Raw genomic sequence first — 121,896 nt, 5'->3', positions numbered from 1 at the left:
ATTCTACAATATGAACCACAAAAACATACTAAATGAAAGAAGCCAGATGCAAAATCCCACATATTATAGGAGTCCATTTATGTGAAACCTCCAGGTAAATCATAGAGCAGAATGTAGTTTGGCAGCTGCCTGGGGCTGGGCGTGGGAACAGGGAGTGACTGCAAATGGGGTCTTTCTGGCTGATGGAAACGTTCTAAAATTGAGGTGTGGCAGTGGTTGCACAGAGTTGTAAATTTAGGAAAAGCTATGGAATTATCCCCTTGAGTGAGTGAATTTTATGGTGTGGAAATGTTTCTTAATAAAGTGTTAATGATCAAACAGGTTTAAATTATATTATAGTGGCTGGCACATGGTCCTCAGTAAGTGGTAGTATTATTTATTGAGGATGTGTTTCATCTTCTGAGCTGGGACCTGATGCCTCGGAGGGCAAGGACAGCAAGGAGTGCTAACAGCTAGCACTTACGGAGTACTGAGTACTCTGTGTTCCAGACACCTTGCTAACCGCTCTGTACTTTACCTCCTTCAGTCCTCCCAGCAGTCCTCTGACACAGGTGGTATTATTATGCCTGTTCTGCAGAGGAGGAAATGGAAGCTTTGTTAAGGTCACAGGGCCAAGGCATGGAGAACCCCTTGCCTCCAACTGATTTAACTTGTTCTAATGTATTGAGAGTCTTTAAGACCAAAGAATTTCTAGTCAGGTCATGGGGCCCGCCAGGTGGCTCTGAGCATCTCTTCATTCTATGCTTGGCCCTGCTGAACTTTGATACAAGTATTAGAGGTCACCTGGCAGTTCAGCTGTGTGATGAGATTGTTAGTCACCATAACAGTAATTATCTGCCTAACTGAGACTCACATTCATCCTTGTCATAAGACTGTGACCTCTCTTGCCCCACGGTGGAGGATGGTGACAGGAGCCACTTTTGAACATTGCCTCATTGACTTCTGTGACTTGGGCCAAAGTTTCCACCTTACTTCTGGGAGGTCCTGGGAGGTCCCTGGAGGTCAGGAAAACTTTTCCCCGGGGGTTTCCCTCAGCCAGAACTCAGTAGGCCCAGGGTCCATTCATTATTTTCCTTGGGCCACAGTGCAGCCTCACTGTAGGACAAAAGAGTTTGCAATGTTTTATCGCTTAGGATTCAGCTCTTGGCGATGCTGTAGTCTGTGGGGCTCCAGAGTTTCAGTTGCTGGTTGGGCCGTAAGTCCTTGGGCCCAAATCCTTATCACACTTTTACCACATTGCTTTAGTCCTAGGACTCTTATGGTTTCATTGGCTCTAACCATTAAACACATGGCTCATATTCTGTACTAGATTCCTACCAGACGTTAGCTGAGGTCGAGTGTGAGTGAAATCTTCCCCCATACCCACGAGCATTCAAATTCACAGTTTCTGCACTTTTCTGCAGCTGACCATTTGATATATCTAGTATTTCGTCATTGTACCCTAAACTACCTCAAATTTCTCTTACTCTTTGTCTTTGTTAAAGGTATCCCCCATGTCTGGATTCAATTCACTCACCTATCCCTAATCAAATAGCCCCCATGGCCAGGCCCTGGGCTAGGTGCACAGGGGAGGCAATGAAGCCTAGGAATACTCCTCTCTTCTATATTTCAGACTGGTTGGAGAGACAGGAAGCACATATATAAAGAGGAAATTTACATTAATTGAGTTCATGGGATGGGGAGGGAATAATTCCACATCACTGTTAAAACTGCAATTGATTCTAGATTACCTGGGTCAGATTAATCATGGGTGAGGCTTAGCAGAGACCTAGACAAACCCATCTCCAGGGCAGGCCTCTCTAAGCAGGCAGTGGATGCTGCCTAGCTCCGATTGCTCTCCCGGAGTGGGAGCAGGTAGTCAGCGGCCAGGTTGGGCTGAGTCTCAGAGCAGTTGTGTCGACAGATAATCAAGACTTATCTATCATTTTGTTTTAATTGAAATTTGGGGGTTATCTGTGATTTTCCAGCAGCTCTCCATCCCCCAAATTGGCTTAATTCCCACTCCAGTTCATATGCTCCTGGATAATTGAGAAGTGAAAATATATATCTAATCTTTTATAAGGCAAAAGTTAACCCAAAGCTCTCACTCCCCCTTTGCACTGACTTCCAGTGTTCAATGGTCTGACGGGGCTTTCTCCTGCTTCCCTCCTTATTCTCCTTCCATCACGTTTTAGCTAAATCATGTGCTAAATTGGCCTCTGTAGTATGGAGGTCATAGCCATCGACATGGTTTCTGCAGGAAAATGTATTCTGTGCTTACAACAGAGCAAGTCTGGTTCTCCTTCAGTTCCCCCCCTTGACAACGTCAGGGCCACTGCTCTGTGGGAATGAATCCCTTTGGTCTGTGGAGGGGAGGCAGGGGAGTGGAGTGTGGGTGGACAGTGAGTGGGCCTTATTCGTTCTCCCCGTCCAACATTTAACCAGAGCTGCTTCATTTTTGTCTTGGTTATATGTTGGCCTTCAGCATATGAATTCTTTTGAACACCAAATCCTGTTATTAAGCAAAAAATTATTGAAAACCACTGTTATAAGAAAGCTGGTATTAAGTGGTATCTAGTAATTTAAGAGAAGTTTGCTTATGAACTTGAAATAATCCAGAGGGGCAAACTTGCTGTCAGTCCTGGACACCTCCGGCATGCATGCCCTCTTCACTCTAAGTGCTGAGAACACCGTAGTCTAGACCCTTATTTCACCACCTGACTTTCAACCCTGTCTTAATCCTGAAGAGAATGAAGTGGCATTCAGATTTAGGGGATTAGAAACTTCTGTATCTTTAAACTTTTGTATGAAGGTTTTAAACTTTCCCTAAATGTACTTTTTCTTCCGATCTTCTTAAAGTAACACTGAAAATTATTTTATTTTCTTTGCATCCAGGTGAGAAATTATTAAATAATTTTAAAGGATTATGAGTTCTATAATTTTTCTCTTGTGGGGATTTCTTGGGCCCTAAGGGCATTGAACCCCTCTGATGTTTTTGTCATGAAACAGCTTCTGTAGATCCATCCCGGTTCACCATCTGCTTGCTTCTCACAGCTGGAGCCAGGAGTCAGACGCCAGGCCATTCTGCCTCCCTTGCTCACCGTGATTCTAGGAAGTTTCTCAACAGCTTGATTTCCAGGAATAAGGACACGAGCCTTGTTGGCTCCACAGACTTGTTTTGAAGTGAAATGAATTACAATGCTGTGTGAAGGCGTTTTGCAGAGATCAAGAGCTATACAAATCTACACGGTCAAGTCCCCCAAAGTGAATAGGCCTCTGCGTTTTTCACATGACAAGGACACTTGCTATTTAAAGACATCTTGACTTATGCTTTAGTATGCTGAGGTTGAATTTCTTTCAAGAGAAAAAAAAATGAGAGACAAAAACTGTGGGACTTACCTTGAGTAACTGCGTAGGGATTTTTCACAATTTATTTATACACATGTCGTTTTTAAAGAAAGAATAATGGACTCTCATGTATGTATATTTGTAACTTGAATTTTATTATTTACTCCCATGCTATTACTGTTCCATAGAGATTTGGCACTTAAGTTTTAAGGCCATAGAATTTGCATTCTTTTATTAAAAACAGAGGTATCACAAAGGAGAAGGTAACAACAGCAATGCTTTATATTTTACTTATCTTGTTTATGTCCATGAAGTGATTGTATTAACAGGAAAGCATTCATATTTTGCACATATCTTTTAAGTGTGTGAACAGCACAGTCCATTATGTTAAAACAGAGAGATGGATGCAGAAACAGTAAGGCTAGATTTTTTTTTCCTAAAAGAGGTTTTAGAATGTCTACATGACTCAAAATACTGAATATTTTTCATTTGTAAAAATCCTTGAGTTTTCAAACTGGTGCAACTGAGCTGCACTTGATTCATTAATGTCTGGAGTACGGTGCTTCCCTTCCCTCATTTTCTGTTGTGATAGAGGAAATGGGTTTCAGTATACATGATTTGAGTGGAAAAAAGCTGCATATTTAATTCCAAAATATTCACAGACTCAAAAAAAGCTCTTTTGGAGTAGTGATGTTTATTTTATAGTAACTCTATAGCCAAACAATGTATTATGTTAATGCAGAAATATAAACAGCTTTTTCAAAAAAAAAATACTATTTTCTAGCTGCCTTACAGAAATGATTTACTCAAGAAAACAGAACGAAATTTCTCAGTTTCATTAATCAGCTTTGTAAATATTTTGCCAGAGCTTTTTTTCTTGGGATGGGGGAAACAAATAAAAAAAGTTTGAAAGCTCATATGCGCCTATTTTGTTTTAGCTCGGTGTATTTATTAAGAGTAAATTCTGTATGTCTTTGCAGTTCATCAATATGTGTGTTTAGAAGTTTCTCAAGTTCTTTCGCACGCCTCTCTTCCTCCAGAAGGAAATGCTGTGCAGCCAAGGAAGCTGGGAAGGACATATCTGGGGGAGACTGAGGAAAGAAAGAGAAGTTAGGTGAGGAGCGCAAAGCCTTTTCAAATCTTCATGCTTCCAGGCATTCCTGATCCCTGACGAATTGTCGAGACTGCAACCCTTAAGGAAAGAATATGCCTCAAGCTGAATTCCCTCTACTAGTGCGATGCAGCCTCTAATGAAATCCTCAAGGAACTGGAATAGCACAGCTCCGTTACATGTAAAAGCTCTAGAACTGACTGTTACAGTGACCAACCGTATACGCAGGGACAACACAATTACCATGAAAGCTACCGAAAACATACTCCACCAATTTGCAAAGCCAGTGATTTTCATCTGAAAACAGGCAACTCTGAAATGCTAAAGTAAAGACTGTAGTAGAATGGGGCAAAGAATGTTTATATAGGAAAAATCAAGGTTGGCTGTAAAAGGGGGCTAATTGCTGCTTGGAGTTAGTTCGGTGAGGAGGGCTGGCAGTATGATCTAACTCAGGGGGAAGAGCGGCTTCTCAGTGGGGAGGCCCATGTGCTGGGAGGGATCTTGTTTGTCCAATTATCTCTGAGAAAGCCTCAGTGATGAGTGCCCAGTTTGACCCTTCACGTGATGAGGAAGTGCTCATTTAACTGACCTACTTTTCAGTGTTTACTTTTACACACACGCACACACAAAATCTGTGGTTGAGGAATAACGGGTAATATTAGATAATTTTACAGCACTTGATTCAAAATTATTTTTAAGTTAATTTAAAAATGTAAGTTGGGGGAATCTGTACTTAAATTTCCTAGTTCTGTGGTTCCTAGACACTTCAACTTTTGGGTTTTTTTAGGAAGAATGGGACTTTATAAAGGGTTTGAAGAATCAACAATTTGTATGCAGGTGAACTTTGTTACAGGGGGGTCTAGTTTACAAGTCTGGCCTCTGTCGCTGCTGTGCCAGGTACAACATCTTTACTAAAGTAGAATATCACAGCTGTGGGTACATGGAATGCTGTTGTAGATCTGGCAAAGGCATTCTTTTTAATATTGAGTAAGGAGCAGGGCCAGAAGCAGTCAGCATTCACATGGGTAGACAAGAGTACGTGTCCATGTTTTTTGCCCCACGTTGTGTTATGTTAATGATTCTATCACGATAAATTCTGAAGGAGCCTGGGTCATCTGGATATGCCAAGGACTCCAAACTATAAAACATCAGTCATATATTAACATTAACATCACATTAAGCCCTGATGAACAAGAAGTGGCAAGACATGTACTCCAGAGAGTGAAAGACAAAACCCATCAACGATTCAGGGGCTCGGCATAGTGTGTTCAGGTGTCCAGTGATGTGGACCATGTCAACATTATCTCCCCTTAAGCACAAATTAATGCATCTTGCATTTCGTATCACTATGAAAGAAGCATAAAGCTTGATAGGTCTCTTCAGGCTTCAGGTTTTGGAGGCAGCATGTTCTACTTCTGGGTGGAATAATCTGACTCATTTATTGGGGGACAAAAACTGCTTTTTTTGTTGTTGTTGTCATTGTTTGTTTATTTTTTAGGAGGGCCCAGAGAAAGAAAGGGCTCTGTAGTAGGTTGGGAAAGGGGTACAACAGTCCTGCTACCTGGGCCAAATGACTTACTAGAATAATCTTTGGCAGAGAAAGATGCCATGTGGAGCCTCTAGCAAGTCTCAGTTGGAAAGTGGTATTGCAGACCCTTAAACTTCTGGAGCAAGGCCACACCACCTACAGCAGAAAACTGTACTGTTTGCAAAACAGTTCCTGTCATGCTACTGGGCCCCAGTTGGGACAGAGCATCTCGGAAAGTGGACAGGATGACTTGATCTAGCCTCTATCCTTGGCCATGCCAGTGGACATTATGCACGGGCCTAACAGGCTAGTCTCCCTTTCACCAAAGTTAGTCTAGTTACTATAGCCATTGAATGTCTGATCTGCTTGTGGTAAAGACCAAGGCCATCCCTCAAGGAGACCCACCTGTCTCTTGGTGGTAATTAGATGACATCAGGTCCCTTCCATGTTGGAAAGGGCAATGTTTTATCCCTATCAGAATTGACTTGTATTCTGCCTTTCCTGCCTTGGCCAACAGCACTATTGCTCACAGAGTGACTAATATCCTGACATGAGACCCTACCTGATACTAAAGGAACCTACTTTCCAGCACAGGAGTAGGTGAATGACCATGGTTTCCATGGGTCATACCACATACAGGACCATCCAGAGGATGCTATCCCGACAGGCTTCCTGAAAGCACAGCTGAGGCATCAGCTTGGAAATTATGTCCTGTGAGGATGGGGTGCCATCCTTCAGGATATGGCAGAGACTGCTACCATACTGTAAACCAATTGCTGCTATCTGCCACTGTGTTTCTGACATGTGGAATACATGGACTGTGTTACATGGATCTGGGAACACAAGGGAGGATGGAGGAATGGCTCTACTCTCTACCACTTCCATTGACCAAGTTAGAGAAGTTGTGCCTTTTGTCTTTGTACTTTTGCTCTTTGTTGGTCTACAGGTCAAGGGTCTAGAGGGAGAATGCTTCCACCAGGAACCTAGAAGAGTCTCAGTGAACTTAAAGCTCAGACTGGCACCCAGTCGCTTTGGGCTTCTCATGCTGACAGATCACAGGCACAGAAATGAGGTTCTATACCGGCGGAGGTAACCAACCCTAATCATTACTAAGAGGTAAGACCACTCCTACATAATGGAGACAGTGAGAAATACGTTTGGTACTTATTGACTTACTTACTCAGGTAATCCACTGAGGTGGTCTTTTGGTACTCTCATGCCTAGTTTTAACTGTAAATGGCAAACCACATCCTGATAAGGGCATGGGAACCAAGGGCTCACCCCACAAGGCAAGCCACCTGGACCAACAGAAGTGCCAGCTGAGGGGGAAGGGAATCTAGAATAGGTGAAGAGATGGTGAATATCAGTTAAGCCCTTGAGACCAACTGCAGTGTCAAGGGATGTGCCACTAACCCTCCTCTTATAAGTATTCCCAGAAATTATGACCAGCCAGACTCTGGGAGAAGCTATGCCTGAAAGGAATGAACAAAATGAAAAGAATACAGATCTGAGAGATTCAAAAGGAGGACTATAGTAGATGCTGCTGGATCCCCTTCACCAGGCTGGCACATCTATCCTGTAGCAGCTGTGAGTGTCGGCTGCTAATAGCTCACAGCTGGCTGCTTCTCTGGAGACCTGCCCTTGGCTGAACAGAGCCTCCTGTGGCATCTGAGAAGTTGGAATCCCTCCTTCAGCCCGTTTCCTCTCAGAGGCAAGACTGACTGACACAGGGACACTAAACGCCAGGCTTCTTGTCCCTTGAGGGAACCAGCTTTGTTGTGCAATCCATGCTCCAGGCTCCTGATGAGACCAGGGCGAGCTCTAGCTCAGAACTCATCCTTATTCAGCTTTCCTTCCCTCCTCTCACCTACTTCCCTCACTCTTCTGCTGCAATAAATTGAGAATACTGCCTCAGTAAGTCCTCTCACAAGAGTCTCCATCTCCGATCCGAGGAAACCTGACTGACCTCAGACCGACGACTTCCCAGATTCTGGCTTTAGTAACTGGGTGACTTCAATGCCACTTATTGAGAAATAAAAACAGTAAAAGGAGCCCAGTAGGGGTTAGGTCTTATTTGTTTTGGATTACCTCAGCTTCTAGCACAGATTCTGAATATTTAATTAATTTGTGAACAAAAAAAAATGCACTACATTTTGGATAAAGCTGAGCTGGAGGTGACTTGGGACTCAGACTGCCAAGTAGAGAGTGGGGTATGTCAGGCCAGATTTCAGAAGATAGGTGTGGGTCAGGGATACACGTTTGGAATAATGAGTAAAGCCTTAAGTACAACTGAAATCATCCAAGATATGCAAATAAAAGGAGTTAAAAAATAGAATCCTGGGGACACTTCATTTCAGGCCCTCACTCCCATGGCCGTGTTCTTGACATTGTCATCAATGATAAATGCATTATTTATTAATCAATATTTTAAGCAAACTACCTGTTATCCTTCTGGCTTACTTAGTTTAGTCTACAGCAAATATCATACACATGGTGAAGTATTGGAAACTTCCCCTTTGCAACTGAGAGAAGGATGAAGGCGACACCAGTGTTACGGCCCAGCATTTACTGTAGGGTCTTGGTCAGTACAAAATGCAAGAACAAAAAAGGTAGAAAGATTTGAAAGTACAAAAACAAATTGCCATTATTTTGATTCTGAATACAGAAAAATTCAAAAGAATCTTCAGGACTGGAATATATGTGCAAGTTCAAGTGAGTATTTCCATGGGGAAAAGGATTGAGAATCCTACCTTACACCATATACAACAATTAATTCCAGATGTAGATATAACTATGAAAAGTACACAGCCAAAGGTTCCAGAAGAAAACAGCATATTTTTATAACTTCGCGATAGGCAAAAGTTTAAGTAGGACACCTAAAATATTAACCATAAAGGAAAAGATTCATAAGTTTGAATATATTAAAATTGAGAACTGTGGTCATCAAAAGATACCATTAAGTGAAGAGGCAAGTAAGAGTGGAGGAAGATATCTGCAATACATACAATCAACAACGGGTTTACATCCCGAATATAAAGAACTTGTACAAATTAATAAGAATAAAGACAATCCAATAGAAACTTAGGCAAGAAAATTGAACAGACACTTTATAGTAGAGAGTACCAAAGTAGCCAATAAATATATGAAAAGGTGCTCGGCCTCATTAGTCACCAGAGACGTAAGAATTAAAACCGTAATTAAGATGTAACTAATCACTGACCATAAAAGCTAAATTTAAAAGACCTATCACTACTAAGTGTTGAAAAAATATAGAACAAAGAAAACACACATTTCTTCTTGGTGTGCTAATTGGCTCACATAGTTAGGAAAGCAGCTTGGCAGACCCTCCTGCTGTGGACCTTATGCATATCCTATTACATAGCAGTTCTGCTCTTGGGTGTACATCCAATGGAAACCATACACATGTGCTCCAAGAGACACATACTGTGTTGTTAGCAGCGTTATTGCTAATAGCCCCAAGCAGGATATGAATGTCTGTCAACAGGAGAGTGGTTAAATTGTAGTATCACTCCGTGTAGTACTTATATACCATGGAACACTGTGGAGAAACAAAAATGGATAAACAACAGCTGTGTAAAACAATATGGATGATGAATCTCATCAACAGTGTTGAGCAAAAGCAGCTGAAACAAAAGAACACACAGAGTATACCATTTATACAAAATTTACAAATGGCCACAACTCATTTATGATGTTACAGGTCAGGATAGTGGTTGCCTTGGGCGCGAGCTGTGGAGTTGCTACAGGGGTTCTCTGTATTACCTGGGTGTAGTCGCACTGACGTGTTCCCTTCGTGGTAATTCGTCAAACTGTCCAGTTCTGATTTGTGTGCAACGACTTGTACACATGTCAGAGCAGTAGAAAAGGTTTTCTAAACTAGGTATAAAACATCACCTGTAGCTCTTTAAAACACAGAGATCCTCCAGGGCTTATGGAATGTCCAGGAGTGAGTCCCGGGCACCTGCACTTTTAAAACGTCACTGGGATTCTGGCCTGCACTAGGGGTGAGTAACATTGATTGCGAAACTTCATGACACATTACGGGTCTCTTTTCCTTCTGTAGATAGGCATGGCCAGACGACTCGAGCACCAACATTTTTCTTTAACAGCTATGTCTACATCAGTGTATCGGTATCAGTGTGAGAGTAATCACCTCTAACGAAAACAATCCAGCAACTCACCAGCGGGAATACTTCTTCATCACTAACCAGAGGACTTGTCATTTCTTTCATTTGAAGTGGCAAAGGTGGCAATGGGGGCGTTGTGCTCCCACTTGGCTCACAGTCTTGGCTAAGTCTAAAAGACGAGGAGTGGTTGTCAGCGTTGCTACCCAGGACACCTGTTCGTTTATGTAGCTAAGGATTTTAACTTCTCTGATGTCTAACTGGGGAAAACACACCAAATGTTTGGGGGCTTGTTATCTAGATATCTCTTTGATAAAAAGGTGAAGGGATTAAGCAGAAACAAACACACACACAAACAAAAACAACTCACAGATGCAGACAACAGTACAGTGATTACCAGAGGGAAACAGGTCGGGGAGGAGCAGGAGAGGGTGTAGGTGGGCATAAGTGGTGATGGAAGGAGACTTGACTTGGCATGCTGAACACACAATATAATGTACAGACGATGTAGAATTGTACACCTGAAACCTATATAATTTTATGAACCAATGTCACTCCAATAAATTTAAAAAAAAAAGAACTCCCAACCTGGAGTAGACAGTGGCAATGGGAGACACCCAGGGCTTTGGAAGAGGGGTGGGACTGGAGGGAGCGGAGACAAAGGTAGGGAGACAGACAGTAAGCGATGATGGCAGATGGAAGGGAAGGGCTGCCAAAATAGGGGGCCCAGTACAAATAAACAAACAAGGGCAATAAAAAATAAAAACAATTAAAAGGTATTTGTTTAAAAATAATTTCTGCTCTACTTAAAAGACTTAGAATGATTAATAATAAAGCAGAAAACTTTGTACTGTAACTTTTGAAAATGTTCTGCTATCCTTATGGCTTACATTGCTTCCCTCTCTGTTTTACTTTTGTATGTAAGCCACTTAAATAAATAACATGAAACCAGTTTGAGAAAAATCTCAGAACAGCGAACAATGCTGCCTTCGCAGTTCTGAATAGATACGTGTTTTCTCTTTTCTATTTCACTTAAAACCTCACTGGCTTTCTTAACAGAATTATACTTTTAAAAATTCTAGAACAAGTCTTTGTATAATAATAATTCTCATTCCTATAGGAATTAATAATTTATAAGGTTTTCAATTTCCATCATCTCCTAAGCTCCTCCACACTGTCTGTTGACCTTGAGCAGGTGACTCTATCTCTCTGTCACTTGAGTGTTTTCATGTGTAAAGAAGGCTGTATGAGAATTGAACTCCACAATTCGTATGAAAGGCACGGTGCAGAATTTGTTCCTTGTGCTAAATTTAGGGCAGAAATGAGACTGAATAAAATGCCAGTGAGGTTTTAAATTTTGGCTCGCTGACGAAACAAATAAGTGATAAAACCAAGAAACAAACCAATTTACCCTAAAATTTTACCCAGAAAGTCCCAACAGTATGGACTGTGTGGGACTAAATATTTTTTTGAATATTAAACCATGAAAATGGGGTTTAAATTTAATAAAAATTATCAAAGACCATGGAAACATAAACATCTCTTTAATGTAAAATTATTTATTTTTACTACTAATTCAGACTCTCTGCAGGTATTGATTAACCATTTCAAAGTCTTCAAATTTTAATTTCACACAGTTCAAAAAATTTACATTATTTCTCTCTCTTCTTATCCAAAGACTATCTACATATACTTGTTTCTCATTATGCAAAGATTTTCAAAGCTAAGCGTACAAACAGCAATAAAAGTTAAGTGAGGCATCTGTAAATTAGTCCGTAAAAACAAATGCGATATGTGTTCCATTCTTACTTATCGTGAAATATATCTTTTTTTGAATTCATTCTCCCAAACCATAATTACCATGGAAGCAAAACAACAAATTAAGCTGCAATAACATGGTTTGCGATGTGCACAATCAGATGAAACATCCTTCAATCAAACAGAATTATTACAATTGCACAGTACGTACAGCTGCGTAGCATCTTCTGTTGATCCTTTTAATCTGAGTGAGGCTACCATCTATGCTTCAAAGCATAGTGGCAAAAGTAAGATAATTATAGAAGTGACTCACGCAATATATATATCTTTCTGTAATCTCAAGTATACAGAGATTTCGGGAAAAGTATTTTTTGTCCTAAATTATCTAAATAATTATCTCAATTATCCATTTTTCTTTGGATGTAGAGATATAGTTTCATGGTGTTATTTACTAAAATTTATATAAGAACATTCTTTTTATGGTAAGATCAATAAAATGTAGAGACTGAAAGGAAAGACTGCATTATGAAGTAAAGTACTTTTGCTTTAAATCATCTTTATATCTGACACATCCTTCTTCTAGGATACAGCTATTCACATACTTCATAAAACCACCTTGCATAGAATGCTAAGTATATCAATTTAAAAGCCATCTCAAAAATTATTTCAGAAGGCTTTTAATATACTCTCATTAGCTGGTCTGTTCAGTTATCTTTTCCATGGGCGCTATTCCAAGGCCTCTATTTTTGCCAGCAGGGCAAGATCTGATCACTCTGTTGGGGAGAACTGTACCCACTTGAGATTTGAGTCAACTCTTGGCACAGTTTGCAGAGTTGTCTGACTGTCCCTCCAGTCCTGGACCTCCATTAATTTTCCCCACATTGCAGGACAATGTCCTCAGCATGGAACAGGATCCCTTCCCAACTATGCTGATTTACTTGCTTCTAGCCTCACCGTCTAGCACTCCACATAATGCTCCCAGTTCTATAGACTCCTTATTATCTCCTGGCCTAGAATTGTTCAGCCTGCTACTTTGCTCCTTATGAGTAACACCATGGTGCAAAATTTTCTCAACTTACTTCACTTCTTAGCTGACTTCTTGATAAGGGATCCCCTGAGAGCGATTATAACAAACTTGCTGACTTTGTGTTTTTTTAATGTTTAAACTTTTATTAACTAGACTTGAAGCAATTTTAATGATTAATGTTTGTGATTACTAAAATTGTTTCAGTACATCATATAACTTTTAAAACCATAACTTCACTTTAAAGTATGTATCTTAAATAGAGACAAAACTCCATTTATTACAACATGGATTTGTCATTAAAATTGGTTATATATTACTAGCTGTGGATACCATTACTCCAAATTAGTGTGTAAATTATCCTAAACTACAAAATTCTTAACTATTAAAAACATTAAAAGTATTCAATGCATCCTCATCTAATTCAATTACATCTCATTCATATTTTTGTTAAAATGCCAAATTACTGTGTTATTGATAAGCAAATCCTTTGGAATATCCTTAAATGCTTCACATTGTCACATTTAAGTCAATGAGTATTAAAAAAACCACTTATAACAGGAGTGAAAAACAACAAAAACTGAGTTGCTTCTGAGAAAATCAAAGACTATTTTAATAACATATTTTACAAATCATGTTTATTTTTTTAATGCTTGATGGCTTCTTTTACCTTTTTAAATTACATTTTATTGATTATGCTATTAAAGTCACCCCAATTTTTCCCCTTTTGCCCCCCTCCACGCAGCATTCCCCACTCCCTCAGGCAATCCCCACACCATTGTTCATGTCCGTGGATCATATGTATAGGCTCTTCGGCTACTCCGTTCCCTGTACTGCACTTTACACCCCCATGGCTACTCTGTAACTACCTATTTGTGCTTCTTAAACCCCTCACCTCTTCACCCATTCCCCCACGCCCCCTCCCATCTGGCAACCATCAAAATGCTCTTCATATCCATGATTCTATCTCTGTTCTTGTTTGCTTAGTTTGTGGGGGTTTGATAGATATGTATTTATTACCATTTTATTGTTCCTATATTTGACCTTCCTCTTTTTCTTAAATAAGTCCCATTTAAATTTCATTTAATAATGGTTTGGTGATGGTGAACTCCTTTAGCTTTTTCTTGTCTGGGAAGCTCTTTATCTGCCCTTTGATTCTAAATGATAGCTTTGCTGCATAGAGCAATCTTGACTGTAGCTCCTCAATTTTCATGACTTGGAGTGTTTCTTGCCAATCCCATCTAGCCTGCAAAGTTTATTTTGAGAAATCAGCTAACAGTCTTATGAGAATTCCCCTGCAGATAACTACTTTTCTCTTGTTGCTTTTAAGATTCTTTCTTTATCTTTAACCTTTGGCACGTTAATTATGATGTGTCTTGGAGTGGGACTCTTTGCATCCATCTTGTTTGGGACTTTCTGTGCTTCCTGGTCTATTTCCTTCACCAAATTAGGGAAGCTTTATTTCATTATGGTTTCAAATAGATTTCCAATTTCCTGTTCTTTCTCTTCTCCTTCCGGCACCCCATCACACGAATGTTGGGCCTCTTGAAGTTGTCCCAGAGGCTGCTTACACTATCCTCATGTTTTGGGATTCTTTTTTCTTCTTGTTCTGGTTGGTTGTTTTTTGCTTCCTTATGTTCCAAATCATTGATTTGATTTTTGGCTTCATCCACTCAACTGTTGTTTTCCCTGTGAATTATTCTTTATTTCAATTAGTGTATCCGTTGTTTCTGACTGGACCTTTTTTATGCTGTTGAGGTCCTCACTACATGAGGTTCCATGAGCATCCTTATAATCAGTGTTTTGAACTCTGCATCTGATAGATTGCTTATCTCCATTCATTTAGCTCTTTTTCTGGAGTTTTGATCTGTTCTTTCATTTGGGCCATGTTTCTTTGTCTCCTCATTTTGGCAGGTTTCCTGTGTTTGTTTCTACATAATAGCTAGAGCTGCTTTGATTCTGTGTCTTGGTAGTGTGGCCTCATGTAGTAGGTGTCCTGTAGGTTCCAGTGACACATTCTCCCCTATCACTCAGGCTGGGTACTTGAAGTGCAGCTTCTGTGGTGGTGAGTACATCTTCCTCTTGTAGTCGAGCATTGTCGGCTGGTCAATGGGAGGGATTTACTCAGACCAGTCAGCTGCAAGGACTGGCTGTGACCACTGACCACCAACCTCTGCCCTCCGTGGAGGATCAGCTGTGCAGGGGCAGGGTGGTGGTGCTCTGATGTGGTCTGTAGTTGTCCACTGGGTACACAGGCTCTGGGGTTTCCTGGGTGGTGCAAGCCATGTTTAGCCCCCACCTGTGTGTTCCTTGGGGCCACCCTGCATGAGCTACAAAGCAGTCTCCAGACAGCTGCTACTTGTGCTGGGCTTGTAGGTTCCCAGATGAAGCCAAACTGTGATCCAAATTTGGCTGTTGGAGCCACTTAGCCAGAAGAGCCAAGATCAGCCATTCATATGGAAAAGCCACTGTTATCAGCTGAGTAGCAGGTAAGTTGGGTGGGGCAGAGCCCCAGGGGACCTCGAGGGTGGGACAAACTGTTAGCCAAGTTGATGGAGTCTTAGATGTGGCACCCACCCACCAGCCTGAGGCTCTGTGAGAGGAGGGCTCATAAAACGTACAATGGCCTTTGCCCTCCTTTCTGTCTGGTAGAAAGCTGTCCCCAGTGCTGCATTGATGCCAGGCACTTCAGTTCCTCTCTGTGTGCCACTGGTGCCTTTCAAGCTGCTACCTTATGCTGGAGCTCAGAGGGAGTAAGTCTGAGTATATACATGTGCGGGTTTTTAAAGAAGAACTGCTTGAGACAGCAGAGGTTTCTTCCACTGACTCAACCCCCACCATTTTTTTTTTTTTCAGCCAGAAGTTATGAGGATTTATCTTCCTGGCTTGAAATCCTGGGCTGGGGGCCCTGGTGTGGTGCTGGGACTCTTTACTCCCGAGATATCCCTCCTGAATTTTTATCCACCACCTGTGGTTGTGGGACCAGCCCATTCTGCATCTCCACAACTCCGCCCCTCCTACCAGTCTGGATGGATGTGGTCTCTTTAATTTCTATAGTTGTCGGACTTCCATTCACCTTAATTTCTGATGGTTCTGAGTGATGGTTGTTCTACAGTTTAGTTGTAATTTTGAAGTGGTTGTGTGAGCAGGCGAGCCTTGTTTATCTACACCTCCATCCCAACGAGAAGAGATACAACTTGTGTTTAATTAAAAGCAAGACATGGCTAAAGATTAGATTATAGGCTTTAAAATTTTGTGGCACATTATCTTCCTGTATTTTTACATAAAATCTTTTTCCTTTCTCAAATAGTTTAATAAGACCTTTATGCATTAGCCACTGATATATAAATATAACATGTATTTTTGGACTTTTTTTATGTCTAACAAATATTTGTTACACAAAGCTACATATGTAGCTTTCACTATTTGACTTTGCTGAGCTGCGTTGTGAGAAAAAAAAGAATGTATCATTTTTAACTTGCTAAATTTAATGGCTATGTGCTTTACAGTTCTCTGTGGTGAGTTCACAGTGCCCTTGCATCTCAACAACTCTTTCCCCACAGTGGCTTTTACACAGCAATAATTTATTCAGAACATTTGAAATGCTGTTTCTCTTAAAAACCAGGTCACTGGAGAACACTGAAGTCAGACAAGGCATTAAAACAAATTTAATGAAACTTCCCACAAATGAGAGTGGCAGGACACAGGCTTTGCAGCAGGAATACTGGTCCACACTGCTTGTTAAGATGATCTCCTGCTGAGCGCTTTCCCTCTTATGCTGCTTTCTGTGTCCCCAGCTACCTTGTTTTTGTCAGGCACTTTTAACACAATCTGTACTTCTTGACAAAGGGAAAAAAGGGGGGCAATCTGAACAATAAAATTCTTTAAAAAATAATAAAAAGCAGAATAACTGTTTTTTGCTTAAATATCAATACCTGGTTGCTTTCATCTAAGGCTTTCAAAGTTATTTCCAACAAGCAGGGATAGGAAGTGAGGTTCTGCACCTAATGGGTGCTATAGACTGAAGACTAACATTCCTAGGAAGACCCTTTGTAATATCTTTAGGGGCCTGTCTTTCTCTTACAATGAGAACACTACAGCCACGGGGTCATGATTTGACCCATGGAGAAATGAATCCACAAAGTAGGGAAGCACTTTGTAAAGGGTTTATTCTATATTAGAAAATGTATTCTTACATCTAAATCAAGATTAGACCCTTTCAGACAGATTTTCAGTTATAGTGGCCAGTTAACATGGGCACATTCACCAGAGAACTGGCCCGTGGCTGTCTCAGTGACCTCTTCTATCCCCCCATACTGCTTCCCCCACCCCCAGCCCACCACAGCACCCCACCACCAGTGGTTTTTTGGGGGTAGCAACTAGTCTTCCCTCATCTCCTTCTTTAACCAATTGAAGAGGGGTAATTAATTTAGCATTTTTGAGCGGTTGCTGTTTCTTGCATCGGATTAGGGTATATCCTAATGCACACAGGGCTGACATGGCGAGAGTGGGAGTGCTGTAACTACACCCACAAGAATGCTGAAAAGGCATGCTTTTTAAGTATGTCCCTCAGATATTTGGATTTACGTACCTGAAAACTGGGCATGCTTAGTTACAAGGATGAGCTTGGCATGGCCCCTCCCTCACAGGACTATTGAGGAAATGTCAGGCTCAGCCATTTAGATATCCATGGAAACATACTTTTTAGGCATGTGAGTTGTGGCAGAAGTATTAATCCTATAACAAACACTAACAATTTTGTTAGTAGTAACAATAATAATGGCTAAAATCTATGGAACTGCTATAGTTGTTTCACATGAAACTCTCTATTTTCTCCTATAAGCCTCACAAAAACCTTATAAGTATCATCCCTATGTGTCAGATGGGAAACGGAGGGTTACAAAGGTTAGGTAAATTTCCTAAGAATATAAATATTATTTTGCATGAAAACAGCATTTTCATGCTAAGTATGCTAAGCTTCTGAGCAAAAGTTGTATTGAAGTTGGGCCTGGACCTATTAATTCACCATTTCTCAGCACCATGGGATGTGAATAAATCTGATATCAAATAAGTTTGGGAAATGTTACACACCATTCCCCTTCTTGAAAACTCACAATGTACATTAGCACAGTAATGACCTAGAGATCCTGTAGAAAAGAAATTTTGTTTATTTTACTGAGCATTTTCCAAGTTTAGAAAAACACTGAAAGCCTCCAGAGAAGTTTTTGACTCCATAAGTATTTTATTAAAGTTGAATAAATTAGTCTAATTTTATGGTTATGTTTACTTAAATTTTGAACTAAGACATTTTTAAAGAGCATGGGATAATGTAGACAGCAGATAATGACTTTCCATATGCTTCTCTTTGCTCAGAGAAAACCTCTTACAATCCATTCTTTCCCTACGAATAACCAGTGGTGTTTTGCTAATGCTGGCGTCAAATAAAGTGTACTGCGGTTAAGTCACAAGGGAGCATGGAATCCCTATATTTTCTATTTTGTTTGAATAATATATGTAACATTAAAATCTAGTTTTTCTACTCCTATGACAAAAAAACTGAGATTGTGTATTTGTATACTTTGTACACCATGTTAGCTACTAAGAAGGGTCCGAAGTGATTAAAATCTACTGTAACACTCTACCCATTTCACTGGTATATTTTGAAAGCTATTAACAACACAGAACTTCATAGAAAACAATGTATCTATACTACTATATTACCACTGTAAAATAAAATTTAAACTGAAGAGAACATGTGCAAAGTTATAATTTGAATTATTTAAAAATTAATTTCAATGAAATGTTTATACATTTATATCCTTATATAATGGAGTCAACGTACCTATGTTCATTTTTTTCCATTTTTATTTTGTTTTGATAGGCATACCGTCCTGGTTCTTCGTAGGTCTTGTGATTATCCCACGCTGATTTCCCATTGGCATGAAGTTTTGCAAGATCATTTCGGAGCCTTTCATTTTCATATTCCAATTTGTTAACGGATGTGTGCCTTGAGTGTTCCCTGTTAGTGCAGTCCACACTCTGGAGAATAAAATACACTATCACTGAATATTTGTTCCTCGTAAGTGATGCGCATTTTCTGTGCCTTTGGACCCCAGTCTTGGAAAGGCCCTTTCATTTGCATCAAGTGGTGTGGCTCTCTTCTTGTGTACCTCCTAAATGCCATTTCCCACCCTCACCTCCGCAGCACACTGATACTCGGTGACAGCTGCTGCTGAACACACTGCAATACAAGCAATGCATACACTGTCGCCCATGTGCCAGCACAGAAAAAGGCTCGCTCATGCCCAGCGTTCTGTTTCTAGAAGTTGGTTAGATTTAAGAGTTTTTGGGTTTATAGGGCATGCCTTCTAGTGTTGATTAATAATGGAACCAGAGTTAACATAGGTTTCAATTTGAAATAATTTTTTTCTGATTGAAATAATATATGTCATTATGGAAAATCCTATATTGATTCTCCACTGTTGGTAATGTCACAAATTCTATACTAAATCCATATATTCTGGACCATTCTAAAACAATGATCTAACACTTGAGGTTGTGATAGTACCACACAGTTTTGAGCAACATAGCTTCATGGTAAAATTTTACTAACTGGTATGGGCCACCCGATTTTAATGTGTCTTCAGAAGAGAATAAGAAACACATTTAAAGCACAAAATGAGAGGTTTAGAGCAAGAATAAAAGATTTCTGGTGCTTTTTTGAGTTAAATGCTGTAAGAAGTTTCCTAGGGAGTGTTTAAGCTTTTCTTCTTGCAAAGTTTTTTTTTTTTTTTTTACTGATTTTATTGTTGTTCAATTACAGTTGTCTGCATTTTCTCCCCACCACTCCCCCCACCCCAGCCAAACCCACGTCCCTCCCTTGCTTTCACCCTCCCCCCTTGGTTTTGTCCAGGTGTCCTTCATAGTAGTTCCTGAAAACCCTTCTCCCCACTGTCCCCTCCCCCCTCCCCTCTGGCTATTTGTTAGATTGCTCTTAATTTCAATGTCTCTGGTTATATTTTGTTTGCTTTTGTCTTTTGTTGATTATGTTCCAGTTAAAGGTGAGATCATATGGAATGTGCCTGGCTTATTTCACTTAGCATAATGTTCTCCAGTTCCATTCTTCTCACAAAGTTTTAAAAAACGTATATTCTCATATGAAAATGCTTTAAGTGACTCTACATAGTCCTTTGTAGTCCTATGATTTGAATACCTATGAATTGTGTAGTTGCTGATGGAACAATAGTTGTCTACTGTCAGAAGGATAATACATGTAGTTTAGCACAGAAAAGCATACTGTGTATGAAATATCTTTTTTGAAGATCCAAATTTCTGTGGTTAAAAGTCTGTAAGACCATAGATGAATATGGCCTATAACTTCCATTGTGAAGTTTCTAAATTTAAGGCTTTCAGTGCCATTTCAGGGATTTACTCCTCAGGTATTAAAATTCAATACATAGTAGTTATTAAAAACATTTACTTATTTGCTTTACTGTTTGTTTCAAAGGATAAGTCTTCATACTACATTGTGTGATCACTGCCCAGTGTATCCTAGAAGTTTATAAATCTTTAGAAAGTCTCACTTTTGAATGAAAGGAAAGACTCTAGGAGGGCAAACTTCCTCAAAATAATACAGAAAGGGTTATATGCTTATGTGTCTCTTGACTAAGGTGCCTTTGGAAAAGAAGGACCATCGAAGGTATTTCTCCACCTGTTAAGTCCCTGACTGTATGTAGTATGTCTCAACAGCTGCTTGTTTGAGATACACCAGCGCAGGTAAGAGTAATCTGAGTCTGCTTTGAGGGAAAAAGGATTGTTTGTTCTAATATTAGCTTTGTGATACATATAAAGGAGGCAGAGTCTTATAAAATTTTGCCCTTCTTAGGAAAATATTCATATCAGCAGATCTGGTTGGAAAAGGTCATGGATTCAGAATTTTACTCCCCCAAAGATACCTGCTATTCAAAATGTATAATTGCTTGATAGTCTGCTGCTCAATTACATTTCACTCAAGCTTTTTCTGAGATTTTATCTGTGACTCTTTTTGGCCCAGTGTTAAAGTAATTAAGAATAATACTAATGATTTATTTAAAAGCCTACACTTTTCTAAATGTACCATAATAAAATAAGTGTTGTGAGCATGACCTGGAAGCATTACACAGCTAATGCATTTACATGATTTATATTTATAAGCATATTCCATTTTCCTTGACAACAATGTGTTTTGAGCTCTCTCATTTCATGTTTTTTTAAAAATACGTCTCAAGCAATTTCAGGAGCATATCCTCTGCTAGATGGTTATCATGTCAAAATAGACATTGATTAAATTCTGCCTCTGTATTTCTGATGAGTTATTTTATAGGCTTGTTAGCTCAATTCTTTTTTTTTCCTTTAAAATTTTAAGGTTTCATAGTTTTAATCCATTTTTTTAATTCTTGAAATGGCAAAACCTCTGGTGCCTATTTACTCAAACACACTACCATTGGACCAGTTGAATTAATGAAGTGTCTGAATAACAGTATTTTGTATGTGCACTTATTCGTTTAAATTCATGTATATTCAACAATAATGTTAGGCTAACAAAGTATTTCTACAGGACTGGCTTTAATTATGCCTTATGGTTAGTATGCTGATTTTCAGTGTGTAAATGGATGTTTTAGATACTCATGAGGATACTAATTTTTATGCTATTATTTTATTTAGCAAACTTTATGGATAGTAAAAGGCAAATTAGTCTTTAAAGTCACCATAAATTCTAAGATATGATTAAATCTCATTTTATGACACTTTCTTTAAATAAAAGAAAATTTAATAAATATAAATAGAGGTCTAAGTAAATATGAAATTATATAAATTATCATGATAGACTGGATTCTTTGTGAGCTCCCCAGGAGCAGAATAAAGATAAACCCCTCACTTTTCTCCATGCAGTTAAATTTTTGCACAAATCCACAGAAAACATATTTTTCAGAGCCAAGAACCTCCTACTCGCACTATTACTAGTGTAAGAATCTCACTGTGACGTGAGGAACTCACATAGCAGGTGGTCAGTCTCCTCAGTGCACCCTTTGGAGGACAATGGGAGCTGCCCCTGTGCCCCGTACTGCATCGCTGGATGACGCTGCACGCAGGCTGCTGTGGCTGCCACTGGTGGGTGCCTTTTAACACTGTCTTTCCCTAAGTGTCAGTCAGCAGGGCGCCTCAGTCAGTCAAGCAGAAATGTTCTCAAAGCTCTATTTAGAACTAACTTACCTTAATATCAGTGACTTCACTTATCTAGAAAGGAAAAAAATAATTGTTATTTTAATAATATATAAATACCACATATTTTAGAAGACCTAACAATAATGATGTAAATATTTTGTTTCTTCTTTCCTGAGGTAAAGTTTTAGCACCAATGACTTAATTCCATATTTACTTATCCAAATACTTCAGAAGGAAGTATCTAATTATCTAGCTATGTAATTATTTAACACATAACAGATACAAGTTTTCTTCACGAAATCTTTAAACTGAGTCCTAAATAAGTGACATAATAGATTGTAAAATTTCAAAGAATTATACTAAAGTCTTTTTAAAATTAATAGATGTGAGATTTTTCTCTTTGGGGAGTGCCTTCACTATTTCAATTATCAAAGTCAATTCTAAATCTTCATAAAAAAATAAAGCAGTTATATAGTAAACTTCCAATATGAATTATAATCATACGTAAAATATATATGACTAAGTCCTATTTCAGTAAGTATCTCACTGAAGGCCATATCTCAGTGGTATTCCATTTTATGATACCCAATTATCCAATCTCTAAACAAATGTACATTGTATGTATATGTTCTAAGTGCTACAGAGGTAATCAGATATGAAAAAGAGATCTTCCCTTCATGAAAATACAATAAAAAATTGAGTAGATTAGAGATTCTGGCCGAGAGGGAAGCATAGGTAGATACACATTGCTTCCTCGCACAAAAGGAGGACAACAACCAATTTAAAAGCAAACAACAACCAGAGCTGCCAGAAAATCAAACTGTATGGAAATCCAACAACCAAGGAGTTAAAGAGAAAACACTCATCCAGACTGGTAGGAAGGGCAGAGACGGGCAGCTAGGGCAGAGAGGATGTGCAGCAAGGCAGCGGCTGGTGGACCAGGCGGTCCCATGTTCACATGCAGATAAACTGGAGGGAAACAACTGGGGAGTGAGACAGACCATGCAACCCAGGGTTCCAGTGCAGGAAATAAAGCCTCAAACCTCTGGCTGTAAAACCCTGTGGGGGGTTCGGTGGCAGGAGAAATACCCAGCCTCAGAGGAGAGTCTGTTGGAAGGACCCATAGGATCCTAGATCGTATACAAGCCTACCCACCCAGGAATCAGCACCAGAAGGGCTCAATTTGCTCGTGGATAGAGGAGGAAGTGACTGAAAGTCAGCCAAGAGCCAAGCAAGCAGCATTGTTCCCTCTTTGTCCCCTCTGTCACAGACAGTGCCACAACCTAGTGAAGTGGGTTACCCTGCCCTGGAGAATACCTGGGGCTCTGCCCCTTACAATGTAACAGGTGCACCGAGACAAAGAAAATATGGCCCAAATGAAAGAACAGATCAAATTCCAGAAAAAGAAATAAGTGATGAGGAGAGAGCTAACCTATCAGACACAAAGTTCAAAACACTGGTAATCAGGATGCTCACAGAAATGGTTAATATGGATGCAAAATAGTGGAAGAAGTGAAGGCTATACAGAGTGAAATAAAGGAAAATGTACAGGGAACCAACAGTGACGTGAAGGAAACTGGGACTCAAATGAATGATTTGGAGCAGAAGGAAGAAATAAACATTCAATGAGAACAGAATGAAGAAACAAGAAATCAAAAAAATGACGAGATGCTTAGGAACCTCTGGGACAACTTTAAGTGTACCAATATCTGAGCCAGAAGGGGAAGAGAAGGAGCATGAAATTGAAAACTTTTTTGAACAAATAATGAAGGAGAACTTCCCCAATCTGGTGAAGGAAAGACTTCCAGGAAGTCCAGAGGAAGCTCAGAGAGTCCCAAAGAAGTTGGACCCAAGGAAGCACACACCCAGGCACATCATAATTATATTATCTAAGATTAAGATAAGGAGAGAATCTTAAAAGCAGCAAAAGAAAAGAGACAGTTACCTACAAAGGAGTTCCCATAAGACTATCAGCTGATTTTTCAAGAGAAATCTTGCAGGCAAGAAGGGGCTGGAAAGAAGTATTCAAAGTCATGAAAGACAAGGACCTACACCCAAGATGACTCTATCCAGCAAAGCTATCATTTAGAATGGAAGGGCAGATAAAGTACTTCCCAGGTAAGGTAAAATTAAAGGAGTTCATCATCATCAAGCCCGTATCATATGAAATGTTAAAGGGACGTATGTAAGAATAAGAAGAAGATCAAAACTATGAACAGTGAGATGACAACAAACTCACAACTATCAACAACTGAAACCAAAAAGCAAAAGAAAAACAAAAACTAAGCAAACAACTAGGACAGGAACAGAATCACAGAAATGGACATCACATGGTGGGTTATCAGCGGGGAGGGGAAGGCAGGAGACTGGGGGAAAGGTACAGGGAAATGGTAGGTACAGAACAGACAGGGGGAGGTTAAGAATAGTACAGGAAATGGAGAAGCCAAAGAACTTATATGTACAACCCATGTACATGAACTAAGCGGGTGGGGGATGCTGGAGGGAGGGGGGTGCAGGGCAGAAGAGGATAAAGGGTAGGAAAAAAATGGAACAACTATAATGGCATAAATCAATAAAATATACTTTAAAAAATACACCTAAAATTGAGTAGATTAAACTAACATGTATGAAAAAAATAGTGAATAATATAAAATGTAATTGTGTGTTAAATTATGCTGCACGAAGTAGGAATTCTAATGCTTTTTAATCAATGAATAGCAACAAGCATTTGGACTGAGATCATGCAGGAAGTGAGATAAAACAGGATTTGCTGATCTCTTTCATGATATTAGCAATGGTTTCCATGGTAATTTATTCATGTCTCTTAGACTACAGGTGAGATTCATAAATCTACAAGTATTTATTGAGCCCTACTTTATACCAAACCTGGTATGAAGAAAAAGTATAAAATGTAATCATTTATTTTCTATAGAAGTCTATGACTGATGAGACAAAAATACATATATTTATATAGAAATTAAAAAAAGAAGACAATTCAAAACTTCGTGCTACATTTTTATAACTAAGAGTGCTAAAGAAAGTCAAAGAAAGGAGAAATAAATGGGGCCTAGAGTAGTTGGAGACAAATTCATGGAGGAGATAAAATTTAATCGAGGTTTATAAATCCCAAAGCCAATACTTATAAATACTAATAAAATAAATAATCCCCTTGTGTGTCAGACTTAAAAAAGGAGAGAGACCTAAACTATGCAAGCTTAGGAATGAGAGGAACATAAACACAGAATATGGAAGAGATGAAAAGAATTGTAGGATATCACTACCTTTGATAATAAAGAAACCAATTTTAATGGGTAAAGATTTCCTAGAAAAATACAAATTACAAAAAAAAACCTAAGAAGGGAAATTTGAATATACCGAGGTAATGAAAAGGTAATTGAGATTAAAACTTCAATGTGCAGATAGTTTGACAGCTACATTCTTTCTGCCCTTCAAATAATACGATCTTTCCCATATTATTTAAACACTTTTAGCCCACTCATAAGGATAGAAAGCTCCCAGTTTATATTCTAAAGCCAGCATAATGATAAAACAAGTAGAAAAAAACAGAATTATATACAAATCTCACATACATACTGGTCTTAATTTCTAAGTAAAATATTATCACACAGAATCCAGTAACGTATCAAACTTGTTAGAGTATGGCTGCTAAGGGTGGACACCTTTGGACTCCTAGCTTCCAGAACTACACAGTAAGTTTCTGTTGTTTGAAGCCGCCCACTTTGTGGTAGCTTGTTGCAGCAGCCCTAGCTGCTGAATGCAATGACCCGGAAGAACTATGGCAGGAATGCAAAGGTGGATCAATGTAGAAAATATCTACCAACCATAGTCTATTACATATCAACAAGTTAAAGAACAAAAACCACACGATGTCATATGTACTGAAAAGACATTTAATGAAAAACCAGCAGCAAACCTTAACTCTAAGTAAATTAGGGATATAAAGATGTGAGAGGGGTGGGAGAGGGGGACTGGATGAGAGAAGGGGAAGAGATTAGCTAAAGAACATGTACGCGTAACCCATGGACACAGACAACAGTGCGGTGATGGGCTGAGGGAGGGGAACGGGGGCTGGGAGGTGGGCAAAGGAGAAAATGGAGACATTAAAAATATTGTCAACAATAAAAATAAAAAAGAAAGATATAATAAAGACCATAAATCAAGAACAAAATATTACCCTAAACAGTAAAACACTAAAACAATTTCATCTAAAATCATGAATTAGACAAATTTGTCAGTAACCACTATTATTTAATATTCTCTTTGGCAATAGTATTATTTATTTGTGTGAACACCAATAAACAATATTGAATTAATTGTGAGTGAATTAATTCTGAAAAATAGTTGAATAAATTTTGATACATTCACATCATGGGGTATTACTAAGCCATTATACAGAACGACATAGACCTAAACCAGCGACTTCTAAGGATTTGCAAAGGATGTTGCTGAATGAACAAAAACAAGACACAGAAAAGTGTATATGTATAATGTGATCCATTTTTTCAAAAAAGTTAAAACCCCTAGTTTTATATGACCACATACATATGTATGTATGCATGTATGTTCACACACATATATGAATTCATAAAAATGAAAAATTACAAATTGATACATACTGCATAATTAACATGTGTTATCCGGTAGATGTGGTGTGAGGTGGCAAAGAGAAATAGAAAAAGGAGAAAGGGAGAAGCAAGAAAAGACCACTAAAATCACAAGTATGAAAGTTGTGATTCACTTTGTTAAAAATTATACGTATTTTACATAAGAATGTATTTTTCCTAAGAAATTAGAAGAAAATCAGAAGATTTTTTCTGCTGACTTGTAGAGATATTTATGATATATAGTCAAAAGGCAGTTAATGTGTGGTATACATTTGTTTCTGTACAAGAACACCCGACTCATCCCCTCATGTGTGTGTGTGAGCAAAGGAAATGTTACAGAGCGCTACACGGGGTATCTCGGGAATCCAAACTAGGACTGGGGATAGAAGTAGGGATAGTTAGCTTTTTCTTTACACATCTTTATTTGTTTTATTTCTTGAAAAAACAAATAAATGAGCAAAGCTAAATGCCTACAGGGTGAAGCCAGAGTGAAGCAGGCTTGGGGGGTTGTGAAGATGCAGAATACACCTAAAATTATTTTTTTAAATAACATAAAACCATTTTGTGAAAGAAAAAAAAAAGACACTCATGAGGGCAGGATCCAATTTAACTTTCTGTGTTTCCAGTGTTCAGAAACGACAGCCCTAGGTGTCATGAAGACTTTAAGTAACAGATGGGGAAACCACCTATGCTTTACTTTTTATCCACGTAGGGTACTCCGATCACAGGACCCACAGCCGGGCCCGGAGGAGAGGCCAAAATGCTTCCAGAGTGCCTGTGCTCTTTGATGCTAGAATATGGACTATTATGAGAACAATTACATACTATTACAGAAATACAGGAACGAGGGGAGGTGCGGTAGAGGTAGAAGAGTGTATAGGGGGATAAATGGTGATGGAAAAAATAAATGAAAAAGAAATACAGTATTATGGCTTAAGAAGAGACCATGGGGAATGCCTAATCCAACGTCCTCATTTCACAGCTGAGGAACCTGAAGCCAGGTTAAGCAATGACCATACTCCTCTCTTACCCTCTCCATTCCCCAAACAGTAGAAAAATTATTTTACTTCAGAATTTTCTTTCAGATCAAATAAATGGTAAACAAATAACAAAGATATTTCATTAGTTTGATAAATAAGCGTTATCCTGTTTACATATAAAAACCAGCCCTCAACTGTTATATTAAACAGCTGAGATGAAAGGCACAGAGCCAGGTTAAGTTGCCTTGTGTAAACCTGAAGAGTCGCTGGTTAAAGCCACAAGGTAAGTTCTCACTCCTTCATTCACTTATCCTTTCTTTTCAACCAACTTTCACTGAACATTTATTATACTCCGGATGTGGCGAGGTGCTGGAGACACAAACATCTGCTAATGTTGCGGCACCTCACCGCAACAGGAGTTCAGCATTCAGTGGGCAAGTGCGAAGCTGAGAAATAAGTGAGACCGAAATACAAACCAAGTGTGGATGGAACGATTCGTTCTGACTGGAGTTTCAGGGACGGTTTCCTCCAGGGGAAGGTGGACACTTGAGTCAGGCCATGCAGGATATAGGATTTCAGAGGCAACAGAAAGAGCAAAAGCAAGGAAGTAGCATGTTTGAGGAAATGATCAGAATTGAGCCCAACCCAAGAAAAGAACAAGGTAGAAAACTGAAATTCAAGTGTTTTAGCCTGAAGATAAAAGGAAATTCAATCGATGTGCAAAATATTTTGCCACCCCATAGGAAGTGCTCACTAAATAATATCTGGCTAAATCCTGACCAACTAAGTAATCTCTGTTCAATTTACTGAATAATTTCAGCATATTACCATGTACCGTCCAGGGTCTAAATCTCCCATCATTCCTTTTAGGTGTTCATTTTCAGTTCTGACAGCTTTATATCTTATATCTGAGACCTGAAAGGAGATTAGTAGGTAAAAGTGAATGTAAAATGCATAATAAAAGCTCATAATTCTTTTACAATTAATTTTATTTTGTTAGTATAAATATTTCCTAAGGGCACTGAAGGGGAATACTCCTTGGGCATGATTATCATAAATCAGGCATTCTCATTAAGTTCTATTTTTGGTAGGCCCCACTTTACCCTCCTTTTCTGATCAGCACTAAGATAGAAACAGTCAACTGAAATAATGACTCATTTACATTTTTCTTCCCAATTCCCAAGTTCCTTTTCTCACTTCTATTTTCTAGTGTATGCAAATTATCACCAGAAAAATCACAATTTTAAAAGGACATTTGAATAACACTATCCATTAAATTTCTTTTTACCTGATTAATTTTGACAATATGCAAATAGGACTTTCATGGTTAATTTTGTTCCTTCTGATATTTCTGCCAAATTTCCTTTTTTTGGTGACTATTTCATTTTTGTCTCCTAATTTATTTTCCCCCGATTTCTTCTACTTGACAATATTTAGAGAACACAATATGTACCCTTTAATCTATCTAGGGCTCATTTCTATATAAAACACTTTCCTCAAAAACACTTACTTTTGTAAATTACAAAATATATTCATTCTCCTTGACAAAAACCTAAAAATACATAAGACTATAATGGTGAAAATAAAAATTTATAATTCAACTACCCAGATCACTGTTAATGTGGAAAGTAACCTTTCCTCTACAGGTACAGCCAATGCCACTATCCTGCCTGTGCTGTTTTCCTGGGTCTTGTACAAATTAATCGGTAAGGCTTATAGTTGGGCAAAGGCTGAATCTTCTCTTGTTTTTATAATACATAGATTTAAATGGCCGTGTTATTTCTGGAGTGACCCTCAAATGCCTTGAAAGTTACTGAATGGTGCTTTCAACTCCTCTAGAGTTGGGGAAAAAAAGCAGATAAATCCTATGCTTTGAATAGCGAGGCATCCGTTTGATGGTGAATAAGGGATTGAGAGAATTGCAAAATAAATAGGACTGAAGGGAAGGAGGAAGGAAGGGAGAGAGGGCGGACTCAGGACTTACTTGCAGCATTTTATCAGTGGAATGCTGTAACTGCTGTTTCCCCCATGGGCCATGCTGTGCATTGAGTCACTGTGTAGTGAATATGAACTATTTTCACATTTCAATGTCCGTTTTTTAAAACCCGAAAATGAACACATAAAATGGGGGTGGGAAGTATCTGGGAAAGACTGGAATAGAGGCTTTTTAGAAAGATAAAAATGTTCATGGACAGAAACTACAGAAAACAAGTTCAGGAAGAAATCTTTGACTAGAGCATGCTGTGGGAGGAGATCAAAATGTATGGGTCACAAGAAAATTTTCGGATGAGAGTTAATGAAATTATCTTGCACTGTCACTTATTTCCCTGGTCCTTTTTTTGGATGACACTTTGCATGATCTGACAAAGATTTTATGTGACTCCACAAAACATTTCTGGGATGCTAGTCTCTGAGACAATACCGAGAAACGCAATGCTTGTACTAGTCAGTCCTGGAGGCAGTAAGTAAGTAGCTTTGCTCTGTCTGCACTGAGCAAGAGAGGGACCTGGGCAGGTGCGGTCCTGCCTGCTTCCATACCTGATGTTTTGCTAACATTTTCTCTTTTATTTCTAACTCCATTTTTAACTGTCTCTCCAAAAGGGCAGCTCGCCTCATGATTGTTGCTATAGTGATCTCCTTCTGATGAAGCTCCTCTGTGAGGTCGGAGATTTCATTCCTCATTCTTTCCTGCACAGAGCTGCGGTCCTCTTCCTCCTCACAGAGATGGCTTCTTATCTGCAGCAGATATTTTCCAGGAAATATTAACAAATCCTTTTATTTATAAAGTAGCTTAAAGCTTTTATTGGGCACATTCAGTGTTCTTATCCTATCTTAAAACTCAGGCAGGCCCCATCTACCCTCCTTTTGTGATTCATGCTAAATTAAAAACAGATACTTACAATAAAGATTCATTTACTCTTTTTTCTGTTGCAAAGATTTTACTTTAAATGTTTATTTTTATTGTTGATACTAATACAGATGTCCCCAATTTCCTCCCAACTTGCCTGCCTCCACCCAGCCCCCCCCCCCCCGCCCAATTAATTTACTTTTCCCCTCCAATTTCAAATTTTCATTTCTCACTTCTATAGTATTTTTTTATTGTACGTAAATCATCACCTACTACTGACACTACTTTAATTACTTTGACAGAAAGGTAAAAAAGTATTGTAACGGGGTACAGAGTGTATCCCCCACAACTCTTGATAGGGGAAGTAGATGATGCATTGCATAACAGTGGCAGGTTAATAGCCATGCCCTCCTGAAGGAAAGAGGGCCACTGCCCAGGGCAAATTGTGTATGTGACTGAACACGTTCATGGCCTGGTGACATAGAGGTGGGGGGAGCTCATATAGCACATATAGCACTCACACCGCACCTGCACAACACACAGGCGCAGATGCCCACCCTGGATGTCCACGTGTCGCTGGGAACTTTTGCCCTGACTAAAGATGGCAGCCAAAAAGGTATGGAGGAACTGGCAAAAATGGTGGACACTAACACATCATAGGAGGGGCCAGATATGAGGTCACGTAGGAAGTTCCAGGCCGAGCATTTAAATGAAGGTGGAATGAAAGAGAAAAATAAAACAACTCATGCAGTCTGGAGTAAGAGAGAGAAGCCACGTGGTCTGGAATAAGAGAGACGAGGTCTAAAAGCCAGAAATCTACTGAGTCGCCAGAGCTGGTGGTGCAATGGGGGACCTGCCCACCCAGCCAGATTCGAGTCTGCCTGGTGAAGGCAGCAGCAGAGCTGATGAGGCTGCCGGGGCCCTGCCTAGCCACCAGGATTCGTGAGAGATGCTTGGAGATGACCTGTGACTAGGGAGGCTGATCCGCAGACTCCTGCTTTTCTGAAGGATGGTATCTCGGACTGGCATATTCTGAAACTGGCCTTGTTTAGCAAAGTGAGGCAGGACTCTGTGTTTTGGGGTGTTTTTAAAGGGAGAAGGACTTAATGGCAGAAATCTGCCATTATGCTAAATCTTATAAGCTTTAAAACCAACCCCTTTCCTTTTTCACCAAACTCTTGCATTGGGAGTCACGCTTCTTGGCAGTAGGCAACTGAACCCCACAGCTGTTCTAGAACAGCAATGGCGGGGTTCTGTAACAGTATTACCAAGGATTTCCCTCCAGCTTTATTGACGTATGTGTATAGATGGTAACAAAAAAGCCTGCACATAATTAATGCACACAGTTTTGTGAGTGTAGACCTCTACCTGTGCTACTGTCACCACAATCAGGATGATAATCATATCCATTACCTCCAAAAGTTTCCTTGTGTCCCTCTGTTGTTTAATGTATGTGTGTGTGTTTGTGGTTAGAACACTTAACATACGATCCACCCGCTTAAATTTTTAAGTGCACGTCCCCTTTCTGTCAATTACAGGCACTGCATTGTGCAGCAGAGTCTGGAACTTACTCATGTTGCTTAACTGGATTCTCCATCCATTGAATAAGCACCCCAGAGTGGTGTGGCAGAACAGCACTGGACCCACAGCACAGAGCAAGACTATTTCAGGGCAAAAATGGCTTAGAGAGGGTAAGTGACTTGCTCAAAGTCATAAACCCACTAACTGGCAGGGCTAGGACTAGATCCTAGGACTCTCAGCTTTAAATTCAGTGCTTTTTTTTTTCTTTGACTAGATTGCGCTGTACTTTCTGTGCCTAAATGCTATATTTTTCAGAATCATGTTATAATAAATTTTAAACAATGTGTCCATGAGAACGTATAACCTCCTCTCCGTAGCCTGTGGAATCTCATCCTCTTAACCTTAGCCCAGTCTTCCATGTTAGAGACCCCTCCCAGCCCTTATCCTCCCAAATCCAGTTAAGCAGCAAATTCTGTCTCTTTTGTTTCAATCTCTCTTAAATCTCACTACTACTCTCTATTCCTACTACCACTATCTTAGTCCAGCCTCTTAGCATCTTTTTAAAAATCATTTACTGTCTCTAATTTTTGAGGTTTGGAGGTAAACTACACAATCACTGATCTCAAAAAAAATCATAGTTCATTGGGGGAAACAGAAAACTAACAGTTGTAAGACAGTGTAGCAATCAATGTCAGCATTATGCAGTGGGGGCACCTAACCCAGCCTGGGGATGTCAGGATAGGATTCCCAGAGGAGGGGGCATCAGACCAAATATTGAGGAATAAATGGAAGCTACATGGAAAATAGAGGAGAGAAGGGCTCCTAGGCAGAGAGTGCAGCTGAGGCACGGGGGTAAATGCGCACTCAGTGAATCAAATGGAGTTTGGAGTCGCTGGGACCTAGCACGTTGTGAGAAAAAGGGCTGGAGAGTTACTTAGGGGCCATAGAGTGTATGAATGTACCCAGGGCACTTGCATTAAAATACATTTGTGTTTTCATGGTATATCTCTAAAAGAAAAAGGGTGTCCGCTCTTTTTCTTTTTTGAACATAGCCAGAGTATTATACCATTATAGTGTCTTCAAAGTATTAACACCAATTCCTCACTATCACCAAATATCCAGGAAGTATTCAAACTTAAAATTGTATCAGAATGAAATTTTTTAAGTTTATTTGAATTGAGATCTAAATATGAGGCACACTTTGCGACTAGGTCGTATCTTTTTAAAGCCTCTCTTTTTGTATGTGATTGTGTGTGTTCTACATACTCCACGTGCATCATCTCGTTTAATCCCCATCCATCTCTCCATTTCGCAGACGAGAAATTTGAGTTCGCGTAACTGCTCATAGTCACATTCCTGGTGACAGGCAGTCAGATTCCAGGACCTTACACATTGGGCTGTAAAACCTCTGAGAGCAGAGCCCTAGAAGGTGGTTCCCACGCTGGGAAAAGCCCGAGTGGGATCACCGGACTTGGAGATTATGCACATCCAGCAGGCAAACTTGGTCCGTCCCCGGGTGTGATACTGCTTCATCCGATTATATTCTTATTACTGACACTTTCGTAATCTCAGGGTTGGACAGGACCTTACAAATCACATGGTCTAACCCCACCATTTAACAGAAAAAACAAAGACTCACACAGCAGGAAACTGATTGAGTCTAAGTTTCCATCTCCCACTAGCAAAGAGGAGACTAGGAAAGTAAAGTACAATATCCTCACCCTGAGGACAATATTACAGTCTCCTTCATCTCCAATCTTCTTCCAGTTTCTTTCTTATAATTTGATGAAACAACTGGGCTGTTCTCTAGTTGGTTCCAGTTTGAATTTTGCTGTTTGCATCCCTGAGGTATAGTTTATATGTTTGCTTAAAATGGAACTTATCAAATGCTAGAAAATGAAAATGCTATTGTGAAAATGGAGTAAACTCTTTTCGTTATTTCACAACATTTAGTTATTAAAACAATGTGCTATATACTGCAAAACTTCCTTCTAAATGAGATTAATTTGCCTAGCTGCAAATGACTTTTGGCTTTATTAAAAATGTCAATTTTATAACAAATAAGTGACTAAAAATAGTTCTATGATGAAAAAAGAAGACACATAATACATGGCTCTTGTTGCCTTTATTACAAGAGAATGAAAATGCTCTCCACAAACACGTCTTGGAAGCTATCGCTGTTCATGCGCAATTCATTTGTAACCTTTTTCTGCATAGCAATGCGTTATCTAGGGGTCTCCAAGAGTCTATAAAGAGATTTGTGCCTTGCATTCTCTCCTTTCATATCAAAACTGTGCAAAATCAGTATATTCCTGGTATTACTCAAAGCTTTATTATTCTTTCTAAGTCTGTGAGGTTAAGAACAGTGTAACTATACTTTAGGTGGCTTTAATCAACATACTATCATAATACATTCACTAGGGACACCAGTAAAGAATAGTGTTTTAAAGTTGTATTTTTAACTATTAGTAAAATCAGTTTTATGGGATTATGCGAAAAATATAAGAAAAATGGTCATTAATTTACATCGTCTTTTCTACACTTAATAGTTGCCTGACGGGGAACTCTTTGGGAGTCAGGATTTAGCTTTCACATAATCACATTTCCTACAGAAATAAGCGGAATAGACAATAGTTCTACTAGATGCTCCATAAATGTTTATTGAATTTCCACAAACAATAACTGAAGTTATGACCCCACACAATTATGGGGGACCTTAGCCTTAATATTAATTCATTCTCTAAATATTTGCTTTCACTTATTGTATGTCAGGCACTGCACCAGGCACTAGATGGTAATTCAAAGCCACACACCCCGCTAATATAGATTTCTCCTGCTTTTAACAGTTGTTTAGATTATACAGCATTGAATATTCTATGTGATCATCAAACCTAAAGGACCAGAGAAGGGTGTAGTAGACTGATAAACTCATGGAAAACACTACTGGATTTCCTAGAAGGAGAAGAGAATATACTTTTTGTTGGAGCTGAGAACCACAGTGACCAGGTCTTATTCTTCCTTGTATTTCTAGCTCCTGGGAAAGCACTTAGCACGTTAGGTGCTAGTGACAAAATGTGGGTGTAACCCATAACAACAGCAGCTGATGTTTTAGGAGCTCCCTCTGAGCTGGGTAGGCCCTGTTCTAAGCACTTCACATACACTATTTTATGGATTTCAACTTATGGGAAGAGTGTGAGCTTTGGAGCTGGATTGCTTAGATTCAAATCCAGCTTCTGCCAGATCAAACTTATAATAATGGGAAAATTGCCAAAATTTTCCATGCCTTAATTTCTTCAAATATTAAAAGAGGATAATATTAGTACCTACCTTATAAGATGGTTGCGAGGAATAAATGAATTAGGATTTGTTAAGCCCTTAGCACAGCTCCTTGGCACATGGTGAGTGCTATTTAAGTAGCAGCCATTTACTTCTCATTTGACCCTCATCACAACTTTATGAGGTAGGTACTAATTACCCCACTCCCATCCTGGAAACAGGGACCCTGAGCAACCTGCATACACAACTTCCCCAAGCTTGTGCACCTAACATATGGTCGTGCTCAAGTCTGTGCTCTCATGCTTCTTGCTCTAAGCTCCCCTTCATGGAGCCACGCCCTCCATGTTTCCCGCACTCTCCCCACAGCAGAGCGATGTCCTAAAACTTGTGGTTTTTATAGCATCACACAGGAGAATGTCAATTTTAGCAGCTTGGATAAAATATAGAAGGAAAAAGAAGGGAGTGAGAAGAAAGATGCTTTCCTCTTTTGTATTTAAAGACTTCAGATCTGCCTGGAAGAGTGGACACTGTTATTTTCCATACCGTATTCAGTTCTCTTTCGTGATTTGGCTGATCTGGGGTCACTGAAAACAGCTCTTGCCTTTTCCTTTCTGGTTCTTTAATACAAGGCGAATAAGATGATTCACACCTACAAATTCAAATGAATAAAAATCAAGCTTAACTTTATAAATTGTCAGGATTATATTGTTAATTATAATTATTAAATAATTTATAATTATTTCCATTGTAGAGAACAGAGATAGATTATTAGTGTGTTGGAAACATTTCCAGGTACAGAAATTGCAAGTTATAATACACTCAGATCTCTTAACTAATTACCTATTTAACTGAGTGCAAATGGCTTTAGAAAAAAAAAACCCAGGTAGTAATTAATATGGAATTATAATTATAATTAAAAATTGGCAGAATACTGGGTTTGCATATGAAGATGAGATTTTTGTATAAGAAGAGAAAACTGTCTCCTATAATAAAATAGCCTGGGAACTCATTCAAAAAAGGAAATAGACCTGAGTTGATTACACATCATGGAAAGGAACTATGTCAGAAGTCTGAGGAAGGAGAAACCACTCCATAAAAGTGTTCCAAAAATGACTGACTCTGAGAGTCTTCTGGAGAGAGCTCAACTATTTCTATTCTTTGGCTATTCAATTTATAAAATGCAATGGCAACCACATATAGATACTAAAGAGGAAAAGCAGGTAATTAACATAAAAAGTATAGTTTCCATAGGAAGCTTGGCAAAGTATGAGCAGGTAATGTTTATACCAGGGAAGCTGGTAAAATAAAAATTAAAACAGAAAAAATAAGATAACTAGGCAAGGAAAGCAGCCTGCTTCTTATTGCCTAATATGTAGAGTCCAGAGTTTTGAGGAAGGTACCCACTTGTAAATAAGTGCAACTTTAGATTTCCAAAGAACTTTTTAAAGGTTCCACAAATCAAAACCTTAAATCACATAAACAAACAAAAAACCCAAATCTGAGTAATGATAGAAAAATAACTATTAAAGAGATTAAAAATAAGGCAATCTTTTAAAAGGTATAATTTAATAATAGTATTAATATTACTATTTGTTAACAAATATATTTGTTATCAAGTATATATGTTAAGGGTAGAAAACAGAGTATATAAGAATACATACTGCTATGATGTCCTCCAGGGAGAACATTGTCAGCATTTTTGTGTATATTGTCTTTTTTCCCTCTGCCTGTTTATAAATGCATACACATTTCCCATACAATTAGAAGGCACTTTACATATTATTTTTCAGTCTTTTTTTGTTTTCCACTCAGTAACACATGTGGGCATTTTACCCATTATTCTCCTAAAAAATTATTTCAAGACCAACCTTAAAATGTTATTTGCTATGATTTGGAAGAGGTGAAAATGAAATTTCCTTTTTTTCAATTTTTCCTAAGTGATTTTAGGGAGTGGAATGCTGAACAGAATGGTTAAGTACCTAATGATGATCTTGTAAAATTTAAGTGAGTGAACAGAACAAATATCAATGTGGCCAAGTCCATAGAATAGAACAATAGTCGTGCTAATGTAAAAGCGTACTATAAAACATATCAGGAAACTATCATTTGTCATGTAGGAAAGGACTGTTGGAATTATTTGTAATAACTCAGAACATATCAGCTCATATTGAGCTTCTACAACTGAAAAAAGAAAGAAAAAGCTTAGCATTATTGAGAAAAGTTCTGATAATGAATAAAAACATTACAATGCTACATCTGTAAAACTATTGTATGTCTACATTCAGTAGTCTGAGCTGCTTCACCTTAACACAATTAGAAAGAAGAAACAAAATCCAAATAAAAGAAACCAAACAATATAAAGGGCAGAACCACACTCACATAAAAGCAAAGGAGGATTAGAAGCTTGCAATGGGAAAGGGGAAGGTTGAGAAGACTATGCCTAATGTCTAAAACACAATGGAAGCTGTGAAAAGTAAGATATCTGCTCATCAGATCTCAGAATACTAGAACTGAATAATACCGTCCAAATGAGAAGGATGTACTCTGGAGACCAAAATAAATACCAACTTAAACAGAGGACGGCAACTAGGCATAACAACAGAGTTGCATTGGCCAAATATGTGTAATTGCAAGACTTTAGGTTAAATCACGTATCGAAAGAAAGCTGGTAATGTTCGGAATTCAGCATTGGCCTTGTGAGATAGCTCCACAGAAAGCACCTACAAAACTCTTCACAAAAATACAGAGACATAGTTGAATGGTTGGCTCTTCTAGGAAACTTATGCTTTTAGGCATATACGTTCTTTGTGTGAAGACATTTCTCACCAACTCACTACACTGGAACAGTGCCTTGCACATAATGTATTTCCAAAGATTTATTAATGATTGGTGATGACGGTATAGAGCTTGTCTGCAGAGTACTCATTAAGGCTGACTGTCTCATAGCCATTCTACCACCCTTGGTGAGACATACAATGGTCATTTTCTCCAAAAAAATTCTCTTATAATTGAGACTTAGTAATTTTTAAGAACCTTAATTTGCCACTTGTTGTAAAGGCTAAACCTCAAGGAAACACTAGCAAGTACCACAACTTTGAAGAAATAATTATTACCTTTAAAACAATGTAATCATCTTTCAATAAAATATCTCTCACAATTTGGCTATTCAGTTTTAAAAACCCTATCATTGGTCTGCCACTGGCCTTCAGATTTGAAAAGGATTCAAGTTATAATGAGAATTAGAAAACATCAGTGAATGGTTGGAATAGTTACACCATTTACTCACAAGCATAAACATTTAACAATGTTTATGTGGTTATGGAATATGTAGTATCTATCTGATTTTAAAAGAGGAAAAAATAGGTTCTAACAAAACCCTTAATGGAAATGACAAGGTGGTGAGTGTGGAGACCAAAATGAGTACAACATTTATAGGTGAAAAAGTTAATAAGTAGGCAATCAAAATAAAAGCATTAAAAAATATGGAATAAATCGTATTTAATTAAATATCAGCTGTATAGTATTGTTTTAGCAATATCCTAAAGGATAAAAGTTCTAAGAAAATTTCTGACTCAGGAAACACATAAGTCCATAGATCAGAACATGATGTAATTTTCTGGTAAGTACAGGTATTAATTTTTAAAATAAAATAATCATTAATTTTATCTTTAATATCTAATAATTAGCATGTTAATACAAAACAAAAAGACTTTAATTCTAGTTTCAAATATAAAACAGTCAAAAATCATGTTTTGAGCAGTTTCTCTCAGGCTGCTGAATATAAAGAATATACCTTTTTTTATTTTCTTGAGCATTTTGGTACTCTCCTATTTTTAATAATTCTCTGTGCAACTGCAATCGTTCCATTTCTATAATTCTCAAGAGATCATCACGTGACTGTAACTCACTTTTCACCTCTGAGAGTCCTGCTTCCATGGCCTAAATAAAAACAAAATTTTCAGTGCTCATATTTGGAAATCATGACGTATAATAATACATTTAAAAATGTTTAACATCTATGAACCAGACTAATTTCAAATGAACTGATAATCTTTTTAAAAAAATTTTATTGTTATTCAATTACAGTTGTATGCCTTTTCTCCCCATCTCTCCACCCCACCCCAGCTGAACCCCCCTCCCTCCCCTACCTCCACCCTCCCCCTTGATTTTGTCCATGTGTCCTTTACAGTAGTTCCTGTAATCCCCTCTCCTCACAGTCCCCTCCCCACTCCCCCTGGCTATTGTTAGATTGTTCTTAACTTCAATGTCTCTGGTTATATTTTGTTTGCTTTTTTCTTCTTTTGATTATGTTCCAGTTAAAGGTGAGATTATATGGTATTTTTCCCTCACCATCTGGCTTATTTCACTTAGCATAATGCTTTCCAATGAACTGATAATCTTTTGCTGGCTCTGTCTCATAGAATTTCATACCTTCATGCATTTATTCAACAAATATTTATTTACTAAGTTCTTATTATATACTCAACACTGAGGATAGAGTCACAGAATCTGTCCTCAATGAGCTGACAGTCTAGTGATAATGACAAAGTGTAACCAAATAATCACACAAAGATGGCCACATCGTACGTAACTTTGAAGGAGGGGAACATCAAAGTATGAATAAAATATCAATGCATAAAATTAGGATTGATGCAAATAATTCCCAATTTAAACCTGATAGTAGCCAAGAAAAATCTAATTTGAAAGCTGGCTATCAATGTAAGTGATAAATCATGGTTCCACTACTGTCCAATAGCAGCCCGGAACTTCAGCTGATAACTACAAACACCAGCAATCCCTTGAGTTTAGTGTTTTACTTTGTTAGTAGGAGAGGCTTGGGCAAGTTTAAGAGCTGTTAGGATAGAGAAGGGGTAACAGTGATGGTGTCAGGGTCCTGAGAAGGTGGATAGGTGGGTCCCAAAGCTCAAGTGGAAGTATTGTCTAAAGCAAAAGGGAGGCCCTCCTCTTTTGCAAGAGGAAAGAAGGAAGGAAGATGGAACCTAGCCAAGTTCACGCACGTGATATGGGGTGATAAGACAGTGGCTACCAGTTGGTTTCTATTTTCCTTGTGAACAAAAAGGCAATGTCAGGTGTTGGTAGTGGAAGGTGATGTGGAGGTGGGGCCTGGGAGTCATTTTTAGAGTGAAAAGCATTTGAAATGGCCAGCGTTGGGAATGGGAGAGTCAGCTGATTGGAGCAGCACGGGACTCCTGGCAGTGCTGAGCTGTCATGCGAGGTGTGTGACCAGGATCTACTGAGAGATTTTCTCCAGCGGTGCTTGGCTGTTCCCTGGGAGAAAGGGAGAGCAGCTTCCTTCCATAACATCATGTCTCTGAGACTCAATTATACAAGGAAACTAGTATTCAGTAAGTGTGCCTGGCCCTGTTCATTAAACCCACTGCCATTTTTACAGATAGGAAGTTGAGGGCCAGACTTGATCCAAAGTTGCAGGCTCCTAAGTGGCAGACTTTGGAACAGAAGTCCAGATCTTTTGCCCAGTAGTCCAGCTAGGGCGTTCAAGACCCAAAGGAACTTGTTCCATGCCAGGTAAGTGCAATAGACCTGTAGCTTATTGGTAAAGACAGGGTGGGGTGTTCAGAGGGCAGGAGATTTCTCTACTAATAAAGGCTTTAGAAAACCTTATAGATATTTTTTAAAAGGCATTTGTTCAAGTATCTTAATATATCCAATAACAGATTTATTCAAATATATCTACACATTTAAAATTAATCCATTTAAAGTATACAAGACAGTGAATTGCAGTACATTCACAAATTTGTGCATTCATCACTACTATCTAATTCCACTACATTTTTATCACTCCACAAATAAACCTAATACCCATTAGCAGTCAGTCCCCCCAGCCCCTGGCAACCACTAAGGTATGTTTTATTTCTATGGTGCGTATTCTGGACATTGCATATAAATTAAGTCACACACTATGTGGCCTTTTCTGACTGGCTTCTTTCACCAAGCATACTGTTTTTAAGTTTTAACTATGTTGTAGCATGCACCAGTACTTCATTTCTTTTTATTTATTTATTTATAAATTTTTAATCCTCACCTAAGGACATGTTTATCGATCTTTAGAGAAAGAGGAAGTGGGGGTAGGCAGGGGTGGGGGCGAGAGAGAGATACAGAGAGAGAAAGAGAGAGAGAAACATCAATCAGTTGCCTACGATATGCATCCCGACCAGGGATCACGCCTGCAGCCTAGGTGTGCATCCTGCCCGAGAGCTGAACCGGCAGACTTTTGGTGCACAGGACACTGCTCCAACCCACTGTGCCACACAACCAGGGCCATTTCCTTTTCTTGATAAATAATATTGATTTGTATGGATATACCACATTTTTGTATTTATTAATCAGTTAATGGACATTTGGATGTATCTTCTTTTTAACTATTATGAGATAATACTGCTTTGAAAATACATGTACAAGCTTATATGTGTGGATATATGTTTTCTTATTCATCAATTCTTATCCCAAAATTCATGAAGCTTCAAAATTTAATGATGTAGATAGTATAGAACATATGAGTTCCCAGACAAACTTTTTTATGAAAGCCTTAAAATATACATTATTTTCCAGGAGACCTAGAGACCTGGGCTCAGTGAAAGACCTAGTTACAATATTTTAACCCTAGAAGTTCCTGGCTAACTTTGAGATAAGTCTAAGAGTATATTCAAATAGGTGATTTAATAGACTTGTATGGGTAAAGATTTGTTTGGATAAAGTACCTGTTTTAAACAGTGGGATTTTTTAGATAAGGTTAAAATTTCAAAATAAACAATCTGTGTTACTACTAACACAAATTGTAGTAACACAAATTAATTTGATATGAATGTCATCTGTTATTTTGGCCAGTTAAAGAAGGCACTATCAGGGCTCCTTGTTTGCAAATTCCCCACCAGGGAGCCATCTACCGAGGCTGCATGTAGAAGAGTGGCCCTGCCTTCACTCGGGGGAGTGGGGCCAAAGGAGCTCTAACTCTGGGCCAGTGAAATGTAGCGTCACTGTGGGCTAGCGCTAACCGAAATTCTGTAAACTGTAGTAATAATGGGGTCTTTTTGTTTACTGTTAATGAAAATAATACCCGTAAGAGTGACACTCCCATCATTAAGGAAAAAACCTTATTTGTGATCTGGCTATACAAGTAGGAGGATTTATGTTGAAATTGAAAATCTTCATAATAGAAATCAATATTAATGATTTGATACATTTTTCTAATATGACTAGATATGCAAAGTTTTAATTATATGACAGCAGTATATAAATAGATTATAAAAGAGGCTGTGTTGATATTGATAAAGTGAGAGTTGTTAATAATATTGAGTTGATCTAAGAATTAGTGAATTTAAGTTGTATGTAGTTTTAAAACTGGCATGCTTTTGCATGAAAGTTAAATCAATTATTTTCAATGTGGATGCAAATATTCAGGAAAATTATTCTTTGGTATGTATTTTAGCTACTGGGACACTTTCAAGTTTATTTGGAACAACTTGGGTATGTAAATCTACTTTTTTAACTGTAAATTATATGAACTCTAAGTACAGATGAGGTATTTGTGATGAATACTTAGCATCTAAATTGACATGTTTTAAGTGTAAAATACACACCAGATTTTGAAGACTTAGCATGAAATGTAAAATATCTGAATAATTTTTATATTGATTACATGTTGAAATGACAATACTTTAGTTAGATGTTGTGTTGAACAAAATATATTACTATTATATATTAATTTCACCCACTTTTATTAATTCTTTTAATGTGGCTATTAGAAAAATTTAAATTATATTTGTAGTTTGCATTATATTTCTACTGCAGAGTGTTGCTCTAGTACTTAATGACACATTGACAAACAAACAAAAAAAGGCCAAGATTTTTTTGAGCATAGATATTGGAAAAAATTCAGAGCAATTTATTTGTCACTAATCTCCAATGGGAAACACTGCATATTTCATACACGTGAGTGTAGTGCAGCTCAGTGATTCAATATACGCAGTGACACTTATATGTATATTGACACACTCCAAAGTTGTAAAAGCATGGGTGAGAAGATGTGACTCATGTGAAAATTTAGACGCATATGGCATTAAAGTGTGTTGTAAACTAAAGAGAATTATATACCCAATAACTGACAGTAATTCAGATGGAAATGGTTGCCTTTTTAAATTCACGTGCAACACTGTCACATGGCAGTTTTGCAAAAATAAAAGAGAAACTTCTTTCAAAATGCATGCACTGGTTACAGTGACTATTTACCTCTAATTATTCCCATTGTGTAAAATATAAATTTTATACAACAAGTTTAGGGCCCATCTGTTTAGTTACAAATTTGCCTAATGGTTTGAGAGAAGCTGATTTTAAACCTTCAAATCATCTACCAAATAGTAAATAATTGATATCTTATCACTTACTATTTATTCTAAAGCAAAAGAATGAAGCACAAGTAAAATTTGGAAATAAAACAGAGACATGGCCAAACAAAAGCATTATTTTCAGCATTTTTTTCTACATGCATCAAAAACAGTGTTTTTCTGGGAATAGAGATTTTATCTTGAATTTTTTGAACCAAATTACTTCCCAAAAATCTTTTCATTAGAATTAAATCATGTGCACATGTGTGTGACATACTCCAGAAAAAAAAATTTGGTTATATTTTTAACACATGCAATTCTTCTGCCAAATATAAAATGAAAATTCTTAGTTTAATGTTCATAATGTTCCTAGATCCAAGGTTGACTAAATTATTTTTTAAATGAACAAATATTTGTAAAAGTAACTTCGGTAACTTTCTTTTAGAAATTGGTGAACAATAAATCAGTAACCCTCACATTACAGTTGATCAGTAACTATGGAAAACATCAAAAAGTAAAGTTAGAAAATTACTGGTGAAGGATATGAGAAAAGATACACTTAAAAATTTCAACCAAAGTTTCTCAACCTATCAGTATTTACATTTTGGTCTGGATAATTCTTTGCTAAGGGTTGTCTTGTGCATTGTAGGATGCGACATCTGGCCTCTACCCACTAGATGACATTCATACCACTTTCCCTTGTAGTGACGACCAAAAATTATCTAGGTATCGCCAAGTGACACCTGGGAGCAAAATCACCCCAGCAGAGAACCACTGATTTAAAGGAAAATTATAGCAATTAGACAATTAATAGTTATTTTATAACCTTTAGTATCAATATAAATATATACTTCATAATTATATTGACTTCTAGAAATAGCTGGGTTTTTATTTTGTTAGAATATATTCAGGGACATTTAATAAATTATTAAATACATTAATATACGTATGTATACATAAGGAAAAGTCAAAGTGCGTAACACGGACTTTCCTCAGGCCAGACGAGGCACAGAGCCTTCTCAGGAGTACGTGTAAGGCTCTGGAAGTTTATCTAAATCTTGGGTTGAGGGGTGAATTACATCCTGTTGATCTTGGGTGAGGAGGGTAAGTCAACTGCTTAGAGGATATTGCTAAAGGACAGGGTGGCCTTGGCCACAAGGAGGTTTGAGTTCTCTAACTTCCTGCTACCTCTTAGGACTTTCAGGTTGCACTGTCTCTCTTCTTGTCAACGAGGGCATGTCAGTGTGGTAAGTGTGAGCACCACAGGTTTAAGATATTTACTTGGAGACAGGGCAGAATTTATAATCTGAAGTGGGAATGTTAATTTATTAATGTTTCTAATGTACACTCTTCCTCTGTTTGTAACATTCTTTCTTTTAACAAGTTTCTCCAAATTACTGCCTGGAGAAATAGAAACGACCCAGTTCTGAGATGCAGAAAGGTGAGAGGTTGCTCAAGGAAAGCATCACAGAGAGAAAGTCAGTCATGCTTCCCAAAAAGGCCACAGAGGTTCTTTCTAGAATATGGGGTAAGAGCAGAGATTTCTATTCCATATGTCAGCCAAGGCCCAAGAGCTGAAGCTCAGTCTATAAAAGAGAATATTCTTGGATGTTGTAACAGGTCCAAACAGAATTTTTTGGGAGGTGTTTAAGAGGAACTATGTTAGTGAAGAAGCTGAACCTCACTGAAGGGTAGAACCAGACTTATGAAATATGTTTCAGGCAAACTAAAGATTTCTAGGGACCAGAGCCCAAAAGTCTTCAAGAAGAGACAAAGAGAACTCCTCCGTGTGTGCAGGAGAACCTGAAACCTGGGCGAGAATATTCAGAAAGCACCCAGAAAAGTAATCTCTTTATTTATTGACCGTGATCCTGGTGCAGGCTCCAGCAGTACAAAGACAGATGCATAACGAAAGTTTAAGTTGTGTTTAAATCAGGGCCGGAGGCATGACCAGCTGCCCCAGACCCAGGGAGATGAATGGGAAGCAGCCTCTGAGCGGGAGAGAATCCCGTCAGAACACCAGCAATCATGACAACCCAGCTTCCACAGGACTGGGTAGGCTGACTGGTGAGCTGAACGTTAGACCCCTAGACAACCTGGAGAGCAGGACTAGGAGCTGATCTCATTTTCGAGATTATCATAGAGAAGCCAGGGAAAACATCATCAATACCTTTTCTATGTCTAGAAAATTTATGACTTCCTTGGTGTTTAATATTTGTGGTTCAGTTTTGTTTGTTTACATCTGTATTCTAATTTGTATTAGAATAAAATCCTCTCCCCAACAGAGCTGAAATTTGGGGTGAGGGAGATGTACTTCTCTTAGAAATATCACAGAATAGTCTCAAGAAGCTGGGAGTCTTGTGATCTGCCCCCTTGCAAACTGGGGGAAGGGGAACACAGAAGAGTAGGTGTGGCAGAGAGAGAAGTTAAAGGACGAATCCCGTATGTCCTGTAGCAGGATGGGGGGATGAGGAGTTGGCCCAAGACTAATAAAGGACCCTGGGAGTTTAAGTGGCAGAGATCCTGTGGTGAAATATCTTAGAGAAGTGAGTGAAAGTCTGCTCAGACAGTGAATAAAGTAGGCCAACTGAGGAAAGAAGCTAAACGTTTGTAGGTGGGAGATGAGACCTAGAATGGGAGATAAAACCATAGAATGTCTCCAGTAACTGGGAGACCCATGAATAAGAAATACATATTTAGTAAAGAAGTTATAATGAGCAGTTTTGATGAATGCTGTACATCTTTGGTGGTTGCAAGTAGTAGAAAGAAAAGACATGATTATTTTCAAGTTAAGAAATTAGTGTTTGGAAAAATCATCAATCCCACGTACCAACATGGAAGTTAAGAGAACACTAGCAAAGAAACAAACAAAAAAGTCAAGGCTACTGTTTGATAAGTGATCATGTAAGGTTAACAATGCCAAATCACAGGGAGTGACCCCCACACTTCTTGTTGAGGTCATTAGAAAGTTGAACCCTTACTAATTTCCTGGATCTCCAACCCAGGATTCCTGCAAGTCAAAGAGGCACGGGGTCAGAGAATGAATAGTGAGGACAGAGGGGGGTGTGTGGTTAAATGGCCATGGTTTTCAGGTCTAAAGGTCCTGAGTGGCCTCTGTGATGCTGCACTGGGAATGCATTAGTACAAGGCCACTGCAGAGCCGAAGTGCACTCCAGTGGGTAAAGTACCTATGGGTTTAATAGATGTGCTCATCAAGTGAGAATTAGTTATTAAGAGGAAATATGAGCTGAATTTACACATGTCATGAAATTAGCATTCTGATCCATATAACTGTTATCATTTATACAAATCATGGGCAAAACCTGTTGAAAAATAAATATATATATTTACCTGGCACTGTCTTTGGTACATTTTCAGTTCCTGTAAGAGCTTCTGATTTTCATCTTGTAACTTATTCCGGCTTAATGCCATTTCACTCACAGCTGATTTCAATTTTTCAATAATGAACTCATCTCTCTCACTGGTTTCGAAGCTAGGATCTAATTCACATATCAGCTGAGGGATTTCAGAGCTGCTGTCTTCTTCTATGTGCTGTTTTTTACCACTTAGCTGAGTTTGGTAACTTTGTGCCTGTTTCTGAGAAATATGAAAATTGTGTCCATTAAATGGAGAATATCATGTTTAAGCTTACATAAAGTTCAAGAATAATAGAAAACAATTAGAAAAACACCTTTAAATGCATTATTAGGTAATGAAGCGTTACTCTTTGTTATTCAGTCTTGGGTTTGTTCTAAAACCTCAATTTTAGATGGCATAAAATGAAAGTATATTTGTATAACCTCAGAGCAAAGATGTAGAATAGGGCAGAGCTCTTGGGGTAGGGAATTCTTATTCACAAGAAAGAAAATCTTGAATATATAAAAAGTAAAATTATAGATTCAATTACACAATAGTTGAAAATGTCTCTATAACCAAAAATAAACAAAATGACCCAAAGCAATTGGATTGTAGAAGAAAGTTGTCAACACATAGAACAAGGGTTAATAATTCCTGTGTACAGAAACTTCTACACATCAATATGAAAAAGATAAATAACAAGAAAGAAAAATGGGCAAAGTTTATGAATAGGCAATTCACAGAAAAGGAAATGAAAAAGGCTAGGGAGAATACAGAAGGATGCTCAGTCTTACAAGCAGTAAAGCAAATCAAGCCAATATTACTATCAGTCCATCAAGTTGGTAAAAAAGACTGGTTATATTCTATGCTGGTGAGGGCATGGGTAATTCCTACCACCAACTCATGAATTATAAATTACTATAACCTTTGAAGTAGTAATCTGCTAGTATTTATTAAAACTTTGAATGGACATACCCTATGGCTCAAAATTCATTCTAATTTCTAGAATATTTATCTAACAATAGGAAAATATTGGCATTTAAATGCGCACATACAGTGATATTTGTTATAATATTGCAATGGCATAAAAATGGAAACAACCTGAATGTGCATCAATAAGGAAATGATTAAAAGAATTACAGCATATCTATTCTATACTATGGCATATCTGGTGTATCTACTATACACTACAAAATACTATGCAGAATTAAGTAGAATTTTACGTAGTAACTCAAAAAGATATCCATGGCATATTATCAAATAAAAACTTTTTTAAGAGAAAAAATATGCAACTTCCACACAAATACACATTTTTATATGTTTGTACAAACAAAAGGAAAGGAAGTAAAGATGAACACCTAACTGTTAGCAGTGTTTATATTAAATGAATAAAAATGGAGTAAAGGGATAAGGCCATTAATTTTACATTAAATTATTTTGTATTGTTGAATTCAGGGAACATGTATGACATATAATGCAAGTAACTTAAAGAGAGATTGAAAAGTATATCAACCAAACAGTAGTTTCTTATTGACTTTAGTTAAAAATTCAAAAATTTTTAACCAAGTGTTAAAGGCTTATTACAATCTGTATCCAATTCCCTAGGCTTACCACCTACCCTTTCCCACCTGCCACATGGACTACCAGCCAATTGACCCATTTTCCATTTCCAGAATTTGCCTTTTGCTCTCTTGCTCAGTGACTCTGCCGGTGTTATTTCCACCACCTAGAATATATTCTCTCTTGTCTCACAACATGTCCATTCTTCAAGGTCAGGCCCAGTCCCACCCCTGCTGGAGGATGTTTCTTGGTTGAGTCCAGATTTTTCTCTTACTCCTTGACTTCTAAAAGGATTTGGATCCCTTCCATTCACTTGTCATTATTGCCTGTAAGTCAGGACACATATTATCTCAATGTCTAGGCTGTATAGATCTTGAAGGCAGGGACCAAACAACCCTCAACTTTCTAAGAGACTAGCCCACAAGCACGCAAAAACATGTGCTACTAACAACGGACACTTCTACTAACACCATCCTTTGAGTCATGTAGACTAAAGTCACCATTACAGATATCTCATGCGCTTAGGACTTTAGAACCAAAGCTGGGCCTACTCTGGTTATTTTCTGTTAGTTGGCATTTCTACTTGTAAAAAGATTATATGCTGAATGGCAAAGATAGTAATATTTAACCTCTAATTTATTCTAATTTTGAGGGTAGAATTAGACAATGTACCTGAAATTGATTACACTTCTCAGACAATACTTTTTGTTGAGCATCTAAAGAAACCAGATGAGTCTGATACAGTATCTCTTGCTTGTCCCATTCTCTGGACTTTGCTCTAAATTCCTTTAAAAAAAAGTGGAAGGACAAAAATAAATTGGAGAAAATTATTCATTTTAAAGCACAATGAACAGGGCTTCTTTTATTTGTAAATCTTCATTCTGAGAAAAAATTAAGTGCATTTTTCCCCATTAGGAAAACAAAAAAGTATCAAATCACTCATCTTGGGGTTTATTGCTAGATATATCTTAATTTTTATTAGGAAACTATGGAATTTCTAACTTAATCCTTGTATAAAAATTAAGCCTTTTTATTTGTTAAAAATGAAAAAAAATTCTCTTATAACGAATGCTGATTCCTAATAAGGAAGTTTCAAATAACTTTCTGTATCCAGTACTTCCTTTCTATTTCCTGAGCAAAGACTGGAAGTGTTTTGCCTTCTTTCATTCTCTATACTCAGTCACCAAACCTGTTCCCTTGTTTTCTTACGGGATGGGGCTTGGACTGATTACTGACTGTCCCTGTAGTTTCCAAAGCTCTCAGGCAAGGGGAAGCCAAGGTCAACTCATTCCTGGGAACAGAATCTCAGGCCTCACTCAGGCAGTACCAACTGAGTTAACCTGGGGAAGAAGTGGTAGAAATAACTTGTTACAGCATGCTCAATTCTACAAGATTTTGCTCAAGGAGTGTATTCAGGGAGAATGATTACCTATTCACAACTTAACCTGAGGAAAGGATATGGCTTTGGGAATGCCAAACAAAACTTCACTATTCCCCAGCTTTGCCTAGGGCTGGCCATTTTTGTCTTTGCTTCTTGTCCAGGCTGCAAGAAACTTAAGAGTAAGTACTACGCATTTCATTACTTTTGTATTCCTCTCAGTGGCTGACAAAGTGCCAGACACCACTTACATTCCATGAATGTGCAAACAAAAGCAAGATATTAATACTTCCTAGAATTTAAACACTTCTCACTAAATTTTGCCAAGAAAACAAAATGGTTGGAAACAAACTCTATAACTACTAAGTCTTTGATCAGCTATCATTGCACATAGATACATATATGTTCTATATATACACATATGTTCAATTGCATATAGATGGCATGAATGTATTGATGTGTTCAATCATCAGTTCAGTATTTTTATTAAGCACCTAGTGTCAACCAGGTACTGTGGACAGAAGAGAATTTGGAAATACTTCATGATTTGAAAAATTTTTGAAAGAGACAAATCAAGGAATATACAATAAAGTAGGGAAAATGTACATGTAAACAAATAATTTTACAGTACAAGTGCAATATTAGCGTCACATAAAAGCCATGCAGAGTCATGATTATTTCAGCCCTCTCTGAGAAGGTGTCAAATGGAACCGTTCATTTGGCCAGAGTGATTGGTGCTGTTCTGGAAGACGGCTAAAATGACTGGACTGGCTATGCTGGAAAATGAATATACTTATTTAGGGAATGATTGGTGTATCTTGCTTAAAATGAGGAGAATATAGGATTTCATATTTTCTATAGAGATCTGATTTTAAAGGACATTCGAAAAAAGTTTTATTTTTTAAATCCACAAGTTCCAGAACAATCAGTGAAGAAAGGCTGCGACATAGGAGGCTTTTATAGTAACTAAAGGTGACCTGAAATTGAGTGGTGGTAATAAGATTGGAGAAATATGGATGGACCCCCTTTGAAATATATAATAATACTTCATAATAAATAGACTACAGTTAACCCTTGAACAACATGGGTTGCATGAATCCCCTTACACGTGGATTTTTTTCAATAAATACTGTAAATGTATTTTCTCTTCCCAAGGGTTTCCTTAGTGACATTTTCTTTTTTATAGCTTATATTGTAAGACTACAGTATATAATACATATAACATGCAGAATATGTGTTAACTATTTATGTTATCGGTAAAGCTTCTGGTTAATAGTAGGCTATTAGTTGTCATGTTTTGGGGAGAGTTAAAAGTAATACATGAATTTTTGTCTGCATGAAGTGGGGGGTTGGCACTTCTAACCCCCTCGTTGTTCAAGGGTCCAATGTATATTAAGATAAATGGAGATAGTTTATTCAAAATTATTGACTTTGATTCTGATATTCCACAATTTACAATTGGGTACATAAAAACAGTGTCTTTAGTAAGTGACAAACTTGTAAGACTCAGTTCTAGTAAAAAGTAGGCAATATTTCAAATCAATAGAAAGCACATAAAAATTGCTGTTTACTTTTAATCTAGAAAGGAGTCTTTGGAATCAGACATCAAAAGCTGGGCAAGGTTGACCTAGTTTATATCTTTCAGATAATACTAATATTTAGCATCTCCCACCCAACAACCTCAATCTGGAAAATAAGTATTTCCCAGGATGCTTTAGGAAGAGGCAGGAGCATTAACCTCAATCATACTTTCTTCAACAGGTAGAAATGAGGCCAAGCAAGGCTAGAAATGTATTCAGTTGGCTAAAACATCCATTACATTTTTTCCATAAAAGACACATTTTTCATTTTCACCAATTACTTTATTGATTTGGATATTTTGAGTACACAGGCTATCTCTCGCTATTGGCTTCTAGTGGGTAGAGGCCAGGGGTGCTGCTAAACATCTCTCAATGCATAAGACAGCCCCACAGCAAAGAATTATTTGGCTAGAATGTCAATAGCACCAAGAAACTTTGCAAACCACTTTTGACACATTCAATCAGTCATAACACCTTCTCCATGCACTGCACAAATCTTTTTCTTCACATTTCAGTTATGTTTTTACCTTTCTCAAAATAATAAAGCATAATATGCCAAAAATGTTGCATATTTTCTTCCATCTTCAATATTAAAATGGCTGCACAAAAATTCACCAATTTTAATAAGTTTTTTTAAACGCACGCTGACATGACCGCTGTCACAATACAATCTAACAAAATTGTTTTGAATGAAGTTTAGGACAACTAAGCACTACTAGAGCCACCATATGGGAAAAAACGTAATGGACTTTTTGGCCAACCCAATATATATCAGCAACTGCTTAACTGTCGTGGATTTCTTGGTCTTACAGATGTATTGGTTTCAAGATTAGCAAGTGAGCACAAAATATCCATTACTTAGGGGGCCCAGAAGAGACCTGGAGGGCTTTATAAGAATTTTTGTAGAGACTGGAGGTGTCGGTCCAGGTCCCAGAGGGTCTGTAGACTTGCCTCAACCTCCAGAGTAAGTTCTCCATAGCTGAAAAGCCTTTTCTGGGTCTTTAAATTGAGAGTGGGTCAGGGTTATTAAAATTAAAGTTTCTAGTGGAAGCAGCATTATTTTATTTATACATTATTTTACATATTTATATACCTACATATGTATTTTTAATTCCTCTATTAAATATTGAAAAATAGAACAAACATTTCTTTAGTAATTATTGTATGTCAGGGACTTTACACACCTTGACCTATAAGATAGTTTTAACTTTTTATTATGAAAATTTTCATACACAAAAGTAGAGAGTATAACAAACTTCCATGTACCCTTCAACAGTTTAACCTCTATTGACTTAGTCCAGTTTTATTTCCCATCTCTCTTCACCCTTATTTGTTGGGAGTATTTTAAAGCAACTTCCAGACCTCATGCATTTTTACTCCTGAATGTTTCAGCATGTACCTAAATTAATATATATGTATATTTATATATTTTTTCTTTCATAACCACAATGTCACCTCTAAGATATGTTCAGCCCCATTTGTTGGTGATAAAATGGAATCTCTGTGAGGTGAACAAGTTGCCCAAAGGTCACAGGGTAAATAAAAAAGTCCAGCAGGACCTGTTTTACTTTGAAAATTGTCCTGTTCTCCCACTAGCATGCTGCTCCCCGTTGCCCTATTGCTATGGCAGTGTGTGAATGTTTGTCCCAAAGGGGAAAAGCTTAGATGCAGACTAAAACTGGAACAGCCCATCTCTTACATATTAATTTTCAAATGGCTCTGAGTAAAAACAGGTACATGAAGTGTTTTCATAATTATACAGATTAAACTGTATCTACAGAGTGTGTTTAATAATTTTTATACAAACACAAGCAGAGTCATATTTTGTGACTAATTTCCACTCTACTTTTATGATATGTTTTATGCAAATACTTAGTTTCCTAAATGTAAGATGTATCACACAAAGTAGTTAATGTTAATGTAAAGCTTTCCTTTGTCTGAACAATCTATGTGAATGTGGTTCTCCCACTAACCCCCACGAGAGCCAATCAAATGGATAATCGGTGGCTTGGCTCCTGCACTTTCAATGAAAGCAACTGTTCTAACAGTGTGCATCTTTAGCCACCCTCTGTGAGACCAGGGTGTCTAACGCCCCCCTAGTCACACCGCTGCAAGAGCCAGGGGGTTGTACATGCTGCACTTAACTAGAGTGTCAACCTTACTTAGTAATTTTGTAGTAAAAAGTGTATATTCATTATTCAGCAGAATATAAAATTTGCAGGAATTAAAAAATCCAAGCCCCAAACTTCTTTAAAGTTACTGCTATAGGCTAGTTATAGGGCTGTGATCCAGATTCTTTTTTCTGCTCCTAAAAATATTTGGGAGGAAAAGTTTGAGAAGGACTATTAATTGAAGAGTAAGATGATAAAGTATAAAACCAGGCAATGAAAATTAGATAGGAGGAAGAAGGAGATAAGAGGCACTGGACCAAAAAAGAGGGGAAAACCTGGGCTGGAGTATGAGGAATAAAAGAAAGGAACAGATCCGAGACTCCTAACAGGGTCCAACCTGGATGATTGGGAGGTAGAGAACAACATCAACAAAGCAGAAGAAACTGAAATCGTTGGCTGCGTGCTGGTAGGAGCTGGGGTTCAGGGCTTGAGAACAGTGTAAGGAATTGAGTGAGAAAACATGGTGAGGGTCAACTGGAGGTCAATTACAAAACAACTGCGCAGCACTGGGAACTTGTCTACTGTTAGAGAATGGGAATTTGTAGTGGAATCTGTGTCCGCTGTTCCATGGCCTGTAGGAGGGATGCTCAAGAACACAGGGAAGAAAAACAGCTGGTTTGTTTCTTCCAAGGTTGGAAAGTTAAGGGGATAAGAATAAGTGCATTTGTGACATAGTAAACCTTTTCAGGGACCACGATTTTAGAAGTTCTAGGTGATACAGGTTGGCTATATTGGAGTGGCACTGCCTCTTTAAGGAAAAAAACCCTGACACTTCAAGCTCTCTTCTGAAAACTGTTACGAGGCTTCACTGGGATTTAAGAACCTAATAGTTAAATAGGCATTAAAAGATTTATTAGATATTCGCTCTCACAGACCCCAGGGATGTCCTTCAACATCAACTCAACATCTGCAGTTTCTTTGAACTTTTTTTTTGGAACTCCAAAAGTGCTGACATGTGTAGAAGACGTATAAATCAAAGTGATGTTTTAATTCACTAAGTGCCTGAAGTGAAGGTGCCCTATGAAAATATATTCAACGAGAAGTTGATCTGCCATTGTGCGTGTTAGCACAGCTGCACACGCCGTCGTGTGCACTGGAGACAAACAGCCCCCGCCCCCACCACAGCAACACAAATCCGTCTTCCATACACACAAAGAAACCAAGAGAAGAGAGCTCACCTCTAGTTTCTGGTTCAAACTGCTCGGTTCAAAGGGTATTTCTTCTTTCAGGTGTGGTAACTCTTTTCGCCGAAATTTATTTTGTTTCATCTGGTGTAATCTCAGTTTTTCAAAGCTATTAGTTAGTTTGGAGAACTGTAAATAATAGAGAATGCTAACGTTTTACTATTGCTGGTAATTTCTAACTTGGCTTCACTATCGTTCTTTTCTTGTGTACCTCTTTGAAAATTTAAGTCATGATTAGAAAATGCAGTAAAGCTTAAATATTCCAATTAGTGAAGATAGAACCAGTGATTAAAACTAAATAATTGAAGCGCAACACAATTCAGCTTTCACATAAATTTGGGACTTCCTTAACTGCACAGTTACACAATGGTTCACTTGATAAATGTTTTGTTCAGTTTTGTTTTAACCATATGTAGCCAAGCTTATAATTTGTAAAAACTCAAGTTTTTTCCTTACTTTATTTAGTGCCATCTTGTGTTGACAATTTAAATTTCAGGATCTCAGTCTGTAAAATTAGCAGTTTATCCTTTATTCAAGAAAATGGAATACTTAATTTAAAAGACAGAAACAACATAAATGACTTGCTCATGACTTGCTTATTGCAGTGCCACTCCAATAAGCTTGACATAAGCTTAAACTTAAACACCAAAATTGAAATATTTTTCTTACCAATAATTTCTTTTATAATTTAGGCCATTATATTTTTATGTTTCTTTTTTCTACTGTCAAATAATAGATTAAGAGCAGCATGGTCTGTCAACATCTGTGAGGAAATTTTTATGTAACTGTTTACAAAAGTTTGTATTTTTATTTGCAAATAATTACAGATTCGCAGGAAGTTACAAAGATATTACAGAGAGGTTCTGAATCCTCTTCACTCAGTTTCTCCCAATACTTACACCTGAATGAACAATATCAAACCCAGGAAATTGACGTCAGTACAATACATGTGTATAGGTCTATGCCATTTTTATCACGTGTAGATTTGTGTGACCACAGCCACAGTCAAGGTACAGAACCGGTCCATCACCACCAAGATGTCCCTGGTGACCCTCAGCACTCAATCCCGCACCCCTAACCCCAGGCATCCATCAGTTGTTTTCCGTCTCTATATTTTGGCACTTTGCGAATGTTATAAAATGGAATCTGACAATATGACATTTTGAGATTGGCTTGTTTTTATCTGCCTAGTGCCCTTGAGATGCACGTGTGCACCAATAGTTCATTTTTCTTTATTGCTTCGCATGATTCCATGGCACGGGTGTAACCACAGCTTATTTAACCACTCAAATATTGAAACATTTTGGGTATTTTCAGTTTTTGGCTATTACAATTGTGTCCATAGCTTTATCAGATATTGAATAGCCACTTCTGCTTTCTTTTTTCTTTCTCATGTAAATTAAAAATCGAGATATAATTTACCTACCACAAAATTCACCCTTTAGACTACATAATTTATTGGTTTTTAGTATATTCACCAAGTTGTGCAGCCACTATCTAAGTTCAGAATACTTCCATCATCACAAAGAGAAATGGCATACATGTTCATAGTGACCACACATTTTCTCCTTCCCCAAGCCCCTGGTTACTACTAACATCCACTTCCTGTTTCTATTGACTTGCCCATTCTGATCATTTCATATTAATGGAGTCATCCAACATGTGGTCTTTTGTGTTTGGCTTCTTTCTTTTAGCATAATGCTTTCAAGGTTTATCCATGTTATAACATGGACCAATAAATACTTCCTTCCTTTTTATGGCTGAATATTAGTCCATTGCTTGGATATATCACTTTTTGTTCACCCATTCATCAATTTATGGACATTTGGGTTATTTCCACTTTTTAGGCCATTGTAAAAAATACTATGAACATTTGTACAAGTTTTTGTGTGGATATATGTTTTTATTTCTCTTGGGTATATACCCAGGAGTGGAATTGCTAGGTCAGAGGAAACTCTAAGTTTAACATTTGAAGGAACTGCCAAACTGTTTGAAAAAATGGCTGAATCATTTTCCATTCCCACTGGCAATGTATAGGGTTCCAATTTCTCTATACCCTCATCAATACTTGCTATTGTCAATCTTTTTGATTATAGCCATCCTGGTGAGTAGGAAGGGGTACCTCATGGTTTTGATTTACATTTTCCCAATGACTAATGATGTTGAGCATTTTCATATGCTTATTGGCCATTTGAGTATCTCTTTTGTAGAAATGCTTATTTATATCTTTGCTTGTTTTAAAATTTGGTCATTTGTCATTTATGGTTGACAAGTTATTTTTTAATTAGAGATACTGGCCACTTATCATAGACATGAGTTGCGAATATTTTCTTCCATTTTGTGTGTTGTCTTTTGACTTTCTTGATGGTGTCATTTGAAGCACAAAGTTTTTTCAGTTTTGATGAAGTCAAGGTTATTTAATTTTTCTTGTGCATTTGGTGCCAAATCTAAGAAACCATTGCCTCATGCGAAGTTAGAAACTTTGCTCCTAATGTTTTCTTCTAAGAGTTTTACAGATTCAGTTTTTACAGTTAGGTCTTTGATCCATTTGAGTTAATTTTTGTCTATGGTTTAGGTAAGGGTCCAGCTGAGTTCTTTTGTATGTGGATATTCAGTTGTCCCTTTACTGTTTGTTGAAAAGACAAGAGTCTTTTTCCACTGAATTATCTAAGCATCACTTTTGCTTTTTTATTAATATTTGGGTTTATCATGTTTGACTTTCACTAAGCTTCTTGAATCTGTAAGTTTACATCTTTTCAGCCATTACTTCATTGAATACTTTTTTACTCCCACCATTTTTTTCTCTCCTTCTGTGACTCTGATGACACAGATTGTCAATTCACATCCTTGATGTTAATTTTCTTAGTCTATTTTCTTTTTTTAATCTTCACCTGAAGATTTTTTTCATTGATTTTAGAGGTGAAGGGAGAGATAGATAGATGATAGATAGATAGATAGATAGATAAAGAAAAACCCATATGAGGGAGAAACATCAATTGGTTTCCTCCCATGCACTCTCATCTGGGTGTGGAACCTGCAACCTAGGGGTGTACCCTGACTGGGAATCGAACCCACAACATTTCGGTGTACAGGAAGACACTCTAAGCAACTGAACCACTAGCCAGGGCCTGTTAGTCTATTTTCTTTCTGCTGTTCAGATTGGGCAATTTGTCTTTTGCTATCTTCAATTTCATTGATTGTTTTCTCTATCCTCTCCCTTCTGCTTTTAAGCCCATCCATTGACTTTCTTTTTTTTTAATTTGGTTATTGTATTTTTCACTTATAAAATTTCTAATTGGTTGTTCCTTATAGTTTTATTTATTTACTAAAACTTTCTAATTTTTCATTTGCTTTAAGTATTTTTGTAAATTGTTCATTGAAGAATTTTTATGCCAGCTGCTTTGAAATCCTTGTCAGATAATTCTAACATCTGTATCAACTTGGTGTTGGCATCACTTGATTATCTTTTCCTATTTAAGTTGAGATCTTTGTGGTTCTTTGTATAATGAGTGATTTTTTTTATTGAAACCTACACATTTTGGGGTATTGTGTTATGACACTCTGGATTTTATTTCAATACTGTATTTTAGAGGACCTCTTCTGAAACATTCCAACGTGGAAAATGGCATGCTACCTCATTACCTCCAGCTAGCAGTGTAAGTTCAGCTCTTGGCCTTAGCTGGTAACTGGGGAAAGGTGTTCCTTACTACTTTTGAGTGGGAGTGGGACTTCAGGTTCCCTACTAGTCTTTTGCTGACACCACCTTGATTAGAGAGGCATAGGTGCCTTGCTACTGTTTTACACATGGCCTTCAGTGATATTGTAGTGAGGGTAGGTAGCCTTGTTACCACTGAGGGGTGGGGAATATCCTGATTCTTCATTATGCTTCCTGATACTATTCCAGCGAGGAGGAGCAGGCATGCCTCATCATCAGCAGATAGACATAGAAATCTAGGCTCTTCATGATACAGAGAGGCCTAGACAGACCTGGCCAAGGCCAATAACCTGGCCAGTGCCCCAAGTGTAACAGGAGGAGAGTAGAAGGGCTGCAGGAGGCTAGCGTGGGTGCATGATGACAGATTCCCCACCCATGGGCAAAGACCTGTCAGGAAGAAGTCACTGCGTGAAAAGCTAAAAGCCTTCCTACCCCCTCCCGATGGATCCCTGGGTGGGGGTGGGACCAGAGGACATAGTTGCATATGACTGTACAGGTCAACATGAAGATGAGGGAGATGCTTTCCTGTCAGTCTAGCCTGGGAAAAAGACGGGATTGGCCGAGGGGTGCCAGATCCTCCCGGAGAGCACTGAAGTTTGGGCCTGGAGATTTAAATTGAGGGAAGAGAGAAATGTGCTCTTCTTCTTGGACCCACCTGGCAGATGTGTTGGCTGGGGCTTGGGGGATCAGTTGGTTCTGGAAGCCTCATGGTGAATGGCAGCTCTGACAACACATGCAGACTCCAGGAGGGAGTCTGAAGCTGGAGAGCTGCTGGCATAGCCACCTTGGGCTCCAAAAGACAGATAAGGATGGAGTGGCCATTCTGGGCATTGTTTTGGGCTTTGGTCTTTTGGGGAACATCTGGGTTTTGATTGTGTTTTATGGAAGAGATGAGCCTGGAGGTGGGGAATCCCCCATCCTCCCAAATTATACAACATTTTAATAAAGACCTCTTTCCTTCCTCACCAACCTCTGTCTCCAGAATTAGCCTGCGGGTGGTGATGGGCAGCCGAACCCCACTTTTCTTCACTTCAGTTAACATTCACATGGTCTCCACTGACACTATGGTTTGGGGAGGGCTTTGTTAATGCCCAATAGTAATGAAATTCCTGCCTCTTCACTCAGTCTTCTCTGATACCTCCCAGATGGGGAAGGGAGTACTGGTCTACCTCGTATAGCATGGTGAGGGTGGAAACTTAGGTTGTCCACTTTACTGGGGTGGGTTTTAGGTTGTAGTCCTTTTCTGGGGCTTTTGGCTGGACTAATCATGTTTAATCTTGCTAGGTTGTCTTTTTTCTGGTCTATTTGCTGAGGAGAGAAGGCTTTCTGTGAGGCTTTTTTTGTTTGTTTGTGCCCACTGGAGTATCTGGGTTGCCTGCTTCTTTGTTATGCAGTCAGGGACATATGAGGCAAATAGAAATCTCAGGGAACAAATTATCATGTCACTCTTTGGGTCCCAAGTTCTAATTGGTCTGTCTCTCTCTACACTTCTTAGAGTCTTCTTATACTGTTTTATAAATAATGTCCACGGTTTCTAATTGCATTTAGAAGGAGGAATAGGGAAAATTAAATCTACTCCATCTTCCCAGAAGTGGAAATCTCAAATACATACATATTTTGTAAAGTTCTATAATGGTTAGAAGGAAAAGAAAATATGCCCCCACCTTTTTTCCAAAAAAGCAATTTCTACATGAAAGCTTTGACAGAGTTGAGTTATTCAAGGCAGAGTGTGATAAAGTGTATCCTTAAGATATTTTAGGAAAATGAAATTGTACATAAACCAGGAATTTCAAAGAAGGCAGCAGTTGAGTAAGCTGGCAGCAACAAAAGCATGCTTGCCACAAGACAGCATTTTTATGATTAGAAAAAAGACATACTACTAGCTATTATGCAAAGCAAGTCAAGTTCATAGTACTTTTTTTCTCTTTGTCTTTTTATCTCCTTCCCTCTTTCTTTTTCTTCTGTTCTCCCTAATTCTCTTCTTTCCTTTCTTGTAACCAGAGAAGAGAAGAGAGGCAGAAAATGGTAAAGGAAACAGATGGCTGTTCTCTCAACAATAATGTAGTGTTTCCAGAGTGTGTCCTGTGAAATACCTGTTTACAGCATTTACATTGTAATACTGTACTATAATATTAGTAGGTTTTGGTTTAAAAATAAAAAGGGTTCTATGGTCAAAAATATTTGGAAAATGATGGATTAAAGAGGCTAAATGCATTTGTTTAAAGCAGGACTTCTCACAGCCTCTAATATGCTAATAATTACTCTGAATACCCAGGAGCGGAGGAGTAAGCATTTCCTAACCTCTCAGTATCAGCGATACACAGAACAAATTTCTGTGAAATTGCCATAAAGATATTTGCTGGTTAGCCAGCAGCCATGCAAAGCATCAAATGACAAGGATTCATTTAGTAAGTGACTGCTCAACACCTTTAAACAAGGTCCCAACATTTTTTAACAACAGACATAAGCAAATAATACAAGAAGCTGAAGATTTGGTAAGCATGACTGAACTAGTTAAATATAATTTAGAGATCATGCTTAATCTGTATTTAGATTTCTATATATTGTCAAACTTATTCCAGATCATAATCTCTTGTTTATACTGAAAAGTTGTAGTGATTTAATATTTATATTGCAATTTCAGACCTTTATAGAAAATGCAAGGTTGAGTGAATGAAGTGTTAAATGCTGAGAGTCTTAGCAAGAAAACACCATATGATGTTTCATAATTAAAGCTACCAACTAGTGGCAGCTATTTACATTGCAGGCAAAATGTCTTAAGAGCTAGTCTTAAAAGATCATACCTATTATGTGGCATCAAATGTTTCATATTCCAATATTAATGGCTGGTAATATCCCTAAAAAGGTACTTAAGGAGGATGCATTAACTACTTTGGACTCCTTTAACTATATTACCATTTATGAAATCTTTGTATTCCAAAGAAAGTTGGTTGTAAAGTACAATTTCATAATCAAACTATATTTTACATTGATTTATTTACTAAGTTAAGCAAGGATATAGCATTTACTATACCTCAGATGCTCAGATGATTATTGCCCTGTGTGTTATCTGTGTAAGGGAGAGAAGACTTTTTGCTTTCCAGCAATGGGGAAACATAGGACAAATAAGAAAAAAATCAGTATCCCTCTCATCACATATGCAGAGCCCTGTCGTTTCTGAAACAGCCTACCAGTAACAAAGTAATAAAGCCCAATTTTTTTCTTTCAATGATCTATTTCACAAGAGCAAATGTGCATATTTTAAATTGCCATAGAAAAATGGACTTCCTTATTAGGGAGTAATGACTACAAAACACTAATTTTGTTTTTTTGTTGTTGTTCACATAGCTATTTAGTATAATTAATCAACCAGTCATTTGATAAACAAAAAGCTATTAGTCTAGCACTGTGCTAACAGTTTGAGAGATACAATCTAGTAAAAGACAAAAATCAATACATATAAAACAACATAAAACAGGGTCAAACATATAGCCTGTGGTTAAAATATAAGATCTTTTGTTTGCATTAAAAACAACCATTTTAATAAAATTAACACAATTTTATAGGTCAAAACATATGTCATAATGTGATATTAAATAAATAAGCCTCCTTACTTGAGCTTTTAGGGTTTGTAGTTGTCCTTCATAATTCTGAGTCATTGCTAAGTTACATTTTTCCAGGCTGTCCAACTTCTGTCTAAGTAATCCCACCTGCATTAAGAATATAATTTAATTTTCATTTTACTAGATTTTTCCTAACCAAGAAAAATGTGCAAAAGAGGGATACAATTCAAATAAAGCTGCTGTACCAAACCAAGAATAAAAATTTGTACTGCAATGCTTAAAATACCTATTAAAAATTCACAAAAACCAACATTGCTGGCACTATTCCACCAGGCACATCTTGGGACAGCATGGAATGGACGTTTGACAAAAGATCCCTACCACCATCCCATTTTACATTGAGGTTTAGACCTGACTTTGCATTACCTTTTTGTCAGGCTTATGTTACTGTTGGTCAGAACCTCTACCGACTCACTTCAGCTCTTATTTTAAGCCCCATTGCCTTCAATGGGAACTCTACTTTGGTGGGATGGTAGACAAAATGTTACATTTTTATAAGAATTAACTTACTAAAAAGAAAAATAAAAATGTCTAACAGGAGTTCTTAGGGATTTGGCTTACATAACAAATACCATATGATCTCACCTTTAACCGGAACATAATCAACAAAAGACAAAAGCAAAGAAAATATAAACAGAGACATTGAAGTTAAGAACAATCTAACAATAGCCAGAGGGGAGGGGGGAGGGGACAGTGGGAGAAGGGTTTTCAGGAACTACTATAAAGGACACATGGATAAAACCAAGGGGGAGGGTGGAAGCAAGGGAGGGAGGTGGGTTTGGATGGGGTGTGGGGTAGGGGTGGGGAGAAAATGCACACAACTATAATTGAACAACAAAAAAATAATTTAAAAAAATAAAAAAAAGAAAAGAAGGAAGCGGATGATGGTAGGAATTGAAAAGGATGAGGAATAGAAGGTATTACATGTGTCAATATAAATAATGATAATGATAATTAAAACTTACTCAACACTCAAAAAAAAATAGGTGAGGGACCTGTTTACACATCTGTGTCATTCTAGGCGTGGAAGGGAAAGAATAGTCCTTTGCATATGTACTGTGAAGAGAAACCAGAAACCAGTAACACAGTTAACTATACCAAACATTGCAGTTAACTGTGCCAAAACTGAGTTCCAGTGAGAGGCCAATAAAGGTAAAAAAATGGCTGTTGACTGATGACGTTTCAGGATATAGTTAGTAAACATTTCTGCCTTGCCCAGAAGAAAAATTCACAGACAGAAAAGTCCACCTTAGGAAAAGCATGTGGTATTCCCGAACTCCCCTGCAGGCCTGGGAGCTCTCATGCAGTCCGTGGCAGCCTAGCTGGCCTTGAAGGGGCCAAGGGCTTGCCTCTTGAGTGGGTGCCCAGGTACACACACATCTTTCACCAAACTCTTGACATTTCACTTCTTTCAGTAGATTAGAAAGTGCAAATGCTCTTAAACTCTGCCTTGTCCAAGGAGCCAGCTTTGATAACTATAGACTTCTTTCTACAGCAGCAAAAGCACCGATATCTTTCTTGCCCAAGATATTTATTACACATACATATTGAATGTTTACTTTTCTAGATGGTATTGATACTATATTTCTGTCTGCATCAGCAAATTTTTATAGGTTTAGACTCTGTCACTTATTTTCATAGAACACATTTAGCACACTAGGACAGAATTTCAAGCAAAAATTGCTACTGCTGATGCCTCATAAAAACTACATGTAATGAAAACATAGGCTGATAGACTAAATACAATTTAGAGCAGTCTGAGGAATTAATGGTTTATTAACACATATGTTCAGTACCTCTTGACCTTTCTGATCCAGACAAGTTTGTGCATTTGCCAACTCTTGGTCCCGAAGATCTAATCTTGTTTCCAAAGCCCGCATCTTCCTTTCCCAGTCCAGTTTTTTGTTGTTTACCATGATGTCAATTTGTTCCATCAATTCCTGAAGCTCAGCCTCACAAGGAGAAGTTCTGCCAATTGTAGAAAAATGGAATGCATTTTTAAAAAGTTAAATGTGAGGCTAAGAAAAATTATTACATTGCTCTGCATAAATCATTATTTCCTCAAACTGTTCAATTATGTAAATAGTAAGAAGTCTGAAAGCCAGAAGTTAATTTTTAAAATTAAAACTAAAAGCTAATTTCAGACATAACGGTATATATAAATTAATGTTTTAATGACATTTGCTGAAATATAGCTGCTGTCGTAATACAATACAATACGTCGATAAAGGCCCTGTCTGCGTTCTCTTCTTCGTGTGGATGACGGCACATGGGTCTCCCTGAACCAGAAGTTTTGACTTCGACTAGCGACTTCCAAAATGAAAACACATTGTGTAGATTATACCAGAAGAAAGTTTGTACTACAAGTTACCTAAATAAATAAATGAATAACATTTTCAGAGTGTATGAATTCTAAGGGAAATTCTGATTATGAAAAATGGTTCAGTGTTCTTACACGGGAATATCCACGTGCCTGTGTCTACCTTAACTTGAGGAGGTTTGAGGGCAGACAAACGGGGACTTCAGTTGTGCCTGTCAGGGACAGAAGATCAAGCCCAGTCAAGGTAGGACCAGATTCAAAGGTACGACCTGGGCTATGGAACTGCAGGGGAACTTGGTGTGATCTGACAGGTATCTGTTTGAAGGAGTCTGACCAGGCAGGTGTGGACAAAGGAATGCACTAAGTGTCTAGACAGTGGGGATACTATCAGTCAGAGGTGGTAGCATCTTGGGTCTCTGAGGGTCTGTTGTGTTTGAATCAAAACCATTGGTAATAACTAAAATTACAGAGACTCAGAGAGTGGTGAGAAGAGAGGTGCTGGTGCTTCCAGGGCAGGGTTCTCCTTCAGAAAAGCTGACTCATTCCCTAGGCACCTGGCACAGTCCAGCTATTCAGACCAGATTAGTGGGTAGACGTGGAAGCCTCAGACTTCAGCCTAAAGAACACACACATGTCTGTATTCAAAAAGCACGTTATTTCAGTGTCCATTCAATAGTGGTACTGGGGCTTCTGATATCTTTGCATAGCTGGGAGGAAGGCAAGAGGAGAGGCAAGTACGAAATGATATTTCCTCCATTTAGTTTCACCAAGTCAGAATTTTAGGACTAATAAGGATTATTTAGCATTTTGAAAAACTGAGGGGTCAAAGCCACACATTAATTAGTGGAAGAGCCAGAACTGAATTATAGGCAGCTGCTTCCCATCTTAAGCTCCTTCCTGTATACCACACAGGACAACACGTGGTGTTTTGAATACAAACTTGCTTGAAATACAGGGTCTGGCTCAAATAATCCACTTTTTTATTACATAAAAATATTTTATTACTAAATCATAAGCATGTAATTCTTTAATATAACAACATCACACTCAAGCACACAATATGACATTTAAGGTGAAATGTTCAAATTGCTGTCCACCTCATGTGAGACATTCATGCACCCTACTGACCACACTCAGTGGTGTTACTTCTGCTGGACCCTGCATATAATCCAAGTTAGCTCCGTTGCAGTAGGGTTAGAAAGAGTGACTAGAACCCAAAGACTCAGAATTCCAGAATCACTTACTAAAACAACCAGAGTCAACGCAAACCAGGGATTTCCTTTTGAATGGTTTATTCAACCGCAGAGAGGTTTCAAATGCAAAGTGCCATTCTGAAGTCTCCTAGCACTCCTAGGCTAAGGGCCACAGGCTCTCAAGTTTTACTTAAAACCAAAACAAATCTGAAGAAAGGAAGCACTAATTTCTCTCTATATAAATTGATTAAATTTTAATTGGAGTTATGATGTGGGGAAAAACAACAGAACAAACACAATGGTTTTCACACCATTTTCCTTTCCATAACAACATGTATCACCCTTTACTGTAAATATCTTTTATTTACTTTCCTGCTATATTAAGCTCTGAAAAAAAAAGACTATATCAGTTTTGTTCATCACTATCTCACTAGAGCTCAACACAGCACCTCGGTACATAACTGATGCTCAATAAATCTTTGAAAAATGAACATATGAGTCATTTTTTAAAGTTATATATATTATTGATCATGCTATTACAGTTGTTCATGTCCATGGATCATGCACTTAAGTTCTTTGACTACTCCATTTCCTATACTGTACTTTACAGCCCCATGGCTATTCTGTAACTACCTATTTGGACTTTCTTAATCCCCTCACCTCTTCACCCATTCCCCCATACCCTCCTCCCCATCTGGCAACCATAAAGATGCTCTCTGTATCCATGATTCTCTCTCTGTTCTTCTTGTTTGCTTAGTTTGTTTTTTAGATTCAATTGTTGATAGGTATTTTTTGCTCTTTTATTGTTCCTACTTTTGATCTTCTTTTTCTTAAATAAGTCCCTTTAACATTTCATATGATAATAGTTTGGTGATGATGAACTCCTTTATTTTTTTCTTGTCTGGGAAGCTCTTTATCTGCCCTTTGATTCTAAATGATAGCTTTGCCGGGTAGAGCATCTTGGCTATAGGTCCTGGCTTTTCATGACTTGGAGTATTTCTTGCCAGTCCCTTCTAGCCTGCAAAGTTTATTTTGAGAAATCAGCCTATAGTCTTAAGGGAGTTCCCTTGTAGGTAACTAACTGCTTTTCTCTTGCTGCTTTTAATATTCTCTCTTATCTTTAACCTTTGACATTTTAATAATGATGTGTCTTGGAGTGGGCCTCTTTGAATCCATCTTGTTTGGGACTTTCTGTGCTTGCTGGACTTGTGTGTCTATTTCCTTCACCAAATTAGGGAAGCTTTATTTCATTATGTTTTCAAATAGATTTCCAATTTCCTGCTCTTTCTCTTCTCCTTCTGGCACCCTATCACATGAATGTTGGGCCTCTTGAAGTTGTCCCAGAGGCTGCTTACACTATCCTCATGTTTTGGGATTCTTTTTTTTTTTTTAATTGTTACAATTGTCTGCATTTTCTCCCCATCCCTCTCTTTTTTCTTCTTGTTCTGGTTGGTTGTTTTTTTGCTTCCTTATGTTCCAAATCATTGATTTGATTCTTGGCTTCATCCACTCAACTGTTGTTTCTCTGTGAATTGTTCTTTATTTCAACTAGTGTATCCTTTGTTTCTGATTGGATCTTTTTTATGCTGTTGAGGTCCTCACTAAGTTCCTTTGAGCATCCTTATAACCAGTGTTTTGAACTCTGCATCTGATAGATTGCTTGTCTCCATTATATTTAGCTCTTTTTCTGGAGTTTTGATCTGTTCTTTCATTTGGGCCTGTTTCTTTATCTCCTTGTTTTGGCAGCCTCCCTGTGTTTATCTCTGTGTATTAGGTAGAGCTACTTTGACTCTGTGTCTTGGTAGTGGGGCCTAATGTAGTAGGTATCTTGTAGGGTCCAGTGGCACAGCCTCCCCTACCACCCAAGCTTGGTACTCACGGTGCATCCTTTGGGTTGAGTACACCCTTCTCTTGTAACTGAGCCTTGGTTGCTGTTAGCAGATCGATGGGAGGGATTTACCCAGGCCAGTCAGCTGCAATGACTGGCTGTGACTACTGACCACCAACCTCTGCCCTCCATAGAGGATCAGCTATGGAAGGGCAGCGTGGTGGTGCTCCAGTGTGGCTTATAGTTGTCCACTGGGTGCATTGGCCTTGGAGTTTCCTGGGTAGTGCAGGCCAAGGTCAGCCCCAACCTGTGTTTTGCCTAGGGCCATCCTGCCTGAGCTATAAAGCAATCTGAGATTGCTACTTGTGCTGGGCTTGGAGATTCCCAGGCAAAGCCCAGCTGTGAATCTGTTGGCTGCTGCTAGTTCTTTTCCTCACTATCTTCTTGGCATGTAGGAATGAACCATGCTAATGGAATTAAAATATAGGCCTAAAGTAAAGTGTGGCATAATGTAAGCTACTCAATCAATATTATTAAATAAATGAATAAATGAATAAATTTCCCAGTTATGACTATGCCATGCAAAAGTTAGGCTATTATACTCTTGGGGTGGAAGGACTTCTGCAAGTCATCTAGGCCAACTACCCATACAGTGTCTGCATATCTTCCACAAATATTTCTTAAGAGAGTCATTCATCATATCCCACTAATCAGATACAGCAGGTCTAGGATAGAGCCCAAGATTCTGCACTGGTAACAAAGATATGGAGTAATTCTGGTGCTTGTCAAGATTTGTGATTTGTTTTGCCATATCACTGCGAAAAGGTTATCCAGCCTACGTCTGAATTCCTCCTTTAGCAGGTAACCACCGACTGAGATTGTATCTAGATAGTTTGAGTATTTAAAAGTTCTTTCTTTCACCGAAGAACTTTTTCATCCACAAGTCCTAATTTAATCTATGGGTACTATTAAAAACAAATGCTTTTTCAATACACTCAATCTTAAGGTATCTGAATACAGTTATCAACATGATGAAATAGTTATCAGTGTTCCTCCTTATTCTTCCGAGTCTTCTGTTCTCAATGTTCAATATTAGAAACCGAACATACAAACAGACAATGGCCAGAACACATGATAATAGACTCTGACCCATAACCTCTACAGCAATAGACCTAGAATGGTCAATGACTGACAACTTCCTTAATTTTTGCCTCTACTTCCAAATCAGGACCAACTGGAGAAAGCCAAATATGCTTCCCAAATCAATCACATAAGATGCCCCACTTCTAATATCCTGCCTCCAGCTTCTCTGTGCCAACCGCCTCCAATCAGAGCACACCTGAAGCCTTTGTTCACTATAGAGCTTTTCTACTCCCCTGCCTGCCTTTGAGTCTCTGCCAAATGCAAATGATGGTTGCTGTCGCCCTTGTTCTAGCAAGCTCCGAATTAGATAGGTTTCATTTGTTCTCATCTGGCTGGTCTTTGTTTATCTCTACAAGTATCTTTATTTCCTTCAATTGATCATAGAAAATTTTTTTCTCTACCACTCACTACCTAGCATACTGCCTGGAAAGTACTAGATGCTTAATATACATGTGTTAAATAAATGAAAGCATGAATGACTAAGATTTTCAGACCCTTCATAATACAGGTGGCCCTCCTCTGAACATGCTCCTATTTGTCGATTTCCCCCTTAAAATATACCACTCAGAACTTTAACATAATAATACCCTAGGTATGATCTAATCATTTTGAAGAAAGACTGTCACATTCTTTGTTTTAAATGCTAGACACTTTTATTCAAGCACATGAAGATCGGCTTTGAATTGGGGAGGGGTAGGGCAAAGCAGTGCTATCATCTCAAGGTGCTTTTATTCTCATCTAAACACCTCATTACTTTTTCATAAATGCTACGAGCAAAACCACCTCGCCACTATCTTGTGCTTGTTTAGTTTTCCAGGGGTGTACCAAGGGCAGGGCTTTATATTTCTCCTTATTAAATTTTACTTTATGTTTCTCCTTATTAAATTTTACCTGGTTAGTCTCAGCCTTTGAACGTGGCTCCTCATGACTGGTTGTATAATGAAGCAAACATTCATTAAGTGGCTGCTATTCACTGTGTGAGGAACAGAGACACAAGACCCACTGCCTGAGGACAGAGAGACTTACGAGGCAGGCAGGTTCAATAAGAGACTGATGAATACATGCCGCTCTAATGGGAAGAAAGGCAGCGTACTGCATCCAGACTTGGACAGGGTGGGCTATCCCCCAAGTTACCTAAATAAGGTAACATCTGAGTTTTATTCTGGAATCCTGTTTCTGTCAGATTGAATTCACTATACTTCCCAGTTTTGTGTCAGCTGCAAATGTGATAAACATTCCTTGTTGTATATATACATGTGGTTTTTCATATAAGTGGTTATAAAATGTCATGAAGGCCAAGATGGGGAGCAGAGCCTTGTGGTATTCTAGCCCTTCAGGATGACAGTCAGCCATTGATTATTTCTTGTCTTATACTCAGACGCTAATGCACTTAATTAAACTTACACATTTTTCTTTGTTTCCCCCACAAAAATGAAAAGCCCTCTAAAATATCACCCTAAAGCCCAAATACAACTCTCTGCATGTGCCCTAGTGCACCAGCACTGGCCGTATGCCTTGGTCAGGTGCATCCAGCCTGTGTCCAGGCTGCATCCCGGGGGCCACTGCTTCCTCTTCTGGGCGCTCACAAACCACCGACTGTCTGTTCCAGAGTCTTACCTAGGACTTAGTCAAATTCATATTCACATCAAATTCATTTTTTGTCAAATTTAATATCCCCTTTAAAAAATTAATCGTGCCGTCTTCTTATACATTTTTTCTTCCTCAGATTTTTAGAGGAAATTAATAGTAGCATCTGTCTCTGTAGCATCAGTATTTGCTCCTAAATCTAATGCACTTTAAAATAAAATACAAAGGGCTTAGCTTAGCCCCCTTCTCAGATCTGGGCACTAATATATTTCCATCTCTTCCTTTAGTCAAATGCTAACACTATGTTAATTATTTTCAAACATTTCCTCTCATGAATCCTCACAATATCCCATCAAATAGGTTATTATTCCAATGTTAGAAAAGTTGATTGAGGAGCTAAAAAAGAGAAGAAAATCCTCTGAGTCTTCCAGCTTTGGAGATTGGATGGATTGTGTCTAAACACTACACTAAGACTTACAAACCATGGCCCTTACTACTTATTAGGCTTAACCTTGGGAGCAATTCAAGAGGGAAGGACTCTGGGGTCAGCCAGAGGTCTAAATGCCTTAAACCAGAGGGGAGGGGGCTTACTGAGACTTGCAGTGTGACGTACCCACCTGGTGGGCCTGAGTCAAAACAGGATATGAAATTTGGAGGTAAAGAGGGAGCAAAATAGAAAGCTGATGATAAAAATGGAGCTAGTAGTGGTGCGTATGTTGGGATGGCACAGGGGCATGGAATGTGGAGAGTCATTCAGAGTAAATAGGGGTGAGGTAAGATACTCGCACGGATGTGTCACTCCGGGTTTTTGGGTTTTTTTTTTTAACATAATGGGCTTACATGCATGTTCTTAAAAGGGCAAACCTTCATCAGGCAGGTAGCTATGGCAGACCATGTCATCTGTTATCGAAACCAGACAATTTTGAAACTGAAAAGGGCTCAAATAGTAATTATGCCAGGAAAACAAGTGTTAACAGTGATTTCTCTGGGAAAACCAGGATGTAGGGCCAACCCACCCATCGCCGATCTGGAAATCAGAAGTGGATAATCAGGTCTGCAAAAAGAAGAGAGTGAGTTCAGTCTGGAACCTGAGAGAGATATCTGAATAGAAATGGATCTTCAGCTCGGGAAAGAGAAGAGGAGGTTTAAAAGACAAATATGGAAGGCATCACAGAGAAAGGAGATGGAGAGAGGAAGGGAAGCACAGAGAAAAGTAAGAGGAGACTGTTTCATGCAACATGGAATAGTCTAAGGAAGTGAGTTTCCAAAAGGCTGATGAACAATCATATTAAGTCTTAACTTTTTCAAAATAGTTTAATGTAATTCATTTTAAAATGTATGAATGTGTCATATTACTATATATTTAGCTATACTAAATATAACTTTTCTGTGGTGGCTCACAGACCCTGCTCTGCCCATCACATACAGTATCACACCAGAAATGCAAAAGGAACCAAATGGGAGAGACTCCAGAACAGTCCTAGAACCATTTTCATAGACGTGTCTGTGATGCCAGCCTGCTCTTCAGTCAGTTGTCTTCTAGAACAGTAACGTGAAGGGTTTATTACTTTACGACTTTTAGGTCATAGTGTCATGGTTGCCCTCGTTCAAAATTATTGCTGCATTTATAGCTAAAAATAGCTTTGCCTCAAGCACTTTTCTTGTCCAAAAAATGTTATTTATGTTATCCTTAGTGTTTGCTGACTGGGCAACATCACCGCTCCTATTTTTACTGCATATTTGAGATGGTGGCTTATATTCAGTCCATTCTTCTCTCTTATTTGCAATAAGCTTAGTGTTGGGGTGTGGAGGAGGTATAAATCCCCCTATCCTACAAAGGCATGCTTAAATGTATTATACTTATAAAGGCCTTCGTTCAAAGCCTTCATCATAATCATCAAAGGAAGACATTTATAGAGAGAAAATGCAATGTGATACCTTCCAAGTCTCTCAATGTGTTATGAGAATACTAGGTACATACAAATTTAAAATTTCTTTTTTTATGTTCTAAAGAAAATAGAAGATCTGTTAAAATACCTACATTAGAGATAAACTTTTTCTGTAGTAATTAACTGCTCACATTCTGAGTAACATTTTGGCTCACAAATTAAACGAGGTAAGAAGACAGTGAAGATTAGCAGGCACTACCCTTTCTTCAGGGTGATTTTATAGTTATCTAGAAGGGTAAGTGACTTCACTATCCTCATACACTTATATATCTGAAATACTTCATATTAATACATATAAAGATCTGATACAATTAATAATTAACAAATGTTTATCTAAACATGCATTAGCTTGGCTTCTATAAGCCAATCGCTAGGACAATTAAAATGCCCTCTTTCCAAAAGGTCTATTTGATGAGAGACTTCAGTTAGTGCAAGTGAGGACAGTACTTTTACCATTTTCTATTTAAAACTAGAGCCAGGTATTTCACTAAAACCTAACAGTGAAAAACTAGGCAAACATTGATAACATCTGTTTTTCCAATGCTAGAAAACTAAGAAGTATACTGTTTCCCGGATGTTCGAAATTTCTAATGAACCTTCTAATGCCAGCTTGTTCTGATAACTTCCAAACTTGTATCTTATTCTTATGTGGCCAGTGTCCTACACAACATTCATCATTCCTTCCATACTAACGGAGCTCTGATGTTATTAAGAGTGGAAATGTGTCCAGCTTAAAACTCCACTACATTTCTCAGTCTCCCCGGGGGCTGGCATGGCCCTGGAACAAAATCTGGCCTGTGGAATACAATGGAAGTTGCCATAAGTCTTTAAAAGAGGGCCACAGCAGTGGTCGTTGGTGTCCTACACATTCCTCACACTTACCACTTCAAGGCACTTGGCCTGATGTCTAGCGGACAGCTTAATTAGTCTCTCAAAGGAATCTTTGCCTTCCTTCCCTCCCTCCCTCCCTCCATCTATCCCTCTCTTCCTTCTTGCCTTCCTCTCTCCCCTTTCCCCCTTCCCTCTCTCTCCTACTCCCTTCCTTCTTAGTTTCCTTCCTCCCTTTCAAAATCTCTCATTGAATTCCTACAATCACTCAGCACTGTGCTAACATTTCAGGATCTACCTTCAGTGTTTGATAGATCAGGAGCTTACCCCAGGTCTACCTCGCTTTTCTTCTTCAGAGAAACAAGAAACTAGAACTTGTCAAATTTGATTACTATGGGGAACAAAATATAATGACAAGAGAAGAATAGGGTATATAGTCTGGGCCAAGTAGAAGGCAAAAGAATCATCAATCAAATTGAAAAGAGTTTTTAGTGTGCAAAAATTATACATTACTAAATGTATTAAACTACCAATATAATGACATATTAGAATTCTTTTACAAACTATAATTAAAACTGTATTTAAGTCATAAGACACTGGGAAGTAAAGTTGTGATTATTACCTAATATATTTCAGAGTTGAAAAGGACACTTGAAGTGTTAGAAAAGATGCATATACAGAAGAGTAGTGTTTTAAAGGATTTTTCTGAATTCAGATGTGAAAAGTCATGCTTTAATGTTCATCTGCTTTGGTTCTTTGAAAATATGACTTTCATGGCAGAGAAAAAGTTTTGCAGATCATGTAGCAGTACCTAGATTTTTTGGAAGGATTTGACTAGATTCAATGAATAAGATCAATGACTAAGATGTAAGTTACAGAAGAAAAAGTAAATGATTCAGTAGAGAAAAATGAGACTTCTGGCTGACGATGGATAAATATACACATTTTGTTCCCTTCCAAAAATCTCACTAAAATAATGCACGGAGACATTTTTAACCTATAAAGTTAAACCTACAGGGACAAAAATAAGGGGAGCTGGCAGTGGAGAAACCCCAGAAGCAACCCAAGTAGGTATTTCTGGAAGTAGGGGTAAATGCTGGCAGCCCAACTTATAACCTCCAATGAGGAGACTGTAGAAGAGTGAGACAGATCAGCCTGAGACAGATCACTGGAAGAGACTAGTTGGATGACCATACAGTACAAAGCACTGTCAATGGGCCCCGCCAGGTACACTGGAACTTCCCATCAGTTTTCGACTCTACCGTTCTTAAATAGGAGCAAGCAGTCAGGAATCACAGCCACTTAGGGAAAGAAGTTCACACACATAGGTCAAATGCAAACAGACACTTTCCAAGAAAATTATGCAGAAAGAAGGAAACTTCAAAACATTTATGATTAAGATACTAGAGTTACTAACTCCAGAAAAAAAGAATGTTGTACAGGAAAGGAGAAGCAAACACAGGATACTATATGGCTCCGAGGTGAAGATCATTGATACAGTCATTACCAGGCCAACAGAATATTGACCCAGACAAGATCCTCATGTCCTGGGAGAGGGGAGGAATCAGAACTGTGACTGTGTGTATGTATGTGTAGCGTGAAAAAATAATCCTTGCGGACATTAATAGGTAATGTCTAAAACTGAAAAATCAAAAGTAGTGATATAAGTATGTTATTTAGAGATTGGAGGTAGAAACTAAAAGAATTAGCTAAAGAAAGTGCCTCCAGGGAGGCAACAGGAGATTGTTATTTTTTAGTAGCTGATAAAGAACCATATGACTTTTTAAACCCTGTATAACTAAGTAAAGAAAGAACTGGATATATGTACTTTTTCCAGTTAGAAATGATACTTTAAAGAAGTAATCCATCATATGTGGATCCACTTATGGACATTTTTAAAAAACGACACTCCAGAATCTGTACATTTTGGGCCTCTATGTATGTGTTTCATTGACCTTAGCATTACTCAATGCATTTATGGTATTGCCATTTAGAAATGACCTTCAGAGATAAGTTTGTTAAATATAAGCTTTAATAATTTAAATATATTAGAATGCATAACATGTTGGTCAGTGGCTGTGCCCGAACCCTCAGGGAGTTGCAGCTGACCTGTAGTTGGCCAACAGATTTCTCTGGAAAACCTAATTGAATTCTTTTTTTAGAGTAGTGAGGCTAGGAGAAAGGCAGGGCTGTGGAGAAATTGTTAGGGTTAGGGAGAGGCACAAATTGAAGGATGTGGAGAACTATACCAGAGCTGTACCCACAGAGTAACTTACTGTAAAGAAGTTGCTTTAAGAACCAAGAGATAATTTCAAACAATCTTATTCATAATTTCAAACAATTAGTGAGTCAAGGGTATTTTGCATTGATTTAAAAAGCAATTTAGAATGTAAAGAAACAATAAAATAAACATACAAAAAAGAAGTTCTTGGAAATGAAAACATGGTTGTTGATACTAAAGACCTCAGTAGAGGCAGAGAAAAAGAGCATGTAATTATTGCTGAAATAAAAATGAGAAAACTCAGGAAATTCCTCTATGACATAGAGCAAAAAAGACAATGATTGAAATTATGAGAGAAAAGATAAAGGTGTCCTAGGAGATAAGAATGAAACAAGATAGTGGAGACTTATTAATCACATAAATAGAAGAAAATTTCACTGAGCTGAAGAGATTTGAATCTTTAGAGGGAAAGTGTTTATGAAATGCTGTGAAAGATTATTAAAAAAGGATCTATGCCTAGAAAGGTATCCTGGTAAATTTTTGAATTCTAAGGATAAAAATAAATCGTATAAGCCTCTGGACATTAAAAAAAAAGGAAAGAAAAAACTCGAAAGAAAGAGAGAGATTGTGTGATTAGTCTTTCCCTCTGCAACTCTCAATGCTTCAAGACAATGGGAGCATTGTTGCAGAGTTTGTGTTTAAAAGTAAAAATAAGGCACTTGGATATGTAAAAAGTTAAAAAATATACCACTCATATTCACTTTTATGAAAAGATTACCTAAGGATATATGTCAGTCCAATTAAAAATGAATTAAAAAATTTCTAAAAATTAAGAACAGGGAAGATTTTGTATATAAATAATAGTAATAAATAATGCAATCAAACTTAGAGCTGTTAAAGAAGAATTCTTAAAATATAAGTGGAAAAAATAACAATTAACATTACCTATATGTAATAAATTATATATATATATAAATTAATAGCAACCAAGACCTGGAAATCCAGATTATTTCTTGGAGGTGGCATAAGGGAATGGGGAAGCAAAGGCATTACTAAAGGTTAAGTGTTATTAGGGTTGTGTGAGGTCAAAGTTACTGATAAAGTTCAGTATGCCAAAAGAGAAATCCAAATGTAAAATGTTTGTAAAAAATGTAAACTAACAACTTATAAAATAGTACATGAACTTCTAAAAGAAAAAAAGGAAAAAGAAAACTAGATCAGACTAGCAAATGCTGCAGAAGTAAAAAGGGTCAAACGTTAACATATTAATGACTGTAAACTTCTCTTTTTATTGTCAAAGACTCTCCAAATGAGCTATATATTTTTTAATCTAACCATAAGCTATTTACAAGAGACACAGCATGATATAAAAAAAAAGATTGAAAACAAGGGGATGAATAAGGATACTATAGACTAAAGTAAATTAAAAAGAGAGTGGAGTTGGCAGTATCAGTACCAGGCAAAGTAGAACACAAACAAAAGAACACGAACTTATACTTGTGAGATATCCTATAAAGCTAAATTATATAATAGACTAGGAAACCATAACATCCATGGATCTCAACACATTAAACAGAACATAGAGAGAAAACTGCTTGAAATACAAGAAAAATTGGACAAAACCCTGATTACAGTAAAGATCTTAAAACTTTTGACAGATCAAATAGGCAAAAGTAAGGTAATAATGGATTTTAAAAACATAACTTTAACATAATAACAATGAAAAGGTTTGATTATATATGTATAATCCTTTTTAACCTTTTTACTTAACCAATAGAGAACATACATTTGATTTTAAATGCCCAAAAAACATTATGGAAGCTGATCATCCAATACATCACAGGAATAATCTTAATGAAACTGAAATATCACTTGGGCCATATTCCATAACCATGGTGGTAGGGGGGTTAGAAAGGAATAACAAAAGATAATTATCCCTCCCCACCAGAGGGATACGTGTTTACATCTCCTAAATATCTCTTTAATCCAAATAGGAAATAAAAATGGAAATAAGGGCTATTTAGGAGGTACGAAGGCTATGTAGAACGCAGCAGTGGGAACACTAACCCTGTGGACCACAGTAAAGCTGTGCTAAGGAGGAACTTTAGCTGTGATGCGTCATTATTTAAAGAAATCATGAAATCCAGGAGTCATGAAAATAACTGAATCATATTGTTCTACTCCAAAATTAGAAGAACAAGATAAGTAAAAAATAAAAAAGGACAAATTAATGAGTAGAAATTTATGAATAACAAAAACAAAGCAAAATCTAGACACGGTTCTCTCTTTTTCTCTTCTTTCCCTCTGTCCCTCCCTCCTTCCCCCTACCCTCTCCCTCCCTCTCTTAAAAAAATGGTTTGTTTATTGATTGAGAAGGCACCAACCAAGACAATGGGAGACTTTCAGGTGCCTCAAATCCATCTTAAGAAAGTACAGAGTCCAGGCTTCTTTTATGTCACAGGAAGGGGGAGACAAGAGTGGCATCTGGGTGCCAGCAGAGATCCAGGGAAGGTTGTGCTTAGTCTGCTGACCCTGGATGTTGTGAGTCTAGTCACGTTCCTGCAAATCTTTGTTAAACAATACGTACCTCCCTCATCTCCCACAGAAGTGTAGATTGTTTTGTAAAACTCAAGCCAAAAGCAGAATTTCTCTGATGATTAGCATGTCCATATGCAAGACTAAGCAGAAACTATTGAACAAAGGCGTGGTGGAGTCAGAAAGGTGGAACATTTCACAATTCCCCTCTTTTTGTTGTTTGTTTCTCTCTCTTGAGGAAAACAGGGCAACTGGGGGGTTCAATTGACAGGGAGGATTAGCTTTAAGATGGAGTCAGATCTGCCTGCTCATTGTGCCCCCTTATCTGGCTCTTACTATCTCACATGCCTACCTCTTCCACAAGGGGCCCTGCACTTTAGAGAGGGCATTTGGGGTGTTTAAGACAAAAAAATAAAGAGTGACTTTCGTTACTGTGTTTCTCAGGACCCAACCCATGATGAGCTAGCCACTGCACAAACACTTCCTTGTTCAGCTAACAAGTAACCTAAAGTGACGACCCTATTGTCTAAGGACCCACGTGCCAAGAACTCTTAGGTATGTATGATTTGCTCAGTGAAGTGGCTGCCCCAATCACTCGAGACTGTGGAAGGTGTACCCTGCTTGGGAAACACGTTTTCTAAGTTTCTTTGCCATTGTGAGGGCATCAGTCTTGTGAGAGGGAAAGCTCCAACTTATCCAGAGAACATACGCACAAACACAAGAACAATTTGGTTTGGTTTGATGACAAAATGGCAGTTGAATGAAGTCCCGCTTAAATGCACTGTGGTGGGTGGAGCTGGGTTAACCAAGCAGCCCTCTTGGGTTTCCCATAGCACCAACTACTCGGTTTACAGCCATAGTTTACCCATCTTGGTTCTCTCATTAGGAGCAGACTGTTGCATGTTATAAGAACTTCGGGCTGGCAAAAGTGTGGCAACAGGGGGTATTTTTGCAAAAACAGGGTGGATTTCATCCACGTGCGCCGTGCCGCACGCACTCTGATACTCAGGTTCGGTCATTTCGGTGTGTCACTCAATTTTGATGACAGACATATTTCCAGCAATTTCACATACATTTCTGGAACATTGATACCACATACTGTAGAACATAAAGAATGCTCGATGTTATTTTTTATTTGACAATGCTTGCCATTTAATTTCAACACACCAAAATCAGCCTGATTAGTTTGATCTTTGTCATTTGTATGGAGAGAAACCAAATCTTTTGAGGTGGTCCAGGGCCCTTCTTGAAAAACCTCAGCTATTCCCAGGTCAAGACTCTATTTCTAATTTAAATTTTACAAAGTTTTAAATTTTGGAAACTTTTTCAAAATATATCAAAAAGGGTGGACATGGGTCTTTTTAAAATGCCAGTAAAATAGATCCTTTATTCATGCTAGAATTAGTTATGTTCTTGGCATATACTCTAAAAACAAATAAAAAGGGACAAACTCACTTAAGTATGGCTAAGTGATACTTAGTTTCTATTAGAAGGAGTTTAAATTGATTATTATGGCACGAATACAAACACCTACAGTTGGGAGAAATCATGGATAAATTAAAATCAAACCCTGTTTGTGACCCAGATGTCAGAGAATAATGATTCACCTGCATTATAAATGTCCTGTGTAAAAGCTACCACCTTCGGCCTTTGCACTTTCTGTTCCTGCTGTCTGGAACTCTCTTTGCCCAGATATAATCTCTGCTCAAATGGCACCTTACCAGGAATCCTAGTCTGACCACCCCATTCACACTCTATGCCTCTCCTCCTTAGTTTACTTTGTTTTGTTTGTATCACTGCATGAAACCTGTTTATTTCTCCCACCATCTCCCACTGACATGCCAGCCCCTGGGAACAGTGGTCTCTGTTTTGTTCACTGCTATCTGCCTGGTGCTTCCGCCAATGACAGGCTCATAGTAGACTCTAGGTAGATATTTGTTAAATGAAAGTTGCTCCACAAAACATTATTGTGCATGTGGGTGGCATGGTTTGATAAACACATAACAAATGCCTGATGAATGATGTCAGACTGTCTTCATGATCTAGATTTTTACATATTTCTCAATAGCAAGTGAGACCGAGGCAAAGTCGACCTGGCTCTCCATGCTTCAGAGAGCGTGGTGGACAATGTCTGGTCCCATGTCTGCTGTGAGAGTGGAGCATTTCCTCATGGAAACTTCCAGTAATTCTCATTCACTTCTGGTTTGTAATTATGTTGTACCCAAACTCTATGGTTTCCTATCAAACTCTAAGTTCTTTAAGGTCTATTTCTTAATGATGTTTGCATGATCCATAGTGGTTAATGTTGTGCCTGGCATACATTCAGTACTCCATACTATTTTCCCCAAAAGAATGAATGAAGAGGAAGAGCAGGGAGGTGATATCTGGTACCCAACCTTAGGTTCGAGATCTTCAACCTGCATCTTAGTTTTCCATGCCCGTGCCAAGGACCTAATGCCTGCTCATTCCAGAATCCTATTAAGATACTAGGCAGGCTGCTCCCTCATCTCACTGCCATCCATTTCCAGTATAGCAAAGAATGCCGGGATTGGAACCAGACATGTCTGAATCCTACCTCCTCCACTAACCAGCTGTATATTGGTGCGAGTTCCTGCTTTATTTCTCTCTTTTTCTACCTTTCTGAGCTCAATGTGGCAGAGGCTGCTAATCGTCCACCAATACCCATTCTTCTTCCTTTTATTATAAGCTTCTAAGCTTTACCTGGCCATATGGCTGCCTAGTTAGAGACCAGATTTCCTGGCCTTCCTCACAGTGACCGTAGCTCTGGGACTCAGTTCTGGCCAATGGGAAGTGAACCTGGGTCAGGCCTGCCACTTCAAGGTCATACTTCTAAAGGAATTGTCCTACTCTCTCCCCTTGTCCTTCCTCTCTTTCCTCTAGCAGGGGGACGGCCCATGAGGATGGGAGCTGAAGCAGTCCCTTTGGGCCAGGCAGGGAAATCCTGTAGTGAGGACGGCAGAGCTGCTGCACCAGCCTGGGTCTGCTTATATCTGTACTTGTACATGACACAGAGATGCACTTCAATTTTATTTAAACCAGCGCAGTTTGGGGTCCTATTGTAACAAGAGCTTAGACTATATTCTAACCAGTATGCCCAATTTCTTAGTTATGAAATGACAATGATGCCTAGTAGGACAGGGGAGTATGCAGTAGGACTTAAAAAAGTGACAGCTAGAGTTATGCAGACTTGTGCGGCTGTCTTTTGGCCTCATGTCAGAGTCATGGTCTGAGTGGAAAAACTGCAAGTGAAATACCTGAAGTGGTCTGACTAGTACAAAATCAGTCACAGTCAAATAAGCACTATAGTACCTCCTCTCCCTGTGGTACTGCCCCCACCCCCCATTTAGCTCTGGGGTCAGCCAGTGGCCAGTTAGCTAATGAAGCAATAGGAAGAGAAACCTTTGTGGTACAGGTGGCAGGGAAGGGGGGAGGGGAAAGATATTTGAGAAAAGGAATTTAATTTTTTTATGATGGCCAATACTATACAAATTATATCTCTTCATGAAACTTTTGGTAAAATTTCCAGTTCTTGTTGCCGTTTTGAGGAGCTAAATCTGTTCTGAGGTTATGTTTGTGTTGAGTTCAGCCTTAAGGGCAAGTGTGGAGGGTGCTTGGACACTTGCTACAGCAAGAAAGGAGCTAGCTGGCCCTGGCTGGGTGGCTCAGTTGGTTGGAGCACTACCCAGTACACCTAAAAGGTCGCACATTCTATTCCTGGCCAGGGTACATACCTAGGTTGTGGAATCAATCCCCAGTTGGGATGCATGTGGGAGGTAACCAATCAATATTCCTCTCTCTCTCTTTCTCAAATCAATGAACAAACATATCCTTGGGTGAGGATGAAAAGAAAAGAAAAGAAAAAGGAGAAAAAAGAAAAAGGAGCAAGCTGGCCAGGAGCTGCCACACTGTGGAAACCCAAGAGCACATGGGGTCTGTGTGCATCCTTCACCCTAAAACACTAAAAAGACCTCACTGAAAGTTGGAAAATGGTGATTTTCAGTCATAGATCTATAGTCAAAATTAGAGACTTAAACTCTAGATTCTTAAAGTCACCTGGAATTCCCCCCACCCCCCTCAGCAGAAATAATTGGCATTTCCTTCTATTAATACTAAATTTCAAAATTCATGTATCATCAGTGAGTTTTGAGCTTATTAAACAGAAATTTCTTATCACTTACCCCACTGTATTATGGGCTTGGTTCTCCATGTCGAAAAACTGCTGCATCTGGTTTATATTTCTTGATTTTTAACCTGTAAGGGGGAAAAATGGTCTAGATTCCTAAAATGCTAACATTAATTAACCTATAAAGCCAGAAAATTTTGCTTCTGTCAAACCATTTAGTGAGAGTTTCTCTGAGTGAAGTAGCTTTTGCTTCTACAGAAATGCAGAACCTTTGACCTGTGTGCCCATGCAGTTATGACACTGACTTAGTGATGGGTACATGTGTGTGGTACTTACTTGCATTCACTCACTGTATACAGAACAGCAGCTTGGTGCCAGGTACATGAGATAAGTAAAATAGAATTCCATGCAAGAGTAGTTCCAGCTTAATGCTCTCAAACTTTTCTGTTCTGTGGATCCTCTAAAGGGTTGCCTTTATTTGAGTAAATTATTTATTTGGCTCTACCTGGGTTTGGTTAGAGATTTAGGACAAAAAGACTAAGAATTTCCTAAAAATAGAAATCTTTCAATTCCTCAAAGGCTCTGTGGGCACCTGCTCACCCTTTTGACAAAACAGGGGTGTTAGTATTTGCCTAAGTAAAACAAACAAACAAAAAACTCTTTTCTTAGCAATAACATTTTAATTGAAAAGTGGTTATGAGAATAATTGGACAAAGTATTGAAAAGGAATTCAACTTCTCTGAATTAATGAATAAAAGTCAATTAAATAGCATTCAAGATGGTAGAAGGAGGAGGAAGGCGACCAACCCCTGGGCCCCTGTCCCTCTGAAATCAAAGGGTCTAAAAGAGACCCTGGAATAGTGTGTGTTGAGGAGGGACAAGGAGCAGGGGTACCCAACAATGCACAGATGAATAAATTCATTTCGTAGGTTCTGAATTCTTCACTTAAATATCAGGGAAACTGAGGCACAGAGAAACTAGGTGATTTGTCCAAGGCTGCACAGCTAGAATCTCTGCTGTGGACTCTTCAAGGACCATCCTGGCATCCCGGGTTCTCTCCACCCTCCTCCCTGCACCCCAGCCTCCTGCCCCGATTTGCGCAGGGCTCAAGGCCAGCCACCAAGGGGCAGCCGGCCAGTTGGGGTCCCTCGTCCCTCTAGGGCAAGTCTGGTCGATGGTGCTAAGGTATGGGAGAGAGGTGGGGCAGGAGAGGCCAGAGCGGGTTACCTGCGCTGCACCGCACCGCACTCCCTGGAGAGGTCTGATGCCTGGAGAACAGGAACGCCAGGGTAACCCCCAGCCGGCCCGCCCCAGGGACCCCGCAGCTGGCTGCCTCGCTCCCGCCGCCTGGACCTCCCTGCCGCGCGGCCTCAGCGGTTCCCGCCTCACCCTCAGTGCCTGCCGCCTGCCAGCCTTTGCCCATTGGTTGCCATGGGGACGCAGACGCCGGGTGCGCAGTGGGGTGGGGGTTGGGTGGACCCGCGAGAGGCGGAGGCGGGAGAGGCCACACAGTTCCTCCCCTGCTCCTGGGACTTCACCTGCGCGAGCGTGGTGTCGCTGTGCCGCAACGTGTGGTGTCTGCTCGCCAGACTGGACGAAGGGCTCCCAGAGGCCACGTTCTGGGTCCTTTTCTATTTGTGGCTCCCACGCCTATCACGGTGTCCCACACCCAACAAGGGTCCCAGAAATATTTGTTCAATGAACGAACAAAGTAACAAACAAAATGTAAACAGCGGAGCGTTTCTAAAACACCCCTGACCCTCCTTCCTCTCACCCTCATTTGAAAAGGTGTAAAAAAAAGAGACTTGGAGTAAAGAGAGCTGCCTTTCTATTCACCAAAGTGCCTTCCAGTTGGGAAGAGCTGGGTTTCTTTTAACTGCGCCGTTCAGTGCACAGCTACTCAGGTCGCGGTAGCAGCAAACCTGTACTTCTCTTTCCCCTACAACTGTACCTGTCTTTCCCATACAGCGCACTGGGTCCTTAGAACAGGTCTGTGAGTCGGGCGCCTTAGGCGGAGCAGTCTTGCCTCCCTTTTAGGGAGTAGGAAATAGCTCCCTAGTGGGATGGAACCCAGAGTGACTGATTCTAAATTCTTTCCATTTTTCATCAAATTCCAAGAATAATTGATGACAGAAGCTGTCTCACAGTCCTGGTTGCAAAGAAATGATTGGAAAGAATATGTCCACGTGCGTGTATTTGTGTGTATTACGTATATTGAGTGATGTTTTTAAGCACTGGAATTTTGTATAATACTTGGAAAAGAGTCTCACATCTATTTTAGGAACAGAATTCCTTCCCATTACATACAATCGATTAATTTCTAATTCCTGAAATCTCTCATTTGCACTCCAGATTCTTACCATTAACAGTTTGCTACTTTAATATGAAATCAGTTCAAAACCAGCGCCAATCCCTCCATTCAGGTTTCACCTGAGCTGCAAAAAAAATTTGCTATTTCTTGACAAATTAAGTTTTATAGATGAATTGTGTAAAAGCAACCCAGGTTATTAGTTCTAGTATGTGTTTCACAGGTCTCACAGTATGATTGAAGAGAGTAATCATTTTATCTTAACTTGAAACTTTCAGTTATTCTGAAATCTTTAGTCTTATTCTTTATTCTTGTCTAAACTGAATGGGTCAATGTATATTTTCTGACCTGAGAAGGGAAAACGGAACTAGGAGCAAAATTTAATGAAGTTTCAGGATGCCCAATATCATTCACACTGTGTAGCTCTTTACCATTGGTAAGTACTTTCACGTTCATTAGTTCCTTCGATGCTTAGAAGTACCCTGAGACGCTAGAGCAACAGGTGTTACAGTTCCTTTTAGCAGATTAGGAACTTAACGGTTAGAGAGAATAAAGGATTTGCCAAAGATGACACATCTAGTTCAAGTGCAGCTAAGAACCTAGATCATCTTACTCCAAGTCCAGTGCTCTTGAAACTCTCAAATTTAATGCTGAGTAGATTTCTTTGGCAGTCAGAATCTTACATAGGTAACTATAGATGTATTTAAAGCTACGTATTTAAAGCTACCATTCACAAGAAAGAGTGGGTGTGGACGGGGCTTTCAAAGCATAGGTATGTGAGAGAGCACATATGGTGACGGATTTTAAGAAAATTTAAATATAGAGAACCCCCCCATCTCCCCTTTGATTTAATAGAAGTGAAGGCTTTCGCTTCAGGATGAAAATTAAGGCTTAAATTGCAAAGGCCTGCCTATATATTCACCCCTGCAGTAACGTCAAAGAGGATTTTCCCCTGAAATGTGCCTATTATTAGATCTTTGGGGGTGGAATTAATGAAGAAAGTCCCTGAGCGGGAAGGAGGGGAAGAGTGTGACCAGGGCCCTGGTGAGGGCTCAGTCCTAAAGGGAGCTGTAGGACTCAGCAAAGTCCGAATAAGATATAAGATGTAATCAGAAATGATTATTTCTGATATATAAATAATTATTCTGATTATTTCTGAAAAAGTATATTTTTTGTAATGTATAAGATATAACCAAAAAATATATGAGGCATATATGACTGAGGAATGAGGAAAACCAGCAGAAACAGACCACAGACATTTCTGATATTGCATCAAAGATTATAAAAAAATATGGATATTATGTTTAAAGCAATAAAACCCAAGATTGAAGAAATCTGCAAGAAGCACTAAATATAAAAAATAACCTGGTATATTTGAAAAGAAACCAGTGGAAATTTTAAAACTGAGTTACTAAAACCCAAAATAAAGAACACAACAAATATGTGTAACAGTAGACTTGATACAGGTGTGGAAAGAATTTGTGACCTGGAAAACAGGTCAAAAGAAAGTTTCCAGAGTATAGGGAAAGACAAAATAATGAAATAATGAAAATATTTTAGTATTAAGGCTTTACAACATTAGTATTATTTAATAGAATTATTTGTTAAGGAAATAAAAATAGAAGATATGTATGAAAGTATTATGTGTCCTGGCATAGAGTGAGTACTCAAGAAATAATTGCCCAATTTGAAATTTTTTTAAAATATGGCTATTTTGCAAATCATCATTGTCACTTTTTATAATTTCCATTTCTCTGCCAAAATGTTCAAGCTTTTTTTTTAGTTTTTAAAATATATTTATCATAGTCATTTTTTATTTTGTGTTTTGTACTTCCAATTTCTGAAATGTTTGGGATTGATTGCCACTATTTCTTACGTCGTGTTGTCCTGTTTTCTTGTATTTTACAGTTTTTGCCTATGAGATAATTTGGGGGGGGATGTTATTTCCAACATATTTGAGGCTAGGATTGAGGTTGGCGTCTTCCAGAGAAGATTTACATCAGCTTTTGAGAGTTGCCGCACGGCATGACCTACCCCAAACCACTTTACATTACATTCTTCACAGGGTACTGTCTTCGGACAGTGCAGGTAATATGGACAAATGAAAAATATGTGTTAGGGACAGCTTATGGTGCAAATTTCCAGGGAAAGGATTTTCCTTCACCCAGTGCCAAAGTCAAGATGGGCATCTATTTTTCTATTTCATTTTTGTGATTTAAAAAAATAAGCTTTTTATTTTTAGAACAGTTTTAGATTTATAGAAAAATTGTGAAGATAATAAAGAGAGTTCCCATATACCCCACATCTAGTAGCCCTTATTATCAACAGCTTACATTATTGGAACGGTCCTTTCATCACAATTAATAAGCCTATGCTGATATATTGTTAGTAACTGAAGCCCGTTCTTTATTCGGGTTTCCTTACCTTTTTGTTGTTGTTGTTGCAGGATCCCATGCAGTGTACACGTTACATTTAGTTATCGTGTCTTCTTAGCCATATCTCGGCTGTGACATTTCTAAGAATTTTCTTGTTTTTGATGATCTTGACCCTTTTGAGAGGTGCTGGTCAGATAATTTGTAGAATGTTCCTCAGTTAGAATTTGGTGTTTTTCTCATAATTAGACTGATTATGGGTTTGAGGGAAGAAGATGACAGAAATAAACTTCTACTTTTGTCATAGTCTATCAAGTGTACATCCTACCAACATGCCTTATGACTGTTGATCTTGGTCCCCTGGCTGAGAGAGAGCTGGTCAGGTCTCTCCACTGGGAAGTTTCTCCCCCTTCCCTCTCCATCCTGTTCTCTTCAGATGGAAGTCATCATGTGCAGCCCACAGTACGGAGTGGGGAGGTATGCTCCATCTCCGTCTTAAGGATAGAGTATCTATATAATTTATTTGGAATTCTTTTGCATGGAAAATTCGTCTCTTCCCCCCCATTTATTCACATCAGTATGGATTCATGCATATTTATTACTTTGAATTATAATTGAAAGCTACTTGATTTTGTTTCTCAAACTGTTCCAGCTTTGGCCATTGGGAACTCTTTCAGTTAACTCCTATTTCTCTTTGCCATCTGTAGCCTCATAATAGTGGATTTTAGTTTAGTTTAGTTTTTTTGAGCACTTTATTACTTTCTGGCATTATAAGATGTCCCAGGCTCATCTTGTACATGTATAATTTTTGCTTTAGTCCTAGAGTCAGCTATTTCTCCAAATAGCTTTTATTTAGAAATCAATTAGAAACCAAGATCTGAATATTAAGTGTGTTCACTGCTACTGTTTGTGATTGATTTTAGACCCTCCTAGCTTGCAAAGCAGGGAAATATGTGTCCATACTAACCCATTCATCTCTTGATTAGGCTAAATATGAGTTTGCACTGTAATCTCCACCTCTAAGCTAGTATGCACATACATTATTCTAGCTTCCTTCCCTTGTAGATTCCTACTCCAATAGTAAAAAACTGGCTCCCACTATATACTGTCTAATTTACTTAATTATCCAATTGCAGTGTGTAGGTGCAGCAGTATTAAAATTGTTAACCTGTGCCCTCTGGGAAATGACTTTATCAATTTGAATACAGCTCTTCTGTGCAGTTAATGTTACCTGTTATACAGAGTCTATTCATTTCCAAAGTTATTTAGGTCAGCTCCTCTTCTCCCCATCTCATTCAGTAAGGTTATTTCATATATTTGTAATACACTTAGATTCTTTTGTCACAATCTGCCTGCCATCCTGGGATCCTCCAACCTCCTGAGTAACTTTTTTAAAATGTGCATACCCTAAGGCTCACTCTCTGTGCCTCACTTCCTTTTACAGTGAGGATAGCCTTTGGGGATCCCAGTTTTCCACAGAAGTCTTCTGTTGGAATCCTCCCCAGGGCTGGTCTTGGGCTTTCCGTCCTGTTGCCCATCTGCATTTAGCCATCGTGGTCTGAACAGAAACACTCAGGGAAAAGCTACTTTCAGCATTCACCCCCTTGTTAGCGTTCTTGCTCCCACTGGGTTTTGAAATCTATTGGTTCCATTCTTTCATTCCAACTCAGAAAATATTTATATTTTGTATAATAATTTCTGTTTAATGAGTGTTGTTCAGGGTATCTAATCAAACAAGCCATCAGATGGAACTCCTTTCTATATTATTTAAAACCTTTTTGTTTCCCATTATATACAAATGTCTTCTATGTTCCTCATCTGTATTTTGGGAAAGATAAAGGGTGAAAACTATGAATGGGTTAAATAATTAATGCTTCCAGATCAGAATCCCATCTGCTACATATTGTGATGTTACTGAAAAACTAACACAATATAGTTGTGTCTAAAATAAGAGAATATGTATTTAAGAATACATTTATAACACGGAATTTTACATGAGGAAATTCTGTTATCGTTATTTTGTTGTTGTTTAGTTTTGTCGGAACGATTTCTACGAATTGAGGATTAGTTCCCATGCATCTGAGTGTCACGTTTTCCGATCATCCTGTAAACAAGAGTTAACGTGGCTGCATGAAACTGAGCTGGAGACACATGAAAAAGCACTTTAAACAAATATCAATAAACATTCCGCTATCACCACGAGAGACTCCAGCGCACCTGTTTTAGAGAGATGCCAGTGTTTTATCCATCTTAACGTCACCCTTCAATGACCAGGTGGAACAACACGCAGGGCGAGAAAAATGACGCGCAGGACCCTCGTTACTGAGGCCTGCATTGCAGGGTTACTCACCGTGTGGCCACCAGCAGCCTCTTTCTGGTCCTGGTAGAAAACGTTCTAACACTGTTTTTGGTGCTGCTGAATGAGTTGTTACACCCACAATAAAACATTATTCTAGAAGGCAGCCGAGTTCACCAGTAAGAGGAACATGAGGTTGTTACATTCAATAGGAAAAAAACAAAACTCAAACATTTTTGTTCTTTTTCTTTCCTTGGACTCAGATTATGAAGACTCTTAGATATGTCTCTGAAAAGGCAGCAGTGAAATGTGTACCATGAACCCAAGTTCGCAGTGTCCTCATTACGTGTGGTTAACGCCCTTATGGCCACATTCTGTGGTGTGATGATGTTGTGTAAGGCTTGTTAGAAAACAACTGTTGACAATTTAAGGGAGTTATTGTCTCTTCAAAATAAATTTACATTGTCCTTATGGAACAATTTGGGATGTCACCTGAAAAATATACTCACCTTCAGTCTATGGTGACCTCAATATCCAGAAATCCACATTATCTCTGAAAGTTTTTAAATTGCTTTGAGAGGAAGGCATCAATCCCATTATCCTGATGTTGCATTAAAATTCATTATGCACTCCTATTTCTGAACTGTCTGGGAGAATTTTCTCAGCTTGACATAAATCCTTAGATGGTAGAGACTGATAATCGTTGTGAGAGGGAACCACATTTTCTTTTCTTTTTGTTTTCATAGTTAAACGTTTCGGTTGCATTTTCTCACTTTAATTGGGTGTAAGTCACTTACTCATTGATCACTGAATTAAGACTGTAAATCATGAGGGAAAGGAAAATGTTCATTCGTATGAAAAAAAATCAATAGTACTATGCAATCCCTTCCAGGCAGGAAAAACATATAACCTCAATGTTCATTATTTTAAACTGTGGAATTCTTTTCTTGAACCCTCCTTTTTCTTTGGGCATACAATATAAGAAATCAACTATATAAATGATTTATATCCAAGAAAGCCAGTAGAGCATTATAGGAAGAATATGAGCTTTGAATAGAGTTTGAATTTCTAATCTACTGTTTAATAACTATATGACTGTAGCTTACTTATTTAATCCTATTAAATATTGGTTTCCTCTTTTCTATAGTGGGAAATAACAATACTTACAAGGCTGTAGCAGATATTAAGTCAGTATATAATGCACTTATCACATAGTAGGTACCTAATAATAGTTGGAATTAACATCATTATATTGTTGTTAGTAGTATTATCACTGTAATTATTATTTGTTACCAAACTATCATGCTATTTTGACAATATCAGACAGAAAAAATATATGGCCACTTTCAGAAACAGATTAGCCTGAAGAACTTATAAAGAGCTCAGACATAGAACACCTGAATGATAATTAAGTAGTGATAAAGAGGGAGGGGGAAGGTAATTGAATTCATTCATTACTAAGGATTTTTTTCCCCAGTTAATAGTCAAGCTCACTTCTGGGAATATAGCCTAAGAATCCCAAAACACTGATTCAAAAGAATATAAGCACCCCTATGTTCATACTAGTGTTATTTACAAAGCCAAGATCTGGAAACAGCACAAGTGCCCATCAGTAGATGAGTGGGTAAAAAAGCTGTGGTACATTTACACAATGGAATACTATGCAGCAGCAAAACAGAAGGGATTCCTACCTTTTGCAACAGCATAGATGGACCTGAGAATTATTATGCTGAGTGAAATAAGCCAGTCAGTGAAATACAAATACCATATGCTCTTGCTTATATGCGCAATCTAATGAACAAAATAAACTGACAAACAAAATAACAAAACAGAACAGAAGCATGAATATATGGAACAGACTGACAACTCTAAGAGGGGAGCGGGGGGATAGGACTGGATTAAAGAAGGTGAAGGGATCAGCCAAAGAACATATATGCATAACCCATGGACACAGACAACAGCGTGGTGATGGCCTGAGGGATGAAGGATGAGGGCTGGGTGGAAGTGGGCAAAGTGGGGAAATGGGAACATTTGTAATAGTGTACACAATAAAAATAAAGAAAAAATATGTCACACATGGCAAAAAAAAGTCAATCTCACGGGATTAAATAAAGACTTTCTGTGTATCTGAATTTCATTTATTCCATCATTCATTCATTCAAAAAATTCCACGTTTATGTTGTATGAACTATATGCTAAGCATTGTAGAGGAAAGACCAAGGCATAGGAGAATGCAAAGAAAATTTTATCTAAAATAAACAAGGTGCTTTTTTGAAAACGTAAACAAAAAAGATGCCCACCCTCACCAAAAGATAAGGACTACAAATTAATAAAAATATCAGGTACTTTCATAGGATTGAGAAAAATTAGAGACAGTTCAAATTGGTAAAAATACATAGACACTCTTATCCACCATTTGGGAGAACATTAATTGTGGCATTATTTGGGAGAGGTAATTTGAAAGTATATAAATTTAAAATGTGCATAACCAGAAATTCCAATTTTAAGAATTTATCCTGCAGAAATAATATGTTCATAACATAAAATATACATACAAAAAGGCTGGTTGCAGCATTGTTTATAACTGCAAAAAAGGAACGGGGAGAACAACATAATACATTAGTTATGTACTGCTGTGTAACAAATTATCCCCAAAATTGGTTGTTAAAAAACCCCAAACATTTATTATCTTAAAAGGTTTTATGGATCATGAATTTGCTTGTGGCATACCTAGGTGATTCTGGCTTAGGGTCTCTCAGGTGCTTACAGTCAAGATATATTTGTCTTATTTGTTTAGTTTTTCTTCTGTTTCCCTTGCCAGATGCAACATACCAGAAAAAATATTGCTATAAGAAATGTCTGACATGTTCCTACCTATGTTTCCATCCAGTATTTTTATGGTTTTGAGTCTAATATTTAAGTTGTTAATCTATTTTGAGTTGATTCTTGTGTATGGTATAAGAAGGTGGTCTAGTTTCTTTCTTTCTTTCTTTTTTTTTTTTGGCATTTAACAGTCCAATTTTCCCAATGCCATTTACTGAATGTCTTTACCACGTTTTATGTTCTTGGCTCCTTTGTCCATTATTAATTGGCTATAAAGGCTTGGGTTTATGTCTGGGCTCTCATTCTGTTTGACTGATCTATATGTCTGTTTTTATGCAAACTGTTTGGATTACAGTGGCCTTGTGGTATAATTTGATATCGAGTAGTGTGATTCTTCCAACTTTGTTCTTATTTCTCAAGATCGCTGTGGATATTCTGGGTCTTTTGTGGTTTCATATAAATTTTTGGAATATTTGTTCTAGTTCTGTGAAATATGCCAAGTACCATATGATTTCACTCATATGCAAAATCTAATGAACAATATAAACTAATAATCAAAATTGAAACAGACATAGGTACAGAGAACAGACTGACAGTTGGTAAGGGGAGAGGGTTGGGTGATAAAGGTAAAGGGACTAAGCAAAAAATAAATAAGTAAATAAAATAAAATAAAACTAGTAGGCACAGACAACAGTATGGTGATTACAAGAGAAAAAGTAAGGTGCGGGATGTGGAAAAGGGTAAAGGGGGTATAAATGATGGTGAAAGGAGACTTGACCTGGCAAGGTGAACACACAATACAATATACAGATGATGTACTGTAGAATTATACACCCGAAACCTATATAATTAACTAATGTCACTTCAATAAATTCAATAAAAAATGTAAATTGAAAAAAATACTAACAAAAAAATTCAGGAGTGGAAGAGGTTGATCAGGAAAGTACTTTTTCATTATAAGTCTTTCTATTGAGCTTTAAAAAATATTTTATTGATTATGCTACTAGTTGTCCCATTTTCCTTCCTTTAATCCCCTCCACCTTGCACACACCCTCCCACTCTCATTCCCCACCTTTCGTTGAAGTCCGTGGGTCTTACGTGTAAGTTCTTTGGCTTCTACATTTCCTATACTATTCTTAACCTCCCCCTGTCTATTTTCTACCTACCATTTATGCTTCTTATTCCATGTACCTTTCCCCCTTCTCTCCCTGTCCCACTCCCTCACTGATAACCCTCCATGTGATCTCCATTTCTGTGATTCTGTTCCTGTTCTAGTTGTTTGCTTAGTTCATTTTTCTTTTTGTTTTTTTAGGTCCAGTTGTTGATAGTTGTGAGTTTGTTGTCACTTTACTGTTCATATTTTTAATCTTCTTTTTCTTAGATAAATCCCTTTAATATTTCATAAAATAAGGGCTTGATGATGATGAACTCTTTAGCTTTCCCTTGTCTGTGAAGCACTTCATCTGCCCTTCCATTCTAAATGATAGCTTTGCTGGATTGAGTAATCTTGGATGTAGGTCCTTGCCTTTCTTGACTTCAAATATCTCTTTGCAGCCCCTTCTTGCCTGAAAGGTTTCTTTTGAGAAATCAGCTGAGAGTCTTATGGGAACTCCTTTGTAGGTAACTGTCTCCTTTTTTCTTGCTGCTTTTAAGATTCTCTCCTTATCTTTAATCTTATATAATCTTAAATCCTAATCTTAAATATAATATAATTATAATGTGCCTTGGTGTGTGCTTCCGTGGGTCCAACTTCTTTGGGACTCTCTGAGCTTGCTGGTCTTCCTGGAAGTCTATTTCCTTTGCCAGGTTGGGGAAGTTTTCCCTCATTATTTTTTCAAATAAGTTTTCAATTTGTTGCTCTTCCTCTTCTCCTCTGACACCCCTATGATTTGGATGTTGGAACATTTAAAGTTGTCCTGGAGGATCCCTAAGCCTCTCCTCCTTTTTTTGAATTCTTGTTTCTTCATTCTGTTCTGGTTGAATGTTTCTTTCTTCCTTCTGGCCCACGCCGTTGATTTGAGTCCCAGTTTCCTTCCCATCACTGTTAATGCCCTGTACATTTTCCTTTATTTCACTTTTCATAGACTTCATTTTTCCCTCTAATTTGCGACCCTATTCAACCAATTCTGTGAGCATCCTGATTACCAGTGTTTTGAACTGTGCATCTGATAGGTTGGCTATCTCTTTGTCACTTACTTGTATTTTTTCTGGAGCTTTGATCTGTTCTTCCATTTTGGCCATATATTTTTGTCTCAGTAGGCCTATTAGGTTGTAAGGGGCAGAGCCTTAGGTATTTATCAGGGCGGGGCAACCCACATCCTGTGTTGTGACGCTGTATGTGCGGGAGGGATCAGAGAGGGAACAGTGCCGCTTGCTCTGCTCTCTGCCAGTTTTCAGTCATTTCCCCTGTTACCCACAATCAAATTGGGCCCTTCTGGTGCTGATTCCGGGTGGGTGGGCTTTTGTACGTTCTAGGACCCTGTGGGTCTCCCCAGTGAACTCTCCTGTGAGGCTGGGAGTTTCTCCCGCTGCCTCAACCCTCACAGGTTTTTTCAGTCCAAGGTTTTGAAGCTTTATGTTCCCGTACTGGAGTGCTGGCTTGTGTGGTCGGTCCTGTTCCCCAGTTGTTTCTCCTGGTTTATCTGCACTCTAATGTGGGACCACCCTGTCTGCCAGCTGCTGCCTTGCCGAGAGTCCTTTCTGCCTGGCTGCCTGTCACCACCCCTCCTACCGGTCTGGATGAAAGTTTCTTTAACTCCTTGATTGTTGGACTTCCATACAGTTCAATTTTCTGTCAGTTCTGGTTGTTTTTGTTTATAAATTTGTTGTTGTCCTTCTTTTGGTTGTGCAAGGAGGAACAGTGTGTTTACCTATGTCTCTTGGCCAGAAGTCCTATTGGGCTTTTTAATTATACAAACATATATGTATATATATTTCATAAAAATTACAATTGAAACTAAAAGAAAGCAGACAAAGAAACAACAAAAACTGTATTTTGGATAGTATAAATGCATCCCACAACACTACCTCTTCCTTCTTTGTCCTTGGGAAATATTAATAACTGTTAACAGCTCTCTTTCCCTCCAGATCCTGGAAACAGATTCACAATCCTTCCCAATATCTATTTCTAGGTTTATCAGAATTGGGTCTTCAGATGAAAACAATTTGTTCTTTTTGGCCTAGGGGAAAATACACAATCTCCTATTGGCCTGGCCCTGGATTTCTGAATTTAAGTGAAAGAAAGCCCTGGATTTTTGAATTTAAGTGAAAGAAAGCCTAGAATCTGTTTTCTGGTATACCAATTAGAATATGTACCTCAGTATACCTAATTCTGAGAAACGACTTAATTAAAGGATATAAGTAAGTCATCACTGTAGAACTCTAATATTCCAGTGGAATTGCTACAGTTGAAAAATAACATTTAGGTTTCTCAAAACTAACATGAAAATAGACTTTCAAACTTTATTACTATGATTAATATAATTTAATTACTTGAGAGTTTTCTTTTTTAAATTACATATTTTTTAAAAGATTTTTAAAATTTATTTTTAGAGATTGGGAAAGGAGGGAGAAAAAGAAGAAGAGAAATATCAATCTGTGGCTGCCTCTCATGGGCTCTCTACTGGGGACCTGGCCCACAACTCAGGCATGTGCCCTAACTGGGAATCGAACCAGTGACTGTTTGGCTGTTGTAGGTGGGCACTCAATCCACTGAGCCACACCAGCCAGGGCTAAATTATATTTTATTGATTATGCTATTACAGTCCCAATTTCCCCCTTTGTCCCCCTCTACCCAGCACTCCCCAGACCCTCAGGCAATCCCCCCACCATTGTTCATGTCCATGGGAAATGCATATGTCTTCCTTGTCTAGTCCCTTCCCTATTGTATTTTACATCCCCATGGCTATTCTGTAACTACCGATTTGTACTTCTTAATCACCTCACCTCTTCACCCACTCCCCCACACCCCCTCCCATCTGGCAACTATAAAAACACTCTCCATATCAATGATTCTCTCTCTGTTCTTCTTGTTTGCTTAGTTTGTTTTTTAGATTCAACTGTTGATAGGTGTTTTTTGCCATTTTATTGTTCATAGTTTTGATCTTCTTTTTCTTAAGTAATTCTCTTTAACACTTCATATAATAATGGTTTGGTGATGATGAGCTCCTTTAGTTTTTTTATCTGGGAATCTCTTTATCTGCCTTTTGATTCTAAACAATATCTTTGCTGAGTAGAACACTCTCTTGGCTGTAGGACCACACTTTTCATGACTTGGAATATTTCTTGCCAATCCCTTCTAGTCTGCAAAGTTTCTTTAGAGAATTTGGCTGACATTCTTATGGGAATTCCCCAGTATGTAAATAACTGCTTTTCTCTTATTGCTTTTAAGATTCTCTCTTTATCTTTTACCTATGGCATTTTAATTATGATGTGCTTGGAGTGGGCCTCTTTGCATACATCTTGTTTGAGACTCTCTGTACTTCCTGGACTTGTGTGTCTATTTCCTTCATCAAATTAGGGAAGCTTTATTTCATTATTTTTTCAAGTAGATTTCCAATTTCTTGCCCTTCCTCTTCTCCATTTGGCACCTCTACTATATGAATGTTGGACCTCTTGAAGTTGTCCCAGAAGCTTCTTACACTATCCTGATGTTTTGGAATTCTTTTTTCTTCTTGTTCTGATTGGTTGTTTTTCGCTTTCTATGTTCCAAATCATTGATTTGATTCTAGCTTTATCCACTTGACTGTTGTTTCCCTGTATATTGTCCTTTATTTCAATTAATATATCCTTTGTTTCTGATTGGATCTTTTTTATGGGTTGAGGTCCTCACTAAGTTCCTTGAGCATCCTTATAACCAGTGCTTTGAATTCTGCACCTGATAGATTGCTTATCTCCATTTCATTTAGCTCTTTTTCTGGAGTTTTGATCTGTTCTTTCATTTGGGCCATGTTTCTTTGTCTCCTCATTTTGGCAGCCTCCCTGTGTTTGTTTCTATGTATTAGGTAGAGCTGCTTTGACTCTGTGTCTTGGTAGTGTGGCCTAATGTAGTAGGTGTCCTGTAGGTTCCAGAGGCATAGCCTCCCCTATCACCCAAGCTGGGTATTTGAGGTGGGCCCTTTGTATGGGCTGAATACACCCTCCTCTTGTAATTGAGCCTTGATTGCTTTTGGCAAATCAATGGGAGGGATTTACCTAGGTCATTTCATTCAGTTGCAAGGAATGGCTGTGACCACTTACCACCAACCTCCACCCTCCATGGAGGATCAGCTGTGCAGTGGCAGGGTGGTGGTGCTCTGATGTGGTCTGTAGCTGTCCACTGGGTATGCTGGCCCTGGGGTTTCCTGAGTGATGCAGGCCAAGGTCAGCCCTCACCTATGATTTGCTCAGGGCCACCCTTCTTGAGCTATAAAGCAATCTGAGATAGCTGCTACTTATGCTGGGCTTGGAGATTCCCAGGTAAAGTCAAGTTGTGAATCTAGACTGGCTGCTGCTAGTGCCAGGCTTGGGGCCACTTAGTAAGTGGTACAGGGGTTGGAGGTTCACTGAGGCCAGCTGTTGCTTGTTTGAGAGGATTTAGGAAGTTGAGAAGAATGATCCAAGACCAGCCATTCATACGAAAAAGCAGCTTGGGTGGGCATGTAAGTTTGGTGTGTTGGAGTCTCCTCTGGAGAATCTTCAGGGTAGGACAAACAGTGTTAGCCAATTTGATGGAGTCTCAGATATGGCATCAGTCTGCCTGCTCTGTGGGGAGAAGGGTTGAGAAAAGGGACAATGGCTTCTGCCTGCATTTCTGTCTGGGAAAATGTTGCCTGTCCACCCCTCCTACCTGTCTGGATGCCAGCTCTTGCCTTGATGCCAGACACTTCAGTTTCTCCCTGTATGCCACTGGTGCCTTCCAAGCTGCTACCCCAGTGCTAGAGCTCAGGAAGAGTGAGTCAGAATACGTTTTTGTGTAGGTTCTTTAAGATGAACTGCTTGGGACTCTAGAAGTTCCTTCTTCCAACTCAATTCCTGCTGGTTTTTGCAGCCAGAAGTTGTAGGAACTCATTTTCCTGGCACTGGAACCATGGGCTTGGGGTTTGGTGTGGGGCTGGGACTCCTACTCCCAAGATACCCTCTCAAATTTTTATCCACTACACATGGATATGGGACCAGCCTGTTCCACACCTCTGCCTTCTGACAAGTCTGAAAGGATGTGGTTTCTTTAATTCCATAGTTATCAGACTTTCATTCAACTTGATTTCTGATGGTTCTAAGTGATGGTTTTTCTATAGTTTAGTTGTAATTTTGATGTCATTGTGTGAGGAGGCAAGCAGCATTTACCTATACCGCCATCTTGACCAGAAGTCCTCGAGAATTTTCAAAGTAACACAAATAACTCCCCTAGTGATATTGCATAACACTTTTATATGAAAATCATGTTCCTTGAAGTCAGCATGTAGTTAATTCGCATTTGGAGATGAGGATACCATGACAACATGACAATTTAATGAGGTTTAAATAGCTTCATAAAAGGGATTATTAAAAGGAAGAGAAAAGAAATGCTTTGTGATAGAAATAGAGTACTACATTTATCTGGACAACTTTTAACAGTCATTTGCAATGACTTTTTGTCACTTTTTTTAATCATAGTTTACATTATTTTTTCCATTTATATTACTACAGCAGTGGGATTATTTGTTCTATAATGAAAATGAGTTTCTGTACAAATTCAAGGAGCATACTTAAATCTATCAAGCACAGCAGCTGTTAAAATCTCCTGGCATTTTTCAATGGCATTTTTATCTTCCTTGGAATTTGATTGCCTCTGCCTCATCTTTATATTAACCACATGGCTAGTGTGCAAGGACAAAAGTTTATAGCTTAAATTTTCTGGCCCACAAAGTCTCAGAGGACATTGTGACTCAGGTCCCTGGAGAGGAAGGCCTAATGGTGCATGGTAAATGAGATATGGGCCAATGTGGGTAATGGTACAAGGTTAGACAAAGCATCCGAAAATCTGTCAAGGTCCCCAAATTCTGTCAAGCCAGTGGAGTGACTTTGAGCAAGCCACTTACCCTCTGAATCTCATCTCTCTCATCTATAAAGTGAGATGATCAAGTTTAATGATCTCTAAGATCCTTTCTTGCATTCAGAGCCCTTAATATTGACTGTGGCAAGCTTTACTCTTTCAGGATTTCTGTGGATGAGTGTTTAAACATAGAAAGTATGTAGGTGGGGTAGCCCATATTCTCTTAGGGACACCAAAAAAAAAAAAAAAAGGAATAACCAGTGTTAAGACCAGTGCCAGGACAAGGGCAGTGGACCTACAAATCCACTTGGGTGGTTTAAGGTTGCTATGATGATGTGTGGCCAGGCAAAGGTATTAAAAAGATGACGATAATTTAGAAAATATCTCAGTAGAAACTATCCATGCCAAGAATAAAGCTTCAAAAAAAGTGAAACAATGAAATCCCTGAAGATATGAAGTGACTCAGGTGTTTTTATTTGTTTGTTTGTTTATGGACACTGTGTGAAAAAGAATAGTGTACTTTTTTGGAAAGGTGACATAACTTGGTTGGGTAGGATATTGGGTGGCAATTCAGATCACAGCCTTAGCCCTGCCTAACAAATTTGGGCAAATTAATTATTTTTTCTTTATTTCTGGTTCATCATCAGTTAAATTTTGAAGGTGTAGTGCTTATATTTTAGTACTTTATAAAGGAACATAACTGAGCAGAGTGATTAGCAAACAAAGACTCTAGGGATAAACAGAAGTGGATCTGAATCCCAGCTCCATAGCTTACCTCTTGTGTGTTCTTGGGAAAAGGAAATAATGTCTCTAAGCTCAGTTTCCTCATCTGTAAGGAGAGAGTGTATCTGTGTTAGAAAATTTCCATTTTTGCCTGCCTGACATTTTTTTCACCTTCTCTTGGAACCCCTCTTTCCTGTAGGGGCATTCCTTCCATGTGATTAGTTCAGGTAGGGGCTGAAAACAGTCGGCTCTATTCACTGTTTGGGTATGACCTGGGCCTGGCCAACCACATTACCCTTCTCCCTAATCAAGCTCAATTTCATGAATAAGCATATGACACAAGGCAGCCAGACAGCTCCCTGAGATTTTATTTCCAGAGCCATGAGGAAGATGCTTTCTTTCTGTTTGAGTTACTAAGGGGGGTAGAATATAAGTCTGAGTCTAATGAGGAGACTTGGAGAGATAGAAGTTGTGACAGGATAGGGATAAAGATGGAGATTGAGATAGAAGTGAGGATAGAGATAGAGATGGGGAAAGGAATAGAGTTAGGGACAGGAATGGGAGTACAGTTAGAGATAGGGATGGGGATGGGATTGAGGTACAACTAGGAATAAGGACAGAGTTAGAGATAGGGCTAGGGACAAGGACAGAGTTAGAGGTATTCATAGGGCTAGAAAAAAGGACAGAGTTAGAGATAGGCGTAGGGTCAAGGACAGAGTTAGAGGCAGGGTTAGGGACAGCACCCTAACAGCATTGTTTGAGCCCTAGATCCAGCTGAACCACTACCCTCAAATATTTTGGCTCATGAGCCAATACATTCATTTTGCTTAAACTATATTGACTTGAGGTCCTATCACTTGCAATTGAAAGAGTCAGAACACAATACTTACCTCAGGGGGATAAGGCAAAAATTAAATAAAATGAAGCATGTAAAGCACTTAGCACAGTGCTTGGCAAGGCCAAGTTGCTACTGTAAGATGGCATTAAATACACAGTAGCCATTCTTAAAACTAATTTAATATAGAATACCTATTTATACCTCTGCTATTTTTTACTTTAAAAAGATTTAAGATGAAAATAAAACAAAAATTAAAACAGTATGTTATAAAGTTCTAGTATGGTTTAAAGAATCATTGAGGCTTTTTGTCACCTAGGCAACTGGGAGTTGAAGCTAGTTGTTTCAAGTAGGGGGAGTGCTTCCTAATGGAATGGGTCCCTAGCGGCATCATTCATTCATTCATTTTTTCCACTTAGCATATGTACATTGAGAGACTCTGATGTGCTTGTTAAAGATATACAAGTAAGAAATATCTGAGCTCTTGCTTTTCAGAAGCTGATAGCTTAATATGGGGACAGACAAACAACGTTTTTCATTACAGTTAATTAACCTTGTGCAGGGACATATAAGAGAAAGGACATATGAGTTTGCTCTGTATGGGGGAGCCATGGAAGATTTTAAAGAAAGGGGAGAGCCTTTGAGTTGAGAGTTGAGTTGCTCAAGTTGCTGAACACAGGAAGACTTTCAAACAGAAAAACTATGAACCTGAAGTGTGAGGAAGCCTGGCAATATTGCTGACCATGGAGTTCGGAGGTTAGGAGCAATGGCAGATGTGAGGCTGAACAGAAAGGCGGGCCTCAGATTTTAGCAGGCCTCATGTGTTGAGGAAAGTAGACAATCAAGAAGTGACTCTGGAGCACAACACATGCCTGGATGGCAGGGCTCAGAGCAGGGGACAGATGGCATCTAGGGCAGGTGTGGGAGAAATGGCCAGGGCAATTTTATCGGTTAGGCTTCAGTTTATACACACATCAGGGAAAACAATGTCTTGAACGGGATAGAGGTTTATTTCTTTCTTACATAAAATAGCCGAAGATAGGCAGCCTGGGACTGGCGAGGTCCCCCAGTGGTCAGACTACTAGGCTCTTTTCAGGTCACAGTGTGAGCCTCACTCAACATTGCATGAGATGGCTGCTGGGTACCAAGCCATCGAGCTGGTGTTCCAGACAGCAGTTTGACAGAGTTGGTCTGAGGATGTTCTATTTATGTCTTATTGTCTAAAATAAGGTTATTTCCCCACACCTAGCTTCAAGGAAGACTGCAATATGTGTATTTGGTGGGCAGCAATGTGTCCAGCTAACACCCAGCACAGTAGTACTATAGAGGGGGAAAATGGGTATTAGGAAGAAAGTAGCCATCCCTGGGATGAAGCATCATGGCAGCGATGAGGCCAGGAGCATAGCAGTCTGTCGTTGCTCAAGGGGAGGAAGCAAGAACAACTTCACTTGCACAGGCAATAGTGATCGCAAAGACGACCACATTCATGCATCCAATCATGTATTTGCTGAGTTCCAGAAAGATCTGTGTGTGTATGCACACGCACACACTCTTACGTGCACACACTGCGCACGGGTCAACAATATTGTCCTACAGTTCTAAGTAGTTTGGTCACAGACATTAATAATAACTATGAAGTAGACTTAATTCTAAAATGCCGATGATTCAGCTTTCTCTTTAATAATAATACAACCAGAAACATTCCTATAAATATTTTGAAACATAAACCCCTTTGCTATGCTCCTTACAGAAGTTTTCAAACTCAGGGGAACCAAATATTCTATGATGCCGAAGGATTTTAGAGATTTGGAAATTTTGAAGAGCTAAGATTTAAGTGTTTGAGGTGAGGGCCAACATAAATATAGCCATTAAATTACCATTTGGGACATTGTGTACATCTGTCCGTCAGAGACTGATTTTCAGATTCCCGGGAGATCAGCTCATTAAAGCTAATGTTCCAGAGGGTTTTAGCATCGTTGAAGGGCAAACCTATGACACTGTTAGATTTTCATTTGTTCCAGGACCCCTTGACGATACACGTGGAGTTATACAAGCACTATTTCGAAAGGATTTGTAGGGACTGTTAATTATCTGCAGGCTCGCTATGCGAGGAGGACATGCGCCAGGTGTGGTGCAGCAGATGCGCTCCCCAACTTACCAGAGTCACATCACCATTCATTCACATTATGGCAGCCTGGTGTTCAAAATCTGCTCGAAACTAGACAAACATATGCTGTAGAGCTGTTAGATAGGCACGTTTTTCAGGGTCATATATTACCCTTAGCAGGTTGTTGGAAAGTTAATTTATTCCTGATCTGAAGAATCACTTGGAGTTGTCTCTGGGCATCCATGTCAAAGCCTCTAATTGTAGAGAATAGACTGGGACAAAACTCACAGGCTTGCCAGACTTGACAGAGCCTTCTACCTTGGGTGCTAATATATTGTAAAGTATGTGCTAATGAATTACAAATGGTATCACACAGTCTTTGCGCCTTGTGATATTAATTCAAGATTTCAGAATTCCAGAAATGCATTTTTAGTATGATTCAAGTGTATAAATATTAAGGAGGCATTAACCTTCATCAAAATGATATTTTCTTGTGTTGAAAAGATCAAAATTTCACATAACAGGGCACACAGTTTGACTTTGTTGTAAAGTGGTTCACGAGAAGAACAGTATTTGCCCCCAACACTACTCGTGTAAAAACGGTGAAACCTTTCACTTGCATGTCGTTGGTGATGGCAGGAGTCGGGGTGGGCCTTGGGGCAGAAAGAGGAATAATGCAAGTACTGAGAAAAGAGTAAACTGAAAGATGTCACTTTTTAAATTAACATGCAGCTTGTCATCTGTGAGCATAGGGAGTAACACAAACCTGTAGGCACTAAATAGACTGAGTCTTTGAGGGGTTTCTCAGCCTAGACAACCTACAGGGTTTTTGTCAATTTGAAGTCACTGATGCAAACATTTTGTTCAAATACTTTATTTGTCTTCTAGCTGTATAGCACCGAGAAGAATGTTTTCAAGGTCAAATGAATATTTTGATAAGTCAGCATGTGGGATTCCATGAACGTACCTCCTTGAGGCTAATCGGGAACCTTGGCGAAGGAAATTGGAGCCTAGCTCAAGTCCTCAGACCAGTGATATACTTACACAGCTATCAACTCCCCTTAAAAAAGCACTTTTCTCTCCAGCAGGATTCATAACTGAAGGCAATCAGTTTCAGCCTCAGAAGAGCCCAGACCAGCAGAAAATAAAAGAGTAAAACTACTTATTTTCGTCTTTCATTGTCAGAATCTTCAACTTGGGGGGGAGGCCCCAGGATACTGCGTCAGCCCCCACACTGTTAAGGCAACAGTCACACTGAGCTTGTTCCCTGCTGTGTCCCTGCTTCCCGGCCCAGTGCCAAGCTCATGGCAGGTACTCAACAAGTATTTGTTGAACAAAAACATGGGTATCAAGGGTCACATGATTGAAACTACCTATTTCAATTAACTTAGGAAACAACTCAGGGAGTATTAAGCAGTAATTAAAATCTAATATCATGACTCATTTCCCAGAAACTTCTTAAGGGACTTGTGAATTTGTAATACGCTGAGCTCTCATTTTGTAAAGAATTTCTGTGCTTTTGGATTTATGTATGAACAAGTAATTGAGGGATATTTATTAACTCTGGACTGTAGAAAATGAATCCAAGTTGTGGGTGCTTCCTATATTAAAACAAAGGAGATGGGCTCTGAGGGGGAACAATGTAAATTGTGGGACATTTTAATTGCGATTACATAAACAATTCCAGTGGTACAGCACCCCATAGAAAAGTAACACATTTTACCCAGGATTTTCGCCTCTTCCACTTGGGAGGGAAGTACTTTCATGAGAACAACCCACACACCATTCACGTGGTCCCAACACTGGAGGCCCGTGTTCCCCATCACAATGGCCAACATTCAGCTTGGGCACCTATTAGTGTTCCCATGTGTTTATTTGGGAGAAAAGGGGAAGGATGAGTGGTGATTTTACCTCTAAATAAAAACACAGTAGAACAGGAAGGCTGACTTTATACATCATTATTTGAGCCAACAAGGGCCTCCCCACCCTCCATACTCAGGTACTGCCCTCAGCAATCAAATTGGTTTTATTCTTTCCTAGTTTGTAATTCTGAAGATTGTCTTGTTCGTTGCTGGAGGGTCTCCTGTGTTGTGCATGCTGAATACTTAATGCAGTTTGTAAACGGCTGCTGTGGCACTGATGGCTAGTTCCCATGCATCGTGTTGTATAAACGAGCCTAAGATGGTCTCTGGGTATTGACCCCTAGGTTCTTCATTACTCCACTGAAGGTTGAGATCTATTAGTTCAAAAGCCTACCAGCATCAACTCAAAACTTGACACATCCAATTATTTCAAAAATATCCTAAGCAAGCATATGTTTTAGCCTTTTGGAGACTACCTGCGTTTCATACCCTGTGAAACTTAACCCTATATCCGCTGGTCATTGATATGTTAGAGCTTGTGGTTATAAGACCCCAAGCTATTGTGGCCCTCTGTAGCTCTCTGACCCAGACACATATGACCTAGTCACATAAGCCCCTTCTCCAACCTTTCCCTTCCCGTGGATTTTCCTTGTGCTCTTCTCCTTCTGGATGGGGGCCCGCACACTGGACATTCTCACACAGTGAGGGACTCCCCGCTCATGCATGCCTGTCCAAGTGCTATCCATATGAGGTCACAACAAGAAGACAGCTATCTATGTACCAGAAAGCAAGCCCTTGCCAGACACCAAATCTGCTGGAACCTTGATCTTGAATTTCTCAGACTCCAGAACTGTGAGAAGCAAATGTTGTTTAAGCCACTCAGCCTATGGTATTTTTGTTATAGCAGCCTGAACAGACAGACGACAACAGTCATCATAGGACAAACTTTGCAGCCGAGGCTCAGCGAAATGGGAGCCTGAGGGACATTTGGGGAATAGCCAACAAGCCAGTTGATTGAGTCATGGAACACATTCAGGGAAAGATTGGGAGAAAAGCTTGAGAAGTGCATTTGGGTCACGTTATAAGGCCCTTGAACACCATGGCTCTGAATGCCATGGGCTTTGGCCAGTGGTGGAGGGTCCTTGAAGGCTCTTGAGTGAGACAGAGATGTGATGAGAACTGTGTGCCTGCAAGATTTATCTGGAGACAGTGTAAAGTCTACTCTGAAGAGGGGAAAGACAAGTGCTTACAAAGATTTTACTTCAGCAGCTTTGCAGTAATCCAGCAAGGTAATAAAAGCTTGAATGAAAGTAGTAGAGGAGGAAGGTGCAAGAGGTTATTGATCATTTCTTACCCATCACGCAGATGGTGCCACCCTCAGTGTCTCATTTCTGTCCATTTTCATCGTTGTTGTTGTAGGTACCTAGAAGCTAAGTGGTATTGCTATAGCACGATCATATTTCTTCACATTGAACACATTAAAGTACTCATGAAGAGATAGAATTAAAATCTCTAATAGAATGAAAACAAAATGGTTAACTAGAGACTTGTTGGCTGGAAACAGCAACTACTCATAACGACAGGTAATTTAAAATGAAAGTCATAAATTCATGTGTTGATCTGGTGGTATCTGTCTATAAAATACATTTGTAGTTGTTTTTCAAAATACCTACTAGCCTCATAAATTAATGAAATTTAAGTTAAGTATTTCACTGGGGAGGAAACAATCAAGCATAGTGGACTTCTGTAATGTACGTGAAGCAATTATCTTGAATAACATTAATTGCTCAGGTGCTATTAACAGTGCCCAAGCCATTGGGATGTTAAAACTGCAGTTACTAAGGAGAATGGTTTCAAAAGTTCCTTTAAAAAGCATTTTCTGCTCTGGCCCATGTGGCTCAGTTGGTTGGAACATCTTCCTGTAAACCAAAATGTCATGAGTTCAATTACCAGTCAGGGCACATGGCTAGGTTTTGAGTTTGGTCCCCAGTTGGGGCTCATTCCAGAGGCAACCAATCCTCTCTCTCCCTTCTTTCTCCTCTCTCTAAAATCAATAAGCATGTCCTTGGGTGAGGATAAAAAATCCCCAAACATTTGCCTATAGTCTTAATGGGGTGTTTGCCTCTTCTGTATTCATTTTATCTTATTACCCCCAAGTATGGAGGAATATTTGACTCCTGGAAAGTCACCCCCATTCCACGGAAGAAGCAAGTGACCCACGCTATGTCAATTAATGCTTTTCATCACTCCATGTTTCCATTTGCTGTCCATCACCTAATGTTTCCGTTTCCACAGTGAATGGCTCAGGATTCCCGACCTGACCCAGGGAATCTATGGGAGATCACTAGCTTCTGCTTGCCAACAATAGCAAGTTTGACTTAACTTGACTAAAATAATGAAATTTACTTTCTTGTACAAGAAGTCTAAAGGTAGAGTCATCTTAGTCATACCATGGTAATGTCTCCGGTCTCAGCTTTGCCCTCTCCAGTGGCTTGGTATTGTCCTCAGGATGTCCTTCCTCATGACCATAAGAAGGCTGCCAGCAGCAACTAGGATGACACACATTTTTGTCTCAGACCAAGCAGGTGAAATAGAGAGGGAGCCTCTTACTCTTTGATACAACTGGGCTCATTTAGGTCATATGCTCAACCTGAGCCAATAACAGACCAGGAGAATGTTTTCTGATTAACTTAAGCTTTGAGTACTGATTCAATCATTGGTAAGAGGAATAAAAGCGCTATGATTGGGTTATATTAGTCAGGATCCATGCAAGGACCTAGAGATTAGATGGGTACCCCAAAAAGAGGAACACCCCTTAGAGGCAGAGAGAGATGAATGCTGGTGCAAAAAGATATGCATGTTATCAGCTGGGGCAACAACATGACCAGTGAGTTGTGAAACGGATTACTCTGCAGATATTTCAAAGCAGGTGGCAGAGGTGTCAGGGAACTGATTAGATGTGTCACTCCTATTAAGGACTGAAAATGCTAGAGGGTAACAATGGAGAGAGGATTTCGTGTGAAAGATTTAAAAGAACACTGGTGTTCTGTGAGTCTTGAGCCCACATCCTAAGGGCCAGGGTGTCTACTCTTAGTATATGCTGAGTAAGAGGGGCTGCAAAGGAATCACCTGGGGAGCCTGCTGTTGCCCCTACAGCTAGAGAATCAACATGGATGTGTCTTGACTCTTGTCCTGGAAATCTAGAATCTAGAGATGGGCTGGCAGGCTGCTTTGGTGGCAGAGTGAAGGGGGTTGCTGCTACACTATGATGGATCTGCATTCACAGAGTTTGGAGGACAATAAATGTATGAATGTTTCCTGTGGCCAGGGTGTGGGCTGTATGGGTGAACTTGAGAGTCAGTAGGAGAACCATCTTAGATCTTTTCCATTAGGATCATGGGAGGAACAATGAGACCTCAACAGAAAGGAAGGCGAGGTGGATCACCCCTTCCGAAAAGCTTGTAGAAGAAGGAAGTACACAAATAACATGGATTTGCCCAGATCAGGGAAACTACAGATGAAAGACTGACTACTGGATACTGAGGTCTCTACAGAAACCTCCCAAAGTAAGTCAAAGTCAAACTTAAATATCCACCAGACCCAGAAGTCATCTTACCACACTCCTGGTCAAATGAAAGCTCTCCCCTTCCCTTTCCAGCCTCTCTGATCTCCACTCCCACAGGAATCATAAATTGGAAGGCGAGCTGGATGCAGAAGAGCAGGGACAGAAAGGAGGACCATATCCTTTACCACTTGCAGGTGGCCAGTCTAGAGCAGGCCTTTTTGTTTCGTTTGGGAGGGGAGAAGATTATAAATTGAAATGAAGTTTAAAGAGCATTTTCAGTAATGGAACCGACACTTTCTTTGCATTCTACGGTGACTCTGGAACTTTGTGTTAGTTAAAAGAGATCCCTGAATCTTAGGCTTTCAGAAGTTTTCACCCTGGAACCACTGTACTTTGGCCATGATCTGCATGAGCGAAAGGGGTCCTCTGTGTCATACCTTTTGATAACCAGGAAGATTGTGACCAGACTCTGGGACCTCTGCTACAGCTGCCTCCAAACAAATAAATAAACACACACACACACAAACAGTATCTCGATGACTGTGCTCACAAAAAGCAGCAAGAGTGTGGCCTCTTGTGTATGATGCTTCCTCCTAAATCTGTCATGGGGGTATCTGCCCAGTGGAATCTAAATCAGGGCAGACCTGGAGCTGAAGGGAGTCTGAGAATGCAGCCTTAGCTGTCTGGGCTCAGGCACGTAGCAAACACACCCTTGTCAGAGAGCACCATGGAATGCAGGGAGCCAGCCTGCAGTATCTGCCATGGTGCCCGCCCCACACACCCGAGAGCTGTATATCCTGAGTAGTTTCACTGCATGAGTGTGTTTACTCAAGAGATAGGACTATAAGGAAATTGCCTTACAGCCTCCCTGTACATTTGGAAGCCAACTACTCACTGACATTCAAGAGTCTGCTATAGATCCAGGTGACAACCAGGTAGAACCCCTCACTGTCTCCTGCTAAATGGCCATCTTTCCCCTGACCCTGCTCTTTCCTTGAGCAATACAGCTTCTTCACACAGGTCTCATCAGAGCCTATTCACACATTACCCATCCTTTGGGGTCCCCCTTGAAGGGCTACCTCTTCTAGGAGCTGTAGGAATCACATATTGAAAGGCCTTGAGTCAGGAAAGAGATCAAAGCATTTTAGACACTGAGAGGACAATATGTTTGGGGCATTGTGGCATGGGGCCAGTTGCAGGAGTGAGAGAAAGTTAGAAATATAGGCAGATCATGTGGGGGCTTCCAGGTTAAGAACTTTGGATTTACAGGTATGGGGGGGGACTGGAAGAGATTAGCCAAAGAACATCTACGCATAAGTTATATGCATAGCTCATGGACACAGACAGCGATATGGTGAAGGCCAGCAGGGGTGGGGACTCAGGGAAGGAGGGTAAAGAGGGGGCGGGGAATCTGTAATAGTGTCAACAATAAAAAAATATAAATAAATACATAAATAAACCTTTGGATTTAAAGTTAAAGATATTGGACAGTTTTTGAAGGATTCATGGCAGTTAGAGAAGTTATATGACCAAATTAATGTTTTAAAAGAATGCCCTGGTTCTTTGGTGGAAACTGAATTGCAGAAAAGCAAGATGCAAAGGAAAGGAACTGTCTGGGAGCAATTACAAAAGCATAGACCAGACGTCACAGCAGTTGGCTGCTAATGGGGGTTGCAGGGGAGATGGAAAGGTTTGTGATTGAGATCATAAGCTTTGTATCTTTTGTGCGTGCCAGGCACCTTGCTTGGTGGAAACCTACAGCTGTACTCAGCAAGTAAATATAATGAATCAATAAACTAATTAGTTAATTCATTACATGCTGTTTTAATCTTTTAAAAAGAGGAGCTGATCCATATTGTTAACTGGATCAAATATCTCACAACCGCTGAGGAAGTGATTATTACATAGACACATAGTCAATCTGGTTTGATTTCTAAGATAGACTTGTTACAAGAGTTAGTCTTGTAACTTTGGTCATGTTAACAACTAAATAATACTAAGTTTTGCTTAGTGACGCTGCCAGGTTAACTGCCAGCATCAGCAACACTGCTGCTGGATGGCTCCACTGACACATTGCCCTGGGAACCAGATACGGCCATTGCCAGGGCCGCCATTCATCCTCCCAATGGCTTCTGGGCAATCCTTGCTTCGTAATGCTGCTTTCTGACTCATAGGCTAGGGTGAACTTCTGGTTAGTGGAGTGGGGCTCAGGGGCTCACATCCTTGAAAGGGGGGAAACTGAGCTTCCAGGGTTGGAGACAGGCTGTGCTTCCCACCAAGATTTATCAAGTGCCGAATTTTCCAAACTTAGGAATTGGGTTTAAATATTGGGATCCTAAAAGAGAGTGACAACTACTACCTATTATGCCCATCAGTTCATAAACGTAAACAACATTTAGCACCAAACTGTCAAAGAGGGCAAATTGTAGTGTATAGGGCAGCCTATTAATGGAGTACAGTTTTTTTTTAAATAGAAAATTCACTATATTGTTCTTACTTTTTTTCTTTTCTTTATTCATGGTGAAGCTCTGCCTTGCGGCAGCTTGGTCCACAAAACTGCTCTGGGAACCCAGGTGTGTAGTAGACATGGGCTTCGGAGGAACAGGCTTGGCCTTTGCCTTTCAGCTCTACCAGTTAGCAGCTGTACCATCTCAGGTTAACTAAATTTGAGATTTAAAGTCATTGTTTGTAAAGTGGGAATAATAATTCCCAACTCTTAGAGTTGCTGAGGAAATTAAATGAGATAATGTGTGTAAAGGATTAGCAGGAAGCCTAGAACACAGGAAACAGGGGTCGGTGCTCCCCTTCTGTTCCAACCCACGTGCTCTGTGACAGTGTCTGCTCCCTGCACTAGAACCCTGGACTGTCTGCCCTTCGCAGGCACGGGCTGAGCTAGTATTTACTGTTGAAACTCCGGTACGTCGTACAACGCCTGCATAATACGTCCATAATAAGTGCTTAGTGACTGCTTGCCAAATAAGCAACTAGGTATCACTTAAATTATTACTAATTATGCGGAGTAATAATGTAAAACACATGACATCATTCTTGGCACAGAGTAGGTATTTTTAATATAAATGTGAGTCCCCACTTCCATTTCTGGTAATAGTCTACTAGGCTATTAGTTGGCCCTCCCCCACCCATCCGTAGATATTTAAAAATTGTGGTAAAATACATATAATATAAAATTTACCATCTTAAGTATTTTTAAATGTACAGTTCAGTGGTATTAAGAATATTCATATTGTCAAACAATCATTGCCAACATCCGTTTCCAGAACTCTTTTTTTTTTAAATTTTAAGATTTTATTTTTAGAGAACTTTTAAGTTTACAATAAAATTGTGAACTGGAAGGTACAGCTATTTCTCATATGCCCGCTACTCCCATACCTGCACAGCCTCCCCCATTATCAACAAAACTTACCAGAATGGGGCTTTCTTTTCCTTTCTTTTCTTTTCTTTTTTCTTTTTATCACTGATGAACCTACATTTACACATCATAATCACCCAAAGTCCATAGTTTACCTTAGGGTTTACTCTTATGTTGTATATTCTATGGGTTTGGACAAATATATAATGACATACACTTATCATTATAATATCATATGAGCCAGGACTCCCCTCCCCCAAAACAGAATTATCTTCTGGAGGTCAGGCCCCTTGTAGTACAGGCTTCCCTTGCTAGATGAGTGATCTAGGAACCCATCTGTATCAGTGTACCAGCTGGCATTGTTGTGAGAGGCTGCATTCGGCTTCAGTGAATTTTTTTGAAGACCCAAGGTTTTTGCCCTTTTCGTGATGGCTAATTTATAGGCTCACCTGCCCACACCACACTGCACTGAGTATTCAGCAGTTTTTGGCCAAAAATGGCATGGCCCACATGCCCTACCCTCCCTATTCACCAGGTCATGCCTCAAGTGACTATTCCCCGCCCTCCCGAATGATAAAAGTCCTCAAAGGGAAACATTTTGTCAATGTGCAAGAGGTGGAACAAAAAAACGGCAGAAGCACTAAAAGGCATCAAAATCGATGAGTTAAAAAACTGTTTTGAGCAGTGGGAAAAAAGTCTCCATAGGTGTATTGCATCAAGCGGAGAGTACTTTGAAGGTGATTGAAGTTTAAACATATGAATAAATACACATCTTTTTGTGAATAAATTTTGTTTTGGGGGGTCCTCCTCATATATTATATTTTCATTGCCCTAAAAATCCTCTGTGCTCCTCCTATTTATTTCTCTACCACCTTCACTCCCTGCCACCCCGACGCCAGCAGCCACTGATCTTTTCATTGTTTGTGCACAGGGTGGGGCAAATGTAGGTTTGCAGTTATTTGTGTGGGAATTAATACAATAATAAAAAACACAAGAATAAACTCTGTGTTTCTCACGCTCACAACTGCAAACCTACTTTTGTTTCATGCTGTGGCTTTACCTTCTCTAGCATGCAGTTTTCAGCCTTCTCAGATTGGCTCTTTCGCTTAGTAATATGGGTTTAAGCTTCCTCTTTGTCTTTCCATGGCTCGATAGTTCTTTTTCTTTTTCATTTTTTTTGTACTGAACAATATTCTATGCCTGGATGTATCAAAGTTTATGTATCCATTCACCTACCCAAGGACATTTTGGTTGCTTCCAAGTTTCAGCAATTATGAATCAAGCTGCCATTAACATCCACGTGCTGGTTTTTGTATGGATATTAGTTTTCAATTCATTTGGGGAAACACCAGGAATGTGACTGCTGAGCTCTATGGTACAAGTATGTTTAGTTTAGTAAGAAACTTCCAAATAGCCTTCCAAAGGGGCTGTACCACTTCCAATTCCTATCAGCAATGAGTGAGAGTTCCTGTTGCTCCACCTCCTTGCCAACATATGGTGTTGTCTGTGTTCCAGATTTCAGTCATTCTAATAGGTGTGGGACATTCATGGAGCACCCCTTCACATACTTATTTGTCATTTATATCTTCTTTATGTCATCTACCTATCTGTTGAGATGTTTTGCCCATTTTCAAATTGGTTGGTCTTTTCTCATTGTTGAGTTCTACAAGGTCTCTGTATAGTCTGGGTAACAGTCCTCTGTCAGATTGTCTTTTGCAAAAATTTTCTCCCACTCTATGCTTGTCTTCTACTACTCTTGATATTGCCTTTCACAGAGCAAAGGTATTTAATTTTAATGAAGTCCAGCTTATCAATTATTTCTTTTATGAATTATGTTTTTGGTGTTTTATCTAAAAAGGTATTCCTATACCCAAGGTCATCTAGGTTTTCTACTATGTTATCTTTCAGAAGTTTTATAGTTTTGCATTTTACATTAACGTCTATCTGTGATCCATTCTGAGTTAATTTTTGTGAAGAGTATAAGGTCTGTGTCTAAATTCTTTTTTTTTTTTTTATGTGAATGTCCAGTTGTTGCAACAATGTTTTACAAATGGGCCTTGGTTTTGTTTGCCTTGCATTTCAATGGGCATAGAATTAAATGTCTTCCATTGAGCTAGGGAAACTGAAGGATGCACCCCCTAAATAAACACGGACCTCAAGGGCTACATTCTTGGGGTAAAGGTGAAATAGTCATCATCCTGGCCTCTGAAATAGATTTACCATAAAGTTAATGAAACTTAAGATTTAAGGCTCTGTATTTACATCAATGTCTTCTAAGTCTCAGGGAAGGCCTTGGAAATGTTTAAAATTGAGACTAAAAAAAGTTTCCATACTTCTAAGGAAAACCTGGTTGTTCTGTAGCCTTAGTAGCAAGATGCTATGAGAACTGGTTTTAAACCCTTGTCCAATAGACCCAGGACAACTGGTTTCAATAACACCCTTTGAATGTCGGCCAAACAGCATCAGCCACTCACTTCTGAGGGTGAGCCCATCAGAGATACGCCAACAAACTTGCCTCTGAATGTCAGCCTATTAACCAGACTCACCCAGTAACAGCTTCTAAAGATGATGTCAATCCACTTGTCCCCTGAAAATCACCAATACTGGAACTCCACCCTTCCCAGCACCCCCTATCGATCAGCAGTCTGCTCCACTAGGAGAGGCTGTGCCTGATTATAGCAGGCAATAAATTCAGCTCATGTGTGTGTGTGTGTGTGAGTGCTTCCTTTCAAATGTTGAGTGGTGGTTTCATTCTTTGACAACGTGATCATGGTTTTGTGAAGTTCGCAAAAGGTGTTTTGACTGTGAGCGGGTAAGATTGCTATCTCTTTCCTGTCCTGTTTCTCCTCTGTCCAGCTTCCTCCTGTGTCGTGGCTTTGAGTGGCGACGTTGTTCATACGGCATAAAAGTCACGGTGGTGTTCAAACCCTAGGGATGTACATGTGTAAAGTCACAGTATTTTAAAAACACAAATTTTGTTGAACCATGCGTGAAGGATGACAGAAAGTGAGCAAAATATTTCTTTTTTTAATTAACTGGCCGACAACCTAGAACACTAAAAATATCTTTTATAAATAAGGGTAGCTCTGACCAGGTAGCTAAATTGGTTGGAGCATTGTCCCATACACCAAAAGTTTGTGGGTTCAATCCCTGGTCAGGGCACATACCTAGGTTGCAGGTTTGATCTCGGGTCGGGACCTGTACAGGAGGTTCTCTTTCACATCAATGTTTCTCTCTCCTTCTCCTTCCCTTCCTCTCTCTTTAAAATCCATAAACATATCCTCAGGTGAGGATTAAAAAAGTGAGAATAAGGGTAAAATAAAGATACTTGCAAACAGCCCTGGCTGGTGTAGCTCAGTGGACTGAGTGACGGCCTGTGAACCAAAGGGTCTCTGGTTTGATTCCCAGTCAGGGCACATGCCTGGGCTGCAGGCCAGGTCCCTGGTTGGAGGCTCATGAGAGGCAATCACACACTGATGTTTCTCTTCCTCTCTTTCTCCCTCCCTTCCCCTCTGTCTAAGCATAAATAAAATAAAAATCTTAAAAAAAAGATATTTGCAAACAACAACAACAACAACCAAAAAGAAAACAGAATTTATCACTACCATAGAAGGAATGAAGAATAAATGAGGTGAAAAATATGGGCATGTATAAACAAAATATTAACTGTGTGAAACTATAATAATATGGTCTAGCAAGATTTTTAAATGAATGAACATATGAAGCAATCACAACATACAAATTGGAATATGTTCAGTTAAGTTAAAATGTTCTAAAATCCTTGAATTATTTAGGGCGTAAGGAAAGGTATTGATTGACTTTAGACTTTGATGTATACGTATATCATGTGTATATTGAGGTTTCTCAGGCAACTCTCTCTAACAGAACTTTCTGAGAGGATGCTAATGTGCCATTATACTGCCCTTATAGGAACCACCAGATGCATATAGCTTCAGAGCACTTGAAATGTGGCTATTGTGACTGAGGTACCAAATTTTTAATTTTATTTAATTCTAATTAATTAAAATATAAATAGCCACACATGGCTAGTGGCTACTGAGCGGAGAACACAGTTCTAGATTAACCAGGAACACAATAGAAACAAACTATATAAATTGAAAACTAGTAGGAGAAAAATAAAATAAAAGTATTCTATAGATCAACAAATGTAAGAAAGGAAGGAAAGAAACAAGAAACCTTGAATAGGGAATATACATTAGAAATGAGAAATAATATTTTAAAATCTAAATATATCAGTAGTTATATTAATTATAAATGCACAAAAGAATGCATTGAACGGCAAAGATATTCAGGCTACTATTTCCAGGGTACAATCTAAAACCTACGGCAAGCATTTGGGAAAATCTGTATCTTGCAAAATTGCCTACCAAAGAAGGTTGGGACAGCCTTCTGTACCATGAATACGAGAAAAAATTATCTTTATAGCAAAGCAACTACTAAAGATAGAGGGTAATTTCATATTGATAAATATGTTCAGTTCTCCAGAATATCTAGCAATTATAAAAGTATATGGCCGATCAACAAACATATCCTCCTAACAAATAAAGCTCACATTGGAATAAAGCTCAAATTACTCAGAGAATACACAGAACTACAGTCAGAGTGGGCAATTTTAATCCACGTATCTCAATAAATAAACAAATAAATAAAACAAACATAAAAGACAAGAATGCAGAAGATTTGTGGAATATAATGAACAAACTAGATCTAATCAAAGTATATAGAACACTGCAGAACATTAGAGCTATTAAATGTTAATATAGGAATTTTTATGAAGAACTTCAAACCAATATATTTTAAAATTTAGAAAAATGGGGAAATTCCTAGAAAAATATGATACCAACTTACTCAAAATGGGGTAAATTTTAACCTAAATGTAGATGTGTGATCAAAAGTTTCCCACAAAGATAATTGCCGGCCCAGATGATTTCATTGGTAGAACTTACCAAATATTGAATGAAAAAAAATAACTAATCTTACACGAGATTGAGATATTAAAAGGAGGCACACTCCCCTATGGCTCTATGAGATTAGCAAAACTTTGAAACCAAAACCTTACAAGGAGGGTGTAAAAAAAGGGAATTAGAGTCTAATTTACTCATGAAGTTGGATGTAAACAAAAATAAGCAAAATATATAACGGATAAAATACTATTACCAAATTGGTTTATATCAAGAGTGGAAGATTGGTTTAAGAATAGAGGACTAATCTAATATTATAGAATATCACTTTATATGATCATATCAATAGATGTGGAAAAAGCATATGATAAAATTCTTTTTTCAATCATGTTGAAACTGTTAGTAAATTTGCATAATTTATGTTTTTTCCTCCTAAAACTTCAGAGATTAAACAAGAATTTTGTTCTGGTAAGGACTATTCTAATAAGGAATAACCACAAAAACTTTCAGTAAGCATCATGCTTAATAATTATACCTAATGATTAAAAAGCTTTTCCTTGAAACCAGGAACAGTACAAGGGTGCTGCTGTCAACACTTTGGACTAGAGGTCCTGGCAGAGCAGCTAAACAAATAAACAAAGTGAATAAAAATATAGAGATTTTTAAGGATTAAAAATTGTCATTATTCACACACAACATGAATATATGCACTGAATATCCAAAAGAATCTGCAGAGGGGTTGTTATTATTAATGAGAAGGATTAGCAAGCTAGTTGGACATAAAAACCTTACCAAATCAATACATAGCAGCAGTGGAACTACAGAACAGCCTGAATGTCTATTAATAAGAGAACGAATAAATGAATTATGCTATAGTCATGCAATGGTTTATGTGAAGCAATAAAAATGAATTGAATTATAGGGTACCTGGAAGTTTGTGGATGAATTTTACAAACATAATGTTGAACAAAAATGCAAGACACAAAAAATCATAACAAGGCACATTATGATTCTGTTTTATATAGTTCAAACTCAGACATAAATTATACTAGTGAAAGAAGCCAGTATATCCTGTCTGGTTCCATTTATGTAAATGTCTACCGAGGCCAAGCTAACCGATAGTGACAGAAAGCAGATTAGTGGCAGCCTGGGTCTGGGACTCGGGGCTTTACTGCAAAAGGACATGAGGAAATTTGGAGGGTGATGGAAATTCTCTATCTTGACCGGGACGGTGCTAATATAAGTAGAGACATGTGCAAAGCTCACTAAGCTGTATGCTTCTAAATGGTGCACATACCTACATGTATGGTGAAGCATGTACATGGGGTACAGTGAACGAACCACGTTAGCAGTGATCATGCTGGTGGAAGATCTGAAGCACATTTCTTTAAAACCAGTTATGCCAAACGCCTTATTTAAGAAATATTTAGTTGCATATAATTTCCTTCTGGTATAAGTATGAGATTTGGTCCCTGTCTCCATGCAGACTAGAAGAGAAATTTCTCTTGATTTTGAGGAGACTCAAGTTAAGGGAGGTTTAACACCCCTGTAAGCTAGATTCCTTGTATTATGGTTTGACTCTCAGTTGCATAGTTTTTAGATGAGTTTTCTCTTCATGTTTTTTGATTTTGATTATCATTTCTATATTCCCAGAAAATTGACATATTGTGTTTCCCAGAAGTTAGTTGGTGACTTTATCAAACAGATAAATTAGATTATGCTGTGGTAATAAAAATGGTAAAATCTTAGAGGATTAATAGAATACACATTATTGCTCAGTCATGCCAGTCCTGTTTTGGCCTATGTGCCTCTGCAGACAGCTGATCTCCACATGGTGCAAGGTTACCATGCTGGGCTGCTTCAACGTCAGTGTCAACATGCCCTTCCCTGACCGCCAGTGTAGGGAAGAGTGAGCTGGACAGTCAAACGCAGGCAACAAAATAACAAAATGCTTCCCCATGGCAGGGACCATGCCATGCATTTCATTGGCTAAGATAAATCACATGTTTATTCCTGCCTTCAAGGAAGTCCAGTTCTCCTATAAGCCCAGAGGGAGAGGAGAACTGATACATGAGTGAGCAGTATAATGTCCACCACAGTTACATATGAGAATTAGGCCAAAATCAATTTTATATTTTGTAAAAATAAATTGAGTCCCTCTTGAATGAGAAGTGCAATGATGATACTAATATCTTAACTTTTAATACTTTGGAATTTGTGAAGCATTTCCCCAACATATTTGTATTGATTTATTCAGCAGATTTTGAGCAGTCATTGTGGGCCAGGTGCTATGTAGGTACAGAACATGTGAATAAGACATAGGCTCTGCCTTTCTGCATGGTGATATCATGTGGTTATTGCAGTATAGAAGCCTGGATGGGCACAATGATGGCTGAGAGGGGAGAGTTCTCAGTACCATCAGGGATAGAAAAAGAAACTTCTTACGTGAAGTGATACTTACTTAAGCCAGTGTTTCAAAGAAAAGCAGGAGTTTGTAAGGCAAATAGGATGGGGAAGTGGGAAAGACAATTTAGGGAGAGAGAAAGGCATGTACGAAGGCACAGAGAGTTAGGGAAAATCTCCCCCAAACTGGAATTATTTTACAGAGGGCAAGCTCCTTGTAGTACTGGCTTCCCCCACTAGGTGAGTGTTCTAGGAACCCATCTGTGTTAGTGTACTAGCTGGCATTGTTGTGAGAGGCTGCGTTTGGCTTCAGTGAATTTTTTTGAAGGTCCTTTCAACATGGTTGCCCATTTCATGATGGGTGATTTATGAGTGCACCTGTCCACACCACGCTGAGTGTTCCCCAGTTTTTGATCAAAAACGGCATGACCCCTTGACTCATCCACCCTATTCACCTGATACCATCTCCATGATCTTTTCTTTTGTTTCCCTGGATGAAAAATTTCTCCAAGGGAAATGTCTTACTGATGTGGAAGAGGTGAAACAAAAAACAGCAGAAGAACTAAAAGGCATCAAAAACTGTTGTGAGCAGTGGAAAAAGTCTTGATAGTTGTATTGCATCAAACGGAGAGTACTTTGAAGATGACTGAAGTTAAAATGTAAGAATAAATATACAATTTTTAATAAATAAATTCCATTTTCTGGGTCCCCCCTCATACCTTGTAGGCTCTTCCCAAACTCTCAAAAATTATTCATTCAACACTCTTCCAATTTTATAGATAAGGAAACTGAGGTACAAGGAAGGACATGTTTTTTTCAGGTTGCATACCTAATGCAAGGTAAACTAGACCTCAGGCCTTTGAATTCCATACCCCTATTCTAAACACTTGTCATCATCCAAATAAAGGACACATTTTAACATAATGAACATAATATAATTCACTCAAAATATCTGGATCACGTTAATGCCTGCAATAAAATGAGTAGTTAGTAAAGGATGGTAAAATGTAAAGCTCTAGGTGACTCTGCCTTCCATGCACAAGCTATTTCTGCTCCATGGGGGCAGAAATTGTGTGTCTCTTTTTTTTATTGAGGCATAATTGACACATATGTTTCATTATATAGGTTTCAGATGTAAAACATCATGAATTGATATTTATATATGGCAAAATAATCACCATAAATCTAGTCAACATTTGTCACCATATATGGCTACAATTTTTTTTCTTGTGATGAGAACATTTAAGATTTATTCTCTTGGCAATTTTCCAATATGTAACAGCATCATTAACTAGTCAGCATGCTGTACTTTACAGCCACAATTATTTATTTTATAATTGGAAATTTGTACATTTTGTATCTCTTTTTTATCATCATTTCGCTAGTTTCAGTACAGTATCTGATATGTTATAGGCTCTTTTTTTAAACATATTTATTGATTATGCTATTACAGTTGTCCCATTTCCCGCCCCCCTCACTCTACTCCATCCTGCACACCCCCACCCTCCCACATTCCCTCCCTATAGTTCATGTCCCTGGGTCATGCTTATAAGTTCTTTGGCTTCTACATTTCCTACACTATTCTTACCCTCCCCCTGTCTATTTTCCACCTATCATCTATGCTACTTATTCTCTGTACCTTTCCCCCCACTCTTCCCCTCTTGTTCCCCTATTGATAACCCTCCATGTGATCTCCATTTCTGTGGTTCTGTTCCTGTTCTAGTTGTTTGCTTAGTTTGCTTTTGTTTTTGTTTTAGGTGTGGTCGTTAATAACTGTGAGTTTGCTGTCATTTTTACTGTTCATATTTTTTATCTTCTTTTTCTTAGATAAGTCCCTTTAACATTTCATATAATAAGGGCTTGGTGATGATGAACTCCTTTAACTTGACCTTATCTGAGAAGCACTTTATCTTCCCTTCCATTCTAAATGATAGCTTTGCTGGATAGAGCAATCTTGGATGTAGGTCCTTGCCTTTCATGACTTGGAATACTTCTTTCCAGCCCCTTCTTGCCTGTAAGGTCTCTTTGGAGAAATCAGCTGACATTCTTATGGGAACTCCTTTGTAGGTAACTGTGTCCTTATTTCTTGCTGCTTCTAAGATTCTCTCCTTCTGTTTCATCTTCGGTAATGTAATTATGATGTGCCTTGGTGTGTTCCTCCTTGGGTCCAGCTTCTTTGGGACTCTCTGAGCTTCCTAGACTTCCTGGAAGTCTATTTCCTTTGCCAGATTAGGGAAGTTCTCCTTCATTATTTGTTCAAATAAGTTTTCAATTTTTTGTTCTTCCTCTTCTCCTTCTGGCACCCCTATAATTCGGATGTTGGAACGTTTCGAGATGTCCTGGAGGTTCCTAAGCCTCTCCTCATTTTTCCAAATTCTTGTTTCTTCATTCTTTTCTGGTTGGATGTTTCTTTCTTCCTTCTGGTCCACACCACTGATTTGAGTCTCAGTTTCCTTGGCATCACTATTGGTTCCCTGTACCTTTTCCTTTGTTTCTCTTAGCATAGGCTTCATTTTTTCATCTGGTTTTCGAACAAATTCAATCACTTCTGTGAGTGTCTTGATAACCAGTGTTTTGAACTGTGCATCCGATAGGTTGGCTATCTCTTCGTCGCTTAGTTGTATTTTTTTTGGAGCTTTGAAGTGTTCTGTCATTTGGGCCTTTTTTTTTTTCTGGTCTTGGTGCGTCTGTTACTTAAAGGGGCCGAGCCTTAGGTGTTCACAGGGGCGGGGTAACGCTGGTCACTGTGCTGTGATGCTGTACGTAGGGGAGGGGCCGAGAGGGAGCAATGGTGCCCGCTCCACTCTCCACCAGACCTCAATCTTTCACTCCGCTACCCACAATCAAACTGGGCCTCTCTGGTGCTGGTTCCCGAGTGGGTGGGCTTGTGCATGCCCTAGGCCCCTGTGGGTCTCTCCAACGACCTCTCCTGTGAGGCTAGGAGTCTCTCCTGCTGCCGCCCCAACCCCCACGAGCATTTTCAATCAGAGGTTTGAGGCTTTTTTTCCCCCCTGCGCTGGAGCCCTGGGTTGCGCAGTCTGCTTTGCTTCCCACCGTTCCTCCTGGTTTATCTGTGTGCGAATGTGGGGCCATAGGGTGCTACCCACCGCTCTGCCTGCCCCGTTCTCTGCCACTCTGAGTCCAGCCCTCTCGGTTTATCTGCGTGAATGTGGGATTGCAGGGTCTGCCAGTGGTCAGACTGCCTGCCCCATTCGTCCCACACTCCTCCAGTCTCGGTCCCTCGACGGCAATTCAAGTCCTCTCTGCCCCGG

General features: G+C 38.7%; 1 protein-coding gene across 2 annotated transcripts; it reads right to left on the bottom strand.

Moving 5' to 3' along the window:
- Positions 1-3,553: 3,553 nt before the first annotated feature.
- DEUP1 (deuterosome assembly protein 1) lies at positions 3,554-83,373 on the bottom strand. Of its 2 annotated transcripts, XM_045186749.2 has the most exons (15): positions 83,254-83,373; positions 82,082-82,154; positions 64,075-64,246; positions 62,270-62,365; positions 54,935-55,069; positions 49,300-49,413; positions 47,062-47,307; positions 39,141-39,286; positions 35,891-35,996; positions 30,241-30,438; positions 28,531-28,617; positions 22,146-22,169; positions 18,736-18,932; positions 10,169-10,283; positions 3,554-4,418 (listed from the first exon to the last, which is right to left on the bottom strand). In XM_045186749.2, the coding sequence occupies exons 2-15, from the start codon at positions 82,126-82,128 to the stop codon at positions 4,242-4,244; spliced, it is 1,860 nt and encodes a 619-aa protein (XP_045042684.2). In that variant the 5' UTR covers positions 82,129-82,154; positions 83,254-83,373; the 3' UTR covers positions 3,554-4,241. The 2 variants fall into 2 exon arrangements, with proteins under 2 accessions (XP_045042684.2, XP_045042686.2); XM_045186751.2 differs by lacking the exon at positions 49,300-49,413.
- Between the last annotated feature and the right edge of the window lie 38,523 nt (positions 83,374-121,896).

The sequence above is a fragment of the Desmodus rotundus genome, chromosome 5 (assembly GCF_022682495.2).
Source record: "Desmodus rotundus isolate HL8 chromosome 5, HLdesRot8A.1, whole genome shotgun sequence".
NCBI lineage: Eukaryota > Metazoa > Chordata > Mammalia > Chiroptera > Phyllostomidae > Desmodus > Desmodus rotundus.
The sequence above is the reverse complement of the archived record's forward strand: the minus strand, read 5'-3'. Positions and strand labels throughout refer to the sequence as shown.

Excerpts from the sequence above, each read along its gene's own strand:
- DEUP1 (XM_045186749.2), bottom strand. The coding sequence starts at position 82,128 with ATGCAGCAGTTTTTCGACATGGAGAACCAAGCCCATAATACAGTGGG. Across the intron at positions 55,070-62,269 it reads TACAAACCCTAAAAGCTCAA|TTCTCCAAACTAACTAATAG; the intron begins GTAAGGAGGCTT and ends TATTATTTACAG. Across the intron at positions 28,618-30,240 it reads AAATGTTAGCAAAACATCAG|GTCTCAGATATAAGATATAA; the intron begins GTATGGAAGCAG and ends ATCTCCTTTCAG.